Source organism: Phoca vitulina, unplaced genomic scaffold (genome assembly GCF_004348235.1).
Source record: "Phoca vitulina isolate PV1807 unplaced genomic scaffold, GSC_HSeal_1.0 scaffold92, whole genome shotgun sequence".
Lineage (NCBI taxonomy): Eukaryota > Metazoa > Chordata > Mammalia > Carnivora > Phocidae > Phoca > Phoca vitulina.
Genome location: NW_022589795.1, coordinates 1,350,302 through 1,487,905, shown reverse-complemented (window position 1 = coordinate 1,487,905; position 137,604 = coordinate 1,350,302). Strand labels below are relative to the sequence as shown.

Sequence of the window (137,604 nt, the reverse complement as noted above, 5' to 3'; positions counted from 1 at the left end):
GGGTGTGTCCGAGGGGGAATCCTGATGGCAGGAACTGGAATGTGTCCTGAGGGGAGCATCATAGTATAAAAAGACCGGCTGGTATATGTGAGAAGGAGATCCTGAGGAGGGAAAGGGGCTAGGAATGTGTCTGAGAATAGGAGGATGCTGGATTTTGTTGGAGGGAGAGCCCTTAAAAAAGAACTGGCTTCATACGCGTTTCTGAGATGGGACAAGAAGAAAGTAGAGGGGCGTCAGTAGTCACAGATGCTATTGTCATGGACGTGCCTAAAGAGGATCCTGAGATGAATGCAGACCAGTGGGAAACACTGGGGAAGAGCAGGGGTGGGGAGCGTTGGTTTTGTTTTTGTTGAGGTTAGTTTTCAGCAAGAAAAAGAAAAGAGCCAGGATGATTGGAGAAATATGAGGCTACCATCACTCACCCAGTCACCCCACTGTGGCTTTCTTTTTCCTGGAGAGAGGAAAAGACCAAAAGTGGTTGGAGGCTTTATGTGAAAAAAAAATACGGAATTTAAATGGTCTTAATTACAAAAAACCCAGCTTTTCAAATAAAAAAAAATAAAGCTTTTGTCATTAATTCTATGATTGGTATAATTTTAGAGCACTCCAATCTTAAATTTCTTATTTAAAAATGACATTTAATGAAACTAGGCTGTTCTTATAAACCTTTCAAAGTAACATGTGTGTATGCATACAAATATACACATATATATTTAAGCTCATGCCTTAAAATTCATTGGAACAGGAAGAAATGGATTTACCTGCGGATCGTGTTGAAGAAGTACAAAATGTCCTTAATGCTATGCAGAAAATCTTAGAGTGTCCAATCTGGTAAGTTGACAGAAGAGTTTATTAATTTGAGATTCTTCTTTACTTGATTATATCCTATACAAATAAGTAGAATTGACCTTGCATATATTAAGAAGAAAAAGTTATAATAACTATTAAGATTAGACTATTAAAGTTGCTGCTTGGGGCGCCTGGGTGGCTCAGTCGTTAAGCATCTGCCTTCGGCTCAGGTCATGATCCCAGGGTCCTGGGATCGAGCCCTGCATCGGCCTTCTTGCGCCACGGGAAGCCTGCTTCTCCCTCCCACTCCCCCTGCTTGTGTTACCTCTCTTGCTGTGTCTCTCTCTGTCAAATAAATAAATAAAATCTTTAAAAATAATAATAAAGTTGCTGCTTTTCTTAACTCAAGAGCTTTGGGAATATAGGAAATTACTCCTTTTTCTCCACTCTGCCTCTCCCCTTTCTTTTTTACTCCCTTAACATATTCAGCCCCCCTATCTTTCCTAGCTCACAGACTGTCTTGATTGATTCTACTTTGCCGCAGAGATCTGGTTTGGAGTAATTGACCTTTTCATCCAAGCTCTAAAAACAGCTCAATCACTTGGAATGGGCAGAGTTAATAGTGGCAAAATAAAATCACAAATAATTTGTGCGTGTGTGTGGTTAGGTCTTTGGTTGAACTAGCCCTGTATATTTAAATAAGAGTATTGGGGGCGGGGGCGCCTGGGTGGCTCAGTTGGTTTAGCATCTGCCTCCCACTCAGGTCATGATCCTGGGGTCCTGGGATCAAGGCCCAAGCTGGGCTTCTTGCTCACTGGGGAGTCTGCTTTTCCCTCTCCCTCTGCCCCTCCCTCCACTGGTGTTCTCTCTCTCTCTCTCAAATAAATAAAATCTTTAAAAAAATAAATAAGAATACTGGGGCACCTGCCTGGCTCAGTTGGCAGAGCACGTGACTCTTGATCTCAGGGTTGTGAGTTTGAGCTCCGTATTGGGTGTAGAGATCACTTAAAAATAAAATCTTTTAAAAAAGGAATACTGCAAATCACCAAAACCTTTGGCAAGTCTCTGACTTTTTGAGTGAGCCTTTGTTTTTCTTCATCTATAAAGAGGGGGCTAGAATAGTCAAGCTTTTTGTTGTTGTTGTTGTTGTTTTTTAAGATTTTATTTATTTATTTGACAGAGAGAGAGAGTGAGAGCACAAGCCGGGAGACAGAGGGAGAGGGAGAAACAGGCTCTCCACTGAGCGCGGAGCCCGATGCGGGGCTTGATCCCAGGACCTTGGGATCATGACCTGAGCTGAAGGTAGCCGCTAAACTGACTAAGCCACTCAGGGGCCCCTCAAGGATTTTTTTTTTTTTTAAATCCTTGAGGCATAATTTACGTACAGTGAAATGCATAGATCTTAAGTGTGCAAGTCAATGAGTTTTGACAAGTGTATATATATATATATATATATATGTATATATATATATATATATATCTGTGTAAACCAGTCAAGATGTATAACAGTTCTATCATCCCAGGAAGTTCTCATTCAGGAGCTCTTAATTTGCTGACCCTCCTTGACCCTTGAAGGCCTATGGCTAGAACTTTATTTCAATATAATTAGTTTCTTTTTTTTTTTTTTTAAGATTTTATTCATTTATTTGACAGAGAGAGACACAGCGAGAGAGGGAACACAAGTAGGGGGAGTGGGGGAGGGAGAAGCAGGCTTCCCGCTGAGCAGGGAGCCCGATGCGGGGCTCGATCCCAGGACCCTGGGATCATGACCTGAACCGAAGGCAGACGCTTAACGACTGAGCCACCCAGGCGCCCCAATATAGTTAGTTTCTTGTATAATTTTATATTTTTTATTTTATGCACTTCAAAGCATTACTCTGAGAAGGGTGTTTATGGGCTTCACCAGCTGCCAAAGGGAGTCTGTGGCACAACCAAGGTTATGAACCTCAAGCAGTCACTAGGTGATATCTATGGCATTTGCTAAATCTACAAAATAATTAAAAACTATACCTCAGAATGTCTTGGTGAAAAGCCAGAAAGGAACCTTAGAAGAATTATTGCCTGTCCTCTTCCATCTTATTCCTTTTACCCTGGTCAATCTGGCCTCTTGGGTTTTTTTGTTTTTTGTTTGTTTTTAAGTAGGCTCCACACCCAGCATGGAGCCCAGTACCGGACTTTAACTCACAACCCTGAGATCAAGACCTGAGCTGAGGGGCGCCTGGGTGGCTCAGTCATTAAGCATCTGCCTTTGGATCAGGTCATGGTCCCAGGGTCCTGGGATCGAGCCCCACATCGGGCTCCCTGCTCCGCGGGAAGCCTGCTTCTCTCACTCCCCCTGCTTGTGTTCCCTCTCTTGCTGTGTCTCTCTCTGTCAAATAAATAAAATATTTAAAAAAGAAAAAAAAAGAGCTGAGATCAAGGGTTGGGATGCTGGGCGCCTGGGTGGCTCAGTCGGTTAAGTGGCTGCCTTCAGCTCAGGTCATGATGCCAGGGTCCTGGGATCAAGTCCCACATCGGGTTCCTTGCTCAGTGGGGAATCTGCTTCTCTCTCTCCCTCTGCTTCTCCCCCCACCCCCCTTCTCATGCTCTCTCTCTCTCAAACAAATAAATAAAATCTTAAAAAAAAAAAAAAGAGTTGGATGCTTACCTGACTGAGCCACCCAGGCACCCTTGGTCATTCTGGCCTCTTAATTCTTCTTCAGACATACAACATATTCTCCTGCCTCTGAGCTTTTATGCTTGCTGTTCCCTCTGCCTGGAATGTTCTACCCCTGATAATTGCATGGCTTACAGATCTTGATTAAAATACCGTCTTTTCAAAGAGGCATTTCCAGACAACCCTATTTAAAATGATAACACCATTACCCCCAACACACTCTTTATTTCCCTTTCCTGTTTTTTTTCCCTCATAGGTCTTATATTATCTAACATTCTATATAATTTGTTTATTCTTTTTTTTACCCTTACAGGATTTAAACTCCATGAAGGCAGGGGTTTTTATTTGTTTTGTTTACTTCCGTATCCTTAGTAATTAGAGCAGTGCACCTGGGACATAGTAGCCACTCACTAAACATTTGTTGAAGGTATTTAATAAGCTAATTTGGTTCTTCGGTAGTTTAATGGTTTTTAATATGGTGATGGTTAGTGGTGGGTTCAAAAAGTAAATTAGAAAGCTGCGCCTATTGCCCCTTACCTTCACTAAAGGAGAGTAAATTCAAGTAAATTTCTCTTTGTGCTTCAAAGTTGTTTTTCATATTTGGAGTCAAGTAAATAAGATTAAAGAAAATACAAGTTGTGTTTCCAGAGAGATACAAGATTTATAAGTAGCCTTCCTCTCCCTTGCCCCTCAACATTTCAGCTAAATAAAAACAAGAGCTAAATGAGATTTATAGCCTACTTTATGAATCATCAGAGCCAAAGAAGCAGGAAATGACAACTGGAAAAAAAAATTGCTTTTGAAACAGCATAAAACTTACTCGTGATAATTACAAAGAGTGATCAAAAAGTCCTCAATAGTGGGGCGCCTGGGTGGCTCAGTCGTTGAGTGTCTGCCTTCGGCTCAGGTCATGGTCCCAGAGTCCTGGGATCGAACCCCACATCCGGCTCCCTGCTTCTCCCTCTCCCACTACCCCTGCTTGCGTTCCCTCTCTCGCTGTGTCTCTCTCTGTCAAATAAATAAAATCTTAAAAAAAAAAAAAAAGTCCTCAATAGTGTGGCATCGGGGTCCATTTATTTTACATTTCCACAAGACTCAGTCATAAAAATGTAATGTTCTTTCTCATTCTGGCAAATTAAGCCATCAATTAAAAAACACAGATACGTAAAAAGTGCAGATGCAAGAATGAAAGTTAATGCTAAATTTTCATTTTCAGTTAGCTGTTGTATGTTTTCCAGCTCCCTAATTTTTTAAAATCTATTTTCTATTAACAATAGACTTAGGTTTTTATTTATTTTTTTTAAAAGAAAGTCTTTTTTTTTTAAGATTTTATTTATTTATTTGACAGAGAGAGCAAGAGAGCACAAGCTGGGGGAAGAGTAGGAGGGTGAGGGAGAAGCAGGCTCCCCGCCAAGCAGGGAGCCTGATGTGGGGCTCGATCCCAGGACCCTGGGATCATGACCTGAGCCGAAGGCAGATGCTTAACCATCTGAGCCACCCAGGCGCCCCTAGACTTAAGTTTTTAAACTACAACTTTTCATTCTCTTCGTTATTAAACCTTAAACTCATTCAAATGGAAAGTTCTAGGGTGGGATCATACCTACTCTACTTTTTGTTTATTTGTTTAACAGTCCCCTTGGGTCACCTGGGTGGCTCAGTCAGTTGAGCATCTGACATCTGCTCTGATCACGATCCCAGGGTCATGGGAATGACCTTGTCCCTGCTCAGCGGGGAGTCTGTTTCTCCCTCTGCCCCTCCCCCCCACTCGTGCTCCCGAACTCTCTCTCTCACTCTCTCAAATAAATAAATAAATAAATAATTTAAACAAAAAAAACAGTGCCCAGATAATTTGCAATCGTGTCTTAATAAATGATTCCTGATTATGACTGGAAACAGTGTTACGGTAGCTAGAGGGTAGGCTTCCAGCTTCTTTGAGGTCTCTTGAGCTAAAATACCTTCTGTTGCCTCTATTTAAATTACCATTGGTGTTTATTTCTTTTTTTTTTTTTTTTTTTTTTTTTTAAAGATTTTTATTTATTTATTTGAGAGAGAGAATGAGAGACAGCATGAGAGGGGGGAGGGTCAGAGGGAGAAGCAGACTCCCTGCTGAGCAGGGAGCCCGATGCGGGACTCGATCCCGGGACTCCAGGATCATGACCTGAGCCGAAGGCAGTCGCTTAACCAACTGAGCCACCCAGGCGCCCCCATTGGTGTTTATTTCTGATAATCGGTAGTTCTTTCTAACTTTTTGCACATGACTCTATAAAATTTTTGACTTTCAGAAGAGTTTGCTAAAATGTGTATCCTGGTAGGTGGTGGTGGTTTTTCAAACCTAACCCAGCTTCTCTTTCCAATCACTTATACCCATGTTGGAAGCCCAAAATGCAAATACACAGTAAGTCTAAAATATTGCCTGACCCTAAAATATTTGAATCAAGGGGCACCTGGGTGGCTCAGTTGGTTAAGCAACTGCCTTCGGCTCAGGTCATGATCCTGGAGTCCCGGGATCGAGTCTCGCATCGGACTCCCTGCTCAGCGGGGAGTCTGCTTCTCCCTCTGATCCTCCCCCTCTCATGCTCTCTGTCTCCCATTCTCTCTCTCAGATAAATAAATAAAAAATCTTTAAAAAAAAAAAAATTTGAATCACTTTCACAGCGAACATTTACTTTCATCAGGACCTAGAAGAGGACTGTCTAACTTTTTTCATTCCCATTCCCTCTTTTTCTTTTTTTTTTAAGATTTTATTTATTTATTTGAGTGAGAGAACAGGGGCAGGGTGGGGTGGGGAGCAGCAGGCAGAGGGAGAAGCAGGCTTCCCGATGAGCAGGGAGCCCAATGCGATGCGGGACTTAATCCCACTTAACCCCAGGACCCTGGGATCATGACCTGAGCCGAAGGCAGATGCCTAAGCAACTGAGCCACCCAGACGCCCCTTTTCCCATTCCGTCTTCAAGCTTTTTTTCAACAGTCCTTACCTTTTTACATACTGAAGTTTTCATCCGTTTAAAGTTTGTGTTTACAGTATGTTTGTATAGCTCGGCTTATAATTACCATACTGAAACATAATTATTTCAGAGTTGAGTCAGTGGTGAGAATGAAAGCCATCTGGTATCATAGCTAAATCCAATTTTGCCTTTACTGAGAATTTCTTTGATATGTAGCTTATCTGAGGAATTGTGATTTAGTAGCAAATCAGAGTTCTCTTTTTCGGTGATTTTTCTTTTTAAAATCACATTAGGTCTAGTTGGATAATAATTCTCTCATTTGTACAAGTCATCTCAGGTTGTGAACATTTTCTTAAGTAACATTTAATTTTATTCTGACAATAACCTGAAGAGAGTGGTAGAGTGGGTGACGGAGAAGGAACTCGGGGTTCAGGTTGAGGGCTTGGCCTGACGTCACTCTGCTAATAAAAAAGAACTGGTAGTAGAAACCTGGCCTTCTGACTTCGTGTGGTATTTTCCTCTCTGTTACCTGTGCTGCGTCAGAAGCCCTGTGATCATAAGAGTTGTGTTACCAAACCTTTCACAACGAGGCTATTGTCCCCCAGGTTTTCTTGGGATCCTTTTTTTTTTTTAAGATTTTATTTATTTATTTATTTATTTGACAGAGAGAGACATAGCGAGAGAGGGAACACAAGCAGGGGGAGCGGGAGAGGGAGAAGTGCGGGGCCTGATGCGGGGCCCGATGCGGGGCTCGATCCCAGGACCCTGGGACCATGACCCGAGCCGAAGACAGACGCTTAACGACTGAGCCACCCAGGCTCCCCTCTTGGGATCCTTTTTAAAAAGTGAAACACGTAAAGAAAAGACCCACATTCCTGCCATACGCAGGTGGCCTGTTTGATGTCCTGGCTGAACCATACCAAAAATCCGTTGCTGAAGCTCTCTTTCAGAATAAAAGATAAAGACTTAAAATCGCCTATAGGTTCCTACCTGCTCAGGCTCCCAGCTGCCTGTCTGACCTCTTCTACTAGTGCTTCCCCCATGGCCTGCTCGCTGACCCTCAGAAACACCAGCAGGGGCTTGCTCAGTCTGCCTTCTCTGCTCCCTCTGCTGGAATGTTCTTCCCCCAATTGTTGCACAGCCTATTTCCTCACATTATGCCACTGTTTGCCAATGTCCCCTCAGTGAGGCCTTTCTGTATACACCCCCCCCCCCCCACACGGCACTCTCCATCCCTGTTACCGGGCTTTATTTTTATTTTTAGCCCTTATTCCCATATGTTCTTGTTTAATTCTCAGTTAACTGTCTTACTGCAACTAGAGTGAAAGTTCTGTGAGGACAGACTTTGTTTTGTCTACTGCTGTGCCTCCATCTCCAGGAGCAGTACTTGTGTATAGGAGCTGCCCAATAATTCCTTGTTCTATTAGTAAATGAAATAATCTCAGGAAGATAATAAGATTTTGTGAATAGGCCGGTAGGGATGGGAATTTGGGTGACGAATTTTCTTTTCTCAAAATATTAATAGTTTTCTATTTTATTTTTTTATTTTCTATATTTTCTTTGGTATTTATTACGTTGTTTTTTACAAAGTAATCACAAGCCAAGCATCACGTACCTCCTGAAGTGACATAATAAAAGTCCTAGCACACAGTACCACTAGTAAAGTGTTCTTACCAAAAAATGGAATCTGAATTTGATCGAGCCTGTAGGTCTAGTTTATAGGAACTAGAGGCTAGAGGAACATGTTAAACCACATTATAGGGTTACAGTCAGTAAAATCCAGAATATGGGAAATGGTACAGATTGGGGGCACCTGGGTGGCTCAATCGGTTAAGCATCTGCCTTCAGCTCAGGTCATGATCCTGGGGTCTTGGGATCGAACCCTGCATCGGGGTCCCTGCTCAGTGGGGAGTCTGCTTCTCCCTTTCCCTCTGCCCCTCCCCCTGCTTGTGCTCTCTCTCTCTCTCAAATAAATAAATAAAATCTTTTTTAAAAAATGGTACAGATCAAATGACCTACTTTTTAAAATAAATGACAGGGGCGCCTGGGTGGCTCAGGTGTTAAGCGTCTGCCTTCGGCTCAGGTCATGATCCCGGGGTCCTGGGATCGAGCCCCGCATCGGGCATCCTGCTCAGCAGAAGCCTGCTTCTCCCTCTCCCACTCCCCCTGCTTGTGTTCCCTCTCTCGCTATCTCTCTCTGTCAAATAAATAAATAAAATCTTTAAAAATAAATAAATAAATAAAATAAATGACAAAGGGGGAAAGGGAGGCGAAATCTATAGATTAAAAGACACCTGAGACATATCAACCAAATGCAATGCATGGATCTTCTTTGAATCCTGATCTAAATAGATTTTATTATTATTATTTTTTAAAATTTTATTTATTTATTTGACAGAGAGAGACACAGTGAGAGAAGGAACACAGCAGGGGAAGCGGGGGAGGGAGAAGCAGGCTTCCCGCGGAGCAGGGAGCCGGATGCTGGGCTCGATCCCAGGACACCGGGATCATGACCTGAGCCGAAGGCAGACGCTCAACGACTGAGCCACCCAGGTGCCCCTAAATAGATTGAATTATTAAATTTTAAGAGACAGGGAAATTAGAATATTATATATTAGATGACATAAAGGAATTACTGTTCTTTAAAGATTCATTTATTTATTCGAGAGAGAGAGAATGTGGCAGGGAGGGACAGAGGGAGAAAGAGTTTTAAGCAGACTCCACGCTGAGCACAGAGCCTGACGCAGGGCCCGATCTCATGACCCTGAGATCAGGGCCTGAGCTGAAACCAAGAATCAGACATTTAACCTGTGCCACCCAGGCGCCCCTAAAGAAAATTATTTTTTGAGAGTAATAATGGTTTCATGGTCACCCTAAAAAGATCTTTGTCTTCTAAATATATCAGAAATATTTATAGATGAAATGAATGACTCCTGGGATTTATTTTAAAATAATCTGGGCTTTGGGTTGGTGTTCGTATGGATGTAGTAAGACTGGCTTTGAGTTGATAACTGTAACTGAGTGGTGGTACATGGAGTTCATTTTACTATTTTATTTGTGTAAATGCTTGAAAATTTCCATATTAGGAAATTTAAGGGGTGCCTTAAATTTAAGGGCTCAGTCATTAAGTGTCTGCCTTCGGCTCAGGTTGTGATCCCAGGGTCCTGGGATCGAGCCCCATGTTGGGCTCCCTGCTTGGCAGGAAGCCTGCTTCTCCCTCTCCCACTCCCCCTGCTTGTGTTCCCTCTCTCACTGTGTCTCTCTCTGTCAAATAAAAAATAAAAATAAATTAAAAACATTAAAAAAAGAAATTTAAGGGATGCCTGGCTGCTCAGTCCATTGAGCATGTGACTGTTCATCTCAGGGTGGTGAGTTCGATCCCCACATTGGATGTATTGATTACTTAAAAAAAAAAGAAAAAGAAATTTAAAATAAAAAGGCAGGGGCGCCTGGGTGGCTCAGTCGTTAAGCGTCTGCCTTCGGCTCAGGTCATGAGCCCAGGGTCCTCAGATCGAGCCCCGCATCAGGCTCCCTGCTCCACGGGAAGCCTGCTTCTCCCACTCCCCCTGCTTGTGTTCCCTCTCTTGCTGTGTCTCTCTCTGTCAAATAAATAAATACAATCTTAAAAAAATAAAATAAAATAAAAAATAAAAAGGCAGTCACATGCAAAAAAAAAAGTGCTGTGAGGGGATCCAAAAGAAATACAAGAAGTTTGTTGTCTTCATGGAGCTTAAAGTTTAGTTAAGATACAGGATGTTCCTCCCAAATTTAGCTTGAAAAATGTATCAGTGAAAACTAATAAATAATGGAGTAATGTCAGCCAATCTTTTAAATGCTAAAGATAACAGTATTGAAAAGAGTAATATATTCTGTTTTGATAGCTGAAAGCTCAGGAAGGTAAGGATCATAATTCTCTGTTGTATTTTTGGCTCCTAGCACAACAGACATTTAATAAATACTTATTAAATGAACTTAAAGCATTTAATAACTTAAATGACTCAGTTACAGCAGCTTAAAGTTGTACTTCTATACCAAGAATTTATTTATATTGAAATGAATTATTGAGCCTTCTTTCTTTCTTTTCTTTTCTTTTTTTTTTTTTTTTCTATCCTTCTAGTCTGGAGTTGATCAAAGAGCCTGTTTCCACAAAGTGTGATCACATATTTTGCAAGTAAGTTTGAATGTTTCATGTGGCTCCATCGTTTAGCTTTTGTGCTTATTCTTCACAACATTGGAAATAACTTTATAGAAGCTTTAGCTACTTGAGTTAAGTGAAAAAGAAAAATCTAACTCTGTTTCATTCTGCCTCGGAGTACTTACGAAACCTTTGGAAGTTGGTTGTAACCATGGTTCCTGGGAAAATGTTGGCATATTTATCTAGTGGGATATGAAATCATTCCGAATAGCTGTTTGTTTTTGTGTCCCTGGGTGAAAGCAGGTTACAAGCAATTGTGCAGTAAGCAATTTCCCAGTTTCTCCTTTCTGTTATTACTGTTCATCACTCTGCTTTCTCCCTTCTAAGGTTCAATGTTTGCATGCTTCATAATCCTTGTGAAGATAGGAAAGGATCTGATACCAGTTTATGTTTAGGCTGAAATTCATTCATACCAATGATTCAAGTTATATTTACATTTTTAAGGATCTTGTCTTTTGAAAATGTTTCTTGGTGAAAGAATTTGGGAAAACATTTGGTAGGTGATTTGGTGGAACAAGGGGGTTCTCTCCTCCCTGATGTAAAGCTGTGACTGAGACTGGCCCTGAATGCCAACTAATTTGTTTTTAGATATTTTTAATCGGAAATGAAAGCCATGTCTTTGGTAATGAGTTTAACTAGCACAAAAGGTTATATGATGCAGAGCATGTTTCCCTTCTACCCCCAACCCCTGCCTTTCTCTTCCCTCCATCTCTACACCCCAATGTGGGGCTCAAACTTACAACCCTGAGATCAAGAGTCGCATGCTGTACTGACTAAACCAGCCAGGCGCTCCCTCAGGAACTTTTTTTTTTTTTTTTAGGAATTTTTAATTCAGGAGTTCTTAAGTTGGGATCTGTGAATGGTTTTCATGAATGTCCTAGAATTATATTCAGTTTTAAACTTAATTGTATTAAAAGCTATAGGCATGTGCAGTTTCCTGGGAAAGAAAGCCCATAATTTTCATCAGATTCTTAGAATGTTTCCATAACCTAAGAAACATGAAGACTTCTGTGATAAGGATAATGAGCCTGGTTGAAGCTGAAGGAAACCTGTTCCCTCCTGAGGGATATCCGAACGCAGGTCTACCAGCTAGCTGGACCCTTACTTCCTCTGAATTCTACCTTATTCTTCCCATTCATCTGTCCCAACAAGGATCCAGAGCCCATTCCCACTGCCTCTCACCCCTTTCCCATGCCACCTCACGGTCCTAGATCTGCTCCCACAACTTTCCTTCTGATTCCTGAGGCCCTTCTCCCTGTCAGGTGCCAAGGCAGCACAGCTTTATCACTCTGCTTTAAGAATTTTTAGTTTTGTGGCCCCTGGAGGGAAGCTTCTCAAACTATTGTGGTATAGAACTGGTTTCTTTGAGATCGATACTTTTGTAAAAATTTAAAAGTCCAAGTATTGGGACACCTGGGTGGCTCAGTCGGTTAAGTGTCTGCCTTCAGCTCAGATCATGATCCTGGGGTCCTCGGATCAAGCCCTGCGTCCTGCTCCCTGCTCAGTAGGGAGCCTGCTTCTCCCTCTTCCTCTGCCCCTTCCCCCCCACTCATGCTCTCTCTCTCTCTCTCTCTGGCTCTGCTCTCTCTCTTAAAAAATAAATAAAAGTCCCAGTATTTAAAAAGTTATAGATAGATGAAAATTAACCTTTTAAATGCTGGGACTTTCACTGTTTCTTCATGAGAGTCTTTCTGAAATGTACTGTATGCTTTCCTGTCACCTTGAGTAATGAATACATAATATTATAGCGAGTAAAGAAGAGATTGCATTGTGAACATTCGTTGCTTTGAGAGCTTGTGGAAGAAGGAAATTACAGGCAGAGTAAATAATATGAGCAAAGGTATGAAGAGAAGAAAGTAGACTGTCCAGGGAAAAGAAACTAACTGCATACATGTATAGGAGTTGTGTTGGGGGACGCCTGGGTGGCTCAGTCAGTTAAGTGTCTGACTTTGACTGTGGTTGTGATCTCCGCAATCCAGGTAAGTGGTGAGTCAGTGTCAGGGAGGGTTGATGGCTAGATACATTAGATCATGATATCAGGGAATTCTGGAATTTAGCAGATTGGGTTGGTACATCAGAGATGTAGAAATAGGCAAGACAAGGGGCACCTGAGTGGCTCAGTCGGTTAAGTGTCTGCCTTCGGCTCAGGTCATGATCCCAGGGTCCTGGGATCGAGCCCCGCATCGGGCTCCCTGCTCGGTGGGGAGCCTGCTTCTCCCTCTCCCTCTGCCTGCCACTCTGACTATCTGTGCGCTCTCTGTATCTCTCTGTCAAATAAATAAATAAAATCTTTAAAAAAAAAAAAAAAAGAAATAGGCAAGACAAGGATAATCTAGCAAATAGATTGAACATAGTCTCTCAGGAGTCTAGGAGCAAAAATGAACACAAGTGTAGGGTGGTGGTTATAAGGGAAGAGATGTGGCAGGGATCCAACTATAGGAGGCTGAGGGCTAGGGTAAAGATTCCTGTCCCTAAGAGACAAGAATTTTGACCGCAGGACTGGGATACTGGGCAAGGAACCTAGGCACTATCTTCCAGATGAAGAGCTCAAGATAGATTCTTAATCATTGGGACTAAGTACAAATAAGAGGTTTGATCGAGAAGACAGAGCCCTGTTATCAAAACTGACAAGGTGTGGTGGGACCAGCAACACAAATGGACACTGACGTGCTAAGCTATGGAGCTCTCAGGGTCTTTATTTCCTTTAACTAGGGACTGCATTGGTTCATGATCTGTTGGCAGGAATCCAAAGCGCACCCAGTGTAATTGTAGGAGGCCAAAAGTCATCCTGCCTTTATTTTGCCCAGACTTAGAACTATTAATTTATTGCTTCCTGCTGGGATAGATTTGGACCAACAGCTCAAAATTAAATGAGTTTCCATAACATTATTAATTATAGACGTGCCCAGAAATGAGTACTCTGAAAGTCCCCCCAAATTAGTTTGTCACTGTGATTTTACTGTTTCTTATCAGCTTTAAAAATCTGACACCACTCTTAAGAAAACATACTACATTGGCTTAAAAAATACATTGTTTTTCCTTAAACATTGGGCTTTAGAAATTGAAGAGGCTGAAAACTTGGGGTGCCTGGCTGGCACGTGACTCTTGGTCTCGGGGTTGTAAGTTTGAGCCCCACATTGGGTGTGGAGATTACTAAAAAAATACAATCTTAGGGACGCCTGGGTGGCTCAGTTGGTTAAGCGTCTGCCTTCAGCTCAGGTCATGATCCCAGGGTCCTGGGATCAAGTCCCGCATCGGGCTCCCTGCTCAGCGGGGAGCCTGCTTCTCCCTCTCCCTCTGCCTGCTGCTCCCCCTGCTCGTGCTCTCTCTCTCTCTCACAAATAAATAAATAAAATCTTAAAAAAAAAATACAATCTTAAGAAAAAGAAGACTCACATTTTTACTGAGAACCTCGTATAGAACTTATATATATGTGTGTTCTCATTTAATTGGTGCATCACATGGATTCCCCAGAGCTCTAAAACAGAATTTAACAAATTCTTCTCAGCCGTGAAGGATATACCAATGTTCTGTTGGTCTGTTGGTACGTTCCTTAGCTTAGTCTTTTCAAGTGATGTACAAATTCATTTTCTCTTTTGAGTTTAGTTAACAACCTTGAGGCATCTGTTCTTTTTCTAGTATAAGGAAAGATTGGAACCTATGTCTTGGTTGATTTCTACTTACCTAGCTCCCCTGCATTATTTGTGTAATTATTGTATGGGCTACAACACTGTAATGTAGCTTGTCACTCTGTGGCTTAGCTACTATATGCTGCAGTGCTCTGTTCAGGAGATTCCCTCCCTATCCCTCCTATGAAATGTGTAATTATACCATTTGCCAGTGTAATGCACTGGTGCCTCCTAGGGCCATTATGGTATAGTATAGGTAGGATTTGCGTCTTCTCAAGGAGTGGTAGCCTCGTCTGTGGCTCTTTAAAGGGGATTATGTACAATGCAGGTAGCTTTTTGACACCCCTGTCCCCTACACTATAGAACTGTTGTTGAGTACAGCATGGTCATGGAGCATCTGTATAGGTGAAGAAGGACTCTAGTCTCCTTGACCATCCCTGGGGCCCTCTGTATTGTAAAATGAAGACAAATACATCAGGGTTGTTGTGTAGAATAAGAGAGGGCACTGTGTGTTTGAGAACTGGGTCAGTTAAAAGTACTCTCTGCGTCTGCTGGCTCACCATTCCCGCCGCCTTTTCAACTCCCTCTTTTCTTTTGTGGTTCTTTTCACTGCCAATGTCCGCTCCCTGCTCCCTTCCCCAGTCACCTCCCTCGCCAGAATATTCTGTTCTTTATGATGGCAGGGATTTTATTTTGCTTTTCCGCTGAATCCCCTGCATCTAGAACAGTACTGGACATGTAGTAAAGATTGGTGGTATGACTGAATCCCTGTTTATGATGATTGTCTCCACAGCTGTCTCTACTGCTCTCTTCCCTTTTTCCCTTTCTACCTGTCTTTTCTCAGAGTCTTTTGTCTTCTTCCTAAGGGAACATTGATCTTTATAGACACCACCAGTCAGTAGGAATAGTATTTTTTTTTTTTTTTAAGGAAGCAGACTTATTAGAATATGTTGCATGTGTCCTTCATGTCTTCTTAGGCATATTTGCTGTCTGAGATAACCACCAAAATTGTTCTCCACCCAGAGATGCTCTAAAAGCCCACCTGTTCCAGAAGGGTGGAACCTTCTTCATTCCTTAGACTTCTAGTGAGTGACTTGGTTATGCCAGCTATCACAGCACACACTGTGAATATGAAAATGAGTACATTTTCTCCCTGCCTTGAGCTTTTTTTTTTAACATTTTTATTGAAATATAATTTATATGCTATAAAATTCACCCATTTTAAATGTATAGTTCAGGGTTGTAGGGTTTTTTTTGTTTTGTTTTTTCGGGTTGTTTTTTAGTATATTCACAATTGTGCAACCATCACTACAATCTAAGTTTAGAATTTTTTTTTAAGATTTTATTTATTTGAGAGAGAGTGAGAGAGAGAGCACGAAAGGGAGGAGGGTCAGAGGGAGAAGCAGACTCCCCACTGAGCGAGCAGCTGGACTCAGGGCTCGATCCTGGGACTCTGGGATCATGACCTGAGCCAAAGGCAGACATCTAACTGACTGAGCCATCCAGGCACCCCAAGTTTAGAACATTTTCATCACCCCCCAAAAAAACCCTGTACCCATTAGCAGCTACTCCCCATTTCCCCTCCATTTCCTGTTTTGCAACCACAAATCTACTTTTTGTCTCTATAGATTTGTCTATTCTGGATATTTCATATAAGTGGAATCATATAATGTATGACTTTTGTGTCTGATTTCTTTCACTGAACATGATGTTTTCAAAGTTCATATTGTAGCATATCAATACTTTGTTCTTTTTTATGGCTGAATAATATTCCATTGTGTGGATATACCACATTTAGTCTATTCATTCAGTAGTTGATGGACGTTTGATTGTTCTGCTTTTTGGCTGTAATGGATAGTGCTGCCATGAGCATTTGTGTACAAGTTTTGTGTGGACTTAGGTTTTCATTAACTTTAGGAGCAGACTTCCAGAGTCATATGGTAACTCTGTATTTAACATTTTGAGGAGCTGCCAAACTGTTTTCCAAAGTTGCTGCATTGTTTTATATTCCCACCAGCAATGAATGAGGATTTCAGTTTCTCCACATCTTCTGCAATACATATTTTAAATTATGGCCATCCCAGTAGATGTAAAGTAGCATCTCATCATGGCTTTGGTTTGCATTTTCCTGATGGCTAATGATATTGAGCATCTTTTTATGTGCTTATTGACCATTTGTATATCTCCTTTGGAGAAAATTCAAATCCTTTGCCTATTTTTTAGTTGGTTTATTTCTTTGTTTATTATTGAGTTGTAAGAGTTATTTATATATTCTGGATACAAGTCTCTTACCAGGTGTATGATTTGCAAATGTTCTCTCCCATTCTGTGGACTGGCCCTTCCCTTTCTTTCTTTCTTTCTTTAAGATTTTATTTATTTGAGAGAGAGAGCGCAAACAAGCATGAGTCAGGGAGGTGGGGAGGAGCAGAGGGAGAGGGGAGAGCAGACTCCTTGCCGAGCAGGGAGCCTGACACAGGGCTCAATCCCAGGACCGTGAAATTATGATCTGAGCCGAAGGCAGACACTAACCGACTGAGCCACCCAGGTGTCCCTGGCTGTTCACTTTCTTCATGGTATTATTTGTAGCACAAAAGTTCTTAAGTTTGATTTAGACCAATGTATCTATTTTTTCTTTGGTTGTTTGTGTATTTAAGAAATCATTGCTTAACCCAAGGTCAAAAGGTTTATAGTTTTAGTTCTCACATTTAATTCTGTGATCCATTTTGAGTTAACTTTTTTGGATTGTGTGAGGATTCTAGCTTCTTCTTTTTGCATGTGACCATTTGGTTGTCCCAACACTATTTGTTGGTAGACTATTCTTTTTCTATTTAATTATCTTGGTGTCATTGTTTAAAATCAACTGACCTTAGATATATGGGTTTTTCTGTACTGTCAGTTCTGTTTTGTCGATGTATAGGTCTGTCTTTATGCCAACACCACACTGTCTTGATTTATTATAGCTTTGTAGTGACGTGCTGAATTTTTAAACTAATTATAACCGTTTTACTTAAACTATTTACCATTTATATCTGATTATGCAATGTGAAATAATTATGAATATATCATTAAATATGCCATGTTAACTTTTTAATTAGTTTTATTTGATCATAACAGTCAGCCCTATGCATGTAAGTTCAGTTTTCTTAGATCATTGCTTACGTAGTTTGGTTTTCTGCTTATGCAGCATCTAAAAACAGTTAAAGCCATTGGTTGTAATTCACCTGCCATTACGTTTAAAATGGCTCTTAAGGGCAGTCGTGAGATTATCTTTTCATGGCTATTTGCCTTTTGAATACTGTCTACCAAAAAAAAAAGTAACTTGAATTGTTCTTTTCGTTCTTTATAATTTATAGATTTTGTATGCTGAAACTTCTCAACCAGAGGAAAGGACCTTCACAGTGTCCTTTGTGTAAGAACGATATAACCAAAAGGTATCTAATTTGGGTAGTGATCGGAGGTTGGACACATCAACAGCAGGGAAAAGTAGAAATTCCTTAATAACAGAGCCGGTGTTCCTCTCAAACTATTCATCAGTAGAAAAATGTATAAATGAGTGTTAGGCTAACGGAGTAAATTATTTCTGAAGTCATTTTCTTGAAAGTTTTATGGTAGATCTGTCTTATAAAGGTATTAGCAATTCATTACCTCTTTCTAACGCTTCTGAATGGCGCAAAAACGTGCAGTCTTATCTAAAGTGGGACTGTACCATTCTGCCCCCATTGTCTCCAGGTCCTGCTTTTCTTTTTCTTTCTTGCGCTTATTTCTACGTAATTATTTATACACACACAGCGTGTTTATACATTGTGGGTCCCTCCCACCAGGACGTAAGTTCTCTTAGGGCACTGGCTTTTTCTGTCTCAGTCAATGCTGTTTTTTCAATGTTTGGCACATAGTATTCACTCAGATATTTAAAGGAATAAATGAATTACATTGTCCTACAACTTTTCCTAAACCGAAATCTCTCTTTTGACATTATCATCTATGATGTGGGAAACAAAGGCAGAAGAAAAATTATTAAACTTCCTTACTACTTACAGCCCATTGACAAGTCCTTGAAACGGGCAGAGTGACATTCCTCTAGGGACTCAACTGCCTCCATGTTGACACTTTGCGCAGGGCACATGGCAATCTTAGCCTGACCCTCCAGGATCTTGTAAGTCTACTTTAACATATAAAAATTCCTTTATCTCTAACCCCCAAGATAATGTTGGCAATCATCCCCCAAGCGTATGACCCACCGATATACATCTGAAGGGTCTCATGACTAAGGTTTATTTTTTATTTTTTATTTTATTATGTTATGTTAATCACCATTCTATGACTAAGGTTTTATTAGACAGGAGTAAATGACCTTTTCCTAACAATAACTAGCCCCCTCAAGGTCCTGGAAACCTTGCTTACAAAATTCCTTAGAGACTTACGCTATCCCTAACTCCCTCCCGACTTGAAAGTATATAATGGGCCACTCCTCATGACCCCATTGTAGCTCTTCCTGCCCACGGGTCCAGTCCCCGTGCTTTAATAAAACCACCTTTTTGCACCAAAGACGTCTCAAGAATTCTTGGCTTCAAACCCTAACATCTTTCCTACATCAGTCTCTCTGCTTTTGAAGTAACAAAATCATCATTTCACAGAAATCCCTGAGAGCTCAGATTAGGAGGTTGGGTGGATGGGGTTCAGGTGTTAAGAATGGTAAGTTCTCTATGCAGTGGATTTATATCTACTATGGATTCAGAGTACTGTTATTTTAGATAATAGGCTTTTGGTAGGCTTGAATGGCAAAAAAAAAAAAAAAAAAATGAAAACAACCCATCCTGACACACAGTTTGTTCTGATGTTGATGATGTTTTGATTTAATGCCGCTCATAGCTCTGTTCTCTAAATAGAATTTTTTTACTGTTGCTACATCTGTTTTTTGTCTACACATCTTTCCTTATTTTAGTGTCCTTAAAAAGTTGATAATCCTTTGCTGAGTGTTTCTCAAACAATTTAATTTCAGAAGCCTACAAGAAAGTACAAGATTTAGTCAACTTGTTGAAGAGCTGTTGAAAATCATTCATGCTTTTGAGCTTGACACAGGATTGCAGTGTAAGTGTTGCAAAGCCCCGGGGCCAAAAACTCAGGAAGTTCTCACAGTTATTCTGTGAATAGGCAATAGCACCTTTTGGTCTATGCTAATTTTAACTCTTTCTCTGTGATTTATTTTTTAAATCATTCCCGCTGGTCTCACACCTCATTTTGTAGGTCCTGAGATGCACATTTTTCACATTTTAGCATCTCCAAAATTGGGAGCAATTTACCACCTGTGGTGTGCCATTGTTAATTTAGTGTGTTTTCTCTCTAAGTGGCAGAAAATAATGGTGCGTCTTGCATCATTGATATCTTGGATTCAATGAAATATGGTATTAATAGGCAAATTTGTTAGTATTGAGGTGGGGAAAAAAAAGATTAGAAATAACTTTGACAGTCTGTGTGTTTCCTAGGAGTAGAATTTCCAAGGTAGATTAAAAAAATGTTAGGTAAGCTTTAATGCATTGTCTTAACAAACCAGAGAGAGCATACACAGGATTTCGTTTGGTTCTTTGATACTGTTACGATATTGTTTCTAACTACAACAATAACATTTCCCTTTGTAATTCATAGTTGCAAACAGCTATAACTTTTCAAAAAAGGAAAATAACTCTCCTGAGCATCTAAAGGAGGAAGTTTCTATTATCCAAAGTATGGGCTATCGAAACCGTGCCAAAAGACTTCGACAGAGTGAACCTGAAAACCCTACCTTGGTAAAGCCATTTTCATTTATTTTGGTAACATCTCTTTATTGAGCATTGTGAATTAGTGAAGGTGCTAGATGCTCATGGATTTATGTAAAAAGTCAGTAAACATAGGGCACCTGGGTGGCTCAGTCGGTTAAGCATCCTACTTTTGGTTTCAGCTCAGGTCATGATCTGGGGGTCATGGGATCAAGCCCCGCATCGGGCTCTGTGCTCAATGCAGAGTCTGCTTCAGATTATCTTTCCCTCTCCCTCCTGCTCAATCGCTGTCTCTCTAATAAATAAAATCTTTAAAAAAATAAAAACTTCTTTTTTAAAAAAAAGGCAGTAAACAAGGTAAGATAGTAAATTAAGTGGTTGGTCAAGAGTTAGAAGAGCTGAGAGAAGGTCCATGTACCTAGTGTGGGCAAGAGAGACCTGGGTCCATCCCCTGCTTTAGTGCTTTATCCATTCTGATGCTTGTCTAAAATAGCCATGAGGTCACTGATGTCTTTAAGGTTTGCGCTTGCTGGTTTTTAAAATAACCATCTCATGGCAATTCTTCAGGCATGAGGAAGTATCTTCTAATTTATTTTCTTTGAAAAGTTGCCTGGGAAAAAAGTCAGTTTTTACCATTTGAGAATTGCTTCAACTTAAGAGGTGTAATTGTCAAAGAAAATGCAGTGATTTGCTCTGTTGTTACTTGCATATGAATGAATAATGCAGATCTTAAAAATAATAGTTCTCATTGTACCAGCATTCATTTTTCAGTAGATGTTGAAGGACTCAAAAAGAAGGAAAGTTTCATCAAAGTAATGTAGGATTTTTAAATATTCTTTCCTATACTGAATGTTTTTAGGATTGCTGGGTTTTTATTCATAACCCTGTTATCAGATGTGATTGGAAATGTGTACTAAATGAATTTTATTCCCTTTCTATACTATAACACAAAGTATTAGCTTCAAAATACGCTTTTCTTCAAAAAATTACATAGATAATACATATTCAGTTTAGAAAAGCTTAAAACAACAGAGAGAGGAAAAAATATTCAAACCACATATAACTCATACATTTTGATTTGTAGTTTGCCAAGTGTTTTTTCCAGGTGTCAAATTTTAGCTAATTACGATGGTCTGTTTTGTCCATGGCCTGGAGTTTCTCTTCAAGAAAAGAAACACAGAACCGGCCAATAATTAGTTGATCATTCTTTACTGTACTGCTTAGCAGGAAACCAATCTTAGTGTTCAACTCTCTGACCTTGGACTTGTGAGATCTCTGAGGACAAAGCAGCAGATACAGCCTCAGAATAAGTCTGTCTACATTGAATTGGGTAAGAGACACAAATTTTGTTAAGTTTAGAATAATAGTTGCTGTATTATTGTCTTACAGTTATACCAAAAGCCTCATAATTTATACAATGACAGGGAACTTTGGGAAGTGGAAATAAAATAATTTTATTTTTCCAGCCTTATGGTGTGTTACAGATAGTGTAAAAGATGTAGCGCTCACCTTTTTATAAAATAAGACCCTTATTTTATAAAGAGAACAAAGGAAGGCTGTCTTGATTATAGCATGTGTAAACATGCTTTGGGAAGATGGAGAGTAGGGATAAGAAATAACATGATGGGATGGCTAGAGCATTTGGAGGGATCCAGGATACATTGTACTAGACTAGGAAGACTTTTAAGAAGAGCAGAGCTCCGTTCAAACAGGTCTCTCTAATTGTCTTATCTTTTAGAATGTATTTATAATTGGAAAGAGTGACCCTCTTTGGGTTCCCAAGTACCACCGTATGTCTACCATAGCACTTACCAGATTCTTTTGAAATTACCTGTATGTCTTTTCCCCTCTTAAAGATCATAAGTCCCAAGACAACAGGTGTTGTGTCATAAAAATAATCAAAATAACTATAATAGCGAATATTTAGGAGCACTTACCACGGTCCAGGCACTAGTGGGCCTTACTTGCAAAACTCATTTAAGATCCTTGGCAAACCCATGAGGTTGTTAATGTTATTATACTTATTTTACACATGAGCAAAAAAAGGCACACGGAGGTTGAGACATTTTGCCAAGAAAACAAAGCTGGCAAGTGGCAGAGCTGTGATTCAGACTTGGGACTTCTGTGTGACTTGCCATATGTTTCATTATGTCTGAAGATTTTATATATAGTGAGTGTGCAGTAATATTTCTTGAATGAATATCTGTTGTGCAACGAGTACATTTATTGAGTTTAACTCTTTCAATAAAAATCCTTTTATTGATTTGTTATCTGGGGAATTTTTTTAGGATCTGATTCTTCTGAAGATACAGTTAATAAGGCAACTTATTGCAGGTGAGTTAAAGAGAGCCTGTGTCTGTGTAGTTGGCATTTTTGTATTTAGTTAATTAATATTAAGGATTGGTTTTTAGGTTAGAATCATGGCATTGGAACAGACCTTAAAGGTAGTTTACTTTTTATAGGTGAGAAAACCTCTTAGTGGAGTCCAGGAGAGTATAAAATAACAGAATCCTGCTCAGACTTGCTTCCAGCAGACAGTTGTGTCTGACTTAGTTCCTCACGCACAGTAGCATTTTGGCTCATGAAAATATTAAAGGGCTTCATTTTCAATTCTTTTTTTGTTCCTTAATTCCATCTATCTCTCAAGCTTTGTCTATATGAATTATACAATAATCTACAAGCCACCACCCCCCAACTGGGTTACCTGTCAAATTGCTTTCCTTAGGAATTATTGCTTAACCCTAAGATCTGTGATGGCTTGTCTGAACTATGGTGGTACCATTGCCAGTCAGATCTTGTTTGCAAATGACTTTTTCCTAATCTCTCATTGGGAGAAAATGTTTTTTAGCTGGAAGAGAAGCACAGAGGCAGCGTTGTGTTTTATTAGAATGTCTGCTCTATCCCAGCGCGCCCTTTGTTTAAGTATCTTTGCTCTTGCTTTCTCATTAAGATATACTTTTAAATTATGTTGGTTTTTTTTTTTTTTCCTTTACTATCTTTGGGTATTGTTTGGCTACCATTTAAATTTTAGTTCTCTTTTGCCCGTCCATAAAGCAATGTATCTATGCGACTACTCTGATTTTTGTGACTGTTTTTCCTCAGTCTTTGACCATTTCATTTTGACTGGAAGTTTCTAAAGCAGAGTGCAAACTTCAAAAAGTGAATCAAATTGATCAGCTTACTGCAACCATACCTAGAGGAGCTAAAATACTTGATCTTGCTTATTTGACAGCTCTTTGAGCATATAACTAGTGTTTCTCATTAAGGCTTCTGTCTTTTCTCTGTAGTGTGGAAGGTGACGAGTTGTTACAAATCACCCCTCAAGGAGCCAGGGCTGAAGCCAGTTTGAATTCTGCAAAAAAGGGTAATGATAAGTCTTTCCAACTTAACGGGCATTGAAGAGAGAATGGGTAGATCCTGTACTGTAATCAGATTATTCTGAAGACCATTTGGGACATTTATAATTCACAACATCTCTTTGCAGAGTTCGAATGTCCTTCTTTCTCAAATGTCATGGTACAGGCTGATCTGTTTCAATGGCACGAGGCTGATGTGATTATAATAGTACCCTATGTAACTGGTTGTTGCCTTTTAATTGACGGGTTTGTGTTTCATCTTTTTTTTTTTTTTAGCATTCTTTTATTTTTATTTTTTTTAATTATTATGTTATGTTAATCACCATACATTACATCATTAGTTTTTGATGTAGTGTTCCATGATTCATTGTGTGTAACACCCAGTGCTCCATGCAGTACGTACCCTCTTTAATACCCATCACCAGGCTAACCCATCTCCCCACCTCCCTCCCCTCTAGAATCCTCAGTTTGTTTCTCAGAGTCCATAGTCTCTCATGGTTCATGTCCCCCTCCGATTTCCCCCCCTTCATTTTTCCCTTCTTGTACACTGGTATTTAAATATAGGGAGTATGAGTCGGAAGATAGAACAGAGCACTGTATATCTGATACCCAGTCTGCTTTTAGTTCACTGTCAGAGGTTAGGGAAATAGGAGGTGTGGTTTATGAACAGGGAGAATTCTGAAGTTAAAGTTTTAAGTATCATGAGTGGAAATAATGAGAATCTAGATAAATAGGAATTCTGTGAAAGTGCATGAGCTACATCTTCAGTATACTTGGTGGTTTGTGAGGTTAGTTTCTCTAAAAATAGCCAGGTGCTTTATTTCCAAGTTGTATTAAGTGTACATATTAAGTGTACATATTTTTTCATGGTAATGCAGTTTTTAAGCACCTTGTTGTTTTTGTATACTTTCAGCTGCTTGTGAAATTTCTGAGGACATAACAAATATTGAACATCATCAATCCGGTAATAAAGATTTGACCACCACTGAGAAGCATGCAACTGAGAAGCATCCAGAAAAGTATCAGGGTATTTCTGTTTCAAACTTGCATGTGGAGCCATGTGGCACAAATACTCATGCCAGCTCATTATGGCATGGGAACAGCAGTTTATTACTCACTAAAGACAGAATGAATGTAGAGAAGGCTGAATTCTGTAATAAAAACAAACAGCCTGGCTTAGCAAGGAGCCAACAGAGCAGATGGGCTGAAAGTAAGGAAACATGTAATGATAGGCAGACTCCCAGCACAGAGAAAAAGGTACTTCTGAATGCTGATCCCCTGTGTGGGAGAAAAGAACTGAAGAAACAGAAACCTCCATGCTCTGACAGTCCTAGAGATTCCCAAGATGTTCCTTGGATAACACTGAATAGTAGCATACAGAAAGTTAATGAGTGGTTTTCCAGAAGTGATGAAATGTTAACTCCCGATGACTCACATGACGGGGGATCTGAATTGAATACTGAAGTAGCTGGTGCAATAGAAGTTCCAAATGAAGTGGACGGATATTCTGGTTCTTCTGAGAAAATAGACTTAATGGCCAGTGATCCTCAGGATGCTTTGATATGTGAAAGTGAAAGAGTCCACACCAAGTCAGTAGAGAGTAATATCGAAGATAAAATATTTGGGAAAACCTACCGGAGGAAGGCAAGCCTCCCTAACGTGAGCCACACGAATGAAGATCCAATTATAGGAGCATGTGCTATAGAACCTCAGACAACACGAGCCCATCCCCTCACGAATAAAGTAAAGCGTAAAAGGAGAACTACATCAGGCCTTCATCCTGAGGATTTTATCAAGAAAGTAGATTTGGCCATTGTTCCAAAGACTCCTGAAGAGCTAGTTGAGGGAACTGACCAAATCGAGCGAAATGGTCATGTGATGAATATTATAAATAATGGTCCTGAGAATGAAACAAAAGGTGATTATGTTCAAAATGAGAAAAATGCTAACCCAACAGAATCATTGGAAAAAGAATCTGCTTTTAGAAGCAAAGCTGAACCGATAAGCAGCAGTATAAGCACTATGGAACTGGAATTAAATAGCTCCAGTTTGAAAGCCCCTAAGAAGAACAGGCTGAGGAGGAAGTCCTCCACCAGGCACGCTTGTGTGCTTGAATTCGTAGTCAATAGAAATCCAAGCCCACCTGATCATAGCGAACTACAGATCGATAGTTGTTCTAGCAGTGAAGAGATGAAGAAACAACATCTGGACCAAATGCCAGTCCGACACAGCAAAACGCTTCAGCTCATGGAAGATAAAGAACCTGCAACTGGAGCCAAGAAGGGTAGTAAGCCAGGTGAACAGATAAATAAGAGACTTGCCAGTCATGCTTTTCCAGAGCTAAATTTAACAAACGTACCTGGGTTTTTCCCTAACTGTTCAAGTTCTAATAAACCTCAAGAGTTTGTCAATCCTAGCCTTCGAAGAGAAGAAATAGAAGAGAGCCGAGGAACGATTCAAGTGTCTGATAGTACCAGAGATCCCAAAGAGCTGCTATTGAGTGGAGGACGAGGTTTGCAAACTGAAAGATCTGTAGAGAGTACCAATATTTCATTGGTACCTGACACTGATGACAGCACTCAGGACAGTATCTCGTTACTGGGAGCTGACACCCTAATAAGGAAGGCAAAAACAGCACCAAATCAACGTGCGAGTCTGTGCGCAGCAATTGAAAACCCCAAGGAACCTATCCACGGTTGTTCTAAAGATGCTAGAAATGACACAGAGGGTTTTGCAGATCCGTTGACATGCGAAGATAACCACACTCAGGAGACAAGCATAGAAATGGAAGAGAGTGAACTTGATGTGCAGTATGTACTCAATATGTTCAGGGTTTCAAAGCGTCAGTCATTTGCTCTGTTTTCAAATCCAGGAGATCCAGACAAGGACTGTGCAACGGTCTGTGCCCACTCTGGGGCCTTAAGGAAACAAAGTCCAAAAGTCACTCTTGAATGTGGACAGAGAGAAGAAAATCAGGGAAAGAAAGAGTCTGAAATCAAGTATGTGCAGGCAGTTCATGCAACTGCAGGCTTTTCTGCAGTTGGTCAGAAAGCTAAGAAGCCAGGCAATGATGCCAAATGTAGCATAAAAGGAGGTGCTAGGCTTTGTCAGTCATCTCAGTTCAGAGGCAAGGAAACTGAACTCCTTATTGCAAATAACCATGGAATTTCCCAAAACCCTTATCATATACCACCACTTTCTCCCATCAGATCATCTGTTAAAACTCTATGTAAGAAAAACCCGTCAGAGGAAAGGTTTGAGCAACATTCAATGTCACCTGAAAGAGCAATGGGAAATGAGAGCGTCATTCAAAGTACAGTGAGCACAATTAGCCAAAATAACATCAGAGAAAGCACCTTTAAAGAAGTCAGCTCAAGCAGTGTTAATGAAGTAGGTTCCAGTACTAATGAAGTAGGCTCTAGTATTAATGAAGTAGGTTCCAGTGGTGAAAACATTCAGGCAGAGCTAGGTGGAAACCGAGGACCTAAATTAAATGCTATGCTCAGATTAGGTCTTATGCAACCTGAAGTCTATAAGCAAAGCCTTCCTGTAAGTAACTGTAAACATCCGGAAATGAAAAGGCAAGGAGAAAATGAAGGCGTAGTTCTGTCTGTTAATGCAGATTTCTCTCCATGTCTAATTTTAGATAACCCCGAACAACCTATGGGAAGTAGTTGTGCTTCTCAGGTTTGTTCGGAGACACCCGATGATCTATTAAATGGTGACAAAGTAAAGGGAAAAATCAGCTTTGCTGAAAGTGACATTAAGGAAAGATCTGCTGTCTTTAGCAAAAGTGTCCAGAAAGGAGAATTCAGAAGGAGCCCTAGCCCTTTAGATGATACACATTTGGCCCAGGGTCACCAAAGAGGGGCCAGGAAATTAGAGTCCTCAGAAGAGAACACATCTAGTGAGGAGGAAGAGCTTCCCTGCTTCCAACACTTACTATTTGGTAAAGTAACCAACACACCTTCTCAGTCTACCAGTCACAATGCTGTTGCCACAGAGGGTCTGTCTAAGAAAACAGAGGAGAACCTAGACTCACTGAAGAGTAGTTTAAGTGACCTCAGTAACCAAGTGCCATCAGCAAAGGCATCCCAGGAACATCACCTTAGTGAGGAAGCGAGGTGTTCTGGTAGCTTATTTTCTTCACAGTGCAGTGCATTGGAAGACTTGACTGTTAATACAAATACCCAGGATCCTTTCTTGATGTTTGATCCTCCTTCCAAACAAGTGAGGCATCAGTCTGAAAACCTGGACGTTCTGAGTGACAAGGAATTGGTTTCAGATGATGATGAAAGGGAACTTGGCCTCGAAGAAGATAATCACGAAGAAGAGCAGAGTGTGGATTCAGACTTAGGTATTGGAACCAGGTTTTTGTGTTTGCCCCCGTCCGTATTCTAGAAATGAGCTAACTGTTGATGCCTTGTGGGGGAGCACGTTTTACAAGTTTCCAAGTGCAACTAAAGTCACTGCTTCTTAAACTTTACACATGTTCCTCCTAAGGTGCCTTTCCTTAGAAGTCCTTTACCCAACTAGCACATCTTCTTTGCGTGAGATCTAATTGTTGGTGGACTTGTTTCTGGTTTTCGTTGTTATGATTTCCAAGAGGAAATCCGGGTGTCCCAAAACAAGGAGTGTAATAATCATTTTGCATAACCCGAAAGTGAAGTTTGTCCTGCCAATGGGAAGACATGGGTACAGCAAGTTGCAGTATGTGCTGTCTGTTTTTACATCTGAGCCTATTTTTGTCATCATTTAAGGTGAAGTGGCATCTGGGTACAAGAGTGAAACAAGCCTCTCTGAAGACTATTCAGGGTTGTCCTCTCAGAGTGATATTTTAACCACTCAGGTAAAAAGCTTGTGTGGGTGTGTGTGTGTTGTGTCCTCAGCGTTTGGTAGCGTGCATCCCACATTCTGACATTTGCTTGTATCATCTTTTAGAATTCATGGTACCTTGTCTCCTCAAAGTAGATTGTAAGCATCTGAACGGAACTCATGCTGCCTTTTGTTTCATACACACACACACATATACTAGCTGGCTGAGAACACTCAATCCTGAATTTAATGAATAAGCTAAACCTTCAAAACGAATTCTCCCTATAGAAAAAATATCTATGAAAGCACTACTGTATGAAAGAGAGGGGTGTGTTTATTCTCGGGACCAAATTGGAACCTACAGAATTCTCTTTCTGTTAGAGACGATCTAGCCTTTCGTTGTTTCGTGGAGATTTCTTTTTGTTCTTTCTCTTCTAATCTGGTAGTTGTTTGTTCTTTGGTGCCTGTAAGTCCTCTTTTTTCTTTAAAAAAGAAAGTACACAATTTTACTTCCTGTATCTCATGGTCAAGACCAATATTGGGGTTACTTATGAATGGGATAAGAGCCTTGTCATATCTGCGGCATTTGATAACATGAATGTTCCAGTATGACAGAAAGAACAGTCTCGAAAAAGCAGTCTATCACAGCGTTTAAAGATAACACCATCATCTTCACAGAACAGGTAATAGTAGTTGCCTTCGGAGCGGGGAAGTAGAAGACTGGGAGGAGGAGGAGGAAGCCCTACTTTTCCCCGAATATCCTTTTGTGCCTTGAGTTTTATACCATGTGCGTACATTAGTTATTTAAAATACTAAATTCTGTGGGTTACCCAGTAATTATTATTATTAACTTATTGATACATATTCTTCATTCTTCTTTCTGTATGTGCACAAGAGGATGTGTACACCTTACCTTTAAAAAATATTTATATCCTACTCCATGTACTTACATTGTAATGTTGTTTTTTCTGTCATTAAGTTTTCTTCAGTGATTCATTTTTAATTACATAGAGTATTCTGTCTTTTGGGTAAGCCATGATTTATTCGACCTGTTGCTGAATATGAGGGTTGCAGGGTAAGAGGCACAGTTTGCTATTATGTACAGCACTATGGTAATATCTTTTATTTTTTATTTTTTAAGTAAACTCTACACCCAACATGGGGCTTAAACTCACGACCCCAAGATCAAGAGTTGCGTGCTCTACTGACTGAGCCAGTCAGGCGCTCCTGTAATAGTATCTTGATAGCTAAATATTTGCCCATGTTCCCAATGATTTCTTTAGTATAAATTCCTAGGACTGGAATGTTTGGTCTTTGATACATATTGTTACATTGTTCTTCAGAAGGACTGAACAAATGTGTATTCTTCCAGTCCCTGTGGTACTTGATGATTCCCATTTCCCTGTATCTTTGCCAACACAGGTGGTATCCGGTTTTAAAATCTTCTAATTCTTGGCATTGCTGTGAGGACTACAGAAAGAAAGGGCTTGTCTTTGCCTGTTTTCTGTACAGAGCAGATCCCTCTAGGATTTAAACCTGGTCAGGAAGTCAGGAAGAAACCTGTTCCGTACTGAGTTGTCACCAGTGTTCTCCCCGTCTACGGGATTGCCATGGTGACTAATGAACAAAAAGACTAAGCAGACCTTTTCTCTGCAACTCCTATGATCCTTTGTGGGTGTGGATTTGGGGCTCTGTTGACCTTTCACCAGTGCCTTTCATCTTTTTGTCCCTTGTGTTTTAAGGTTGTAGGTCTCAATTTCTGATTCTGTCCAACCTCCTTGTTTTTCATATTCCCGATCTTATTCCCAGAGATATGTCTATTTCTTCAAGATTCATTTTGCAAAGTGTTTTTATCAAGCATTTACCCCAAAACAGACTTAAGGTCAGATTTCCTGGCTAACTTAAATCTACAGTAGCACAGACAGGCAAAATGATTGAAGCAGGATCTTTTCCCTCTATCTGTTTAAAAACTGAATTAAGGAGAAGTATATAGGAGATAGAGAAACCCTAATTTGGTACCATTAGTATCTGTTTTTAATCAAAGACTGATTAACTGTATTCATTCATTCATTCATTCATTTCTGCATTAAACATTGACTGAGTACTTACTACCTGTTAGGCATCGGGAACACAAAAATGATTAAGGAACGATTCCTCCCATCAGGAAGGGTCCAGTATTCCACTTCGATATACTAATGCATTAGCAGTATGACTGAGGTAGTGGGGGATCGTTCCTGATAGTAGATGTAGATGGTGGGGACTTCCAAAGGAGCCATTTGAGCTGGACCTCGCAAGAGGAGAAGAGTTTTTCCAGGTAGAAAGAGAAGGGGGGCAGCAATCGAGGCAAAGAAACCGAGGCATGAAATGTCCAGAAAGCACAGTTTTCCTGTGACTGGAAAACAGGGCACATGGGTAGTTTAGGGAAGAAATAAAAGATCAGGGTGTGAAAGGCCTTTTGAATGCTGTGCTTAGGAATTTGGACTTCATCCTGAGGGCAGTATGAGTAATAATTATATGGTGTTCAGAAAGTATTAACTTACCTGAGCAGTGGTATACCACTAAGGTCCTTATGGAAGAAAGAGACATGATAAACATGGCTTTTAAAGAACTTCCACAGTAATGCAGCTGTATTAAAAGAGATCAGAGTAGCATGTTGGGAATAGAAAAGAAGAATAGGGCCAATTCCAGAAACACTTAAGAATTAGAAAAAAAAAAAGCCTCAGTAAGCAATTTGGTTTTGGTCTCCCAAATGTATCTGGGCAATTACCTGCAAGGGAATTTAGGTTATAAAGTAATTCCTTTGGGAAAACCCAAAGGAAAGTTCTCTAATTACAGTTCTCCTGTTACTATTTTTCCTGATTTTCTAACCTATTTTAATGGCCACAGAGAGGTTCAGATGTGATGGTCATGCCAGAAGTGACTAATAGGGCTTCAGAAGCTTATCAGATAGCTGTGCACTCGGTTTCCTTCCAGATTTACTGAGGCGGCTCCAGGGCCAGGCTGTGATCAGCAACAGAACTACCCACAAGCACCACGTGGTGGCGATGGCGCTGCCGCAGACGCTGGCCACAGGGCGGTCTCAGGGCAGCAGCAGAAGCCTTTGTGACGCTGGGAATACGTTTTCTGGTCATGAAAACCTGAAAACTGTGAACTCAGTGTTGTGGGAGAAAGTAGATGGCTTGTTTTTAGTAGAGGGCAAAGTCGTTTGCAAGGATCAGAAGCAACGGAGGGTGAAACAGTCTGTTTCCCTGGGGTTCGCCGGCAACCGTTGATGTTCCTTTTAACAGTGATGAAGAAATGTATGTTTTGGAAAGCTCTTTACTTACCAAAAACCTAAGGCTTAGCAGATTTCTTCCTTAAATGGAGAAATAAACATTAGAAGCCCCATAAGCAAGAAGAGCCCATTATCTTGAATTGAAAACAATAACTGTCCTTACAGGATTTCCCAGGGCTCTTTCTGCTAGATCCTTCCCTCCAGCAGGTGATCTCTAGGTACCCTCTCCGGATGCAGAACGGCAACACCATGAGGGCTATAATCCCCAGAACTAGAACGTGCCTCGCATATAATAGATGGTCAGCGAATAGTTGTTGAACAAATAGATAAATCAGTGGATTAGCTCTTTGCTCTCTCTCTTTTAGAAACTAAATGGTCAAAGAATCCCAGAAGAAGAGTCCTCAGCAGCCAGAAATCAGACGTTATTATATGGACTAATCCAAATCTCTTATGAGTCCCACTGTCCCAAATCTGTGAAACACAGCCTGTGTAAAATGTTAACAGAATCATGCTAATTTTAAATATCGTGTTTGAGTACCTTCATTGTAGTTTTTTTTTTTTTTGCTCCCTAGCTTGAAAAGAAAATAACCAGCTTTGAAAGGACATCACAATAAAGCCAAGTCTATTTGGGAGAGTTTGAAGAGTTTTTTTTTTTTTTTCCCCCACCCTAACATTATTCTGAAATAATTTCATGGGCATTAATTGCAGGAATATGGTTGGATTAAAAGGTGTTCAGCCAGAACTCATAATTCCATATGAGGTGGTTTTGGTTCCCGTGCTAAAATTAATTGGTGTGACATATTCTTGCTCTCTGGCAAGTTGCTAAAAGAGTGTGACTTTCCTGGTGTCATTTCTTGTGTTTACAGCAGAGGGATACCATGCAAGATAACCTGATAAAGCTCCAGCAGGAAATGGCCGAACTGGAAGCTGTGTTAGAGCAGCATGGGAGCCAGCCTTCTCACAGCTCCCCTCCCCTCCTAGCAGACTCTTGTGCCCCCGAGGAGCTGCTCAATCCGGAACAAAACACATCAGAAAGAGGTTTGTCATATTGGCCAAGCTCTGGTATGTTAAGCAGAATTCTTCTCCTCCCTAAGCCTTTATCTTTCTAAAAGGAGTGGGCCTGGGGGGCTCAGTCAGTTAAGCATCTGACTCTTGATTTGGGCTCAGGGTCCTGGGATCAAGCCCCACAGCTGGCTCCGTGCTCAGCGCAGAGTCCGCTTGTCCCTCTCCTTCTGCTCCTCCCCCTGCTCATGCTCACGCTGTCTCGCTCTCGCTCTCTCAAATAAATAAATAAAATCTTAAAAAAAAAAAAAAAGTGTGGGCCTAACTCCAACATTTTATGTTCTTTGCTCAGCATAGGTTTGCTGAGTCACTCTATGGGTAATTTTATTTAGAGCCTTGCCTCTGGTCCCTGCTCACACCTAATTTACCTTATAGAGTAACCAAGACAGTCACGAAATGTCATCGTCTGACTGAGTACCCACAGTGAGGAGATGCTATGGGGAGCCCATAGGAAAGTGAGTGTGATGGGGGAGACTGGAAATAGACAACCCTTCATTCTAGAAAGCTTAGAAAAAAACAACACTCAGACTTAGTCTTTTAACAGTGGTGTCAAGTCCGAAAGCCCTATTTTTTTTTTTTTTTTTAAGATTTTATTTATTTATTTGACAGAGAGACAGCGAGAGAGGGAACACAAGCAGGGGGAGTGGGAGAGGGAGAAGCAGGCTTCCGGCTGAGCGGGGAGCCCAATGCGGGGCTCGATCCCAGGACCCTGGGACCATGACCTGAGCCGAAGGCAGACACTCAACGACTGAGCCACCCAGGCTCCCCGAAAGCCCTATTTAATGTGTGTTCTGGTTTTGAGAGAGAGCTGTCCTAGGTGTCAGGAATTGCACCATGATCCACAAAAAGTCCAGTTATGCGGGAGAGGCAGGCGCTTTATAACAGCATTGTGGTTATCAACAAGACCAGATGGACCTCTGAGAGAAGGCATTTGGAGTAACCAGGCAGCTTGGAATTGATCAGAAGTGAGCACTGGGGGCACCTGGGTGGCTCTGTCATTAAGCACCTGCCTTTGGCTCAGGTCATGATCCCAGGGTCCTGGGATCGAGCCCCACATTGGGCTCCCTGCTCGGCGGGAAGCCTGCTTCTCCCTCTCCCACTCCCCCTGCTTGTGTTCCCTCTCTCGCTGTGTCTCTCTGTCAAATAAATAAATAAAATTAAAAAAAAAAAAAGTAAGCACTGAGCTGAGGAATAATGTGGCATAAATGAAGGAAAGTGATCTAGAAGTTTGAGTCTTTAATTGGACAGACCCTTGTGGAAGACAGCACATCAGGCAGGTTGTAAACAGGGGCAGATCAGCAGACACATGGGTGAGAGGCTGTGCACAGGCACGGATTCCACAGGGGAGCTGCTGCTTAGGGACAGGCAGGTGTGGTGAGCCCTCCCAAAGTGTTCTTCACTGCTGTCTCCATGATACCTACCCAGCTAACTTAGTGTGAAGGTTCCTTCTTCGTTGCTCCCTTCCACAGCCCTCCTGGGGGCCTTAGGGCCTGCCTTTTCGTCTTTCTAGGAATTCAAGTCTTAATTCTCCAGAATAGTGTGGCCCTGGTCCCAGAATGTGCCTTGCAGTATTTTTGTGTTCAGGGAGAAACAGTAGCTCATGCATGAGAAGCTGGGGACTCTGTTGCTATGGCAGTGGTTCAAAATGTATTTCCTTAAATGCGTTCTTTGTAACCGTACCTTCATTTAGTCATCTCCCAGATAATGAAGCCTAAAGTCTCTTCCCCAGCACAGTTCTCTTCTTTGGGGTGCTTTCAGCATCTTCAGTCTAAAAACAGACTAGACTTTCCATGTTAATGCACAACATAGAAAATGTTATTGTCTGGCTTTGAATATGTGTATAAATCTACTGTCTCCTCTTTGGAGTGTTGTGTGTGCACATTTATTTTTTCCTGAAGATCTGCAGACAACGTGTTTCTTGTGGCTTTCTTTCATTTTAAAATTTCATAAGTGCTATATTTTTATACATTATGCTTTACTACGGATTTGAAAACCTTTTTGGAAATTTCTTCTGAATCTCTGTATAACATTTTTGTCAGGAGCTTTTATTCTATCCTTTATAGTAAACTTATTCACAGTCTTCTTTCTCATGAAATTATAGCATCCTCAGATTTCTGAGGTAGGTGGGTAAATGTTGAAGCAGAGGGAGAAGCAGGCTTTCTCCTGAGTAGGGAGCCTAATGTGGGACTTGATCCCATGGCCCCAGGATCATGACCTGAGCCGAAGGCAGATGCTTAACTGACTGAGCCACCCAGGCGCCCCTTAAGCAAACTTCTTGATCTAGGAAGGGTAGTTTTGTTTACCTTCAGCTGTATGGACATATTTTTTAATGCGCCTTTTATTTTTGGATAATTTTAGATTTACAGAAAAGTAGCAATGTTAGTACAGAGAGTTCCTGCCGGAATTCTACCCCTTATCTAGTTTTGGTTTCCCTAATATTATCCTACATTACCATGGTGCTTTTGTCAGACCCAAAAAACTAACATTGGTACATTACTAGTAACGAATAAAACTGTAGACTTATTTGGATTTCACCAGTTTTTATTTTTAAGATCCTATATATTTATCTATATATAAAATCTATAATTTAAGATCCTATATATAAATATAAATTGTATGTATATATTTTTTAATCTCTGGATGGCAGGATTATGGGTATTTAAGATCCATTATTCTTTTTTTCTTTTTTTTTAAGATTTTATTATTTGAAGGACACTTGGGTAGCTCAGTTGGTTAAGCATCTGCCTTTGGCTCAGGTCATTATCCTGGGGCCATGGGATCAAGTCCCATATTGGGCTCCCTACTCAGGGGAGAGCCTGCTTCGCCCTCTGCCTGATGCTCCCTCTGCTTGTGCTCTCTCCCTCTCTGGCAAATAAATACCATCTTAAAAAAAATAAAATAAAGATTTTATTATTTGAGAGAGAGCACAAGCAGGGAGAGGGGCAGAGGCAGAAGCAGAGTCCCCACTGAGCAGGGAGCCTGCTGGTGCGGGGGCAGGGCTCGGGGGCTGGATCCCAGGACCTCGGGATCATGATCTGAGCCAAAGGCAGATGCTTAACCAACTGAGCCACCCATGTGCCCGATCCAATATTCTTAAAATGATGAAAGCCCTTTTACTAGAGTCTTTACATCAAATGTTCTGCCCTTAGCATAAATCTGTCCTGGGGTTTATCTAGGGGTCATTCCCAAGCCTGCATATTTTTGTGCAAATGTGTGTCCTTACCCATTATAAATTATGTGTACTTCCCTCTACAGGTAAAGCTGTTTCATATCAAGCACTTTGTTGGGTTTTTTCCCTCCTGGATTACCTGTCATTCATGAAGCAAACGTTAGCATTTGTAAGATCACAGTCCGTTACAGTGGAAGTGATTTTCAGACGCATCTGAGCTTTTCTGTCCCGCAGTATGTTCATTCCTGGAAGCACTTGTTAAAAATTCCCAGGCTTCTGCCCTGGAAATTCTGAATCAGTTGGGGTGGGTGGGTTATGTACGTTTTAAAACTGAATTTCATTGTAGGTCCTGTACTTTGTAGTTTATCATTTCTTTTTTTTTTTTTCTTTTTAATTTTATTTATTTATTTGACAGAGAGAGACCGGGAGAGAGGGAACACAAGCAGGGGGAGTGGGAAAGGGAGAAGCAGGCTTCCCGTGGAACAGGGAGCCCGATGCGGGGCTCAATCCCAGGACCCTGGGATCATGACCTGAGCTGAAGGCAGGCGCTTAACGACTGAGCCACCCAGGCGCCCCTAAGTTTATCATTTCTTTTTTTTTTTTTTAAGATTTTATTTATTTATTTGACAGAGAGATAGTGAGAGCAGGAACACAAGCAGGGGGAGTGGGAGAGGGAGAAGCAGGCTTCCTGTGGAGCAGGGAGCCCGATGTGGGACTCAATCCCAGGACCCTGGGATCATGACCTGAGCCAAAGGCAGACACTTAACAACTGAGCCACCCAGGTGCCCTAGTTTATCATTTCTTAGAACTGAATTTCATTTTAGGTCTGTATTTTGTAGTTTATCATTTCTTAGTATCTTTCATTCTTCCCTGATGTTTTTTCCTTTGATCCCCCCCAATACTTTGCATAATTCTTAGTACATAATAGGCAGTAAGTTTATTAAATGTTTGGTCTAGCCCATATTCCCTACCCATGAAGAATATAATAGGTTAAGACCCCCAGAAGAGGGGGTGATTTAAGAGAGACTGTTCCAGGACTTAGGCTCTGGGTTCTGCTTTATGAAATAAGGATTAAGGAAGAAGAGCAGAAAACTTTTGTCCTGGGTTTTTTGTATACTATTGAGTTATCGAATCCAACTCAGGTTAGTTTAATTTCTTTGTAGTTTGAGCCTTATTGTATTGAAAAGAGTGGGGCACCTGAGTGGCTCAGTCAGTTAAGCGTCTGACACTTGGTTTCGGTTCAGGTTGTGGCCTCAGGGTCCTAGGATTGAGCTCCATGGGGCTCTGTGCTCAGCTAGGAGTCTGCTTGGGATTCTCTCCCTCCCTGTCTGCCCCCAACCCTGCTCTTGAGTTCTTGTGCATGCTCTCTCTCTCTCAAATAAATAAATCTTAAAAAGAAAAAAAAGAGCAACTCATATGCCAAATGTTTAGACCATGGAATGACTGTAATATCTGTGTTTGTGTCTGAGGCTCTCCCCTCCACCCCCGTACCCTTTCACTTTTTTTTTTTTTAACCCTTTCCAGTGTTTAATTGTTTGGTGTGATTCCTTAGACACTACACATGACCCTTTTTTTTTTTTTTTAAAGATTTTATTTATTTTTGACAGAGACAGTGTACAAGCAGGGGAAGCAGCAGGGAGAGGGAGAAGCAGACTCCCTGCTCAGCAGGGAGCCCGATGTGGGGCTCCATCCCAGGACCCTGGGATCATGACCTGAGCCGAAGGCAGACGCTTAACGACTGAGCCACCCAGGCATCCCTACACATTACCTTTTATCAATTATCACCCTGTATTTGGGGGGAAATGATACACAGTTGAAAGAAAAACCTGCTGGTTCACTGTAAGACTGCTTGCTTTCAGCAGTTAGGAGTTCCTGTGTTCCTAGAAAGGCACACGTCCAGAAAAGATAGACATAAAGCAAACTAGAAATAATGCATTTGAGGAATAACTTGGGAGATCAATGGTTATTTCCCCCCAAGCTACCCAGTGACTTAAAAAACAATTTAGGGGCACCTGGGTGGCTCAGTCGTTGGGCATCTGCCTTCGGCTCAGGTCATGATCCCAGGGTCCTGTGATCGAGCCCCGCATAGGGCTCCCTGCTCAGTCGGGAGCCTGCTTCTCCCTCTCCCACTCCCCCTGCTTGTGTTCCCTCTCTAGCTGTCTCTCTCTTTGTGTCAAATAAATAAAATCTTTAAAAAACAAACAAAAAAACAATTTAATAAATATAGCCTTTTGTTTAAATTTTTCTACCTTGATTTATGTATTTGAGCTTTTCTAATAAAAGCTCAAAATAAATTACAGTCGTCAGTGATTTTTTAATGGGTAGAAGACATTTGTAATTTTAAGTGTTTGTTTTTGCTTTTTAAAAGATTTCTGCCTTGAAGGCATTTCCTAGAAAGCAGTGGCACAATAATACATTTGGAGGAATTAATAAATAAAAAGGACGCACTAAGATGCCAGAACTTTGCCTTGGGTCTGTTGTGTGTGTTTTCCTTTTCCTGTGCCATTTCATCAGCAGTTCCATAGATTACTTCAAAGTTCCTTATCAGTCAGCACCTTGGATTTTGTGTGTGTTGGTTTTTTGGTTTGCTTTTTTTCTTAGTCATTGAAAAAGGGAAGCAAAATGTCACCTGTTTTTTCCTTCTCATCCGACCTCTCCCCTGTTTCCCCACAAGTGCAAAAAGCTCAAACCCTCATCCTCTACAGTCTTTGATGTGGAGGCAGTAGAGAATGTGCTTTGTGCTTTCCAGTACTTTCTCTTCCCTGTTATCTAAGGGAACTTCAGGATAATTTATTTTGCTGCAGAGATTAAAAATTCATTTCCTATTCTTGTTTCCTTATCATTCAGGGCCAAAAAATGTATGTTTTTTTCCAGCCTCGTCTCAGCCAGGTATCTTCATTTACTCCATCCTAAAGTGTTTCCTTTCATTGTCCCTACTATTTTTGAGTCATTTAGTTTCATCTGGTGCTGCATCACTTAAGTTTACAAATTCTGTCTGATATACTTGTTTAAAAACCAATTTGATTGTCACAGGTTGCTGCTTTTGAAAAAATCGATATCCTCACCTGAATTACCACCATCAGGACAAAGCAGTAAAGTAGATTTCTTTGTTTTCTCATTCCATTTAAAGCAGTATTAACTTCAGAGAAAAGTAGTGACTATCCTATAAGCCAGAATCCCGAAAGCCTTTCTGCTGACAAATTTCAAGTATCTCTGGATAGTTCCACCAGTAAAAATAAAGAACCAGGAACGAGAAGGTAAGAAGTAATAAATGTCAAGTTGTAGTATCTAAGTAACATCTTTACTTATATTGAACTCTTATTATTAAATTTTTTTCACCATCCTTTTTCTGTTTTTTTGTAAAGAACCATTTCTAACCTCTCATTGCCCCAGGACACTTCTTTTGTTTAATTGCACGTAGGTTTTCTGGATCTATACAGGGCATGAGCTACGAGGTCAGAAATGCACAGTAGATCTGTTCCTTTTGAAGGGCAGAATAAAATATAGAACTGAAACCTAAACAAGCCTGGGAGCTGAGGTAGACCAGCAGCCCTTGGCCCTGATTGAAGTTTTGGCCTCTCTAGAAAAAGTTTAGCTATTGATTTACCCCACAAAAATTCAGAATATCTTTCAGGGATGTCTATGCAAATCATTATTGAGATAAGACTGTAGCACTTCATATTTTCAAAAGTACTATATCTGCTTCCTCATTGGATCTTTACAATACTGTGAGGGTAAAAGAACAAGTAGGGACTGTTCTTCCTATTTGATAGTACAGGACAGAACCTCAGAGCCATCAGAGTCCTGCATCTTACCACTCTAGGAAGGAAAAGGAATTCATATTTATTGAGTTCCTACTGTGTGTCAGTATACTTTTATTTTTTATTTGTCTTCCTGAAAATAGTGACAAGTTGTCGATAATCTAATCATACTATCTTTCAAGCCTCTTGAACTAGGATATATTTTTGAGGCTGGGAGACTGACATTGTGGCTGTGACAGAGAATGCAAAGATCTGGCCTCCACAGGCGCTAGCCCATGTTTAGAGGGAATGACTTCATTGCCATGTTTTAATCAATTGAGCTAACCATCCATTTAATATTTACACTAAATATCCCTGTACCTCCTCCTCCTCCTCAGTGTACCCTACAGAGACTTCTATTAAAGAACCTACGCATTGGGGCACCTGGGTGGCTTAGACAGTTAAGGGTCCAATTCTTGATCTCAGCCCAGGTCTTGATCTCAGGGTTGTGAGTTCAAGCCCCACATTGGGCTCCATGCTGGGGCGGAGCCTACATAAAACATATATTGAATATATATTTCATATATATTTCATATATATATATGGAAAAAAAAGAAAAAATACCTACACATTGATTGAATGTCCTCTCTCTACTAGAGTACCTGAGAGCGGCAATTCGGGTTTTGCTCATCTTTAATGCACAAGGCCTACTTTTATTGCCTGACTTGTAGTAAACACCCAATAACTGTTTAATAGACAATTATTTAATGTATTTTAGTTATTAACATTATTATGTTATAATATCTTCTATAACCCATTATAATAGATTATATATTATAATAATTTTATTATTTGATTATTTAATAACCAGAGTTATTTAAAGGAAACTCTTAATAATGCATTTGAGGATGAATTCCTCAAATCTCTTAAGTATCGTTTAAATCTGTTGCTAAGTATCTTATTCCGCAAAGCCCTAAGCAGCTGAAAGAGTGGAGGACAGAATCACTGGGTGCACAGTACTTTATAGCTGGCTTTTGTTTTGAGAATGGCTTTGGACATTGAAAAGACAGGAGGTAGGGATGATTCTGTGAATTCTGCTAAAATTGGGTAGAAAGAATGAGTGTAGAAATGTCAAGATTAATCAGCTTTCTATTTTCATGAGAGATCTGATTCTAATACATCCATTTGGACTCAAGTGGAATAGCGTATAGAATTTGATTGAGTGAGTGGGAGTGGAGAATTTGGTGAAATTTGCTGACACGCTTTTAAACAGCTGAGAGATACCCTGCCTCAGCCCAGGCCGTAAGGGGAGCTGTTATATGTCAGCCCTGACACATTGGCAGGCTTCATGAATCTAGACTTCTGGGCAGTCACTTGGGTTCTTTTTTCGCTAGTCATTCCCCATCTCCCTGACAGTGAGCTGTTCCATTTGTGTGTCCGCTGCCCGGGAAGTATGATGAGTCCTTTCACAAACTGTGGTGGTGTGTTTCTCCCTTCATCCTTCTAGGTCTTCCCCTTCTCAATCCCGGTTGTTAGATACTAAGTGGTATGTGCACAGCAACCCAAGGAGTCTTGAGAACACAAACTGCCCTGCTCAAGAGGAGCTTGTTAAGGTTGTCAGTGTGGAGGAGCAACAACTGACCAAGTCAGAGGCGCGAAATTTCATGGAGCAGTCTGATTTGCCAAGACCAGATCTGGGTACTGTTTCATCTGTTCTAATGGAGAAAACAACGTCTGTTTTACTTTGAATCTGACCTAAAGATATTTTGGTTAACGAACTTTTCAGATGTCTAGCATGTCTAGTCTATCTATAATGAATGCTTTTCTTATACTTAAACCCATTTTAGAAAAATAGCTTGAATATTAATCCAAATTGACATGAAAATTATTGCAGCTCTTGATCTGTCTTTATTGGTTTAACTCTAACAGTTTTGAGGATGGGAGTCTTGTGTGCTCTAAGTATTTTATTTCAACTGTTAAGTAAGAATTCTAGGGCCCTAGGGGTGCCTGGCTGGCTTAGTCAGTAGAGGATGCAACTCTTGATCTTGGGATCGTGAGTTTGAGCCCCTCACTGGGCATAGAGATTACTTAAAAAGAAAAAAAAAGGTAAAAAAATAAAGAATTCTAGGGCCCTAGAAAAAAGTTTTCAGCCTGTCCTTTATTGAAAAATGAGTCAAATCTCCAAAGTAAGCTCTTATTTTATGAATTAATGAATATAAATGATTATGTATTTTATGCCTTATAAATCACTTTAAATGAATGGTGTGTTTTATGGCTTATAAATCAAAGTTTTAATCAGTAAAGAAAGTTTTAAATTAGTCCTCAAAAACACATTATCATAAAAGGTGCTCTTTGGCACCTAAATGTTGTATTTGGCCACGTACATTAAGGTCATTTTAGGAATCTCACGTGTTCTCTTTAGCTATGCTTACTTCCTGATGGAGTGACATTTTCTGAAGCGTTTCAGGAATGGTCTTCTATTTTTAATTTGGTAATGATATCTGATGATTTATTAGGTCAGAAAGACAATGATATAATGGATAAAGAAAAATCAAGTATTTGTCTAATTTTTCAAAATTGTTCTCCTTCCTTACAAAAGTATCATGCTCTTTATGGTCATTGTTAAAAAGTTGGAGAATATAGGTAATAAAAAATTTGAAAAGAATATTTAAAGTTACTTGTATTGCTGTCATTAGCAATAAAATGCTGCCATATTTTTTTAGTCAGTTGACTTAAACTTTTTATTTTTAAAATACAGAATCATGAAGACTATTTGTAATTCAAGATTCATCATCATGTGGGTTAAACTTCTTCCCCTGTGCCTTTCAGAGGGAACCCCTTACCTCGAGTCTGGAATCAGCCTCTTCTCTGCTGACCCTGAGTCTGATCCCTCTACGGACAGAGCCCCAGAGCCAGCTTATATCAGCAGCATGCCAACTTCAACCTCTGCATTGAAATTACCCCAATTTCAAGCTGAAGAATCAGCCAAGAGTACAGCTACTGTCCATACTGCTAATACTGCTGGGTATAATAAGAGGGAAGACAGTGTGGACAGGGAGAAGCCAAAAGTTATATCTTCAACAAAAAGAGTCAACAGAAGAATATCTATGGTGGCATCAGGCTTAACACCAAAAGAATTTGTGAGTGTATTTATGTATCTCCCTAATGACAGAGACTTCTTAACATATTGCAAATAGTTTTAAATAGGTACTAGCAATGAATAACCTATAGGGAGAAATCTAGGAACCAAGAACGATTCTATGTAATCTAATTTCCCTTGCTAATTTCTGAAGATTGGGACCTAGATAAAGCTGTAGCATGGACTATTTTGTATATATTTAAGAAAATAATTATTAAGTATTAGCAGAAAGGTTATAGTTTTGGGTATAATATAGAGCTTTTTAATTTTAATTTTTTTTATCTAAAAAAACAAGTAAGTATAGTTTTATTTATTTATTTTTTAAAGATTTTATTTATTTATTTGAGAGAGAGAATGAGATAGAGAGAGAGAGCATGAGAGGGGGGAGGGTCAGAGAGAGAAGCAGACTCCCTGCTGAGCAGGGAGCCCGATGTGGGACTCGATTCCGGGACTCCAGGATCATGACCTGAGCCGAAGGCAGTCGCTTAACCAACTGAGCCACCCAGGCGCCCACAAGTAAGTATAGTTTTAATCCCCAGAGGAAACACCCTGGTTATATCTGAGTGAACTTACGAGCATAATTAACTAAATCCAACTTCCAAGCAAACGGACAGATAGTGGCATTTCTCAGGTGTTTGTCTTTATCCTGGCTTGTAATACAGTTATTCAATAGCCCACTCTTTCATTTCTTTTTTTTTTTTTTTTTAAGATTTTGTTTATTTATTTGACAGAGAGAGACACAGCGAGAGAGGGAACACAAGCAGGGGGAGTGGGAGAGGGAGAAGCAGGCTTCCCACCGAGCCGGGAGCTTGATGCGGGGCTCGATCCCAGGACCCTGGGATCATGACCTGAGCCGAAGGCAGACGCTTAACGACTGAGCCACCCAGGCGCCCCCTGCTCTTTCATTTCTGCCCTACAGCACCCCTTCCCTGTTAGGATTTGACATGTCCTTGGGCCCCTGGTATCAGAAATAGGAATTGTTTCACATTATAGAGAAAAATATCCATTAAAATATTAAGACCACTAAAAATTTTGTTTCTGCTTGGGCTGAGTGTAGATTTCAGACATCATAGGAAATTGACCTCCCTGGTAATTAATCACCATTGGTATCCTTTCATAATAAAGTAGCTGAATGAATATTTCTTTAAAATCATAAGATAACACACCAGCCTATCGGATGGTTGCAATAGCGGGTGCCATTTATTGCACTCTGAGAGATGACCAGGTCATTCTTAAGTATCCTTCTTAATATATCCTTCCTAGGCTTCCTTTAAGCTTTTCTTAATATAGCCTTCCTAGAATCATTTCTTGTCCTCTCTATAGGTAGTGGCTCAGGGGCCAAATGTATCCCACTACTAAAAGGGCAGAGTAACCTGTGTCTGCCCTAGTAGATACAGTAAATAAATTTTCATCAATAATGCTAGAATTCCCATCTCAAGACCATGCGCCCAGATCAGCTGTTTGTTCTGAAAATTCATACCTTTGTCTGCTTATATTGCTCTTGATCATTTGCCTATACATCTAGAATTCCCATTTATTCATTGAAAATTAGCATTCCCCTTTCCTTTGTTTCGTGAGTTCAGCTTTTCAGAGAGGCTAAAATGATCTAATCTTTTCTTGCCATGGACAGCTCGGAGCTGCAGATTAGACTATAAGTGACTTGGGTACGTGTTGTCTTTAGGCAAGCCAAGGAGAAAACTTTTCAGCTCCATTCAGACTTGCTGAAGTGTGGTAAATTTATTATGAAAGCTGCTGACTGTAGTACACATGATTAATTCCAAAGCCCATATTAAGATGATCTTTTCAGCAGTTGCTCTTCTAACTGAACACTGTTTCAAGGCTGGGATTTCAGCAATTAATCAGTTCAGAATTGCTAATGAACCTGGCAGAGGGCAGTGGCAAAAGGGGGAGGATGTCATTAGCTTCTCTAGCCTCCCTTTTGCAGTGGCCTGTGGCAGTAGGGAACAAGGCAGCTTGAAAGAAAGATGCCTGCTTCCCGTTGCAGTATTGCACAGCGCAGAAATATTGGCATGGGGGGCCATGACTAGTACATGATTGCCTTTGGGAAGCAAAGTTGTTTACCAAACAGTAGCTACTGATTATGTCAACTGTCCATAATGGAACTGGTTAATCCCTTTTACTGCCTATTGATTCTTATTTGGTTGATAGATAATAGCTAGAAGGCTGGAGCTTTCTTTTGGGAAGCATCTGAGTCTCCTCCAATCCTTATCCTTAAGAGGAATTGATAGTGGGGCGCCTGGGTGGCTCAGATGGTTGGGCGTCTGCCTTCGGCTCAGGTCATGATTCCAGGGTCCTGGGATCGAACCCCGCATCGGGCTTTCTGCTCAGCAGGGAGCCTGCTTCTCCCTCTCCCTCTGTCTCCCCCCTGCTCATGCTCTCTCTCTCTCCGTATCTCTGTGTCTCTAATGAACAAATAAAATCTTTAAAAAAAAAAAGAAGAGGAATTGATAGCTTTTGCACTGACCTTTAGAAGCGTCTTGACTTGAATGTTTTGTAACTATCAGAGGGTTGAACCTTGTTTTTCAGCCACATATCTGTGGCATAACTTTCTGAATAGGCTGGTTACCTCTTGACTTATAAAGTGTAGGCTGATAAACCTAAATTATAGTAGAGTATCACTCGGCAGAGAAACGGTCTTAGGGAATCAAATGATATCTGCTATTAAAGGGAAAAATTATTATTTTGAATCCTGGGTTGTAATTCCGTGTCTGTGAGCACAGACTATTTTGGAATTTTTTCCTCTGATTTCTACATAATTTTTATTAAATTACTACTTATTTTGGGATTTCAGGCATGTTCGAATAAAAGGGATGTACCTTTTGTGAGGAAAATGGAGAGTCAAAGCTAGGGTAACAGTCTAAGCTGTGTACTAGAGGTAATTGATTATAATGTAATATTTGATTTGATTTCAGATGCTTGTGCACAAGTTTGCCAGAAAACACCACATCACTTTAACTAATCAAATTTCTGAAGAGACTACTCATGTCATCATGAAAACAGGTATACCAAGAGCCTTACAGAGCATGTTGCATCTGTTGCATAAAACTACATGAAAAAATGGGAGAATTTGTTAAGCAAAAGCATGGATGACAGTCTTCCATCAGTCAATCAGTTATTTATAAAAGAAAAATAATAATTTTGCTCTGTCCTGACCCCCTTTGGTTTGGGTTAAGATTTGGAGAGTAGTGAGCCAGAACGGTGAGCCACTTCTTGTCCACCGTGCCTCAACCACCCTGTGTGAGGGGCTCTCTGATAAGGCAGAGCCCAAGTCCTGGAAGAACACGTGGGGCAAAGAGAGGAATGAAGCGAGTTCGCACTCAAACTCCGGGCATTTGGAAACGCTCACTCCGTGTCCACTCCATGTCCTAGCTCCACTCACACACCCGGATTGAGTGTGCTTGACAGTTTTTCAGGAAGCAAGTCCACTATCAGCTCTGAGGTAGCCTAGCGTATGAACCAGGAAAAAGAGAAGGGGAAAATTCACTTGTCCTACACCTTCCTCTTTTTGAATCTTCATTATGGCTTGTGTGATAACGGAGACTTCAGAGGCTTTTAGCTAAATCTAAGTAAACATTTCAGCGCTGCTGAAAAAGCTCATTTGAAATTGGGCCTTATGAACATAAGCCTCGTGTCCAGAGCAAGTGAAGTGTAGATTCGGACCCCTGCACTGCCTCTTCTGTGGGAGGGACTGCCTGAAAGATAATGTGCTCTGCTTCGAGCACCATGCTTTCTTTTTAAGCTGGTCACTGACCACCTAGAGTGTTTCTCCAGAGGTAGATGATGAGGATGGGGGAAAGGAAAACAAAGCAGTATTATTTGAAGAACAGAGGAAAGAATGGAAAGACTGAAGGCAACAAGCCAGCTGTCTTCCAATATTCATAGAGCTGCTTTCTGGAAGAGGAGATGAACTCACTTGTTGGGTTCCAGAAAGCAAAGAGCAGTGCACACAGCACCCAGAAGATGCAGACTGTAGGTCAAGTCTTGAAACCTTCCGAACAGAAGTGACTCTAGAAATATGGTGGCCCTCTCCAGGATGTTTCTGTCGTATAGCTGTTGGCACTTGAACATAAGGGTCCAGGCTCCTTGGCAGGGACACAGTGCCTTAGAACCTCAAAGATCTTAGGTTTCTAAGGTGCAGAGGCTGTACCACAGGGTCAGAGGATAATGCTTACAGGAATCAGGTGCCAGGACAAGGTACTTTGAACTAAGTACTATTTTAGAGATGAATGTCATTAAAGTTTAATATAACTTAAGCTATAGTTTTGGATCAGAGCTGCTGAAAGGTGAAAAGAAAACTTTAAAATGCAAATTAAATTTAAAGTAGTTCGGTCTTGGGGCGCCTGGGTGGCTCAGTCGTTAAGCGTCTGCCTTCGGCTCAGGTCATGATCCCAGGGTCCTGGGATTGAGCCCCACATTGGGCTCACTGCTCTGCAGGAAGCCTGCTTCTCCCTCTCCCACTGCCCTTGCTTGTGTTCCCTCTCTCTGTGTCTCTCTCTGTCAAATAAATAAAATCTTTAAAAAAATAAAATTAAATAAAGTAGTTCGGTCTTTAAACAAAGGGAATACAACATTTGCTACTTTTAAACTAAAAATGAACCAAAATAGAATTCTGAGTTTAAAGCCTATTACTCAATCAACTTTTACAACAGTTCAAAAAGCTTTAAAAATTGAAGAAAGAAAAACTTTTTTTTTTAAAGATTACTTATTTATTTATTTGACACACAGAGAGAGATAGTAAGAGAGAGAGAGCACAAGAATGGGGAGCGGCAGGCAGAGGGAGAGGGAGAAGCAGGCTTCCCGCAGAGCAAGGAGCCTGATGTGGGGCTTGATCCCAGGACCCTGGGATCATGACCTGAGCCGAAGGCAGCCGCTTAACCGACTGAGCCACCCAGGCGCCCCAGGAAAAACATTTTTTAATTTGTGAAGAATTCTGGGAGAGAAAATGGCTGTTGTTCCACTGGCAGATGGCCTACTGTGTTTAGGATTTAGTTAAATCCATTTCTTCTGTTTATTTAGTTATTTATTTTTTTAAGATTTTATTTATTTGTGAGAGAGAGAATGAGAGACAGCATGAGAGGGAGAAGGGTCAGAGGGAGAAGCAGACTCCCTGCTGAGCAGGGAGCCCGATGTGGGACTCGATCCCGGGACTCCAGGATCATGACCTGAGCCGAAGGCAGTCGCTTAACCAACCGAGCCACCCAGGCGCCCCCATTTCTCCTGTTTAAAACTAAGTGTTCTTTTCTCATTTTGCTTAGTTCTTCAAAGGGGGCCTTTGAAACAGTACGAAAAACCAGAACTGATTCTTCAGCTATTGCTTTCTGAAATACATAGAAAAGAGAAAAGCTGTGAATATAGTCTATTTTCTTGGCCCTCTCAGGGGAATTAGGAATTAAGGGGTTAGGACTGCCCAGGGAGACGTTCTGGGGGTGAAACTTTGTCGCTTACATGGACATTTCAAATTCAGGATTTCGCATATTCATGTCCTTTCACATTTTGCCATCCAGTGAAATAGACCTTCCCCATCCACATGTATCAGTACACATGTATCAGTACACATGGGGAATTTCTTGAACACTGTGACAGACATCTTGAGCACCTAGAAGATAGAGCAGACCTTTCCTGTGGTCTTAACCTCGTATCAGCCTCTTCCAGACTTCCAAAGATGCACACCTGCTGGTTATAATTAGGGATGATTCCAGCCTCTGAGTCTACCACCAGGGCTGTTGGAATCATCAATCCAGATTGATCTCAAGTGGCATAAGGAGCTAGGGGCACTTTAGCTTCTTACAGCAGAACTTCCTGATTTTTGTTTTCCCCTTCTAATCCTTTGGATGTTTTTCATCCTACAGATGCTGAATTTGTGTGCGAACGGACACTAAAATATTTTCTGGGTATTGCAGGAGGAAAATGGGTAGTTAGCTATTTCTGTAAGTACAATATGTCTCCCCTCCTCCCTTTAACACCTCAGAATTGCATTTTAACACCTAACTTTTTTAACGCCTAAGGTTTTTTGCTGATGCTGAATCTGAATTACCAAAAGGTCTTTAATGGTAACACTAAACTAGCTTTATCTTGAATGCGTATCTCTTTGTATGGATAAGCTGGTGATGTTGGGGAAAATGGATTTCTTTTTATAACTAATAGGACTTAATCTGCTTCTAGCAAAGTTAGCATATAACTAAGGATTTATTTAATACCAGGCAGAAATCCATGTGCAGCAGGCACTTTTATAATGTTTAATTTAAGCCACTGCCGTGTCTCCAGAAGAAAATCTATTAGGGAGCCGTGGCTTTATAGAGGGAGGACCTCTACTCAGTGTTCTGCCCTCTGCGCTGTTACACGAATCGCTTCACCATCCACCTCCATGAAAAAAGCACGTTCTTCTGCCTTCGTGTGACCTGTCTTTTCTGTCATCTCTTTAGGGGTGACCCAGTCTATTACAGAAAGAAAGATGCTAGATGAGGTAGGTACTTGATGTTACAAACGAATCAGAAAGACTTGGTGCCATTGAGTCACAAAATCACTGAACACTTGTCTGCTTCCTTGTTTGTACTCCTTTCCAAAGACTTTCCTTGGTGATGTGGATCATCAAGAATTACGCAAAGCAACCCAGGAAATTCTGTGTTCTCAGTTCAAGTTTCAGTAGAAACAATCTTTCCTCAGAGGAAGGAGAAGGAATTTATAAAGCAGAAAGAAAAGATTCATAAGCCTAAGAAACAGGCCCACCTGATCTCACATGCATAGACCTTTGTAGAAAACTGGTTTTCCACTGTCTTTGAAGAAAAACCCTTCGTATTAATATGCAAATGTATCTGCTTAAAACTCAGATGCCTTCAAAGAGATGTTACTTTTATGATCCTGAGAACAGTGAGGTAAATAAGACAGAGTGTAGGAGGAGGAATAATTTTAGAACAGAGCCATCTAAGAGCTGCCAGTGACAACAGATCAGGCAAAATAAAATTAGCAAATGCAGTTTTAAACCACTATGCAGTATTCAGCATATTCATAATTAATCAAATGATGTTTTTGTTGGTTTTAACTTTGATTCCGTGACTGAATATGATTGGGAGCCTACTATGTCCTGGGCAGCAGGAATACTGCTGCAAGTAAGAGTGATGGGTCCCTGCTCTGCTGGGATCCATGTTCTACTGAGGGGAGATATATAATAAATAAAGATGCATTTAAAATACCAATAAATAGAGGCACCCAGGTGGCTCAGTTAGTTAAACATCTGAGTCTTGGGGCGCCTGGGTGGCTCAGTCGTTAAGCATCTGCCTTCGGCTCAGGTCATGATCCCAGAGTCCTGGGATCGAGCCCCGCATCAGGTTCCCTGCTCCACGGGGAAGCCTGCTTCCCCCTCTCCTACTCCCCCTGTTTGTGTTCCCTCTCTCGCTGTGTCTCTCTCTGTCAAATAAATAAAATCTTAAAAAAAAAAAAATCTGAGTCTTGATCTCATCTCAGGTCTTGATCTCAGGGTCATGAGTTCGAGCCCCGTGTTGAGCTCCACACTGAGCATAGAGCCTACTTAAAAAAACCAACCAAACCCAATAAATACTATGGAATAAAAACTTTAAAAAAAAGAATGATAGTAGCCAGATAATTAAAAATAAATAAATACATACATACTTAACTGTGGAGGAGAAATACACAGAACAGACTAGCAACTGACTGGGGACAGAGATTGACTACTTAAGGACACCAGGGAAGGCTTTCTGAAAACCTTGAGCTGAGACCTAAAAGACCAAGAATTGGTCTAGAAAAATGTAGGGAACAAATGTTAATAGGCAGAAGAACAGCAAGCATAAATATCTTGAGGTAGGAATGAATTTGGTTTATTAAAGAAAAATAGGCCAGTGTAGCTGGAGAGTAGTAATTGGTGAATTACATGTAGGGAGCAGAGGTTGGACCAGGGGTTGGAGAAGGTCACAGACAAGGGCTAGATCAGGTAGGATTTGGTGGAAGTCATGGTAAGGAATTTGAATTTTATTTCTAGGGTAATTGGTGGCATGGAGATGGTAAGAAGAAATTGGTTAGTTATGTTTGGAGATAGGACCTGCTAAAGGGTTAAATTTGGAGGATGAGGTAAAGGGAGGCATTGAGGAGAGAAGGCTTGGGTTTTTGGCCTGAACAATAGTGGATGTTAGTAATAGTAAATCAGGTAAGGAAGACACAGAGGAGGAGCATCCTGAGAGGGGGGCAGAACAGGAGGCAGGAGCAGAATCAAGAGCTCTGTTTTAGATGTGTGAATTTGGGGATTTATATTAGACTTTCAGGTAGAGAGCTTAAGTCGGCACGGGGGTATAATCAGAACAAGGAATTTGAGGGTCAGCTTCAAACAGATGACATTTTTAGCACTAGACTTTTCTCACTCAAGTGGCTACGAAATGTTAAGTGTTCTTTCCTCTAATAACAGCCTATGGTCTGACATTCATGACGCTGTCCTCCCTACATTTCGGTCAGAATTGTTTCTAAGCATTCTTCCCCAAAATTCTCCCAAAAGCTCTAATCTCCGCAATCCCATTATTCTTTATTTCCTCATCCTTGACCAGTCAGAACCAGTGATTTTGAAAAAGCTCTAACTTTCTTTAATGTGTTAAATGTATATTTTATCATTTGGTCTCATTAATTGTAAATCTCTCAATGGAAATCTGAGAAGCCCTTATTTCTTTAGATGGTAACACACAATTGATTTAAAAGATCAGGAATTCTCCAGTTTCCTTTATAACAGCACAGTATTAGCAGTTTAATCTCAATGCTAAGTGAATGTTTTGAGAAGAGACAGATGTTGAAAATTAAAATACATTAAGTCCCGATGAGGTGAAAAGCCAATTGTTCATTTCTGCCCACAAAGATTTGCTTCAGTCAATTGATTTCAGCAGCTGAGATGCTGGTCATTTCATTCAGTCCACCAAAAAGAATGATTTTTTTCGGGCAGGGGTGGGGTTGTCAAAATTCTGCTCTGTAGTACTGAATTCTTTAATAGGATGTATCTACTCTACTTCCATTGAAGGAGGCTTCTCTTTCTCTGATCCCTGTGGTTTGCCTTGGGTTTCTTCCAGCATGATTTTGAAGTCAGAGGAGATGTTGTGAATGGAAGAAACCACCAGGGTCCGAAGCGAGCAAGAGAATCCCGCGACAGAAAGGTAAAGCCCCACTCTGCCATGTTGACAAAAACCCCACCCGCCCCACTGCATTCCAATCCCTTTCGTGGAGATGGTCTCATGCACCTGTAAGGGGCATCACATACTGCTAGAGCACTAGCTGGGTGCTTCCATAGAGGTTCTTATTTATTTATTTGTTTGTTTGTTTATTTTAAGGTTTTATTTATTTGAGAGACAAAACACAAGCAGGGGGAGGGGCAGAGGGAGAGGAACAAGCAGACTCCCCGCCAAGTGGGGAGCCCAACTCGGGGCTTAGTCCCAGGACTCTGAGATCATGACCTGAGCCAAACACAGACACTTAACCGACTGAGCCACCCAGGCGCCCCTTTTTAAATTTTTTAAAAAGATTTATTTATTTATTTTAGAAGAGAGAGCATGAGCAGGAGGGGCAGAGGGAGAGGAAGAGAGAATATCAAGCAGACTCTGCTCTGAGTCTGGAGCCCAACATAGGGCTCAGTCCCACAACCCTGAGATCACAACCTGAGCCAAAACCAAGTGTCAGGCGCTTAACTGACTGCACCACCCAGGCACCCCTAGGTTCTTTTCTCGTTCTCCTAGCCCAACAAGGTAAATAAGTGTTCTCTCCGTTTTATGAATGAGGGAACTTAGAGGTGTAGAGAAGCTATGTACTTTGGACTCCAGTCTGGGGTTCAAATCTCAGCTGATAAGTGGCAGAGCTAGGATTTGAAACAGATGTGAATCTAAGGCCTTTGCTGTTTCCACTTCACCGTGGCATCTTTCTGTAAAGTAGTGTGGTCATTGCTGCGAGGGAGATGTACCCAGTGCTGTCTGTGGAAGCACAGAAGAGAAAGTGATCGATAAATCAACAGCGAACATCTTTATAATGTATACTATATGCCAGGGTCTGCTCTAAACATGCGATCATATTAACTCACAATTTTACAGCAGCTTGGGGTGCCTGGGTGGCTCAGTCGGTTAAGTGTCTACCTTTGGCTCAAGTGATGATCTCAGGGTCCTGGAATCAAGCCCCACGTTGGGCTCCCTGCTCAGGGGGTGTCTGTCTCTCCCTCTCCCTCTGCCTCTCCCTGCTCCCTCGTGCTGTATCTCTCTCAAATAAATAAAAAAAATTTTTTAAAGATTATTTATGTATCTATTTATTTGACAGAGAGAGGGAGCAAGCACAAGCAGGGGGAGCGACAGGCAGAGGGAGAGGGAGAAGCAGGCTTCCTGCTGAGTAGAGAGCCCGGCATGGGCTCTATCTCAGAACGCTGGGATCATGACCTGAGCCGAAAGCAAACGCTTAACTGACTAAGCCACCTAGGCACCCTACAAATAAATAAAATCTTTAAAAAAAATTTTTTTACAGCAGCTCTATAAGGTGTGTACTATAATTATACCTATTTAGTTTTAAGATTTTATTTATTTATTTGAGAGAGAGAGAGCATGAGAGGGGGTAGGTGCAGAGGGAGAGGGAGAAGCGGACTCCCTGCTGAGCGGGAAGCCCAACATAGGGCTTGATTCCAGGATTCTGAGATCACGACCTGAGCTGAAGTCAGACACTTAACCGACTGAGCCACCCAGGTGCCCCTAGTTATACCTATTTTATAGATGAGCAAATGAAAGCTCAGAGAGGTTGAGTAAATTGCCCAAGCTCACACAGTTAGTTGGGAACCCATGACTAGTTGAACACATGTAGTCAAGCTCCAGAATCTGAGCTTTTAACAATATCAGAGTTTCTTAGGGCATATGGCTGGCTCAGTCAGTGGAGCATGCAACTCTTGATCGCAGGGTTGTAGGTTTGAGCCCCACATCAGGTGTAGAGATTACTTGAGAAAAAAAAATTTTAACAAAACAATACTAGGGGCATCTGGTTGGCTCACTCAGAAGAGCATGCGACTCTTTATCTTAGGGTTGTGAGTTAGAGCCCCATGTTGGGTGTAGAGATTACTCAAATAAATTAAAACTTTAATTAAAAAATCTTAAAAAAATAATACCATCAGGCACCTGGGTGGCTCAGTCATTGAGCATCTGACTTCGGCTCAACTCATGATCCCAGGGTCCTGGGATCGAGCCCCATATCGGGCTCCCTGCTCAGCGGGAAGCCTGCTTCTCCCTCTCCCATTCCCCCTGCTTGTGTTCCCTCTCTCGCTGTCTCTCTCTCTAATAAATAAAATATTTAAAAATAATATAATAATAATACCATAGTTTCTTGGAAAGGTATAGAAGATTTCACAGAGGAAAAAAGTAGATTATTCTAACAACTTTACAAATGAAGGACTAGAGGCCCAGGAAGACTCTGTGATTTTCCCCAGGTCATACCGTAGCAGATGATGGAGCCAAAGCAATGTCGCCCTCTCAGGGAGAAGTCCAGGCAAGATTTCACACCTTCCTGTCAGGCCTGAACTGGCTGCTTTCTCAGGTCACTGACTGAGCGCTTATGTGCCTAGTCAGCGTTTCTTCTTTTTTTAAATGTGCACCACTGAGCATTTCAGAACAGTCCCATACAGAGCACTGTCTGTCCCTTTATAGAACTTGAGCAAGAACCAGTAGAAGTGATTTTCTAGAGAAAACTGCTTTGGGAGAGCTCTGAACCCTTGGGGTCAGCCCACCCCCACCCTCTGAGCCTGTCAAGTAACTTCCAGATGCCAAGAAAAGCTGCTGGCCCTTTTTCTGCTTCTGCCTTCACCCCAGGGGAGTTCTGTGTGAGCCAGCCATTTGTTTTTATTCCACTGTATGCAAGGCAGAATTAGCACCAGATTCTTCCTCCTTCAAAGGAAATTCCAGTGTTTGGGGATTTTTCCCAGTTTCGGGATGGCAATGATGCAAAGTGCCTGGTCAAAGTAATGACATTCTGAAGATACTAAATGACACCATAGTATTTTCCTGTGGAAGAGAAATGTATTTGTAGAGTTGAAACTTCAGATTTCTTATCTCATAACTAGACATCCTCATCAGTGAGTGTCAGCTTGGGTATAAAAATTCCTAATCTTTTATACTTTTCACAGCAACATTTGGCTCCAGCGAGCTGCCTGGGGAGAGCTTTTAGCATTATGAGTATCTAGATCCTGTCAACAGGTTGGGATGCAGTTTATTCATACAGATACTAAGAATGGCATATATGGATGCTGCCACAACAGAAACAGACTTGTTCTGCTGCTCTTGTTTTTGTTTTTTGTTTTGTTTAAAGACTTTATTTATTTGAGAGCGAGATTGAGAGATGGCAAGAGGGAGCACAAAAGGGGAGGAGAGGGAGAGGCGAGCTCCCTGCCAAGCAGGGAGCCTGAGGTGGGGCTCTCTCCCAGGACCCCGAGACCACAACCTGAGCCAGAGGCAGACACTTAACCAACTGAGCCACCCAGGCCCCCCAACCTGCTGCTCTTTCTTATTCCTATGGTTGTAGTTGAGATGAGAGTGGGGAGGCTCATTTCCTAAAGGCCATTATGAGTTTTTAGCTCCTGATTTTTCTGTACCCCAGTTTCTCTTATTTGAAAGGAGGTGAGTTCCAGGCCTAGGCAATTTTCTTTTTTTGTGGAGTGGGGAGAAAGAGCATCAAGAGAATGATGGTTACCCAAATGATATACATCCAGCCAACTATACAACTTTACATTTCTTTTAAATGATACCCTAGTGGGGCACCTGGGTGGCGCAGTCGTTTAAACGTCCGACTTTTGGTTTTGGCTCAGGTCGTGATCTCATGGATTGTGGGATCAAGCCCCACGTTGGGCTCTGCACTCAGCGGGGAGTCTGCTTGAAAGGTTCTCTCTCCCTCTCCCTCTGCCCCTCTCCCCACTGGTGCTTGTGCATGTGCGTGTGTGTGCTCTCTCTCTCTCTCAAATAAATAAATCTTTAAAAAAATAAAAATGATACCCCAGCGCTTGCCTAAGAACCTGCACCAGTGTAAGAATCTGCCTATAACATGAGCCACACAAGGCTGTTTAAATTCTAGATAACTAAATTAAATGAAATATGAAGTTTCGTTCCTCACTCACCGTAACCACATTTCAAGAGCTTGGTAGCTGCATGTGACTTGTGGCCACCTTATTAACACCAATATAGAACATTTCCGTCATCACAGAAAGTTCTTTTGTTTTTTAAAGTTTATTTACTTATTTAAGTAATCTCTGCACCCAACATGGGGCTCAAACCCACGACCCTGAGATCAAGAGCCGCATACTCCACCGACTGAGCCAGCTAGGCGCCCCCAGAAAGTTCTTGTGGACGGTGCTAGCGAGCAGTGTATGTAAGCGGAAGGGGCACCTTGGAGGTGCAGGATAATCTGTGTCTCCTGGAAACCAGGCAGTCAGGTCAGCTCAATGAGAAGAGGCAGAACCAGGCTTCACTTCTAGATTAGATTAACTTCTAGATTAAAAACAAAAACAGAAAACAGTTTAGGTTGCCTGAAGGAACAAGGGCCAGTCTTAGAGCAGTGTGGAGGAAGGAACAGATGTCCGGAGGCCAGAGGAAAGAGGAGAAAAGGAGCATGTAAAATCAACATAGACTTCTCTGCCAGTTAGGGTGATGGTTAGGATTGACGTACCAAGTCTGGATAAACAAACTGCAGCCTATAGCTTGAATTTCTTGCCATCCAAACCTCTTATTAAATATAAAGAAGGCCCGGGGTTTTTTTGTCTCAACAAGAAGTGAAGTCACTGGGAAGGAGCCTGTGCCTGATTGGTGGCAAAGCGAGATGCTCAGCCTCTGAATAACAAAGAATGACTGTAGAGTGGGTCAACTACATACTCACTTTTTTAAGAAGTCTTCTAAAATCCATCAGTGTTCTGACATTGGACTCATCGTCTCCAGGAAGTAGCAGAAATTATCAGGTGGTAGGGGTGCCTGGGTGGCTCAGTCATTAAGCGTCTGCCTTCAGCTCAGGTCATGATCCCAGGGTCCTGGGATCGAGCCCCACATCGGGCTCCCTGCTCGGAGGGAAGCCTGCTTCTCCCTCTCCCACTCCCCCTGCTTGTGTTCCCTCTCTTGCTGTGTCTCTCTCTATCAAATAAATAAAAAAAGAAAGAAAAGAAATTATCAGGTGGTAAAGAAAAAAGAAAGTCCTTCATTTTGGAGAGTCTGTTTATATTGTTTTTTATAAAATGCATACTCTTTTATAATTAGTGTTTCTTTCTCTCCATCCGTCTGTCCCTCTGTCCCACTCTTCTCCCAGATCTTCAGGGGCCTAGAAGTCTGTTGCTATGGGCCCTTTACCAACATGCCCACAGGTAAGAGACTGGGAGAAGTGCAGAGTCCAGCGCCAGCCTTTCTCTTACATGGTGGAGTGTTTTGACCGTCTTAACAGGGCTCCTCAGATTGGTGAGGTGCTCCAGAGCTCATTCTGTTTCTCTACCATCTGTCAGACAAAACTGCACCTAAACGTTACCCTATGTCAAAAAACCAGCCCTGTGCCCTTTCTCAAGAGCTAGAAGGCCGTGAAAATTTAGCTTGTAGGATGCAGTGTTCTGTGCTCAGATGGGGTAGAGCTGCCCTTACTGCCCTTTGGTTTAAGAAAGGAGGGAAAGAATAAGGTGGGGAGAAGATACCTTTCAGGTTTGTAAATGTTAAGAAAGAATTCTGCTCTTCCTAAATCATTTTCATTTGATACTGAGAAACAAGCACGGCAGCTACATAAGCCCTATGGGCCTGGGGCCCCACACAGGCCCAGAGCAAGCAGGGAAGGACTCTTCATGAACATTTTCTAATTAACTCTGACATTGAATGTGATGTTATGTTTAGGAGTGCTATGGGGCTCAACTCTGGAGTTGTGTGGCACTGAGGCCCTGGCGTGTGTATAGATTTGGTTTGTTCTTTTGGAAACAAAGTCCACCCACCTTTGCTTCTGCGCCCACTTCCTCCCCAGGGATCAGGTTCTCTTACTCCTCAAAAGATGGCCTTGGCATCTGGTCAGGGACAGATGAGTGGCAGCAAGAGAGCCCGGCAAAGTAATTTTACTTCTGTCTTCTTTGTTGGTTATTGATTGGATTTTTATGAAATTTCCAAGTGCCACTTGGGGATTTCTCAGTGTTTTTGTTCTTTGGTGTAATGAAAACCAGGTCTCTAACAGGTATCGTTTTGGAGATGAGTCAGTTGATCTCAGTTCTTTAAGACAAACAGGAGCCACCTCCACAATCCCCAGAAACGGACTGATGAAAAAAGAGCACCCAGAGAGGCCCAGAAGCCATTCATTGGTCCATTCTGCTGATTTTCCAGGTGCAGGTGGAACATCTCTACAGTCCCTTTTGATTTCTGTTCCCCTGAGTGTGTCGATTCCAGCTGAGCACGGAGCCCTTCCCCACTGATGTACTGAGTCTCCGTTCAGGATGATGTGTATTTTTTTTGACTGAATGAATTATCTTCCTGTCTCTTGACACTTACAGTAATTACCACCAAGTATGGTGTCCTCAGTGGCCGTGATTATCAATTACCACACGGAATTCGGCAGGGAGGGAGGGAAAGCAAGCGGGTTTTTTTTCACAGTATCTTAGCCAGCAATTTAGCAAATTAGGGAAATTGGATCTTGGATTCTTTTCTTCCAAAGTGTTTTATTTGAGAGACTGTCAAACCTTATCTACCAAGGGGCCTTCTGGGGACCGATAACCAGGGTAGGTAGCATATCGGTGGCAAACTTAGAATCCATACCTAGTATAGATTCTAGTTCAAGGCCTCTCTGTCCTTTCGGAGCAGGGATAGAGACTCTCCCACTTTGAAGTCTTGCTGTAAGCCTTCATCCAGAGGAGTGTGGGGTAGAGGGCCCAGGTCAAGTGTGTAGAGTACTGTGGTGATCTTAGGTCTCTCTGTGCTATTTAGATCAACTGGAGTGGATGGTGCACCTCTGTGGGGCTTCTGTGGTGAAGGAGCCTTCGTTACTCACTCTCAGCGAGGTAAGTGTTTGATGCCCTGTCAGAGGGGGACAACACGAAATCTGTCCTATGACTGAGCAAGGCCGGTACCCATCAGTCCCTGCGAACCCTGCCAGGGGGCCTCAAAAGCCTCTCTTACCCGAGCCTTCTCTGATCACGTGCCAGTGCCAGAGAACTCCCACGTGCGGAGGGTCAGTAAGGACTTGAGTTCTCTAAGTATTTAATTTATTAAGGGAAGGTTCTCCCTCCAACGCGTCCTTTTTGCCTCGTGCCCTTCGCCCTCCTTTCTGTGGTGGCACCTAAAGTAGTCTGCTTCAGCACGCCATCAGGAAATGGTGAAGTGACTGTTGCAGAAGTCCAGCTCTGATGCCCTCCGTGCTGTTTCCTTCCTGGGGATGCAGGGTACTCACCCCGTGGTGGTCGTGCAGCCGGACGCCTGGGCAGAGGACAGTGGCTTCCATGGTAAGTCTTGCTGTAAGCCTTTGTCCAGAGAAGTATGGGTGGCAGGGCCCAGATGAAGTCTGTAGATGACTGTGGTGATTTTACGCCTAAATGTCCTGTTTCAATCAACTGGAGTAGATGGTGCGCCTGTATGGGGCTTCAGAAGGCCATGGGTATGTGCCTGTGACATATGGGGTCCTATGTGATGAGTTTGGTTCACCACAGATCATCCAGTGTTTGATTAACACAGTTCTCATGACCTTCTAGGTGCTCAGTGAACATTTGAATGAATAAATGAAGGAATGAATGAATGGCTAAAATGTCCTTTTAAAACAGTGGTTTGCTCATTTTGCATTTATAAAAGAAATGCGTGAGTTATTTCCATTGGTGGCGGTTAAATATTAATTAATGTTCATCACATAAAATATAAATGAGCATAGGGACACCTGGGTGGCTTAGTCATTAGGTTTCTGCCTTCGGCTCAGATCATGATCCCAGGGTCCTGGGATAGAGCCCCACATCAGGCTCCCTGCTCAGTGGGAAGCCTGCTTCTCCCTCTCCCACTTGCCCTGCTTGTGTTCCCTCTCTCGCTGTGTCTCTCTCTGTCAAAGAAATAAAGTCTTTAAAAATATATATATATTATAAATGAGCACAAACACAATGAAATAATTTTAGTAATCCCACCACTTAGAGGTGGTGATGGTAAAATTCTTCCAGGCATGTGTGCATATATATGTACACGCATATATTTTACACAAATGTGATCACGCTCATCATACTGTTTTGCTTTCTCACCTAAGAGGTTGCAATATCATTAAATTGCAGTGCTGTTTTGTGCTCTCTGGTGACTTTTTTTTTTTTTAAAGATTTTATTTATTTTTATTTGAGAGAGAGAGCAGGGGAGGGGCAGAGGGAGAGAGAGATAATCTCCAGCAGACTCCACACTGAGCACAGGGCTCAACGCAGGGCTGGAACCCAGGATCCTGAGATCACGATCTGAGCTGAAACCAAGAGTTGGTTGCTCAACCGACTGAGCCACCCAGGCACCCCTGGTGACTTTTCCTTTAACAGATTGGAGCTCCTGTTAGTAAAGTTGCTAGAGGCTGTAGGCTTTCACCAGCAGTCGCTCCTCAGGCTTCTGAATGAGGTCCTGTGTCCTGAAGCATTATTTAAGATCAGCAGTTTTGCACTCACCCAAGTGACCCTCTGAACTCCTACAACCAGGTCCCCGGAGTAGATTGACAGGAGTCTGGTCTGGGAAAACGTGAAGTGACACTAATTTCTGCTTGTGTTCTCTGTCCCCAGCGATTGGGCAGATGTGTGAGGCACCTGTGGTGACCCGAGAGTGGGTATTGGACAGTGTAGCCCTCTACCAGTGCCAGGAGCTGGACACCTACCTGATCCCACAGATTCCCCGCGCTGCTACTCACTCCAGCCAGCCATGCGTGTAGCGTCTGGAGCCTGTCTCCATAGGACCCCAAGAATGATCTTAAGAAGCAGCCTTTTTCCAGGCTCCAGGAGCTCTTCTTCAGTCCTTCCACAGTCCCGGTTACTGAATATTTTATGTACATTAGCCTGAGAAGAAATTCTGGCTATGCAAGGGTCCCTTAAAGATTTTCTGCTTCAAGTCGCCCTTTGAAATCTACCATGAGCACAAAATTGTCCTAATTTTTCACTTGAAAAGAATTTAAAACCATTTAAACCCCACCAATTTAGCAAGATGCTGATTCATTATTTATTAGCCCTATTCCTCATACTGGGGATGTTGGCTTAGAGCTGGAGGCACAGGACGCTGGCCTCCGGAGAGTAGCTGGGCTCCCTGAGTTTGCTCCTCTAAAACCCCAGAGTCAGACCCTTCAGTGGAAAGCGAGTACTTGGGGAATCTGTGACGTGACTTAAAATCAGAATAGTCCTCGGGCGGCTCTCAAATGTTGGAGTGGAGCAGGGGTGGGGGCCGGAGGGATTCAGAGGCAGGTAATAGGTGTAAATATGAACCCTGAGGGTTAGAGGAGAGGGGAGTCACACTGGCCCTGATCTCCAGAAGTCTGTGCTATAGTCACTGGATTTCTAAGGAATTTCTTAGCACTGATGTGCTCTGAAATAGAATCTCTTCAAGAACTGGTGTCCAAAGAGAGTCTTCTAATTCCCCTTAGAAATAAATACAGCGTTTGTTGTTGTAGCTCTGATATGTCACCCATTCCTCTTGAAACATAAGATCTCTGATATGGATATTTCATGTCTGTAAAATGACGGATCCCACCAGGAAAGGAGCTGTTGCTCTCCTTGAGGTAATTGTTTTTCTCTGTGCCTCCTCTTGCTGAACTGTAGAGCTTCATAAATAATTTTGTTTGCCGAAGGAAGAGAAAGTGTTTTTCATCAACTCATTACCCAGGACTGCTTATAGCTGTTGGAAGGACTAGGTCTTCCTTAGTCCCCCAGTGTGTGAGGGCAGTACAGACCTCATTGCACAAAATGTTTTGTAAATGTTGTGCTGTTCACCTGCAAATAAACTTGGTAGCAAACACTTCCACCGAGCATGGCTTCTTGGGGCTTACAGCTGCAGACCTGCTCAGACCCTTTCAGTGCACTTCAGTCTCCTCATCTGTAAAATGGGGGTAACAAGAGTACCGACTCCGAGCATTAACCGAGGAGACTTCAGTACCTCCTGGATTTGCTATTGCTGCCATAGCAAATTGTCACAAACCTAATGGCTTAAAACAACATCCATTTATTATCTCACAGTTCTGTAGGTCAGAAGGCCAAGTTGGCTCAACTGGTGGTTTCTTTGTGTCGGGTTTCACAAGACCAAAATCAAGGCCGCAGGGCTGTGTTCCTTTCCACAGGCTCGGGGGATGAATCCGCTTCCAAGCTCATTTCATGTTGTTGGCCAGATTGTTCCTCACAGTTGTGGGCCTGAGAATCCCCGTTTCCTTACTGGCTGTTGGCCAGAGGTCATCCTTAGCCTCTCCCACATTCCTAGGCTCATGAACCCCTAGCTGCATCTTCAAAGGCAGCAAGCAACCCTGGTCAAAAGCTTTTCTCATGTTCGGAGTCTCTCTGACTTCCCCTTCCTCATCTCTCTGACTGCCGGATCTAGCTCCTGCCAGAGAAATTTCTGTTTTTAAGGGCTCAGGTGATTAAACTGTCCCACCAGGTAATCCAGGGTGATCCTCCTGTCTTAACGTCCATAACCTGAAATACAGCTGCAGAGCCCCTTCGCAGCAGGACCCAGATTAGTGTTTAATTGAATAACCAGGGGACAGAATCTGGGGAGGGTATCTTGAGATTTCTGACAACCACTCCCATTTAACATACTTAATCCACAGATAAGAATCTGTATCATCATTTTTTGGTCTTCACATGTTCAGAGATTAGAGTCCTCTTAGAGGCAAAGAGAAGTAAATGCCCACACAATTCAGCGCTGCCACGTTTGTAAGGAGGGTGGGTGGGTGAGGGAAGAGTGGAGAAAATGGAACTGGCATCACGTTTGTCTCGGGGTCGTCGTCACAGCCCTAGGCAGTGGGTATTTGGCACCTCATTTGAATAAAGGAGAATGGGAAAGAGATTTTGCTCAGAGTTTGCACAGCTAGTAAGTGACAACCTGGAAATCTAAACCCACGCCCTTTCTGCCCCATCACGGAGCTTCCCCCCCACATCGGTCACGGACCCGGGTCAGAGGCCCTGGCCCAAGCCTCAGGGGAACGTGGGGAGAGGAGTGGGTTGTGAGGGGAACTAGCACTCTCGGCTCTTGTGGGCCACAGTGGGAGGCAGTAGGATGTTCCTGCCTCCCAGCAGCAGCTCTCCCCGAGGAAAGCAGCCCTCCTTTGCCCTCAGCAGACTGACAGGATTGGCCCACAGCTGCCGGTTTCCACCTCCATCCACCCTCCGGATTATGGTTGCTTATCTTTCAGAGATCAAAGCCTTCCAGTCCGGGGCGCCTGGCGGGCTCAGTCAGAGCATGCGCCTGTTGATCTCCGGGTTGTGAGTTCAAGCCCCAGGCTTGGTATGGAGATTACTTGAGAGTAAACTCTTAAAAAAAAAAAAAATCCTGGGGCACCTGGGTGGCTCAGTCGTTAAGCATCTGCCTTCGGCTCAGGTCATGATCCTGGGGTCCTGGGATCGAGCCCCGCATCGGGCTCCCTGCTCAGCGGGAGGCCTGCCTCTCCCCTCTCCCACTCCCCCTGCTTGTGTTCCCTCTCTCGCTGTCTCTCGCTGTCAAATAAATAATAAAATCTTCAAAAAAAAAAAAATCCAGTTCAGCCTCGCCTACGGCATCATCTCTTCCAGGCTCATGCCAGGCCACTGTCTACCCAGCAAGGAGTCCATGGTTCTTGGTGGGAACAGTAATGGCAGGTGGGCTTGAAGTAAGTGCTTCGGGCACAGTGACAAGTCATGGCTTGCTGGCCCCTGGGGGTGAGCCAGGCCTCAGCCTTCCCAGGAATCTTGGGTGAAAGCGGGGATGACTGAGACACATAAAGTTTCTGTAATTATCTCTCGAGGTCTTCCAACAAATATCCACCCTATTTTTCGAGCTCTGCATAACCCTTCCCGGAAGTCAGCTTCTGTCCCTGGCCTCATGATGCTTGACTGGGTTTTAGAGGCTTATCTGATGATGAAGTAAATCTATTTGCTCCTTTGACCTCCGGCTTTAAGACGTCCTCACACTTTTCCATCCCGCAGTCTAGCCCTCTGGGCACGGCAGCATTTGGGGAACCAGTTCCTGTGTGTCCTTATCTGGCAAATGAACTTCTGCAAAGGAGCTGGAAAGGCAGAAGAAGAGCGATTATCATGCAGGTGCAGGGCGGGGGGCCTAGAGAAGAGCCCTGTAGATTATCTCCCTCCTAAAAAACGCAACCAGAATCATCAACAAAGTATCGGCTCAGAAACATGCAGAAGAAAAAGAAAGGAATCAGTGTTGGGGTGGTTGGAGCGGAAGAAGCCGAGCTGCCCAGAATGTATCCTGTGAAGGCTGCGAGGAGCAGATAAGAGGGCCCCAGAGGCGGGCAGCACCGGGAGAAGGGCAGCGTGAGGGGGACAGGCAGATCTCCCCACAGAAACCCAAGAGAATAGGGCTTGCTAGCCAGGGACCCGGGGAGCTTGCTTATCAAAGGCTGTAGACTGGCTGAGCCGGAGGCCCCTTTACCGTACTTCAGTGATGCTCAGACAGCCTGTAAATCTGCCCATAACAAGGAGAAAATTAAAGAAATGAATCTGGACAAATAGAAAAGGAGAACTGGAGACAGCCAGCTCCTGTAGAGAGCCAGGCTTGGGGACGTGCGGCGCAGGGGTGGCCGGGTTGGGGGGGGTGGGTCCTGAGATGAGTCCGAATGATCAGGAAAATCGAAGCAATGGTGGGAGGGTCTGGAGCAATGGAGAACTGGAGAGTCTCCCCCCACCTTATGGGGACTGGCACAGATGAACTTTGGAGACCTAGTTTCAGGGACCCAGAATGATAAGGTAGTTTCACAAGTAGCTTAGTGCAGGGATTCTCAAACCACGATCCCCTGATGGGGACTGAGGGGGGAATAACACCACCACTAGGAACTTAGCTAAGCAGATTCCGGGCCTCGCTCCCCACATACTGCATCTGAAACCAGGAGTGGGGGCCAAAGCAAGCTCATGTTTGAGAACCACTGGCTTAGCCTAAGGGGCTGCTGATTGGTATAAACTGTTACCTGAGGTCTATTTTGTCTCCAGGAGAGGTGGCTCTGGGACCTCTTAAGGAAAACTAAAGTTTGTGGGCTGGTTAGTGGTTCTTATCTACAAGATTGCAGCAGCTGGTTTCAGTTGACTAAAATGGCCCTTTAAATAAATACAAAGCAAAGGATAAAGATTAAATTATATTAGCAGCCTAGGAGCAGAAGGGCCAGACTGCCTAAAAAAACAGCTAGAGATTTTATTAATATTTAAATTGCAGGGAAACCACAGCTGCAGCCTTTGACTCCAGCATAGAGATATGCAAATGGAGCTTTCTAAAGAAAGGCAATTTCAGACAGCCCGCGAGGTAACAAGAACAAATAAAACGAATGACTTTGTAATTTATCTTTATTGACTGATGGAGAGCAAGGCGAATAGACAACCCTCACCTAGCGAGAGAGCCGCCACCCGCCATCAGCGGGCTCTCTGAGGGGAGAAGAGACAGCTGGCCTGGAGGGAGAAAGGCAGGCAAGACTCATGAGTGGGGACAGGAAAGACCCAAGGAGGACAAAACAGAAGGAGGCAGATGGGAGGAGAAGATGACTAAATTAGAAGCGAAGAAAAATGGAAGGCCAGCCCTGGGTTCCGTGGACCATCTGATCTTGCCAGCTCTCAGGGGCAACAGCAAGAGTAATTGTTAATGACTATCATTTGCCACATTCCTACTAAGTGCCATGCACTATTCCCAACTACAAATGAGGAACAGGACACTTCAAGAGGTCAAGCAACTTGCCCAAGGTCACACAACAAAAGGAGGTGGCAAAGCCTTGCTCGGGGAAAGATTTGTGCGGGGCTAAACTGTGCTGGGAACCAATCCTAGGAGGCGGTGAGTAACAATCGGGTTAGTGATTGCGGTAGACTACATGCCCGGTCCCTGGTCCCTCTGTATGCGCCGCGGTTGTGAAAGGGTGGGAGAGAAGATCCATTTCTGGCCTTCAGATTGCTTACTATTCAATGCGGGAGGCAAGAAAGCCACGGGAAACCCTTACAGAGTTGTGCCTTCTGGTCCAGAAGCCCTCTGGGGGCTGTGGGGCGGCACCTCTGGGTGAAGCATCTCAAGCTGACCCTTGGAGCTTGGGTAGGATTTGGCTGGTGAAAAGGAAGCCAGCAGATTCCAGAAGGCCCAAGTGAGAACCCCTGCACCTGGGGGAACTGGGGGAAGGAGCACCTGATCCAGAAAGAGTTGGGAAAGTCTTCTGCAGATACATTTCTCTGACCGCTCCCCCCCCACCCCGGTGTTCCCCAACTGGCCATCCCAGGCTGAAACCCTGTCTCTCCAGTGCCTCACCTGCTGCGTCCTCTCAGGCACCCTGGCCACCAAACATGGGCACCCGCAGGTTTTGCTCACACTTGTCCTCAGCGCATCCTGCTCTGCCAGCCCCACAGGCCCTGCCCACGACACCTCCTGCAGCGAACCTCCACCCGTCTTCCAGGCCAGACTCTCTCCCGCCGACAGAACCCCAGAAGTTTGCTTTATTTAATGACACTTTCTTCCATCGATAAGTTATTTGTGTGTATACTCTCTTTTCTCCATTTGACCAGAACGTCTTTAGGGGCAGGATTAGTATCATTTTATCTTTGTTTGGAACCCAGCCTCAGTACCTGACAGATACTTTGTTGGGTACCCAATGAGGATTTGTTGAATGGATGAGTTCAAGGGTGAATGAATGGACGCATTGAGTGAAGGGCTTATCCAACTGCCCCACCCCACCCCAGGAACACTAGTCCCTGGAAAACCAGCCACATTCTGCCCCTGGGAGTGCCAATTCCCTTCAGTCCTTCCCACCCACTTTTCTAGGGCCCTGATTTACTCCAAAAACAGCGTAAGAGATCTAAGTGTCCAAGAATTACTTCCTCTTCTCAGCCCACACCTACAGATTTCCTCCTCGATTCCCTCTTGCCTGCCATGAAGCCTACTCCTTTGTGATTAATCAAGCCAACACCCACACAGATGGAGGACATCCATTTCCCCTATCCCTGTGTCTTCCAGCAAGGCCCCCTCCAGGCTGGATACTCAAGACCGATAAACGGCTGCCGCCATCACTGGAGAGATAATTATGATGTTCATGATAATCTCTTTGCAAGTTCAAAGCACCAACACAACTATTATTTCTCACTTGTTCCCTGGGAGATGGCCAGGGTAAAAATTGTTATCCCCACTTTATAGGTGATAAAACTGAGGTCCTTGTCAAAAGTCACCCAGTGAATTGGTGGCAGAGCCGGAACTAACTAGCCCGGGACCCCCTATTCATTAGAACATAGATGAAAATACCCTCATTATGTTGTCTGGGCTGTGTTTGTTTGGGAGAGGGGGAGTGTGGACCCCGGTTGAGTGGGGACAGGGGCCGGAGAAGATAAAAGAAAGTTTGTGGCCCTGTAAAGTTTCTCTGCAATGCTGCGGCAGTTGGCACTGGTTAATTCCAGAAGAATCTTGTTCTGTTTTGTTTTAAAACATGACTACCTGTCCTAGATTAGGGAAGGGGGGGGAAGGGTGAATCTGAAGGTAACACAGACACACAGGTAAGCAGATGTTTGCTGTCTTCTCCTGAAAACGACATAAAAGCAAATGGTAGCGCATATTAGCAAGAGGAACTCAAACTGCAACTTCTGGGAGTCTTCCCAGCTGTTAAGCTGTAGGTCTGTGGGATAAACTGGGCCACAAAGGTGTAAAATCTTTCCTTGGTGAAGCCTGTCCCTGGGGCCGGTGGAGGGGAGGCCTCTCCTGGGGGCTGAGGGCTCCTGGGGGCTGTCTCAGGGCCCTCCGCAGCTGCCAAAGTAAGAAGCCTGCTGGTGGGATCATCCCCAAGCCCACAGGGGCTCTGAAAGTCATGGGAACGAAGATTTGTGCCAGAGCTTCCTCTGGTTTCTAACCAAATGCCAGAGAAATTAAGAAGAAAAAGAATTTTTTTTTTTTTTTAATGCAAGAGGCCATTTCCTAAAGATAGGGTCCCAGGGCAGCGCTGGGGGAAAGCAGTGACGATCTCTCCTGTCTTCTTCTCTGGCTCCATCCTAAAGCACAGGGCTTGTCCCCCTTCAATCCCAGGCCGGCTCTGGGCTTTGCTCAGCCTTTAGCCCAACACCAGCCTCCATTACTCCTGGACTCCGCTGAGGCCTCAGCGGCTTCCCCGTGCCCCCGGAGGCGGGGGTGCAGAGAGGGGCAGAGGGGTACGACACCGAGCCCAGAGAGGTGGCGGCCGCGCAACTTGGTGACTGCGCTCAATGCCATGGAATTGTACACCTCGAAATGGTTAATTGTATGCTATATGCATTTCACCCCAGTTAAAAACAAAAACTGAGCTGCCCTGGTTGCCCTCTGGGGTGCGGAGAGAAGCTGGGCCGCCGTGAGGGCTGAGGCTCCTTGCAGGGAGCGGCAGTGAGCGACCATGGGAAGGCCGGTCTGCCCACCAGCCCCGTTCTCCAGGACCAGATGGGAACTGGGGGCTAGGGAGAAAGGCCCAACGGGGGCAGCGCCGGGGTCTGGGCAGAAGAGAGGCCCTCAGGGAGAGCCGGGAGGCTGCAGCCGCCGCTCATTTGCATCATAAGTGATTGGTTTTCTCTGCTCGTCCCTCATTAGGACACAATGGACAGTTGTGTGCTGTGCAGCAGATCCATTTACCGAGGGAGAGAGGAGGCGAGCAAGAGTGACTGCTGGGCCCTAGAGAGGGGGTAGGTGTGGGGGCAGCCGCCTCCCCTCCCCTGCTGCCTGGGGCCTCTGGGACTCTCACGCTCTCACACGCAGAGCAGGGACCTTAGAGAGTAAGCAAGTCCCTCATTTTACAGATGGGGAGACTGAGGTGGTAGGAGGGGAGGAGACTTCCGAGGCCGAGCTCACGGCAGAACTGGGGGTTGGAAATCTAGCCTCTCATTAAGGGACTCACCCCACTTGCCTGCAGCACCTGCGCCATCCCCACCTGGTGGTTCAGGGTCGCCCTGGTCTCTTTCCTTCTCTTCCACGCCTGGGCTTCCATCAGTTCCCTCTCCCTTGTCCATCTCGTCTCTCTCTTCCTGCCCCTCTCCGTCTTGTCTCTTTCCCTCCCGATTTCCAGGCAGCTGGGGTAATTACTAAACTTCTAATTAACCCCTGCCCTGACGCGGGTGGGGTTGGCAGGAGAGACAGTGATTTTGTTTTTTTTTTAAGATTTTATTTATTTATTTGAGAGAGCATGGGAGGGGAGACGGTCAGAGGGTGAAGCAGACTCCCCACTGAGCAGGGAGCCCGATGCGGGATTCGATCCTGGGACTCCAGGATCATGACTTGAGCCAAAGGTCGCTTAACCAACTGAGCCACCCGAGAGGCAGTGATTTTGAAACTGTCTTGGTGTGTTTGGGGGATCAGTGGGGGGAGAACTGCTATGTGTTGGGCCTGTTATAAACCAGGCACTAGGACAGACATTTGACATAGTTTATCTCATTTCATCTTTTCAGTCTTGCCAGATAGGTATTCTTGGAGCTGAGAGAGTAGGAGAGGCTCAGAGAGGTTGGGAAACACGCTGGAGAACACCCAGCAGGCAAATGATAGCTAACTCAAGAGTCCCTGCTCTTCCACCCCACACGCTGGCATAGGGGCTAAAGCGGGGTATGGGGCCCACTGATTCTGGGCTCCTGGGTGGCACAACCTCGCTGAAGGAGGCCCCTTGCTTCGTTGCCCCCCCAGGCTGCACCTGCCTTTCCCCACAACCCTCTCTACCTTCTGGCTCCCACCTTCTTATGGGCCCCTTTTGCCTGGTGGTGAAGTCTCACAAATGCAAGCTTAGGCCCCCGGGGGATCCGGGGAGACCATGATCAAGAGGGAGAAACTGACAAGCCTAGCCCCAGGCCCTCGAGGTCTCCCTCCTGCTGCCACCCCAGCTCCCTGTCTGCCCCTCCCCTTTGTGGGTCAAACTCACCAGCATCTGCTTCTGTCTCATTGTGCTCTGGGGGAAGGGGAGAGTTGGGCGGGGGGCGGGGGGTGTGAGTGGGTGTCTGTGTGCATGAACATAAGGCCTCCGGGTTCATTCTGACACTGAATGAAAAACTCACCAATTATTCGTCCAATCTCATTAATATGCAGACAGACATCTGTTATTTAGGAATCAACAGCAAAGGCATTTTCGTGGGGGGAGGGGCGCTCCCGCACAGGCCCCTTGTTCCTTCTGCTGCTGGGGTGGGCAGCTGCTGGGGAGCCTCCCCTCTCTCTGACCCTCACTCCCACCCACGAGGAGAGGGCGTCGGGGATTTACTAGAGAAGGAGACAGACTCGGCTGGAAGGAGGAAGGTGGGAGAGGGGCTGCACTGTGTAGAAGGAACTCTTCTGTTGGCAGAGACCAAAAGGAGGGGGGGACACCACAGAAGAGCCAGACCCCTTTCTTGGGGAAGCCAGTGTGGAGGCAGAGACCGCTCTATCAGGATTGCCTGCTAGGGTCCTGGTGACCACTGGGAACCTCAGCGACATGACCCCTTCCCCCCACCTCCCTCAGCCTGCAGGACCAGTCTGAGCCTATCTGGGGTGAGGTCACCATGGCAACGTGGTGTTCTCACCCAGACAATGCAGAAAAGTTTATGGGGGAGTTCAGAAAATCGGGGACCAAAGGACTTCAGCCTTTGGAGGACTCATTAACGCTCTCTCTAGCCCTCAGGATAGATGAGGGAGCAACACACAGAGACCTCCCCCTTCCTGTCTTTTCCTGAGCACAAGTAGCCCCCTCCAAGAGGCCTCTCCTGATTCCCTCGGGCAGGCTCAGAAGCGGTCAGGCCTGGATGTGAAAGCGGCAGGGAATAAAGGCTGACCCCAGCTCAGCCACCTATGAGGGGTCAAACAGCTCTTCTGTGGCCTTTCTCCTCTCTGACTCTTCCTCAACAACACAGGGAAGTAGATGTGATCAGCTCTTTTCCAGGTGTGAAGCCTGAGGTTCAGACAGGTGCGGAACCCCACCAAAGGCTCCCCAGGGAGGAAGTGGCAGAGCTGAAACCGAGGCCCTCTGCTTCCAAATCTCCAGCTCTTTTTCATGACTGTCCCTTGAGGGAAGGCTGGAGTCCCAAGGGGATGACCCCCGGTCAGCTAAAGCATTTCAGGGGTTAGACCACGTCCCGCCCCTACCCGCACCCCTTCCTTCTCCCTCCTCCCTCCAGGGCAGGCCGATTGCGGGGTTAAGAAACACTGGCAGCATCACAGCGTGATTAGTTGTTTATTTCATTAAATGATTAACGAGGCTACATTGTTTCCCAAACGGGTGTCTAATTTGTGGGGGAAACAGCTGCGGAGGAGGAAGCTGGGTCTGACTGGGTCTGACTCTGGCATCTGGGGTGGGGGTAGGGGTAGAGTCCTCTCCCTCCAGCCTGCAGGGGCCTTTGAGGATCTAGAAACAGCCCCATTCCCTCCTCCCACCCATTGAGCTCCTCGGCCCAGCAGCACAGGCCCCTCCCCAGGAAGTCAAAAGTCTGGCAACCCAGACCTGCACAGGAGACCACAACCTGTTCCCGGTGGTATTGGAAATGTATTAAACTTTGGGAGTTTCCCCCGCTGATTTATTTTCCTAATTTTGTTTGCTTTAGGCGGATATTGAAATGCATCTGCATTCCCTGAGCGAGGCAGGAGAGGGCAGTTGGGAGAAGAGAGGGGCCCAGACGCTCTGCACTTCGGCAGCTATAGGCTTGAGTCGGTTTTGTATCAAAGTCCAAAGTGGGGGAAAAAAAGCCATGGCCCCAAATCCCAGGTTGATGGTGTGGCAGGTCCCTTTGGGGGAGGGGTCAGTCCTCAGAACCCCCTAGCTGGGCCCCAGCCCTCTCCAGCACCTTCTATCCAGGACTCGGGATCCTGGAGGAGGGTCTTCGAGTCAGCTCCTAACCTCAGCTTGGGTGCCCAAGACCCTTGAAGCTGTCCCAGAATCCTTGAGATTAGCTGAGATGGACCGGGACAGAGTCCTGTAGGATAGGGAGGGAAAGGGCTGTCTGATGAGCCAGCAGTAGATGGGATTTCCTTTCCTCTCAAGACTGGGCCCTGGCATAGGGAAGGAGAAGCTGTTTTAAAGGACACATCTCAGAGCCAAATCCCCCTAGTCCCCAACACCTCATCCAGATACCCATCTATCCAAAAAACCAAATCTGGTCACTTCCTCTCTGCTTGAAATCCCTGGTGCCTTCTCACATCCTCAGAATGAAGACCTGGTTCCTTTGTGGGCCCTGCGGTGGCCTTGATGTACCTTCCGGGCCTTGTCTTCTGCCCCCCTTGTCAGGGCAGCCCCAACCGTGCCACACTCTTTCTCATCGCCACGTGTTTGCACATGCTATACCCTCTGCTCAGAGCGCCTTTCCTACCCCTTCCACGCCTGCCAAACAAACTCTCCTGCAGCCCTCAGGACCTGGCTCAGAGGATTGGGTGCCTGAGGCTGTAAGGAGCTCCCACAGGCAAGCACTGTCATACCTGGGCTACCTCTCTTCCCCGTTGGGCTGGCCTCCAGAGCACAGACACTGGTCCTTTCACAATCCCAAGCCGGTGTCTAGCACACAGTTGGTGCTCAGTGCATATCCGCTGAATGAACGAGGGAGGGATGGGCTGCGAATTCGGGGGGAACCCAGCAGATGGGAGGGTGAGGTTTGTGTTCTATCCCAGAGTGTGTGTCTGGAAGAACTGGCTGGGGCTGGGGGAGGGGACCGCCAGGGATGGTTCCTGGGGGAGAATGTCACCGAAAAGAGGCCAGTGGGAACAGAGCCAGGGAGGGAATGCAGGACAATGTGAAACCAGACTCCCAAGAAAACAGACCAGCACTGTCTTTCGTGACAACAGGATCTCCGCCAGCCCCTCCACCAGCTTTCCTCCTCTCTGGGGTTGGGGGTGGGGGTGGGGGAGGGTGGGCAGTGACCTTAACTCACAGCTGATGTTCCCTCCAAAATCATCCAGGAGCTCAAGACGGAAAGGAGGTGAGAGCCTCTGCCCCCACCTCCAAGGAAACCCCAGAATCAAACTACTGCCCCTTGGGTAACTTCACTGCACATAAGAATCAGCTTCTGTGACATGGAGGTTTTTGAAACTTTCCCTACCCCCACAACTCCTAGAGCACCAGCAGATTCCAAGCTGGGGGTGGAGGTGGTGTACAAGGGGCCTAGACCACTTCAGCAGGACCCCTCCCACTCGAGCAGGGGGCCCCAGCTGGGCTGAGGAATGAATTGCACATCAGTCCACTTTAAAACCCCCAAATGGCCTTAGGATTGTCTGGCTCATTAACTGAGATGAATATTCCCATGATCCCTCACTCCCCCACCTCTGGCTCCTAAAAGGACACTGCTAATCCGACCCATGGCTTTTTTTCCTCTGTGGGCACAGACAAGAAAGTTCTTCCTGAAGTCTAACTTCCCCCCTCCTGCTGCTAGAAATTGGTAGATTGGGTTTTTAGAAAGCAACAAAACTAAAGCCACAGCCGTTTTCCATGGACATGGGCTTTATTTGGGGACAGCTGGGGGAAGGGATTGAGGGAGCTAGGACTATGGGTAGATGGGGGAGGGGCTTCTCAACTTGCTTTTTAATTTAGTGCGTGTTGCCTGGAGGTTAGGATGAGTGAGAACAGCTGTGGAAGGGAAAGGAGAGGAAAAGGGAAGGCCACAGAATGGACACTTTCCTTAGGGAAGGAAGCCAGGGCCAGGATATGGATACCGGGGGTGGGGAGGGAAGGCACCCTTCATAGACTAAGACTCAACCAAAGTCACTGCTCCATGCCTGCTTCCCCAACCCCCTCCCCAGCCCAGCTCCCAGCCCAGATGCCTGTCCCGCTGGCTTCCTCCACTTGCTGTGGGGAGGAGGGGGATGAGGACGTGGGGAATGGTGACACCCTTCTGCCTTCAGCTCTCCTGCCCAGGAGAAGCGCTCCCTTGGCCTGCCCTGAGGTCGCTACCAGAGTCAGGCGGTCCGGAAGTCAGGTGCAGCAGGGAACAGCTGTGCCCTCACCGCCCCTCCTTACACTCTGCCCCACGCCGGCCCCTCACATGAGGTTGCAGCTCTTGGCTCGATCCTTGTGTATCTCGCTCTCGGTCCCGGTCCCCCGGTCTGGCCGGCCTGCCAGCTGAGCAGATCTCTGCAGTCCACGGCGTGAGTCAGTACGACGCAGCTGCCTATGGCCACGGCCAAGGGAGGCCACTGTGGCCACATGGAAGACATCCCTGACGCTGCGCTCAGAGGACCGGGAGGAGCACTCCACGTAGGACACAGCCCCTACCTGCTTGGCCAGCACAGTGCCCTGGAAGGATGGAGTGTATGGAGGAAGTTATGGGGCTTAGCCTACAGCTCAGCGAGGGGCAGGGAGTCTGAGGGCGTGGGGGTGTGGCCAAGGGATGGGGTCGGAGGTCAGAGGTCAGAGGTCAGGGCAAGGGAGGAGCCAAGTAGGGTGGTTTTCAAATCAGAGATAGAGAGGGGCAGAGGTGAGAGGTCTAGGCTGGGACCAGGTCAGAGGTCAAGAGTCCCACCTGCTCATGTGTAACAGGGATAAGCCTCTGCTTGGACAGCTCCCTCAGTGTGGCCAAGTCGGTGCGCATGTCCAGTTTACAGCCAACCAGCACAACCTTGGCATTGGGGCAAAACTCCTGAGTCTCCCCTTGCCACTATTTGGGGGAAGAAAACAGTTATGGAGGGGTAGGAGGAGGCACACGGTGAACCCTTGCTCCATGCCAGGAGAACACCCTTCCTCACATCATGCAGAAACCATGCACCCCTCTGGACTCTCCCATGCAAGCAAGAAGGTAGGAATGGTGGGCTTGGCCTGGAAGCAGGATGGGGTGTAGGAGATGGGGAGGGAGGAAAGGGCTGGGGTGGGGCTGTGGGGTCAGGGGCCCTGCTTCTACCTCAGTCGCCATAAAGCGTCTACCGGCCTGAAACCTTCCCATTCCCACCCCCTTTCCCAAATTAGCTCCTGAGAACAGACCAATCTGCCCTCCCTCCCCCATCTGGGAACTAGGGCTGCTTTAGCTGACTTCTGTCCATTCAACGTGGGCTTTTCTCATGGAAATAGAGGCCTGGAGAGGAGACCACAGGGCTCTCCTGAGCTCCTGGAGCAGCATTCCCATCCCCTCCATCTGGGGCTCCCACACCCAAGGAGATGCGGAGGATGGATAAGGAATCCCTTGAGTACTTCTCCCTGCCCTCCTCTATCTCCCCCAGATGCTGAATCCAGCTCTGAGGACAGACTTTCAGGAAGCAGGGGGTGGGGGGGTGAGAGGGATGGGGAAGGACGAGAGCTTCACACACTCTCCAGCTGATGACCATGCCCCAGACATCACTCCCTCCTCCTGACCCATGTTGTGTCAGGACCATGGTTTCTGTCCCCCTCAGTCTAGCCAGGCTGCCTCCCCAGGCTCCCACCTTTTTGAGGACACTGTCCAGTGTTTCTGGTCGGCTAATGTCGAAGCAGATGAGCACAGCATCTGAATCAGGATAGGCCAGAGGCCGGACGTTATCATAATAAGAGGAACCTGAGAGAAGACAGGGAGGGAGGGGACAGATGAGGGTCTTGAGTGGGTGGGAGGCCTGGAAGGGAATGGGAGACCTTACCAATCCTGGCCAAGGGACGCTAGGAACAGAGAATGGAAAAGAGCAATTATTAATATCCCTCAAGGAGTCTGGGTTTCTCCAAGGAGGGGAGCAGGGAGAGGGGAGGTTAGATGGCAGAAAACAGCTCTCCACTTCCCTAGGGGTTTCTCTAAAAGTAATCATTCTTAATCTTTTCTGAGTCTTTGAGAAGCTCATGAAATCTCTGGACATTCTCAAAATTTTGCATATGCTTTCTGGGCTTTGACAGACATCTTCTAAAGCCCTCCAGGGGAGCTGAGTAAAATAAAAACCCTCCTCCCTTTTTTGGAGGAGGAGGAGGGGCAGGGGCAGAGCTCTCCCACCCATTGGGACATCTCAGATTTCTACACTTCAGTCTATAGAAGCAGTTCCCCACCCCTCAAAGAAATTCTAAATGTCTTTTCTAAACCCAGCCCTATCTCCTAAGAAACATGTTCCAAAATAAATCCATTCTTCCCAACTTTCCCAGGTAGGCAGAATCCAGCTGAGAGGACTGGATACTGGGCTTTCTCTCTCAGGACAAGATTTCTGTGTCTCTGCAAGCTCTGCCTCAGTTTCCCCGGCTTTAAGCAGAAAATTGATTTTCCTTCCTCCTAAAATTGGATGGGCTGGGCTTACCTGGAGCCTAAGAGTCTAGCCAAGGGAGGGGCAAGGTGGGGGCCTAGGAAGTCAGGGTGACCCCAGGGACTTGGCTACCTGAAGTGTCCCACATGTTGAGCTCAATGCGGCGCTTGTCGATCTCAAAGCTCGCGGTGTAGTTCTCAAAGACGGTGGGGACATAACTCTGCAGAGAGGGATGGGTCAAGATGAGATCCTCCAGTCTTCATCCCAGACAAATGCCTTCCTCACTCCCACACACGGTCCAGCCCAGCCCCTGGACACAAGTTGGTCTGGTGTTGGGCAAAGGGGAGATCCCAGGAGCGGCTGCCTCAGCGGAATATCTGCTAGGTTCCCAGACCCCCTCCCGGTCCCTTCAGCCCCTAGCTCTTCCCCTCTCCAATGCCCAGGACCCCCGACATTCCCCTAGCGTCCCCTCCTGGATCCTCTGGTTATCCCAAATCCCATTCATCTCACCCTGCTCCCCAATTCCTCCCACCCCAATCCTCTGCAGTCCCCCAGAGCCCCCAACGTCTCCCTCGGTCCCAGGTTTTCCGAGCCCTTCTCTCTCGACCCTGGTTACCCCGGCACCCGTATCGGTCCGTCCCTAGGGCCCTAATCACCCATCCCCGCGGCCTCAGCGCCCTCCTCCCAAGACGCGGGTCCCTCACCCCAGGGTAGGCGTCCTTGGCGAACACCTGCAGCAGCGCCGTCTTGCCGCACTCCGCGTCCCCCACCACCACGATCTTGCAGCGGCCGCTCTGCCCCTCCATAGTCCCGGCTACGCGCCGGCCCCCTGCGCAGCCCCCCTCCGGGGCCCCGCTGCCGCCTCCCCCGCCGCTGCAGCTGCAGCCGCTCCGGCCGCCGACACCGGCATCTCGCGGGCCCGCGCCGAGCCCCCGCCCGGGGCCGCGGCCCCCCCTCAGCCCCGCCCCCAGCCCGACGGCCGCGCCCCCGGCCCCGCCTCCCGCCCGCGCAGCCGGAGGGGCGGGGCTCAGAGGAGCTGGGCGGGGCCCGGGGAAGCCGAGGGCCCGGACCAGGATTCCAGAGCATGGGGGTGACCTGAGAAACCCTTGTAGGTTTGGGGCGGGCCGAGCCGGGCTTATTTGACTGTTTTGACTTCCTTGGAGAGGGGCGCGGGGCAGAGTTTCGGCGAAGTTCTGAGGGGTAGGGTGAAAGCGGCAAACGCGCGAGGCTCGGGCCTTCCGTGTGCCCACGCGTGCACGCCGGTGTGCTAGTGCGGACACGCGCGGGGGCAGCCATCCACTCCCTGAACAGGAGGGGGCGCGAGATGGTAGGAGGAGGGAGTCTTTTTGGTTCGGTCTTACCCCTCCTCCAACGTCCCGGCAGGGAGTCTTGGGGATAATGAGGGTATGGACTCCAACACACCCACCCGGTCAATGGTGACATCATGGCTTTCCGTCCCCATAGCAACGGACGGCCTAGTCTGGGGCTGGGGTGGCTTAACGGCGGGCCTGGACTAGCAGGGAAGTGTGGACTGAGTTTCTCCAGCCAAGCCCAGGGTGGAAAGTTTTGGGGGAGCTGCGTCCTCTGGTGGATACTTCGGGGAGACAGAGATGGGGAGGAAGAGGAAAATTGAATTGCTCACAATGACAGGCCTGATGGAGACATTTAAGGCTTGATCCGGAGTCTAACGATAAATCACACCACTGTTTTGCGTTTGCATGGCATCTTTTACCTTTTAAAAGCGCTTCTTTAAATCGGTTACACTCGATTTAATTTTATCTTTTAGAGCAAGCAATATCATCACCATTTTACAGAAGGGAAAGTTGAGGCACAGAACTTTTAACAGTCAGATGGAAAGTTTTAAAGACTCGGTCTCCCTGCTCCAAGTTGCCACTGCAAGACCACACGAATGAGTCACATATGGGTAGAGTTAGAGCCTGAGGAGCAACTTAGTTGGGTTCCAGTCCACAGGTGGCTGGCTCCACAAATCTGATGTAAGCTCAGGTTTTGGGATCGTCCTTCAGATTGTCCTTTTACATATTAACTTGCATAAGGCTTATTATGAATAAATAAGCAAATTAAGTCGCAGTCTGCATGACCTTAAGAATGCCCTCGCGCGGGTCTCTCTCCAGACGTTCCTGGTCTCCCACCTTTCGCGCTCCTGCCAACACCCGCGCGGTGGCCCTGGCCCTTTAAGTCGGCCCGCGAGGCCCCGCCCCTCCCGCGCGCAGTCCGCAGCCGCGGCTCCTCCCGACGCGCGCCCCGCCCTCCCCAGCTGTGCACCTTCGGTCCAGCTGCGCGCACGTCGGGAGTCCCAGACATGTCCGCGGAGAGAGAGGTAGCCGAGGCGGCCACCGTGGTGGCGGCGGCCGAAGCAGGGGCCGGAGAAGACGCCTCTTCTCAGCCCCCGAAAGCCGAGGCCGCTGGCGACGCCCAGCCATCCGCGACTTCCGAGGGGGCCGCCGCCGCGTCGCCGCCGCCGCCGCTGCGGTGCCTGGTGCTCACCGGCTTCGGCGGCTACGACAAGGTGAAGCTGCAGAGCCGGCCGGCTGTGTCCCCGGCCCCCGGTCCCGGCCAGCTGACGCTGCGCGTCCGGGCTTGCGGGCTCAACTTCGCCGACCTTATGGCCCGGCAGGGGCTGTACGACCGGCTGCCGCCGCTGCCCCTCACTCCGGGCATGGAGGGCGCCGGCGTCGTGATCGCGGTGGGCGAGGGAGTCAACGACCGCAAGGTGAGCGGGACAGGGCAGGACAGGGAGAGGCTGCCCGGGCCACCGGGTAGTAGGGCTCGAGTGGGCGGGGGTCGGGGGTGTGGCCGGGCGGAGGAAACTGGCACTGACCCGGGCAGACGGGCATGGAAGGCGTTGGAAAGGAGCCTGTGTTACGAGGGCCCTGGGGAATTGGGTTAATATTGGAGGGTAGGTAGTGGAGATAGAGTTATCGCCCCCTCCCTAACCATTTCTAATTGTGGCCGCCGCCCAGCAGCGGCGGCGTGGGTGGTGGTTTGGGGCCGGGGGGAACACAATAAGGCACCCAAGCGCATGCGCACAACGACCTTACCAACTACCCCCCCCCCCCCCCCCCCCCCCCCCCCCCCCCCCGATTAAAACCACACCTGTACCTCTGCCACCAAACAATCCCTGGGTAATTGTGGTCTGTGACCCTGGGTACCGATTAGTGCCTTTTTCCCCGAGGGAGCTTGAGGAGCTATGTAGTCCGTGTTGGGCGGGGACGCATGACCCTGCCAGAGCCCCAGTCACATGCAGCCCCGTGGTCTGTGGGGGTGTGAGGAGGCCCCTCCCAGAGCAGGGCCGAAGAGACGAGGCACGCCCATCATGGAGGAGAGGGAGCCTGCCACCCGCTCTCCCATCGGCCTTACACTGCCACTCTGATCTTGGGGTTGGTGGGGGCGAGATTGGGTCTCTGGATCTTTGTCTTAAGCTCTCTGTATCCCGTGACTGCACTGTCTCCTTCTCCAGTGACTCAGCCGGCGGGCCACGACCCCAGGCTGCCCTTGGGACCGTTGGGGGGCGGGGGTGGGGGAAACGCCTCTGCTTTCCTCTGGGAGGACCCTCGCCTCAGAAACCCCATTTGGATTGGGGTGGGGGGGGTGTGGCACTGGGAGCAGGTTGGCCCAGCTCTGCCGGTCTGTTTCTCCTTTCGTTTATCATTAATCTTGGCCACAAACCCGGACAGCGAAGAGTTCCAAATGAGAAACTTTTTGAGAGACCTGGGGTGAAGCCTTTGCACATCATTTGTTTGAGGATTTCTTTTTAGAATCAGCGCCCTGCAAGAGAGGCCCCCTCAGACTTGGCCTTTCTCTTGCAGGACCTGCTAGTCCCAGATCCCAGAGCTGGAATTCTTTAATTTATTGAGCATGCCAACATCTCCTCCTTAAAGGGCTTCTGCCTCCATCCAGCTCTGGCCCCACCCTTTCCACTGACTTCTGAGTAATCCCACTTTTGAGAAGGTGCTAAGAGGAATTTTGTGTGTGTGTGGTAGGGGTGGGGGGAGAATTGTAGTTCATGTTTGAAGGCCACCCACCTAACCTCCCTCCCCACACTTTCCGCTTAGTAAATACAGGATATCCTGTCCAGGGCAAGAACCTGATGTAAGAGGCTGGATTCTGTGGGGAGAGCCCTCCTTCCCTCCTGATGTCTGGACTGGGGAGGGGTTCATGGCCCTGCCCTGTGATGGGCTGAGGGGTCGCCTTTAGCCTGGGTAGGTGAGCCTTGTTCTGGGCCAGATTGGTCACAACCCTGGCTGAACACTGCACTTTCCAGCAGTCCTGGGCTATTTCTGAGTCTCCTAGTCCTGAGTCCTAGAGTGGAATGCTTCCATTCCCCAGACCTCATCTCAGACCAGTGCTTGCAAGGAAAGATCCCAGCCTGCCTTCAGTCCTCTTTGTCAATGGAGTGTGGGGGCTTGAGGACATGAAAAGGGGTGTGTGTGGGAGTCCCATGCCTTCTTTCCATGGATCCCAAGTCTCTATACAGAATTCCCATCATTCCTGGCAGGGACCACAACAGCCCCGGATTGTCCTGGAATAGCACCCACACTTCTCTCTCCATGGCCTTCAGAGAGTGAGGAGAGGCCTTGCTTTTTCCAGAGATTGCCCCCTTTCCTCTGCCCTCCTCTTGACCCCAGATGCTAAGCTGGAGGGAAAGATTCTGTTTCCCTAGCTCCCTTTCCCTCCTGCAATGAGGCTCTTGGGCAGGTGGCTGGGGCGGGTGGGGGGTGGGGGGGGTGGGATGGCTCTTCCTGTTGGATTGCGGCTGTGTGGCTGTCCTTGTCCATCACTCCAACCCCCTGGCTCTGGGTGAAGGTGTTTTCTGGGCCCCCAGTGCTGGCTCAGAAGCTTCTGGTGAGGTGATTGCACAAGCCCTAGCGGTTCAGAGACTTTTACGGGCATTTTATCATTGTTATTACCTAATACTACGAACTGTTTATTCTGTGCCAGACGTTGAGCTAAAAATTACCAAATGATTTTTTTGCCACTTAATCCTCATAATTGCTCTACTTTACAGACAGGGAAACTGGGGCTCAAAAAAGTTAAATGGTTTTTATTTGCCCAAGGTCGCACTGTCAGTGAACAGCAGAGCCCATTTTTTTTAACTAAAACAGTTTGATGTCTTTAACAATACTTCATGCTGCCCTAACTATAAGCTTCTTGCATTCAGCGATCTTACACAATAGTGAAGCATGAGATCCGTAAAGTTGAGATAAGGACAATATCTACCTCAAAGAGCCGGGAAGGATTAATCGAGCGTTTATATGTAATAAACTTATTATAGCACTTCTAATAGGGCCTGGCCTCTGGTAAGCACTCAGTAAGGGTAAGTTGTTATTGTTTTCCATGGTATTATTATTACGATTAGCATGAGGACTGTGCCCGCTTCTCTTGCTACTTCATTGCTAGGAAGAGGGCCTCGTACATAGTAGAAGGTCATAAATCGCCAGTGGGTGGATGAGCGAGGCGCTGAATGATGCTCTTCTTTCATTCTTCAAGGTAGGGGACCGGGTGATGGTGTTGATCCGGTCAGGCATGTGGCAGGAGGAGGTGACTGTGCCCTCAGCCCAGACCTTCCAGATGCCTGAGGCCATGACCTTTGAGGAAGCCGCTGCCTTGCTGGTCAATTACATCACAGCCTACATGGTCCTCTTCGACTTCGGCAATCTACGGCCCGGCCAGAGCGTCTTGGTACACATGGCCGCAGGTGACAGGCCCCCTCCCTTTATCCCCCCTCCTTACCCCGCCCAGATTTCCTTCGGGCCCCTTCCCTGCAGCCTGTCTGGACGGTCGTCATGACAACACCAGGCTGCCTCGGCCTCTGGCTCCCAGAGGCCTCTGCAGTATTGTTGCCGTGGTAACGTTCAGGCACCAGGTCCAGCCTGGTGTGCTATCCAAAGCGACGTCCCCTCACCCGGCACCCCCTCCTTTGCCAGCTACCCTCCCCCCCAGTTCCCAGTCACGGATATTGGACCTGGTTGTGAGGACAGAAAGCCTCAAAATGCGCCCAGGCCCAATGAAGGTGATGAGCAGAGTCCTTGAGGGGCAAGACTGGAGAGCGGTGGCGGGGTGGCTCCGTGTCCCCGCCTCACGGAAGTGTCTTGCTGCAGGGGGCGTGGGTATGGCCGCCCTGCAGCTGTGCCGCACGGTGGAGAACGTGACGGTGTTCGGGACGGCCTCGGCCAGCAAGCACGAGGTGCTGAAGGAGAACGGGGTCACACACCCCATCGACTATCACACGACTGACTACGTGGAGGAGATCAAGAAGATCTCCCCCAAAGGTGGGGTCGGGGTATGGGCGGGGGCAGGATGGCCCAGGACGGGGAGGGGCACTCCAGATCTGTGGCTCCTGATGCTGTTCCTGGCTCCCCCCTGCCTTGCTCTGTGACAGGAGTGGACATCGTCATGGACCCTCTGGGTGGGTCAGATACGGCCAAGGGCTACAACGTGCTCAAACCCATGGGCAAGGTGGTCACCTATGGTGAGTTGGCGGGCTGGGGGTGGAGAGGGCTGGGGGTCTGAAGGGCAGGCTGCAGAGGCCCAGGGACTCCGCTGCCCGAGCGAGCACCAGGGTTATAGGGACAGGCCGGGCCGGGGTGGGGCTGCTGTCATTCTCATTCCCTGCTTTTCCTGCGAGTCACACACAGTGAATTCTGTGTTCTTTCTGTGCTCCTGTTTGGGGCTTATTCCGGATGCGAAGTCCCATCAGTCTGCCTTCCTTTGTCTTATCCTCCTGGGCTTCTTGGGCAAGCTGCATTTTCGTCTGAAAAACTGTTTCACACACACATGCAAATCGACAAATAAAGATGAGGGCAATTCTGAGTCGGCCCGGAGTCCACTTGGGCCTGGCAGCCAGCAGGCGGGGGATCGAGCGCCGCTGTGGGTGATTGATTGTGAGAGGCCCACAGGGGGCAGATGAGCGTGGATTGGGACAGGGACGTGCCCGGCACCTGGATTCACAGGCCGCATCTCCTCGTCCCGCAGGAATGGCCAACCTGCTGACGGGCCCCAAGCGCAACCTGGTGGCCCTGGCGCGCACATGGTGGAACCAGTTCAGCGTGAGCGCTCTGCAGCTGCTGCCAGCCAACCGCGCCGTGTGTGGCTTCCACCTGGGCTACCTGGAGGGTGAGGTGGAGCTCGTCAGGGGTGTGGTGGCCCGCCTCCTGGCCCTGTACAACCAGGGCCGCATCAAACCCCACATCGACTCCGTGTGGCCCTTTGAGAAGGTGAGTGGGACGGCTGCGGGGAGGGCTGGGCCGGGACCCCTGCAGGCCGGGGCTCCCAGGACGGGGGTTCCTGGGAAGAGGAGGGCTGGCTCCTCTCTGCTGGCTCTCTGGAGGGGACCGGACGGCCCTGGGAGCCGAGTCTCATCTTCCTCTCCAGGTGGCGGATGCCATGAGGCAGATGCAGGAGAAGAAGAATGTGGGCAAAGTCCTCCTGGTGCCTGGACCAGAGAAGGAGAACTAGGGCGGGGGCTGGCGGACCCTCAGGGCCCGGGAAGAGAGATGCTGGGGGGCCCCGCATTGTGCTGGTCACCAGACTCTCTCACATTTCACCCTCTATCATCACGCTCTGCCCTCTCTCCCCCGAAGGTCTCCGTCCTGATGACCTCTCCCCTGCCCTGTTCTGTCTCCTTAGGCAGGGCTGCCCCCTCCCCCCCTTCCTGCCCTCGGAAGAGGTTGGGAAGTGACCACTTGGATGTCTGGGCTCTGCCAAGGGGACAGGGAGGGTCAGAGGGAGGCCGGCTGCTTCCTGCCCCCGCCCTTTCCCTGGGCCTGCTGTGCTGCTTTTGTGCCAAGGTTAGCCGTTCCCTTTCCGTCCAGTTCTGTGTGCTTCCCCCTCGGCCTCATCTCCCCCTCCTGCCCCTGCCCCACCCCCACCCCACCCCCAAAGAATTGAAACGTCAGCTCAGGATCTGGGGCCAATCTTCGTGAATCCAGCATGTCCCTGGCTCGCCCTCGTGTCCCTTCAACCCAGGCCGACCAGTGCCCACCTCTGAACTCTGTCGCCTCGTTGCATGGCCTTGTCCTCTTGTTCCCATCTCCTTAAGCACAGTTGGGCTTCTTCCATCTCCGGGTTTTCTGCCCCTCGTAACCAAGGTTGCCTCTTACAACAAGGGTGGGAATCAGACCTGCTCCCCTAGGTCACAACTGTGGGAGGGACACAGAGCACCCCCCCCCCACCGGTGGCTCCCCACCCTTCACTGAGTTCTCTGGAGTTGTTCTCAGTGCCTTAGCAACGGAAAACCTGTGCATGTGTGCGTGTGGGGGGATGTCCCTGTCTCACTCCTTCTCCACCCCTGTACCCCCCAGTGCCTTCCTCGTTCTGCTGGAGCTGGGGTTTTCCTGCCTCCCAGGCCCGCAACACTGCCAAAAATCTGTGTGTGCCCGCGGGTGGGGGGGGCAGCCCCGAGCCTCCTGGGGTCTGTGGCGCGTCCTCTCTGGCGCTGTCGTTCCTCTGTGGGAGGTGGAGGAGAAGAAGGCGGGAAGCTTTCTCGGCCTCGCAGATAAGTGTGGTATTTACCAGCCAGGGCTCTGAGGGGCAATGCCAACTGTTTCTTGTTCTGGGACCAAAGTAAAAATCAAAGCACATTTCCCGCGTCGTCAAGGGAGGCCCACAGCCTTCTCAGAGCAAGGGGGGGCAGCTTTTCCAAATTCAGCCACAAACTTTGTTTACACGGGTGGGGAGATGGAACAGGAGAATAGAGAGGGGGGGTGGTTTAGGACCTGGGCCGCTGGAACCAAAGTGGGGACTTCCTGGCATAGGGGTGTAACTCCCCCTGCTCTCCGATGCGGAGTTAGGTAGGGTTGTTGCCCAGCCACTGCGGGTGGGAGGTGGGGGGAGGCGCTCAGCCTCTTCATTGTCTAAACGAGGACGAAACGTGTGAAGTGCGATTTCTGCTTTCGTGTACCCCACCCTGTTCTACCGAAGCTGCCTTTGTGTTTGTGTCAATAAAAAGCCAAACCCTGGGTCTTGGATGTTGCCTCTTGAGAGTTGGAGGGGAAGGTGGGCTCCCGGAAGGCCAGCGCTGAGAGTGGAAGGTTAGGGTTCCTCCTGTCAGGCTCAAATCAAGTTTCCTTTTACGAAATGAAATGAGAAGATCACGCCACTTTTATTGTTCTTGGGCAGCATTTCACAACCCATAATACCTGCCACTGTCGACCCTCACGATCTCTTGCACCCGTGCACCCCACTCCAGCCTGGTTCGAGAGGCTTGGCAGATGGGTGCGGGCGCCGAGGAGGGCAGGCTCTTAGCCCGATGTGGCGGTGAAGACCGCCAGGCCCCGCTGTCCGGGGGGCACGACTCTCAGGGCCTCCACCTCCCCACCTCCACGGGAGGGCTTCTGGAAGTGGATCTCCAGGACGTCCTGCAGCTCCGGGCCATCCAGGACATCAGGAATGTTGAGCACCAGCACTGATTGGGGCACCGGCTGGAACGTGATCTGGAAAAGGAGCCAGGAGATGGGCAAAGGCTCCTGGGAGTCAGGGACTGGGGGCAGGTGGTACCCCTGGGGGTAGGGAAGGGGCGAGGAGGCCAGAGAGGCTGGCAAGGGGGAGGGCAGTGGGTTTTGGGGACTCTGATCCTTGGGCAAGTTTCTGGCAGGCAGGCAGGCGCCTGGCCCAGCCCCCGAGTAACCTTCCCACTTACCTCGGCCTTCTGGATCTCCCCACTGAGGTAGGGAGAGACTCTCAAAGGGCACTTACACCCGCCCAGTGGCACTGCGAACTGGCCAACCCGGCACAGGTACTGGGCCACTGGGGGGGAGAGAGGGATGGACTGCTGGCGTCAAGCGCCCTGCTCTCCTGGGGCCTGAGTCCTCAATTGGCCCCAGTCTTGTGGGCGGGGCCCTCACCTGCCTCCTTAGTGAAACCCAGCACGACGCCCCCTCGCAGCAGCTCCCGAGTCTCCACGTCACCACCCCCGTTCCTGGTCTTGCCAAAGAAGATCTCCAGCTTGTCCAGCAGCTCCTCCTCACTCAGCTTGAGCCCGGCAGGAAACCCACTGACCAGCACGCTGCACCTGCTTACCTGAGTGGACACCTAGGGGCAGACAAGAAGGAGAGGCCTGGCCTCGCTGCCTGGGGCCCAAGCGCATGGCAGCCCCGGCATGTCCCAGGACCCTGCCGCTCTGGTCACCTGTACGGTGGTCACCACGGGCAGCTCCAGAGCCCGCACTTGCACCCGCAGCCGGCATTCCTCTATGTGGATCTCATGCTCCTTTTGTTGCAACACCCTCTCGGCCACTGGAGGGGGGGGCCCCGGGGCGGGGGGAGCATGGTCAGTGCCGGGAAGCCTCCCAGCCTCCCTCCCGGGGCCTCTCTCAGAGGACTCACCCTTGGGGTCATTGAAGGTGACCACAGCAGATCCTCCAGACAGAGGGTAGCAGATCCGCACTTTGGAAACCAACCACTTGGGCGCTTCCTGGCCCTGCTGAGTGTGTCCTCGGAACACCAGGGGGACTGCAGGTGCCTGGAATGGGACCTGGAGGTGAGGGAAGGGAGGCTGATGCAGCCTTCAAGGGTGGGAGAGGTCCCACCCCGGCCCCAGGAGGAAAGTGTTCGATGCCGGGGACAAATACATTTATTGAAAGGAGCGGATGGAGCGCCTGGGTGGCTCAGTTGGTTAAGCGACTGCCTTCGGCTCAGGTCATGATCCTGGAGTCCCGCATCGGGCTCCCTGCTCAGCGGGGAGTCTGCTTCTCCCTCTCCCGCTCCCCCCTCTTGTGCTCTCTCACTCTCTCTCTCAAATAAATAAATAAAATCTTAAAAAAAAAAAAAAAAAGGAGCGGATGAATGTAGGTCAAGCCTATACCGGCACTTTAGACCCAAGATCTTAGCTTGTCCTCACACAGCGCTGCAAGTTTGGTAGCTCCACTTTACAGATGAGAAAACAGGTCCAGAGAGTTCAAGTCACATACTCGAGGTCACAGAGCGAGGGAGTGGCAGAGCCAGAAGGGAAACTGACTTCTAGTTCTCCCTGCCAGGCCACGCCCCTCTGCCAGCTTACCTGGTCGTAGGGTAGGGCCCGGAGCTCCCTCCGCCGGCACTGCAGCTCCTGCAGCCTGCTCTTCAGTGCGGCCTGCTCCTCCCGGAGGGCGCCGAGGGTCTATTAGAGCAGGGGGGAAATGAGCACCGTCGTCCCATAGGACTTAACATCACTAGGGAGGCCTCCAGAAGGAGTGGGGGCTTAGAGTGGCAAAATGTCATACTATTAGCTAACATTTATTAAGCACTTACTGTGTGTCAGGCACTGTGCCAAGCTTTTGATATGGATTGTATCACTCCATTCTTGAAACAACCCTATGAGATAAATTCCCTCTTAATCTTATTTTACAGATGAGGAAACCAAAGCTCAGAGAGGTTAAGTGACTTGCCCGAAGTCATCCGGCACTATGCAGGCTGGCTCCAGACTGCTAATCTGTGCTTTCCAGTGAAGAAATCAAGCCCCCCCTCCCAAAAAAAAAAGAAGTCAAGCCCAGAGTGGGGGAGCAGTTTACCCCACATCTCCAAGCTTGTCCCTTGACTGCCACTCTTTCCACTGTACTAAGCGGCCTTTCAGGCTGGGTATGATTTGGAGCAAGTCCAGAGACAGAGAGTGACAACATGGGCAAGGGAATGACACCAGGGATACGAATAAATGCACCTTTGTTTGTGGGATGGAGTAGACGTTAGCTGGCAGGGTTCACTCTGTGGTTGGGAAGCCTGATAAATAAGGTCAGCTCAAGGAAGCGTGAGCTCACTTGGGAAGGCGGGACTCTGTCCTAGTCATCTCTGTATCCCCAGTGTTCAGCAGAGTCCCTGGCACAAAACGGGCATTCAGTCAATGTGTGTTGAATGAATGAATGACTGCAGTGAATGAATGACAGAATGGGAGCATATTACAGAGGGCACTGAAGACAGTCAGTGTGAGTTCACTCTGTTTTTAAGCAGAGGAAAGCCAGGGCTTGACCAAATAATGCTGGTTTATGAGTAGTGAGAAAGGTACCCAGTTCTTTATATTTCTACAAATAAGGTGCCTTTAAGGCCTGGTTAGATGACATCAGTGAGTCCAGGAGTCACTGTAGATGATAGGGAATGCTAGGGACTCACAAACTGGAGAGAGCATGTCCCCACTAAAGTGGAAGCCTCTTCTCAGCTCCAACCAAGATTTTCTCACGTGGGAATGTGGTTCCAGTATCCTATACCTTCCCATTTTAAAAAAAAGATTGTATCTTATTTATGTGAGAGAGAGAGTGAGAGCAAGCATGAGAAGGGGGGAGGGGCAGAGTGGGAGGGAGAGGGAGGGGGAAAGAATCTCAAGCAGGCTCTGCACTGAGTGTGGAGCCCAACGTGGGGCTCGATCTCATGACCCTGAGATCATGACCTGAGCCAAAATCAAGACTCGGTCGCTCAACCAACTGAGCCACCCAGGCACCCCAACAAATACAGAGTTTTAAAAAGAACCATTCAAGCAGGGGAGTTCAGACCTGATATCAGTAGGAGATGGGGAACTAGTGAAGATTTCTGATGGGGGGGGCGGTGAGGTGCTGGGCACAGTGTTTAAGAAGCGGCTTTGCAAGCCATGGCAGGATGAACCCAAGCAGCGGGGTTCACCCCACTGATGAAGGAGTGAGACTCTGAGGTTCTAATTCCCACTGACATGGCAGGAGCTGAGCTGGGCCTCTGGCAGTGGGCATGCGCGGGTAAGCACATTTCATGAGGAAAGCGCCAGGACTCTGTGGATGTTTATATTAAGGAGACAGAGGGGACAAACTGGAGAGATGATGCCAAGATTGTAGACCTGGGTGTCAAGAGTTTGGTAGAAAGCCAGGGACCCAACAGGCAAGGAAATGAGCCAGTGGTTACTGGGGACCTGCTAGGTGCTGGGCACAGTTGGACCCCATCTCAAGTATCATAGAACTGCCCCCTGTCTCGAGCTCCCAGCTGAAACTTCTCTCTTATAGGACCCTCTGAAGGACAACACAGGCTGATCGTAGTCACTTACATGAATTTGACTACACATACATGAAAACATGGTCTCCTAAATGCAAGCCAGTGTGCATCTGCCACTCTGCTGAAAAAAAAAAAAAAATTGCAATCCTTTCCCCGTGGAGCTCATTGACAGACTGTAAATACTGGATACTCTAGGGGTGAGTTAATGATTTAAGGTTAATTTTGACTACCTACATGCTTCTGCCTTATTTGCCAACTTTACAACCTAACCACCCCAGAAGATAAAATCTCATGCTATCTATGTTCATCATAGGGGTATCGGAGGCAGTTCAGCCTAACAGTTAAAAGCACAAACTCTGGGACCAAACCTCTGGAGCTTACATCCAGCTCCTCTTAGTCTTGCAAGACAATGAGCAAGTTACTGAACTCTGTGCCTTGGTTTCTTCATCTGTAAAATGGGCATAATAGCAATTTCCACCTATATATAATTTTGTTGGAAACAACGGTGCCTGGCATATAATGCATGCTATGTTGAATGCTTTCTATTGTATCAATCCTCATTTTATTTTTTAAAAAGATTTATTTATTTGAGAGAGAAAGAGAGAGGGCGAGTGTGTGAGCCGGGGGAGGGACAGGGGGAGAGGGAGAGAGAGAATCTCAAGCAGACTCTGTGCTGAGCATGGAGACCCCTGTGGGACTTGATCCCACAATCCTGAGATCATGACCTGGGCCAAAATCAAGAGTCGGATGCTTAACCAGCTAAGCCACTCAGGCACCCCTATTAATCCTCATTTTATAGCTGAGGAACCTGAAGTTTCTCAGGGTTGATTAATGGGCCAAAGTAAGTCAAACCCAAGGCTGTTGAAGACACATGGGGTCAGGGACAGGACTTGGTGGAAAGGACTCTGGGTTGGAACAGCATGTGGTGATGGAAGAAGCCAAAAAGAAGCAAGAACACTTTGATGGACAGAGCCTTAAAAAATGTAATCTTTGGGGCACCTGGGTGGCTCAGTCGGTTAAGCAGCTGCCTTCGGCTCGGGTCATGATCCCAGGGTCCTGGGATCGAGCCCCGCATTGGGCTCCCTGCTCGGCAGAGAGCCTGCTTCTCCCTTTCCCTCTGCCTGCCGCTCTGCCTACTTGTTGCTATCTCTCTGTCAAATAAATAAATTAAAAAAAAAATCTTAAAAAAAAAAAGTAATCTTTGAGGATACCTAGTCAGGGGTCAGGGGAGACAAAAGGAATGGCAGGGGAAAAAAAAAAAAGAAGCCCTGGCCAAAGATAAGGCGGTGCCAGGGCCTGGACTGGGGACTGTCAGAGACACAGAGGAGGAGGAGGGCTGAAGCAGCGCTTCAAGGAAAGGAGGCTATAAGAAGTCCACGCGCTCATCTGCTTTCTCATTCACTCATTCAACAATTAGCTACTGAGCTTCTACCAAGTGCCAGGCACTGCTCTAGGCTCTGGAAACATAGTGGTGAACAAAACAGACAAAACCTCCTTGTGGAGTTTATATTCTAGAGGATGAGCCAGACAATAAACAGAATAAATAAAATCTACAGTATGCTAGTGGGGTTAGTGTTGTGGACAAAAACCAAGCAGGGGGAGGATAGAGAATGTTGGAGTACATTTTAAATGGGGTGATCAGGGGCGCCTGGGTGGCTCAGTTGGTTAAGCGACTGCCTTCGGCTCAGGTCATGATCCTGGAGTCCCTGGATCGAGTCCCGCATCGGGCTCCCTGCTCGGCAGGGAGCCTGCTTCTCCCTCTGACCCTCCCCCATCTCATGTGCTCTCTCTCTCTCTCTCATTCTCTCTGTCTCAAATAAATAAATAAAATCTTTAAAAAAAAAAAAATGGGGTGATCAGAGCGGGCCTTGCTGAGATGATGCTGGATCATTTACTTGAAGGAGATGCAGGAGCAAAGCCATGTGTGCACGTGGGGGAAAGTTCTATGCAGAGGACAGCAAGCGCAAAGGCCCTGAGATGGGAGTTTGTCAGGCGGATCTGAGGAATAGCAAGAAAGCCAGTGAACTGAGCAGAGGAATTGCGGGGACGGGGGCTGGAGAGGAAGTCACAGAGGAGGAAACGGGTTGGGACAATGCAGGGCCTTTTACACAATGAGGGGTGGGAAGCCACAGACAGGATGACTTGGCTGTTGTGTGACTAGACTGATGTGGGGAAAGGACACAAGCAGGGAGACCTCCGAGGAGGCCATTAGCGCGTCCAGGAGAGCCATGTTGGTGGCTTGGACCAGGCGGGAGTAATGGAGGTGGTGAGGGGCAGTGGAGTCTAGATTGGTTGAGGTTGCCGATGGATCAGAAATAGAGTGTGGAAGAAAGAGAGGAGTCTGGGATGACTCTAAGCTTTTTGGCCTGAGCAACCGGAGGGAATGAGAGCCATTTTCTGAGATGGGGAAGACTGTGGGTGGAAGAGATTTAGGGCAGAAAATGAAGGGTTTATTTTGAACACATTAGATACGAAGTGCCTATTTGACCTGTCAGTGGAGACAGAGGGTAGCAGTTGCCTCTAGGGATCTAGTATTCAGGCAAGATGTCCAGGCCGGAAGTATACGTTTGGGGATTATTCATGAGGGGGAGGTAGAGTCACAAAACTAAGTAAGATCACAAGGAAGTCTCACAACTACATGAGAGCAACAGGGAGGGAGGTGCAGACATAGAGAGGTCCAAGGGCTGATTTATGGGGGCACCCACCACTAAGAGGTCAGGGGAACAGAGAAGCACCAGCCAAGGAGGATGCAGAGGAGGGGGTCAGTGAACCTAGAGGGAGAGCAGGAGTGTGAAGAAGGGTTTCAAGGAGGAGGAGCCAGTGGCGGTGCCGAAGGCCGCTAACGGGCCACCGAAGATGAGGAATGAGAATGACCACCGAGACTGAGCGACAAAAACACAGTCCTACTTACAAGGAAATGGCCAGTTCATGTACAAAGATTATTATTGCGGCTTTATTTAAAACAGACAGAGAGAGGAGTGCCTGGGTGGCTTGGACGGTAGAGCATGTGACTCTTGATCTCAGGGTCTGAGTTCGAGCTCCACATTGGGTGTAGAGTTTACATTAAAAACAAAACAAAACAGGGAGGCTTGGGTGGCTCAGTCAGTTAAGCGTCTGCCTTCGGCTCAGGTCATGATCCCAGGGTCCTGGGATCGAGTCCCGCATCGGGCTCCCTGCTTGGCGGGAAGCCTGCTTCTCCCTCTCCCACTCCCCCTGCTTGTGTTCCCTCTCTCTCAATCTCTCTCTCTGACAAAAAAATAAATAAATAAATAAAATCTTTAAAAAAAGCAAACAAAAGCAGAAGAATAAAATAAAAACAAAACAACAAAACAGACAAAAAGAAATCTACATATCCAACAATAGAGGAATAGCTATAGGCGTCTGGGTGGCTCAGTAGTTGAGCGTCTGCCTTCAGCTCAGGTCATGATCCCAGGGTCCTGGGCTTGAGCCCCACATCGGACTCCCTGCTCAGTGGGGAGCCTGCTTCTTCCTCTGCCTGCTGTTCCCCCTGCTTGTGCTCTCTCTCTTTCTCTGTCAAATAAATAAATAAATAAAATATTTAAAAAAATAGAGGAATAGCTAAATAAATATATCATGTAGCAATTAAAAGACATAGAAGAACATTTAACAATATGAAAAAATGCTCACAATAAGCCAAAAAAGCAAGATACAAAACTGTATAGAAAATAGGATCTCTATTCTGTTGATTTAAAAAGTTTTATTTCATAAGGATCTTTATTAACACATAAAAATGCATGGGGGTGCCTGACTGGTTCAGTCTTGGAAGAGCGTGTGAATCTTGATCTGGGGTCATGAGTTGGAGCCCCACATTGGGTGTAGAGATTACTTTAAAAAAAATATAAAATCTTAGGAAAAAAAAGGCATAAGAAACTCTGGGAAGACAGACACCAAAATATTATTTTTTAAAAAAGATTTTGTCAGAGAGAGAGAGCACGAACAAGCAGGGAGAGTGGCAGGCAGAGGGAGAAGCAGGCTCCCCACTGAGCAAGGAGCCCTACGAGGGACTCAATCCCAGGACCCTCAACAGGCTGAGCCACCCAGGCATCCCCAAAATGTTATTAATAGAGGTTATCTCTCAATAATGAATTTAGGGTGATTAAAAGAAAAGAGTTTCCTGAACCCACTTTTCAATATGTAAAGGCTGTTTAAGGGAGTAGTTTTGGCAGAGGTAGAAGATGGGGGTGAATCAAGATAATCTTGGGAAACTGGGGTTCTGAAAGTTTGGCAGTAACATTAATAATAACACATATTGTATGCTTAGTAGGTGCCAAGCAGTGTGCTAAGTTTTTATTGTATGGATTTATGGATTATCTGCTTTAATTTTAATTTTTTTTTTAAAGATTTTATTTATTTATTTGTCAGAGACAGAGAGAGAAAGCAGGGGGAGCAGCAAGCAGATAGAGGGAGAAGCAGGCTTCCTGCGGAGCAGGGAGCCCGACGCGGGACTCAGTCCCAGGACCCTGGGATCATGACCTGAGCCGAAGGCAGATGCTTAACCAAATGAGCCACCCAGGTGTCCCTAATTTTTTTTTTTTGTTGTTATGTTTTGTTTTGTTTTGTTTTGTTTTGACAGAGAGAGAGCACAAGCAGGCAGAGTGGTAGACAGAGGGAGAAAGAGAAGCAGACTCTCCGCTGAGCAGGGAGCCCGATGTGGGGCTCGATCCCAGGACTCCGGGATCATGACCTGAGCCGAAGGCAGACGCTTAACGACTGAGCCACCCAGGCGCCCCTCTAATTTTTTTTTTTAAGTAATCTCTACACCCAGTGTGGGGCTTGAACTCACAGCCCCAAGATCAGGAGTCACTCGGTTCCAACAACTGAGCCAGCCAGGCGCCCTGAGCCTGTATCTTTCTTACATTTGTGGGGCGAATGAAAAATTCCCAAGCAAGACATTTGTGTATTTATGAGATGGGGGAGTAGCAGAGAGGGAAAGACTGAAGAAGCTGGAGAGGGGAGGAGATTCATTCATTCCACAGCTGTTTATTGAGTGCCTACTGCAGGCACAGTGCGGGCATGTCTAGGGATCAAGGGCCAACAGGCTAGACAGGGGACCAGTCTTAGTCTAGCAGGAGTCGGGGCATTCACAGGTCAGGAAGGGGAAGACTACAGCATGTAGGCGTTAGGTAAGCTCTTGGAGGAGGAACAGGTCTTCCTGTGACCCGGAAGAGGGCCCAGCGTTCAGTTCAAATGAACTGTAAGGCGAGGAACTATCCATTTCAACTCTAGGGTGAAATATAAGGAGGGAAAGTTTGTTGGGCAAGATCTCAGGAGATAAAGGTGTGAACGAGTCTTACACTTTTTGGGTCACAGAACCCTTTAAGTATCTAGTGAGAACTGAATTCTCTCAGAAAAACGCATTCACACAAGGAATTCATGAGCTCTTGAGGTGAAGGTTACAAAATTGTCTCTGAGGCAATGGGTTAGGGGAGAGCTAATCCCAGCCGTTTGCTTCTCCCCAGAAGTTTAGCTGGTCTAAGAGACGGGCAGAGAGGCTTGGCCACCAGACCCTGAGATAACTGCAGATGCCCAGCCAAGAGGAATGCTCCTCTGCTTCTCCCCCACCCCCCAACACTCTCCTCACTTACGGCATCACCATACATCACTGACATGGGCCTGGGGTCCAGTTGACAAGAGCTGAGGCTTCAGAGCTGGGCACAAAGTGGCAGTGTCCCCTATAACTAAACTCTTGCTTCTACCTTCCGAGGTGTCTTTGTCCTCTCCAAGCTGGGTCTGAGATACACTTCCACTTTCATTTCAGCAAAACCCTGGCCGTTGTTTACACACCCCAACTGGTTTCCCCGCCCCTGGGAGGAGCCCTTCTGGGCTTGGAAGTTGACTTCACTGACTGGAGGCCTGAGGGGAAGCCACCCACAAGTAACAGCAAACAGAATATGGGCCCCAATCAACCACTGATTCCCAGCCTATTAATCCCAGTACAAGCCCGTTGGTAGAATTTTGTCTGCTGTTAAAGATATTTCCCTGGAGGGGCACTGGGTGGCTCAGTCATTGAGCGTTTGCCTTCCGCTCAGGTCATGATCCCAGGGTCCTGGGATTGAGCCCCGCATCGGGCTCCCTGCTCAGCAGGAAGCCTGCTTCTCCCTCTCCCACTCCCCCTGCTTGTGTTCCCTCTCTCGGTGTCTGTCAAATAAATAAAATCTTTAAAAAAAAAAAAAATTTCCCTGGAGCCTAGAAAGATGACAGGCACAGGCAGACTAAGATTGAATGAGAAATGCAACCAGGATAAGGCCTCTCCAAGTTCACAAAGCCATGCTAATAGCCAGCCATTTGTGGAGAGCTCTTCTGTGCCATACTGGATCTGCTTCACATGAGTTAATTCAGTCTTCCAAACAACCCCACAAAGTTGCTTTTGCCATTTTACAGATGAAATTCTAAACGTCTGAGGCAGGGAAGTATAGAACCTTGCTCAAAGTCATACTGATAGAAGTCAAGCATGTATTCAAACCTGGCTGGGACAGTATTTGAATTTGGGCCTTGAGGTAGAGTGGTGAGAACTTGTCAGTTTCTAGGCAGAGGGTTTAAATTTACTTCCATTTGTGACTGAGTAGGCAAGCTACTTAGGAGTCTGTCTCAAGAGATGCCCAATACTTAAGGGTGAGGAATCAAACAAAAACACATAGGACACGGTGCACAATAGATTTGTTTTCCTAATATCCAGTCCAGGATTCTTCGAGTAATTCACAGACCTAGCCCTTCCCCCACATCCCAGGTGGATGTATGCCAAGTGCAGTGCTTGGGGAATACACCTGTTCGACTCCTACTTCCATCTAGGGACTTAGAACCAGCTCAGCCGGACAGAGTGCCTATTTCACCAGTAGAGCAGGATCACAGGTATCCAGTGAAAAGGTAAAATGCCAGATGGGCCAAAAAAGCTTTCCTGCAACAGTTGGTGACATAACTGTACCCAAGACGCTTGAATCACACCTTTTATTTTTTTTGAAAGATTTGAGGGGGCGCCTGGGTGGCTCAGTCGTTAAGTGTCTGCCTTCGGCTCAGGTCATGGTCCCGGGGTCCTGGGATCGAGCCCCGCATCGGGCTCCCTGCTCCACGGGAAGCCTGCTTCTCCCTCTCCCACTCCCCCTGCTTGTGTTCCCTCTCTCGCTGTGCCTCTGTCAAATAAATAAATAAAAATGTTAAAAAAAAATAAAAAGATTTGAGAGACAGACACAGCGAGAGAGGGAACACAAGCAGGAGTGGGAGAGGGAGAAGCAAGCTTCCCGCCTGAGCAGGGAGCCCGATGTGGGGCTCGATCCCAGGACCCCGGAATCATGACCTGAGCCGAAGGCAGACGCTTAACGACTGAGCCACCCAAGTGCCCCGTGAATCACACCTTTTCTTGCAGGTCTCTGCTAGCCAGGCCACTTGGGGACCTCTTCCGATCTCACTAGGAATGGCTCTTCTGGGGCTCAGGCCTTCCTCAGCCCCCACCCGTCATCGGGAGCAGCTCTCCAGGGCGGGCCTCATCAGGGCAGTACCCATATCAGCGGGTAACTTCCCGGAAATTCTGACCTACTAAATCTCAGTGGGACTATGGCACTTTGAGGTTGGTCTGAGATCCTCAGATTGGTGGCTGTCGATCCAAAGTAGCCAGTGCCCACTGAGCGGGGCCTGTGGGTGTTCCCAATGGGGGGCAGGGGGAGCAGAGTGGCCCAGGTTCTACTCTGCACCTGTCAATGTCAGGAGTACTCCTTTTTTGGGAAACAGTTCAGATCACACCTTGCCCAACCAGGGCGTCCAAATGATCAAAGGATGCTTGGCTGAGGATGGAAGTAGTCTAAGTCTCACAAACGCATTATTTCATATATTCTCCCACAGCCTCTCACCCATCACCCAATGTCTCATCATATGAATGTTCTTCCTTCCCAGTCTAATAATACATGCCACAGGAAGACAGGGATTTTTTTTTTTTTTTTTGGTATTTTTAATGACTGAAACCAAACAAATCTAAAACCGCAGCTTCTGGAAGAACCACTTGTTCTTGCCGGTCTTGTACCTAAAGGCAAAAAAGGACACCATTGAGAAGAACAGTGAAACCAAATTCCCTTCATGGAGAATAGGGCCACCACCAAAGTCTACTTACCTCTCCTCGAACTTGACCTTGGCCTCTCGTCGGGCCTTTCGTTTAAGAGCAGGGTCTCTGAAGACATCCTTGTTCACAACAGTCTTGTCCAAGGGGATATCCACAGAGTACCTGGGAACAACGGTGGGGACGTAAGATCAGCCCACACGCTGCCAGGGCCCTTCACACAGCCCAAGGACTCCTGGGTGTGACACTGGGGTGTGAGGGTCTGTCTCCATAGGAGCAATCCACAGAAGCTGTGCCAAAGTCCCCGTAATATTCTTTGGACATTCCCAATTTAAAAGGACTCCTTTACGTGGACCCAAACCATGGAAATACTTCACATTTCATTCTCGACTTTCCACAGTGACTATTTTTCTAGCTAAGGACTGTTACTTTATTGCATCTCCTTCACTATCATCATGGCGGTTGGCTAGCTTTCTATTTGGAGCCATTTTATTTAGTGTTGTTCAAGTGGTGCCTGGGCGGGGGGCAGCCTCATTGTGGACAGTGCAGAAGCTGGGCGGCTGCTGAGGTCTCACTGCTTCCCGGCACCCGAGAAACAGCTCTGCTCTTTTAAGACACCTTTGGGAGTCAACATGCAGTGCCCGGCGGCAAACTGTAAGGCACGCGCTGCTGGGTTTTGCCAGTCATCCTTCAGGACTCTCAACCATTGTATTTCTGTACAACCTATGCACCAAGATAGTGTGCATGGCGCACAACACTGTGGAAGGCCAGGAACTAAAGGGCATGGCAGCCCAGGGGAATTCGTTGGTGGGGGGAGGCTTGCTGCCTTTATCCACCATTTTGGAAAGCCTTCAACAACTATCCTGGAAAGTGGAAGAGTGGCAGAGAGCAGGCCAGATCCCGTGCCCGTGTTTACTCTGAATGCAAACAAATGAAATGATCTTTACCCAACACTTGGAGAATTTTCAGGTGAGGAGACAGATAAAGAGCAAGCTTGGAAGAGATTTTCCATCCTGCTTGGCCAACTCAGGGAAGTCACCAGAGAAAATGGTAGAACACAGCTCCATGTTGGACCAAAGAGGCAACACAGGAAACCACCACCACTTTGTAAGTGACACACTAGAATAGCTGCAAGGTTGCCTTATTCAGCAGGGCAGAGAGGGGTGAAAAGAAAGTCCCTTTCATTCCCATTCCTTTTTAAAAAAAAAATCGAGAGCGAGAAAGCGCGCACACATGCACGCGAGCACAAAGAGGGAGAGTGAGAGGTAAAAGGAGACTCCCTGCTGAGCAAGGAACCAGATGTGGGACTCGATCCCAGGACCCTGGGATCATGACCTGAGCTGAAGGCAGACACTTAGCCGACTGAGCCACCCAGGAATCCTCACTGCCATTCTTAAAATGCTCACCTGGTGGGCATGAGGTGATTGTAATTATAAACTTTCACAAAAGACTTGATCTTCGACCTCTTGGCGATTTTCTTCTTGCCCATGGCAGCTGTCACTTTGCGGGGATAGCGGTCAATTCCAGCCACCAGAGCATGGCTGTAGGGACGGTCTGAGGTGCCATCATCAATGTTCTGAACGACAAGAATCACATGTCATTGACTGAGGGCCTATTTAGGCCCCGTGCTAGACAGATGTAGGGCATGTATAAAAGGAACACCCCCACTGCCAGGTCTGAGACCCACTATGGGAAAAACCAGGCAAGGCAGACACTCTTGAGTGCTATGCTAGATCGCACAAAGAGTAATAGGGAAGGGCTGTATTCATTCCCACAAGAATCTGGAAAGGTTCCTGGGAGGGACGAGATCTAAAAGGAACGGTATCAACATCGATGGAGTGCTTGCTTTCTATCAAGCACTGGTGCTCAGCACTCTACGCCTCTTAACTTCCCCTACGATTGCACGGCTAGTGAGGAATAGAAGCAGGACTCCAAAACTGGTGGTCTAGCTCCAGAAACCAGTCTCAGATTGAGGGGGTCAGGGCAACAAAGGCTGCCCCGCGGCCCCACCACAGCCAGAAGCAGGTGTGTGGCCAGAGCTTGGGGAGCTCTCACCAGAGGCTACAAAACCTAGGTAGAAGGCCAAAGGTGAAGGGCTAGGACGTGCTAAGTGAGCATCTGGACGGGAAACGATTTCTCCTCTTTTTACAGACTCCGGGCCGCAGCACTTAACCGTTTTACCTCAGTGGAATTACTTAACGTCCATACACGTTAGCACTAGACAGGAATCCCCTACGGTGACTTCAAGCACCGGACGTGACAATACCTGCACGGCGGTGCCAGACACCAAGCGAGCGCGCGATAAACGCTGGCCACTGTTATTTTTTAAAACCTCCTCGGTAGGGGACGCGTTACATGTTAGGCGCCCAATTCCACTCACATCTGTTTTTACTTTGCACCTTCCTCTCTCTGAAGCCCTCCCGCACTGACCCCACCCGCAATGCTCAGCGAATGCCCCCCAAGCCAGCTCTTGAACTCCGAGCCTGCAGGCCCTCCGAAACCGCCCAGTTGCCGAGATGCAAGGGCGCAGCAGAGGCTCGCGAGGCTGGTACCTTCACGATGACCGCTTTGCGTCCGGAGTAGCGTCCGGCCAGGACCAGCACCACCTTCCCGGGTTTCATGAACTTGCCCATCTCTGCAGAGGACGGAAAAGGGGCCGATCAGAAACGCGCAAGCCGAGGCCGTGGGCCCGGAAACCGAGGCTGCGCTCCCTGCCGTCTCGGCCCAGGCCGCCCGCGGGCTCTGCTCGCAGGACAGGAGCGCTACGAAGCCGCCAGAGACCGAGCAGTGGGAAGCGCCCGGCGCCGCCCCGCAACTAGACCCCCGGGCCGCGGATGGCGGCGGATTGGAACACCCTACCCAAGTCTCTACTCACCGACACCGGCCACTGAAGCCTACAGCAGAAAGGAAGAAAGGACACTTCCGCTAACCTTTCACCCCGGGGAGTGTTGATCTCACTTCCGGTACCGCCCCGCAAGCTTGCCCCGCCTCTCGAAATCCGTTGTGGGCGGAAGAAGCTCTGGCGGGGAGAGCAGGCCCTGGGCGCTCATTTATTCAAATCAAACTTTATTAGTAGCTTCAGCTGTGGGCAAGAGCAAAGGAGTCCCCTTCTCCCGCACAGGTTGGAAGCGCGAGGAAGGCTGCAAAGCGCGCAGATTTTTGACTCCGCTGCTCTGCCCCATCCTTGGTTGTAGTTCCTTTCTCGGGCGCTAGGAGGGGACACAGTTCGAAATTGACGTTTATGCCTTGCAAGAGTCAGCAAAATAGGACTTCTATTAGTGTGCACTGTTAGGCGTAAGGAGGGAGAGATGAAGATCAATCGGTCAAGGGTGCTTACCCCCAATATTTAGAGTCTAGTGATGTCACACGCATTACCGGCTAGAATAAGCAGTGACGATGGTGATAATCACTGAGCACCCACTTTGTGCTAGGCTTTTTAGGTAAGTCGACAGCCTATTTAATTCTCACAACTCTGCATCTTGGGTATCTTCTTCCCATTTAGACATGAGGAAATTGAGATTCAAAGAGGATAAGTTACCTATCCGAGGTTGACCCTGATCAGTAGCATAGATGAGATTCAAATCTAGGTTTGAACCTAGGTCTAGTTGGTTCTCAAACTGAGTTATTTCCCATCACTTACTGGAAGAGTGTTTTTATTTTATTATTATTAAGTAGGCTCCATGCCCAAGGTGGGGCTTGAACAGAGGACCTTGAGATCAAGAGTCACATGCTCTACCTACTGAACCAGCCAGGCATACCTGGAAGAGTGTTTTTAGATGGTTCTTTAGCTGTCTTTTTTTTTTTTTTTTTTTAAAGATTTCATTTATTTATTTGACAGAGCGAGACACAGCGAGAGAGAGAACACAAGCAGGGGGAGTGGGAGAGGAGGAAGCAGGCTTCCGGCTGAGCAGAAAGCCTGATGTGGGGCTTGATCCCAGGACCCTGGGATCATGACCTGAGCTGAAGGCAGACGCTTAACGACTGAGCCACCCAGCCGCCTCCTCTTTAGCTGTCTTCTGAATTCAAGAGAAAGGAAACCATCTTACAGTTTTTGCTTATCTGAACATTGAAGAATCTACAGGATTGGTCTTGGGCAAGATGTGGGAACAATCAGGGTTTCATTGATTCTCTTAAGGCTCTCCAGGGACCAATTTTCCCTGCAGCCCTCACGACCCCATTCCAATGGTTTATCACAGTAATTATGTACTTATATTTCTTTTCAATTAAAATCTTTTGTTTTGGGGCACCTGGGTGGCTCAGTCGTTAAGCATCTGCCTTCGGCTCAGGTCATGATCCCAGGGTCCTGGGATCCAGCCCCGCATCGGGCTCCCTGCTCAGTGGGAAGCCTGCTTCTCCCTCTCCCACTCCCCCTGCTTGTGTTCCCTCTCTCGCTGTGTCTCTCTCTGTCAAATAAATAAATAAAATCTTCTTAAAAATCTTTTGTTTTAATTTGGAATATGACATTTTACAGTTGGAAGGGACCTCAGAGATATCTACTCCGGCCTCTGAGAGGACAGTTCCAGAGCAGCGAAGTCACAAAGATGGTGAAGAAGAGTAAGTTCTCATTCCCAACCCAGTGCTCTTCCCACTACACCATGCCAACCTGCCCATTTCCACCTCTGTGCTCTGCTCCCAGCCTCCTTATCTGCTGCTGCCTCTTTTGCTGTATCTCTCTTGGAAAATATAAACCAGATCCTCAAATCTCGTAATTGCCGTAGACTCTTCTCACAAACACTCTCCAAATCAAATTAGTACTAAATCCTGTGAATTTTTCCTTGTGTTTTAAATCTTTTCTGTCCTTTTCCACTTGCCCCCTAATCTATCCAGCCTCAGATCTTTTTCTTCTCCTCCTCAAACTTTTGTGTGGGTCAGAATTGCTTGCTATGTTTATGAAAGATGGATTTCCAACCTAGGAGATAACAGTTCCAGTCTGGAGTGGAGCCATATGATCTACAGAGCTTATTTTGGGAAGCTTCCCTCAACACAACTCTTAAATCCACCATTTATGTGCTTGAAATCCTTCGTTGGCTCTCTATACCAAAGTTTGAACTCACCTCTCCTTTCCTACAGCCTAAATTCCTTCACACCCTCACATACTGCCCTCCCCATCCCCCAACTACTCAAATATCCAACCTCTTCTGAGCCCTGGGGTCTTTACTCAGGTGGTTCCATGTGTCTTTATTCTCCTCCACTGCAGCCAGGCAAAAACCTGTCCAAATCCTATCCAGAGTTCTACTGGGCAGAACCAATCTCTTCCTGCTGTGCTCCCTCAGCAATCCAATCTTTTTTTTTTTTTTTTAAGATTTTATTTATTTATCTGACAGAGAGAGACACAGCGAGAGAGGGAACACAAGCAGGGGGAGTGGGAGAGGGAGAAGCAGGCCTCCCACCGAGCAGGTAGCCCGATGCGGGGCTCGATCCCAGGACCCTGGGACCATGACCTGAGCCAAAGGCAGACGCTCAACAACTGAGCCACCCAGGCGCCCCAATCCAATCCATATTTATCTTTATTATAGAATGTATTTGGTTTGCAGGCGCCTGGGTGGCTCAGTCGGTTGGGTGTCCGACTCTTGATTTCAGCTCAGATCATAATCTTGGGGTTGTGAGATCAAGCCCTGCGTCAGCGTGGAGACTGTTTGGGATTCTTTCTTCCTCTCCCTCTGCTCCCCACCCCCCTAAGCTTATGCACGCACTCTCTCTCAAATAAATAAATAAAATCTTAAAAAAAAAAAAAAGAACATATTTGGTTTGGATCAGTGGTTCTCAAAGTGTGGTCCCCAGACCAGCTGCATCAGCATAACCTGGGAACTTGTTAGGATTGCAAATTTTCAGGCCTTACCCCAGAACTACTGAATAAAAATCTCTGAGATGGGACCCAGCAATTTTTAACAAGCTACGCAAATCTCCAGTTGGTTTGGTATCTCATTAGACTGTATCTTCCTTGAGGACAGGGGGTATGTTTTATTGACCTCTTTCCTTAGTATCTAGCCTGGCCCAGGCAATTGGCAGGCATTCAAGAATGAATGAATGCAGAACACCTTAGGAAACTTTTTTTTTTTTTTAAGATTTTAAATAATCTCTACACCCAATGTGGGGCTTGAATTTATAACCCTGAGACCAAGAATCGCTTGGTCTACCAACTGAGCCAGCCAGGGGCCCCCATCTTAGAAATCTTTAAGAATGCTTTGCAGATCATACTTTTTTTTTTTTTTTTTTTAAAGATTTTATTTATTTATTTGACAGAGAGAGACACAGCGAGAGAAGGAACACAAGCAGGGGGAGTGGGAGAGGGAGAAGCAGGCTTCCCGCGGAGCAGGGAGCCCGATGCGGGGCTCGATCCCAGGACCCTGCGATCATGACCTGAGCCGAAGGCAGACGCTTAACGACTGAGCCACCCAGGCGCCCCTCAGATCATACTTTTATAACAAAGGAGGCTGCACTTTTATGGATACATATCTATGGCTCTTTTTCATTCTGTTCTTGCATATGCTTAGACCTAGGCTGACTGTTTCCTTCTCTCCTCCCTTGTCCTGTGTGCCTCCCCCCAAGCCTTACTGTTTTAAGTAATAATGCAGATCATATCAGTGACTACCAGGTGTCTGACTATGGGATGCTGGCGGGCTTGTCTCTGTCTCTACACATTGCCTTTACGTTTCATGAAGAACTTGGTAGAGCAGCGGCTGTCTGCCCATGTCCTTGTGGCCTAGTCCGTTGGCAGCATGAATTTCTGGTGGGTATGTGGGAAATACCTTCTCTTTCCCAAAGTGATGGTGGAATGAGGTGGTGGATAAAGGAGAGAGAGGAACAAAAGATCTGGAAGCAGCATGATACAATGAGATAACATGACAGAATATAAAGACCATAGGATTTGGATTCAGGCAACTTGAGTTCAAATCTCAGCTCTTCCATTACATAAACCTGGACAAGATATTTAACTTCAGTTTACTCAGCTATAAAATTGGGAGAATATTGTCCTGCCTTACAAATAGTGAGAATTATATTAGAATGACTTATGGGGTGCCTGGATGGCTCAGTCGGTTAAGTGTCCAACTCTTGGTTTCAGCGCGGGTCATGATCTCAGGGTCTTGAGATCGAGCCCCACGTTAGGCTCCCCGCTCATCGGGGAGTCTGTTTCTCTCCTTCTCCCTCTGCCCCTCCCCCCCACTAGCGCTCGCTCTCTCTCAAATAATCTTTAAAAAAATTAGGATGACTTAAAAATGCTTCCCATTGATGCTAGCACAAAACCTTGATACAAATTAGTCTTTGTGAAGATTAGAAAAGGATAATACTGGGGTGATCCAGGGCTGTGCCATATAGTTATGGCAGTTATCATCCACCCTAAATGATATCTAAACAAATGGATTTAAAAGTGCCAGCTCCAGGGGCGCCTGGGTGGCTCAGATGGTTAAGCGTCTGCCTTCGGCTCAGGTCATGATCTCAGGGTCCTGGGATCGAGTCCCGCATCGGGCTCCCTGCTCCTTGGGAGCCTGCTTCTCCCTCTGCCTCTCTCTCTCTCTCTCTCTCTGTCTCTCATGAATAAATAAATAAAATCTTTAAAAAAAAAAAAAAAAAAAAAAAAAAAAAGTGCCAGCTCCAGGGGCACCTGGGTGGTTCAGCTGGTTGGGTGTCCGACTCTTGGTTTCAGCTTGGGTCGTGATCTCAGGGTTGTGAGACTGAGCACCCAGTCAGACTCTGTGCTCAGCGTGGAGTCTGCTGGAGACTCTTTTTCCCTCTCCCACTGCCCCTCACCCCTGCGCGCTCTCTAATAAATAAATGAATCAATCTTTAAAAATAAAAGTGCCAGCTCCCAAAGTGGCATGTATGGGGAGGTGTGCTGTGGGAATGGGGCCGTAGGCCTGGGTGAGATAGCAGGGTAATGTCTGGGGGAAAAAAAACACCACCAAAGCTGAGCTGATCCAGGGTGGGGAGCCAAGAAGAGGCAGAAAGGCCAAGAGCCAGACATTGCTCAAGGAAATACTGATCTGGATCAGATGGGCTAATAATGCACAGACAGACTTATAAACCAAAGCCAAGAGTCTCTAAGGTCTTTGTAGAGAAGCTACATAAAATACTATGATTTTTATTAGCAACCACAGATATATCATTTTCCACATTTTACACTTACCCTGTTTCACACAGAAAGAGGACTAATTCTAATGAATTATCAATAATACATCTTAAATAACATGTCACTGAAAAAAATTAAGTTAACGCGGACTACGCAATAGCGCAGACACGAGTGCAGCTGGTAATTTAATACAGGAAACAATGCCGATCAGCGGTATGCAGATCCCATCTGGTTTTCCAGAAAGTGATAGGATACACTTTGCCCATCTTTGGTCAGTCCTGGAGCAGTATGCAAGCTGAATGATAAATACGAACTAAAAAGGCTAAAATACTGAAGGCCAAACAGGATCACTCTAGAGTCAGTTTTACAAGGAAATGCTCAGTCGCTGTCAGCGGTGATCTACTGCAGTCCCAACCCCCTCTGTAGTCCCTACTGCGTGATCAGACCCTCTCCATCATCCAGCCTCCAGGACAAGCGGAATCCCAACCCTGGGAGGAGTTGCTGCTGATCACTAAGGCGTATTCCCATTCACACTTGACTTGGGTGGCAAGGGTTCTCCCGAGGAGTATACCTCTGGCGTATGTACTTTCAAAAAGACTGGGTCAGCGCCTTGCTGGGAGGTGTGCCCAGGAAAGGTTATTTGCCAGAGGACGTGGTACCGACAGTGGTTGCCATTCCTCATAACTAACCAGCTCTAAATCCAAAAGACCGCCATCTGTGCCATGAGAAGTGGGCCACCTTGTCAGGAACAGATCTCAGTTCTCACCCACAAAAAAGGGCTCACATTGAAATCAACTTGTGGTGAACTCCCTCAGAAATGCTGTTTTCCGATATCCCCATTCCTAGTTTTAGAAGCAACTGTGGAACACACACAGCCTCCCCTGACCTGGGGTCAGGAAGAAAGGGGTGTCAGCGTTTGTAAAGGAATTCAAATTCTGGCCCAACGACTCTCGAACCTGCTCCAAGCGAAGGAATACGCATCCCAGCTTGACTGAATGTCTTCCGGGACCAACGACTCACTCATGTCACCACCATAAGGAGAATGGTTAGAGCAATCTGGGTTTTGGAGAAAGCAGATGTGGCACGATGAGGTGGTCCATTAACTGTGTGCCAGAGCTGATTTCTTTTACATCGGCTCAAATATTTGTGCCCACGTGTTACACGCCAGGGCAGAACCTTGGAACGAGAGGGTCTCCAGCATCTCTGAGATGCTACGTTGGCGGGGAAAACAGACTTTGCAGTCATTTGGCTAGGGAGACTGTCTTTAACCCCTCCTCCTCCTCTTTGTTTCTATCCTAGAAGACTAACCATCTACCCCTACTCTACTGAGGAAGGTGCTGGTGAAGGGCCGGGCACTCTTATCAAAAGGCATCTTTGATGTTCTTGAGCTGGCGCACGGCCAGGTCCACGGGGAGGCTGAACTTCAGGCTGCTGAGGCGACTGAGCAGGTTGAGGGCGCTCTCAAAGCCTGTGTGCGCCATGTAGCTCCAGGGCTGGTAGTGGGGCTCGATGAGTGACCCCGACTTGCAGATTAGGTTCACCCAGGACACAAGACGCTGCTCGTTCAGGGCCATGCACACCAAGGCCTTCAACTCTGAGTCTGCACTGCGTTTAAAGGGGTCGTGCTCCGTCAGCACCACATGGATGGCTGTCAGAAGGCTCTGCTTGGGGGTCACAACAGTGCCTCCCATAACTGGCAGGGCAAAGGACTGGGAGAGCTTCCGGGCCGGGGATTCCACGTAAGCACGGCCATTCTTAGCATGGTAGTACTTTACAAAGAGCTCCCACGGGTGCATGGCCTCAGGGGCCGAGGAGAAGGCTGGCAGCAAACAAGCAATGGGGGCCATGACCAGGCTCATCCCTGGTGAGGAGGCGTAGAGTCCATGGGCTAGCAGGTCCCTGACGGCCACGGTCAGCTCCTTCCGCACAGCCATGGTCAGCTCGTCCTTGCCTCCCAGAGACAGGTCCTGGAGGCTGGCAGAGGTGATGATGTGGTTGTGCGGCTGGTGCCTCAAGGCTAGCTGCTTCACTCTCTCTACTGAGACCTCCAGCCTCTTCAGTAAGGGGGAGTAGTCCCTGTCAGCCTGGCCCCTCTGCCACAGGGTTTGTGGGATCTGGCCCGTGGCGCAACCAAACTGGCTAGCGGCAAAGATCTGGAGCACTGCCAGCGCGCGCCGCATGAGGTGCAGCCCCGTCTCCTGAACCTTCTTCACGTCTTCTGCCTTTGCTGTTTAGAAAATGCAACGGCTCATCAGTGAGGGCCATAATGGCACAGAGGTATATTCAACTAGTCACTAGCTGAGATCTAGTCTTGCTTCTGAGCTACAGCATGGGTCCCACATGAAGCCAAGAGCCACCTAGGAGGTTGCTGGACTTAACTGTTTCGGGTTAATAATAGCTATATTGAAATATAAATCACATGCCATATAAATCACCCATTTAAGTGTATAAATCAGTGACTTTTAGTATATTTACAGAGTTGTGCACCCATCGTCCCAAAAAGAAACCTTGTACTGTTAGCATCTCCCATTCCCATCCTCCCCAACCCCGTAAGCCCTAGGCAACCACTAATCTTCTTATCTGTCTAGACCGGCCTATTCTGGAAGCCGTACTTACTCTTGCTGTTTCCTGGAGGCAGTCGGCTGCTGCCCATTCTCGTGGAGCCACCTCCTGTCTTCCCACTGGCCTTGCACTCACAGTGCGTGCTCTCTGCCTGCAACGGGCTTCCCACTTCATCTGTAGTCAGCAGTTACAAAGTGGAGGAAAAAGAATATTTCCTAGTGCCTCCCACATGATGAGACTTTTACACATATCATCTTATTTGTGTGGAATAGTGACTGGCTCAATACATATTTGCTCAATGACGGAAGCATGAATCATCCTTTCTTGGGTGAGGACAGTGGGGCTAAAGAAGTTAGGAACCTGCCCAAGGACCCAAGGCCAGGAAGTGGCAGAACTGGGATCTGAACTATCTGGCTCTAAAATCCATGTTTTTGGGGTGCCTAGGTGGCTCAGTCAGTGAAGTGTCTGCCTTCGGCTTGGGTCGTGATCCTGGGATCCTGGGATTGAGCCCCTGCTCCACAGGGGGCCTGCTTTTCCCTCTCTCTCTGCCTGCCACTCCCCCTGCTTATGTTCTCTCTCTGTCAAATAAATTAAAATAAAGTCTTAAAAAAAAAAAAATCCATGTTTTTGGGGCACCTGGCTGGCTCAGTCCGTGAAGTGTGTGACTCTTGATCTTGGAGTTGTGAGTTCGAACCCTACATTGGGTATAGAGATTACTTAAAAATAAAATCTTTTTTTTTAAGATTTTATTTATTTATTTGACAGAGAGACAGTGAGAGCAGGAACACAAGCAGGGGGAGTGGGAGAGGGAGAAGCAGGCTTCCCGCTGAACAGGGAGCCCAATGCGGGGCTCGATCCCAGGACCCTGGGATCATGACCTGAGCCCAAGGCAGGCGCTTAACCAACTGAGCCACCCAGGTGCCCCTAAAAATAAAATCTTTAAAAAAATAAAATAAAATCCCTGTTCTTTCCATTCTACCATGCTGGCTCCTTTACTGAGTGGTCAAACTTCCTACACAGTATATCGAGAACTGGTACCTTTAGGTACCAGTACTTGGATTACATATAATTATTATTTTTTAAAGATTTTATTTATTTGAGAGAGAGAGAGCACGCACGTGCACACGCACAGAGGGAGAGGGAGAGGCAGAGGGAGAAGCAGACTCCCTGCTGAGCAGGGAGCCCGATGCGGGGCTCGATCCCAGGACTGAGATCATGACCTGAGCCGAAGGCAGACTCTTAACCGACTGAGCCACCCAGGTGCCCCTACATATAATTATTATGACATCTGTTCATGCTTCTCTTCCCATCCCCTCCTCTGACCTTGGATGAAGTTGATGAACATCTCGAGGTCTCGGATCTGAGTTTTCAACTGTTCAACCAACTGTTCTTTCACTCGGGCTGGGTTGACAATCTGAGCCACAGCCGTATCCACACGCTGCCGGAGCTCCTCGGTGGACAGTGAACTGATGTCCTCATTCAGATTCATGTCCAGTTTCTTTATTAATTCATCTATGATCACCTATCAAGACCACAAGCAATGAGCACAGCCTTTGGAATTTTCAGGGAGAGGGTTAGGAAGAAGGAGAATATTTGCTAGTAGGTACCTTTAAATGAAAATCAAAGACAGATAGAACTCCCAAATTTGTGAGAGAAAACGATGCAACTGCTGATCAAGGTGAGAGTACAGAGCTACTTTCTTCTATGGTAACAAGGGCCCTTGGTTCCTCTCGGACAGAAATGGCTCCTCTCAACGGCAAATTTTCTTTTCTTTTTCTTTTTTTTTTTAACTGCAAACTTTCTACCAGGCCAGGCAACTTTCAGGAGAACAACAGTACGAATAACCCAAAGTGGCTGATGATCCAAAAAGCCTCACAGTTAGCTTCCCCCAAGGCCTCCAAGAGAACAAATACTGACTTCTCTTAGTGTCTAGTCCTCTTCCTCCCTTCTTGCCCCATTCTAGGCAACTAAACAAAAATCTCTACTAAACATCAAAGTGTGTTACAGTCAAAATACCCTAGTGACAATATCTGGAACAATGTGAAATCCAGATAATGTAACTCCAGCTCAGTCAGAGAAACACCCACATCACAGTGGGAGACAAACATGTTAGTAGGGGAGACTGCAGCTGTATTTTGCTGGCAGGTTACCTGTCTACCCAGGTGTTGCTTAAATAAATATGGCGTTAAAACCAGTCTGGATTCCTGGAATATTTATCAACTGGTGGTGGGGAAAAAAAAGCTGATTTACATTGTAGGATGTGTCTAAATAGAACTGTTTTAATGATCAAATGAAAAATTATTATTATTATTATATATTATTATTACTAATAACCACCCAAAAGAAAGAGCTCAATTATCATATTATAAGGCTTTGGAACTTGTGTTTCCATGTGTGAATAAAGACGTGTCCGTTTCTCTTTGATATGGGCCAGCAAAGGGATTCTCAGTAAGGCCAAGGGTGAACATGCGAAGAAAGAACGTCCTGTGATCGCCAGCAGGAACAAGGTAACCTTAGGTAGAGGTGCAGGAACCTCTAGTCTCTGCTCACCCGCTGTCTTTCCAAGACCACGGACTGCGGCAGGGAGTCGTAATTACCCTCTTGATAAGCAAACGTTTCCAGGTCATCTAGCTGGGTTTTGAGCTGTAGTATAAGTTCCTTCTGCTTCTCCCTTTGGGCTTCCAGACGTTCCCGTTTTTCCTGTTCACTCTAAGACAAGAAAATACTTAGGTCTGTTTCACAGGAAAAGGAAAAATCAGGGCACATTAGGAAGCCTCTCAAGCTAATAATGACTAGTGAAACATAAAATGTTTCCAAATAATCCCAATGAAATACAGAATTCATAAGCTAGGTTCAAAAATGAGAATAAAGATTTCATCCAGGGCAATTTATTAAATGTGTTTTCTTTAAGAAGGTATTTGTCCCTTATTGGAAATAGGATATGAATACAATGGAACCTTTTGTTAAGATAGCTTCCCCCCCCACAAAGGTCTAGTTAGGATTGAGACAACTTATCTTAGCCAAAGACAGCCTCCCAGGAACTAAACATGCCATCCTCCACAGCCAATTACCACAGATCAACTCCTGAATACTTTCTGCAGCCATATTTTGCAAGAGAATCTAGAGATAAGGGTGTAGAGAAAGGATTTATAACTCGTAACCAGTTTTCTTAAGGTTCAAAACCCCTCCAATGTATTACAGACTTCTGCAAAATCAAAAGAATTAAAGCAGATGCCTGGGGCAGTGAAAAAAAAAAACACCAAAAAACCCAAAAGCCAAGTAATAGGAGTGGGAAGGTAACCATGTTTAAAAAAAAAAAAAGAGGGCGCCTGGGTGGCTCAGTCGTTAAGCATCTGCCTTCGGCTCAGGTCATGGTCCCAGGGTCCTGGGATTGAGCCCCACATCAGGCTCCCTGCTCGGTGGGAAGCCTGCTTCTCCCTCCCCCACTCCGCCTGCTTGTGTTCCCTCTCTTGCTGTGTCTCTCTCTGTCAAATAAATAAATAAAATCTTAAAAAAAAAAAAAAAAAAACACCTCTGGTAAGTTTCCCCCACCAGTGGCTCCTTTCTCCACTGTTGGCCATCAGGTAGTTTCTGCATTTAAATGATTAAAAACCCTTCAGGGTGGTAAAGTCTTGCCAATGTATTCTCAAATACTAGCTCTTCCTTAACTTTCTTGAGTGCCAGAAACAAAACAAAGCAAAACTGGCACGTCCTGTGCAGGTGTAAGGCTGCATTTTAAACCAGCAATCTATAGAATATTAACTTTAACTTTCAAATGGTACTTACCAAGCCCTCCAGAAGATACGAGAGAGAATAAATGAAAAACAACACATTAACTTTTTGTTCAAGCTATTTAAAAAGCAATCCTCTTGCTTTAGCTTTACTCAACATGAAAGCAAGCCTTTTCTCAGGATACTTCCTCTCCAAACCTGAGTGCTGTGGTCTCTTAGAAACCTACTGTGGGAGGGCCTAACTATCCTTCAGGTTTCCTAGATCTCCCTAGGCAAAGCTGACCGTTTCTCCATCTGTATTGTGTACACACTTCTCTAGCTCATGCCGCATTGCAATTCTTTGTTGAGGATTCTGTCCCTCAGTCAATGAACTCCTTTAGGGCAAAGGCTTTGATTTTGTACCCCCAATGCCTAGCACCATGTCTGGCAGAGGGTAAGCTCTCAATACACATTTGCTGTAGGCTACTGAACTAAAACAAGTACAGAACAACACATTCCGAATAACGAGCTCTGACCAGAAGAAGCTGTCTAGCCAGCGCAAGGAGAAAGAACGGGGAAAAACTGTATGTGGAGAGAAGGGTGGTACAGTAAACACAGGATTGCGCTGGAAACATTCCAGATTAAAATAAGCAAGTCAAATCTGCTACTGAGAAGCCTTCTTGGTTAAAACCAATTTAAGTGGGAAGAAAGGCATAAGTGGGTTGTAACTTGAAGAATGAAAAGGTGGAGAAGACAGCAAGTCTCTTCAACACCTCCAACAAGCTATCTGCAACTGTGCACTTCCAGAGAGTCAGACTGCAAGGAAATGTTCTCTTGGCATGGCATATAGACTCTCATTACTCACTGGAGGCTAACTGAATGCATCTTGTCACAGTAAAGGGGCTTCATTTATAATATCTAGTTATTGGGCAGGATGGGCAAGGAGGTTTAAAATATCAGCTTCAGGAAATGCATATAATCAGGAGTTGTATTTCTTTCAATTACTAAGTGATCCTGCCGTTCACCAAAGCTCCCACCCACACGAAAGTCTAAATATTAAAGACGTTTTCTAGATTCCAGGAAGGCAGGTACAGGCAGTAGATCTAAGTTTCCATGGATTCCAAGTCACTTACACTTCATTAGCCAATGTTCTCAACCCCAGGTCGGGGGACTTATCAGCAAATGTCCTCGGGTCTTAGGTACATTATGAGGCAACGGCAAGGTGAGCGGGAGCAGCATTGCTTTGGTTGGTTGCTGTTCCCCTCTGAATACTCTCTGCTCACCACTCTTCTGTCCCGCACGTCACCACACCTGCATCTCTTTCCACACTTCAGATAGACACCCCTCGCCATCAGGTTCCCAGGCCTCTCTGTCCTCCTGCCCTTCAGCAGGACTGGCACACCTGTCTCACCTCCTCGTCTCGGACGCGCGTAGTACTCACCCAGACCGGCCGGCTTCTTACCACCGCTACCTCCGTCCCGGTCAGCATCGCCACCCACCCAACCCCCTATTCCCATGTCCTTCGGGACCCGGCCCCAGCTGCTCACCTGGTTCTCGCCCCGCAATCGTGGCCGGTCCCCTGGCAGCCCATCGCCATCGTCGCTGGCGGGGTCCTCGGCCCCCCCGTAACCCAGGACGTGCGGGCAGCCCCGGAACGCGAAGTCCTCGAGCTCGCGCAGGAGGCGCTGCTGCTCCGCGGGCGCTCCGCGCACCACCTGGCGCAGGCGGAACTGCACTTGCGCGAAGTGCGAGGACAGCGCGAGCAGCGCCGAGTCCAGCCGCCGCCGCTCGGCCCGCAGCCGCCGCAGTGTCCGGCCGGGCGAGTCCGGAGGGGAGCCCGGGGCCGCGCCGGGCTCCTCGGCCGACGCCTCTTCCGAGAACGCGGCCGTCCCAGGCCCGGCCTCCGCCACTGCCCCCACCGGGGCCCAGCGCACCGCCTCGCACGGTGGCAGCGACTCCTCTTCCTCCTCCTCTTCGTCCTTCGCCTTTGGACCAACAGCTGCCACCACCGTTACCGGCTCCGCAGCCGCTTCGACAGCCGCCATCTTCCCGGAAACGCCGCCGCACGTCAGCCGCGCCCCCTCACTGCCATGGCAACGGCGCGCTGTCCGGGAAACCCGAAGGCGCGGGTGGGCGGGGCTTATACGACAAACAGTTCACAGTCACGCGGGGCGGGCCTTCCCAGGGGATTTAATTCGGGCCAATAATTTTTTATTGAGCGCCTACTGTGAATCAGGCACAGAATGCACTAAGCGTTGGAGAAACGGATGAATGAAGACAGGGACAAGTCATTCGTTGTGCATCTAGTGTGGCCCTTGTCCTGGTTCCCCGCGGGTGGGTCGTCTATTCCTAATCTGTACATTTCTGGAGACACTGAGATGTGAAGGGCTGTCGGGATTACGCTCTTCTAGAGTCTCTCCGGAGTGCGGATCCCTTGGCTGTGGGGGCCACGTTCCCCCTTCCTCTAAAGCCTTCCCCGACCATATAAGGAGAGGCAGCTGCTGGGGGCGTCCCCAGGATCTAAAGATAGCAGTCCCTGGCTCGGAGTCGAAATGCCACCGGGTAGCGGGGAGCCGCCATGGCAAGGTGAGTGTTTCCGGCCGCCCTTTTCCTCGGAGATTCCTTGTCCCACATTTTCTGGGCGCTCCTGCGAGTTCCCATGGAAATTCCAGAGTCCAGGTCTCTGTAACTTTGGGGTGATGAGGAATGTTCTCCATAACCCCCTCCCTCTCAACTCTCGCACTCTGGATTCTCCCCAGGTTCACCCTCACCTCACCACACACCCCCGCTGCCATCACTCCTCTTTCACCCCCTTCTGTCTCATTTAGCTCCACTTTGACAGGGCCGTAGCATAAAACGTCCCTAAATTTTCCCTTCCTTCCACCTTTCCCAAATGCCCTCAGTCTTCCCTCTCCCACCCCTATGAAGCCCCACCGCAACTCCTCTGCAGGCAGCATGCCCGGACGCTGTGGTATGACAGGCCCAGGTACGTGTTCATGGAGTTTTGTGTTGAGGACAGCACCGATGTCCATGTGCTCATCGAGGACCACCGTATTGTGTTCAGGTAACGGCCCTCCTCTCTGAAGGTCCTGGTTTCCTGGAACCTTTCCCTTCTCCTAATGCCCCCATGCTCGGCCTCCCGCATTTCCTCAGCTCCCTTGTCTCCTCAGCTGCAAGAATGCCGACGGAGTGGAGTTGTACAATGAGATAGAATTCTATGCTAAGGTGAACTCCAAGGTAACTGTGGGGTGGGACAGTAAGGTCTGGATGGGAAGACTGCCTGGAAAATTGGAGATTCATTCTAAACCTCACATGCTAAGAATGAGGCTCTCTATCCGGCAGGACTCCCAGGATAAGCGCTCTGGTCGCTCCATTACTTGCTTTGTGAGGAAATGGAAGGAGAAGGTAGCCTGGCCCCGACTCACTAAAGAGGATATCAAGGTAGGTGTGTGGGGGAATGGCCTGCTCTCTCTCCTGTGCTATCTCTGCACTTGGGGACATAAGTCAGGGAATCACCCTTGGCTCCTTTCCCACCAACATTCAATCATTCACAAAGTCCTATTTGACTTCCTAAATATTCTTGAATCTGTTACTTCATCTTTTCCTAATTCAGGTCTCATCCATCACTGGGTGACGTTTATTGCATATTTTTAGACCGTCCCTCAGTCCATCCTTTGCATTGCTCCCAGCATGGTCTGTCTAAAACACCCATTTGACCTGGTTACTCTTCCACCTAAGACCCTCCAGTGGCTTCTTCCTTGCTAAAAGTTGAAAATTGGCTATCTCCTGGCTGATCTGGCTCTTGAATTTGTTTTTGTGGTCTTTACAGTATTTACAAATTATTTTGATTGGTTATTGACATTTAGTTTTCATTAGTTGCTGACCTATAAAAATATGGAGATTTCATATAAAACTACAGATTATCAGCTTTTCTTAGAAAACGGAGACTCTGATCACACTGGTCTAAATTCCCAAATGCCGGGCGCCTGGGTGGCTCAGTTGGTTAAGCGACTGCCTTCGGCTCAGGTCATGATCCTGGAGTCCCTGGATCGAGTCCTGCATCGGGCTCCCTGCTCGGCAGGGAGTCTGCTTCTCCCTCTGACCCTCCCCCCTCTCATGTGCTCTCTCTCATTCTCTCTCTCTCAAATAAATAAATAAATAAATCTTAAAAAATAAAAAAAATAAAAAAAATAAAAAAATAAATTCCCAAATGCCAGGGGTGCCTGGCTGGCTCAGTTGGTAGAACATACGACTCTCGATCTCAGGGCTGTGAATTCAAGCCCCATGTGCAGAGGTTACTTAAAAAAAAAAGAAAGAAATTCCCAAACGCCTAGAGATGGGCTTTAAATGGAGCATGTGTACCAGCACACTTTAATCCTTTTCATTAGTTCCCTAACTCTTTTAGGCATATGAGCTTGTCACTTCCCGCCCTTTGGGTTGAAATCCAAGCACCATAGCATGGCATATAAACTCATGACCTGGCTACTCTTCCCTTCTGTAGCATTATATCCCATTAGTTTCAGCCTTAAACTTCACATTCCAGCCACAGCAAATGGCCTGCAGCTCTTTGGCACAGACCAGGCCATTTCTCATGAATTTACCTTTGCTCAAGCTGTGCCTTCTTCCTGGAAAGCCTCCATCATTGCTACCTGTGCCCACCTAACCTTTGCTCATCCTTTAAGTCTCTGCTACTCTAAAAAGCCTGAGTTCCTATAGCTTCTGTCTGGGTTTCCATAATATCCCCCGTGTAAGCCATCACCATACCTTTCACACTGTATTTTAATGATTTTAAATAAATCGTTAAATAAATAGATTTCCCTTCCCCACTTGCTTTGTGATAGCTGGGACTATATATCAAACATTTTCATAATCCCAATGCCAAGCTCAGAGTCTGTGTTCAATAAATAGCCATTAAATTAATGAGTGAATAACTTCCTATCTAAGTGTAAGAACTTGGAACAGGATTCCAAGGGTTTTCTCCCGACTCCAGGGAATGCAGCTTGTCTATCTTGCTTGGTGACTCCCATGATACTTTATGACACAGTTATCTTTCCAGATGTATTACCTCTCTAGTCAGTCAGCTTCCGGAGGGCGGAATTTCTATGCTTTTCTATCTACCAAAATGCCTGGCATTGTGCTTGGCACTTAGTAGGTTCCTGGCAAATCTTTGTGGATGATGATATTGGCAACCTAGAGAGGAATTAGTCAAAGAGGTGCTTTTGGGAAGACTGCGCCCCCATTGACCTTCTTTTCCCCACGCGTGCCCCTGTGCACGCGGCCATGCTCTTCCATGCACTTCTGCGCTTCCTGCCCTGTGACGCTCTGTGCTTTCCTCTTGCAGCCAGTGTGGTTGTCTGTGGACTTTGATAACTGGAGGGACTGGGAAGGGGATGAAGAGGTGGAGCTGGCTCAGGTGGAACATTACGCAGAGGTAATGCCATTTTCTGCCCCTCCTGCTCATTCTCTGTGTCTCCCTGCACACATTTCTCTGGAGGACTGTCATCAGGGCTAGACAGACACATATGAGCTCCCCTCATTGGTGCTCATATTCTTTAAATGTTCTGTGCAATGTTTATTTAGTAGGATGAGAGAAATGTATACTAGTGGAACTGTATACATGCCTTCACTCACTAGTTACAGAATTTTGAGAAAGTTTGGCAAACCCTTTCACAACTCTTTTGTAACTCTTGTTCTTTCTTCTATTTTGTGTGTGTGTGTGTGTGTGTGTGTGTGTATTTCCTGAGCCACACAACTTCACGGGAAGCTCAAACTAGGCAGTATACTGGGGCGCCTGGGTGGCTCAGATGGTTAAGCGTCTGCCTTCGGCTCAGGTCATGATCCCAGGGTCCTGGGATCGAGCCCCGCATCGGGCTCCCTGCTCAAGCGGGGAGCCTGCTTCTCCCTCTCCCTCTGCCATTCTCTCCACTTGTGCTCTCTGGCTCTATCTCTCTGTCAAATAAATAAATAAAATCTTAAAAAAAAAAAACCAAACTAGGCAGTATAAAAATTCACATCATAAAACAAATTACTAGTTCCAATTAAGTTGCACCCTGCCATACATTATTTGGTTTTAGAATTTCAGCTACTATTTATTCAAGTTGCAAAAACACTGACAGACCCTAACCTGGATTAGTAAGGAGGATGCTCTGTGTATGTCTATTTCCTTTTTTTTTTTTTTTTAATTTTATTTATTTATTTGACAGAGAGAGACACAGCGAGAGAGGGAACACGAGCAGGGGGAGTGGGAGGGAGAAGCAGGCTTCCCGCAGAGCAGGGAGCCCGATGTGGGGCTCGATCCCAGGACCCTGGGATCATGACCTGAGCCGAAGGCAGACGCTTAACGACTGAGCCACCCAGGCGCCCCTCTATTTCCTTTTAAAAAGGGGATCGGGGTGCCTGGCTGGCTCAGTCAGTGGAACGTGCGTCAACTCTTGATCTCAGGGCTGTGAGTTTGAGCCTCACATCAGGTGTTACTTAAAAATAAAATCTTAAAAGAAATAAGAATAAAAATAAATGAAAAGGGGATCGATTTACTTTTCTCCAATTCATTCCAGTGATGTGTTAGGGGCTGTAAAGATGGGGCAATTGTCTGGCTGGGACCATCATCCTATGGCCCATCAATATACAGGTTGCTCTCCCCTTGCCCTTCTTTTCTCTTGTAATTACTTTCCTCTTTCCACTAGCTTTTGAAGAAGGTCAGCACCAAGAGACCTCCCCCTGGCATGGATGACCTGGATGTAAGTAAAGCCTACCCTACAACCCTTCGGTTTCCTTTTAGCCCTAAAATATAAGATACTAGAAAGCTCTTGTCGTGGTCCCTAGCACACAGTAGTTCTCAGTGCCTGTCAGCCAAATTTGAATTTGACACAGGAGGTCGAATGTTCTTCTCCAGGCTGTAGAAAACTCCAGCAAGACCCTCCTCCCTCCCATCTCCCCTTTACTTCTCTATCCTAGAGCTGACCTGGCCCCCTTGACTGTCTTTACAGCTGTCAGGAGCAGTGGCATGAATTGAAATTCTGAAACCAAATGATGCTTGACACAGTGTTGTTTATTGAGCACCAGGGGTTGATTTTATTTCCCAAAGTATTAATCCTTCCGTGTTAGCCTGCTGGGAAGTTGTGTGATTTAGAAAATCACAAAAGAAAACTTGGAGAGCAGGAAGGAGTGAGAAGAATTTGTGAACACAAATGTCCATGCTTTGCAGATTCTACAGGTGCTTTTGTCTTTTTTTTCTTTCCCTAGGATGATTCTGACAGCACTGAAGCAACAAGTAATTAACTTCTGTACGACAGAGCTGGGGAGGAAGCTGGGGTGGAAGCTGGGGCGTCTTCCAGTTGCTCTGAAAAGTTGGGGCCGGGGTCTTTGCCAGCTCTTTAGCCATGGGGTCTCTGGGATCTCTGAACCTAGAAGCTCTCTCTCTCTTTTTTTTTTTTAATTTATTTGAGAGGGGGCATGCACGTGAGCAGTAGGAGGGGCAGGGGGAGAGGGAATCTCAAGCAGACTCCCCACTGAGCATGGAACCCAAGATGGGGCTCGATCCCAGGACGCTGAGATCATGACCTGAGCGGAAATCAAGAGTCGGCCGCTTCACTGACTGAGCCACCCAGGCACCCCTTTTTTTGAAGCTCTTTTTAAGGGTCCTCTTCATGTTTTATTTCTTCTTCCTAGGCACCTGAGTATGGCTGCATCAGATGGCAGGATAGGAGAGGAGTAGACTGGTGGGGCTCCTGACTTGCTACCAATTGCCTGTAATCTTTGTGTTTGGGCCAGTCATCAGGGCTCTCTTGAGTATTTGAGCATGTGTATATATGTGGTGGAGCAAAAGCCAAAGAAGCAGCAGATAGATTATAATAAATCTGTAAGAACTGTTCTTTGTCTCTTTCCTTCTTGCACTTCTTCCACCTGGAGGCAAACCTCTTCTACTCTATTGTTCCTCTCAAGGGGAGGGGTGGGTGTCACGGATCCTGGTCCTCATTGTTGAGATTAGAAGCAGAAAGATGTTGGGAGCAGGCTTGTAACCAAACTGGGGAATTTTCCCGTGCCCAGCTCCTATTTCTCAGACCATACCCAGCCTTTTGCTATATTGCCGCCCCTAGAACCATATATCTACTGCACCCCTAGAACTAGCCAGAAACCCGCCTCAGCTTTCTGCATACTCCCAAAAATTTCTTTATACTTTCAAAGCTAATTGTTATATTAGCTGTTTACTGTTTACTCTTCTGTTTACTCTTCTATTCATCAGCTACCCCATTCATCCGTTAAAATTTTTTTTTTAAGATTTTATTTCTTTGTCAGAGAGAGCACAAGCAGAGGGAGAAGCAAGCAGAGGAAGAGGGAGAAGCAGGCTCCCTGCTGAGCAGGGAGCCCGATGTGGGACTTGATCCCAGGACCCTGGGATCGTGACCTGAGCAGAAGGCAGACGCTTAACCGACTGAGCCACCCAGGCGCCCCCATAAACATTTTTTGAGTGCCTAATATGTACTTAAACAAAATGCTATACCCAGACTTTGCCCTTGAACTCATGGTAAAGTACTGAGATTTATTTAAAAAATTGAACTTGAAGGTTTATATTGGTAATATATAGACATAGTTAATAATTAAAATAGTATAGAAATTTATTTGTTAAAGATTTTTTAAAAAGATTATTTATTTATTTATTTGACAGAGAGAGACAGCGAGAGAGGGAACACCAGCAGGGGGAGTGGGAGAAGGAGAAGCAGGCTTCCTGCGGAGCAGGGAGCCTGACGTGGGGCTCGATGCCAGGACCCTGAGATCATGACCCGAGCCGAAGGCCGGTGCTTAACGACAGAGCCACCCAGGAGCCTCTTGTTAAAGATTTTTTAAAAGATTTTATTTATTTATTTGAGAGAGAGCCAGCAAGCTCGCACGAATGGGGGGGAGGGGGAGAGGAAGAGGCAGACTCCCCACTGAGCAGGGAGCCCAACATGGGGCTCAATCCCAGGACCCCAAGTGGAAGGCCAACCGACTGAGCGATCCAGGTGCCCTGAAGGGTATAAAATTTAAAGTAGAATTTGTACTCCCTCAATAGGGGTAACCACTTTGTTTTTGTTTTTTAAATTTTATTTATTTATTAGAGAGAGAGACAGAGAGAGCATAAGCAGGGCAGAGGGAGAGGGACAAGCAGACTCCCAGCTGAGCAGAGAGCCCGAAGTGGGGCTCGATCCCAGGACTCTGGGATCATGACCGAAGCCAAAGGCAGACACTTAACCAACTGAGACACCCAAGTGTCCTGGGGTAACCACTGTTAACAGTTTTTAATTTTTAAAAAAGATTTTATTTAAGAGAGAAAGAGAGCAAAACAGGGGCAGAGGGAGAGGGAGAAGCAGGTTCCCCCTGAGCAGAGAGCCTGATGTGGGATTTAATCCCAGGACCCTGGGATCATGACCTGAGCTGAAGGCAGATGCCTAACTGAGACACTCAGGCGCCCCTCTCTGATAAATTTCTATATGTATATATGTATATACACTGTATATGTTATAAGTTCCATTAATACTATAATACATATGAAACATACGGTTTTGTATATTACTTATATATAGTATAATATATATTGAAATTTAAAAGACATATAAACCAATGCAGTGTGTGTACACAATTAGAATCACACTATGTACAACTTGAGCCCTGCTTTTTATTTTACTTAATATATATTGGGACTCTTTCCAAATTAGTATATGCAAATCTAACTCTTTTTCATGCCTACATGGTATTCAATTGAATATACTTTCCATAATTTAACTGATTCCTTATTGAGGGACATTTAGGTTGTTGGTGGTCTTTTTCAGTTTTCAAACAATGATGTAATGAACATTTAAAAATGTGTATCTTTACATATCCGGAAAGAATAAGGTAGATTTCTAGAAGTGGAATTGTCAGGTCAAAGAGTAGATACATTTAAACATTTTGATAGCTGTTGCTAGGTTACTCTTAGATGAACTTGAACAGCTTCCTGCTCCCACCAGTAGAGTGCCCCATTCTCCAAAACCTTTTAGATATTTGTGAAGGTAAAAAATTGTACCTGATTTAATTTACTTATATTAATTATAAGATGTTCATTGTTTATTTTTATTAGTGATTGGTATTTCTTTTAAAGTGCTCTGTATATATCTTTTGCCCATTTTGCTGTTGACATTAAAAAAATCTGATAATACACGGGCGCCTGGGTGGCTCAGTTGGTTAAGCGACTGCCTTTGGCTCAGGTCATGATCCTGGAGTCCCGGGATCGAGTCCCGCATCGGGCTCCCTGCTCTGCAGGGAGTCTGCTCCTCCCTCTGCTCCTCCCCCCTCTCATGTGCTCTCTCTCTCATTCTCTCTCTCTCAAATAAATAAAATCTTAAAAAAAAAAAAAAATAAAAAAGTATCTCCACATCCTGCCGACACTTGGTATTCCTGCCCCACCCATTTAAAAAAAAAAAAAAAAAAAAAAAAAAAAATCTGATAATACAAAATTGTATCATGCTTTACAATTTACTAAGTCTATATATTATCTCATTAAAAATTTTTGAACCTCAAATCAACCTTATAATTAGGTCTTTTCTTTATAGGTGATTGAACAGGTCACAATAAGTGGCAGAGTCGGGCCTTGAACTTGTATAGCATATGTTCCTCCTCTTACCCACAATTCTGAAAACCAAAAAGTTCTGAAAACCCAGTTTAAAAAAAAAAAAAACAAACTGACAGCAAAACTCATTTGGCAGCAAAACCTGACCTAAAATGATATGGAGCTAATTACAGTATTTATTTATTCTATGCAGTGCATTTATTTGTCAGCATAAACAATGTGTTTGATGACATGATGTTGCTCCAGAGTTCCAAATGGAACGTGTTACAAAGCGGATGGGGTATGCTCTGCATTACTGCCTAAAATTTGAAAAGTCCTAAAATTTGAAAAGTCCTAAATTTTGAAACACCTGGAGTCTTCAAACTTTATTATTAGCCGATTTAAGAGAGCAGGAAGTTGATTTTAACATTTAATCCGTCTAACGTTTTAAGGTACTGATTACAGTTTGTAACTTGTGTTAGCCTTGCTTATCTACACTGTCCAATTAGGTAGTACTAGTCACCTGGTGTTATTGAGCGCATGTGATTATTGAGTATTAAGATGTGGCCAGTGCAAGCTGAGATGTGCTTTAAGTGCAAAATACACATCAGCTTTCGAAAATTTTGTGCGGAAACAAAATCTCACTCATTTTTACACTCGTTATTACGCATTGACATAATATTCTGGGTCTGTTGCTCTCAATACAACATTAGCAGGTGGGGCTTGCGCTAATTTCTATTGGGCAGCGCTGCCGTGTCTCCAAATGAGTACCACCCAGCCGACACTGCGCGGGGCTAAAATTGAGGGCCTTGACAAGTTCAGGCCGCAAGCAGTTTTGTTTTATTTTGTCTTCTCGTTCTTTCCAAAGTCTTCACACAGTCGCTAGGCTCCCCGGAACGTCTGCAAATCGCGTTTGCAGGAAATTTGCCCAAGCCACACCCCGTCCTTTCCCCTCTTGCTTCTGCGCGGAGACGCGCCCGCGGTGAAGATTGTCCCGCGCGGCTCTCCGTCGGGCCGCTGGCGTCCCAGGGTGCGTGGGTTCCCCGCGTCCCGGGCGACGGCGGCGATGGCGTTCCGGTGTCAGCGGGACAGCTACGCCCGCGAGGTGCGGCCGGCTGGGCGAGGGCGGATGGGGCGGTGCGGGAGGAGGGCGCCGCGTGGAGGGGTGCCGAGGGAGGCTCTGTCCCGGTAGCCTGAGGGCTGGGGTCGGGCTTCTTCTCTGTCCCTCTCCGTGCAGTTCACCACCACGGTGGTCTCCTGCCGCCCGGCCGAGCTGCAGATCGAAGGAAGCAACGGCAAGAAGGATGTGCTGAGTGGCTTCCATGTGGTGCTGGAAGACACGCTGCTTTTCCCGGAGGGCGGGGGACAGGTACCAGGCCCGCGCCTCACCCCGATCCCCTCCCAGGAAGCCCCTCGTTCCTTTCCGCTCAGGTGGGAAATGCCCTCCTGCCCCTCTGCCCCAGCCGTCGTGAACGCAGATGGAAGTTAGTTCAATTCAGGTCATTTGTTCACCCAACAGATATTTATCGGGCCATAACATATGCTGGGTACTTATTCCAGGGGCTAGGGATAAGGGGTGGAGAAGGCAGCATCTATACATACAGAGAATACTTACGGGAGAAAATAGACAAAGTGGTGAATAGATAAAATAGAATGCCCGGTATGGTAAGTGCTCTAAAGAAAATGAAAGCTTGAGGGAAAGACAGTGCTGGGATGTTCTCCTAGGGAGGGGGCGAGTTATTTCAGTAGAGAGCTGGGTGAAGAGAGGTGGTAAGCCATTGCAGTTGCCAAATGGTGCTGGTGGGGAAGGGGGAAGTATTCCAGGCAGCGAGAAGAGCAAGTGCAAAGCAATGAGGCATTAGCTTAGGGTGTTTGCCAGGGCCTGGAAAAGATCCCCCTGAAGGAGCACAGCAGAAGACAGGCTTATCTGTGCTGTGATGGGGTAGGGGCATGGTCCAGCGGGAACACGGGAAAGGAGGGTAATAGCAGCAAAAAGGTGGGCTTTTCCAGCAGGGATAGTAGCACAAACCAAAGGCAGGGAAGCCTGAAGGAATCTGACCTGTCTAGTTAACTGCAAATAGTCCAGTGTAGTCAGAGCCTGTGGTGTGTGTTGATGGCAGGCTGGAAATGACCTTGGAAAGGTAAATTGGGGCCAGTGCAGAGGAACTTGAAGGATGTGTTAAGGTGTGTAGACTTCATTCAAGAAGCTGTGGTGAGGGGCGCCTGGGTGGCACAGTCTGTTAAGCGTTGGACTCTTGGTTTTGGCTCAGGTTGTGATCTCAGGGTCGTGAGATCGAGCCCTGCATTGGGCTCTGCGCTCAGCACGGGGTCTGCTTGAGATTCTCTCTCCCTTTGCTCCACCTACTCCTGCTCTCTCTCTCTCTCAAATAAGAAAAAATAAATCTTAAAAAAAAAAGAAGCTGTGGCAAGCCGTGGAGGTACTTAGGCAAAGAAGTGATACAAGAGAACATGTTTAGTAAACTTGATAGTGAGAAAGTTCCGATTTCATATCCATGTCATCATTATTATAGGGATTTTCTGCTGAAGGAAAACCTGTGATCTCAGGCAACTATGGGAGGACTCATTTTATATGTCATTTTTTTCAGGAAGTCTTCCCTGATTCCTTAAGACTATTAGGTCTCTTTCCTCTGAGCTCCTCTAGAACAATGTACTTTTCACATTGTGGCATGTCGTAGATCATAGTGCAGTGATCTGTGTGTGTGTCTGTATTCTTTTCCAGATTCTTAAGTTCCATGAGGGGCCTTGTCTTGCTTACGTTGTATTCTTGGTTGCAGTGTCTTGTAAGCAGTTGGTACTAGATATATATGTATTTTCTAACAGAGGGAGAGAGAGAGAGCACAAGCAGGGGGAGCAGCAGGCAGAGGGAGAGGGAGAAGCAGACTCTCGCTGAGCAGGGAGCCCGATGCAGGACTCGATCCCAGGACCCTGGGATCATGACCTGAGCTGAAGGCAGACACTTAACCGACTGAGCCACCCAGGTGCCCCTAGATATTTTTTTTAATGAATGATTTTTTTTTTTTTTTTAAGTAATCTCTGCACCCCAGGTGGGGCTCAAACTCATGACCCCAAGATCAAGAGTCACATGCTCCACCGACTGAGCCAGCCAGGCATCCCTAAAATGAGTGAATGTTTTTGAATCTAAGTCTAGTTAGTAGTGCAGAAGATGGAGTGGAGGGAGGGAGGAAACCATTTTAGAAACTATTGAAAGATAAGAATCTAAATTAAGGCAGTGAGAGTGACGATTAAGGTTCTTTGGGTTTTACTAAAATCTTCGTTGCTGTAGTTACAATCTTTGTTTCAGTTCTGTTATTTTGTTCTAAAGAACAATATATATGGGTATTCAGGGTGAAGAGAGCAGAGTCTCTCATGGAACAAAGTGGACCACCTCATTTGTCATTGCCTTTTCTCCCTTAGGGAATCTCAAATTCTGGGTGTGTTGCTCACACCCTTTCCCTAGAGGGTCTTTGTATCCAGGAGTTAAGGTAAGCTCTGCCTCCCGCCACACTGATCAGCTTTACTTCTTTCCTTAGCCTGATGACCATGGGACAATCAATGACATCTCTGTGCTGCGAGTGACCCGCCGGGGGGCCCAGGCTGATCATTTCACACAGACACCCCTGGCCCCTGGGACCAAGGTCCAGGTCCGGGTGGACTGGGAGCGGAGGTTTGACCACATGCAGCAGCATTCAGGTAGATGGGGCGGCGTGGGGACCCTGCAGGAGGGGGGGTTGCCGTGCATGGGGATGCCGTGAGGATTGAGATGTGGTTTGGGTTCTCTAGGAGGTAACCTTTTGTAAAGGACAGACATTCAGAATCAGCTCTGATTCACGAAGGTTACAATAAGTGGTATAAAAACAACATGAACAATTAAAGTAAAAGTATTAGAATAACTGCTGGATTTGAGTATTACCAACTTCCTACTTGTTATCTTTATCTCGATATATCTTGGGCTTCTTAAATTCAGTATGTCCAAAATGGACTTAAAAAGGCATCTCTTTCCCCAGACCTGATCTTCCATTCGCATCCACCTGGTTGCTCGAATCCTGAAAGTCAGTGCAGACACCTCTTTGGGGATAGCCAGCCGTGGAGTCTTGTCAGTTTATCTTCTTCTTCTTCTTTTTTTTTTTGATTTGTTTAAAGATTTTATTTATTTATTTGAGAGAGAGAGAGAGCACGCGAGGGGAGAGGGTCAGAGGGAGAAGCAGACTCCCCGCTGAGCAGGGAGCCCGATGCGGGACTCGATCCCAGGGCTCTGGGATCATGACCCGAGCGGAAGGCAGTCACTCAACCAGCTGAGCCACCCAGGCACATGTCAGTTTATCTTCTAAAAATACCTCTTCACTTCCTTCCATTGTCAGTGCAGTCATCCTGGTCCCAGCTCTCATTGTCTGTCCCCTGGACTTCTGACATAGGTCATTTGTGAAATGGCATCATAAAACTTCTTGTAGAGTTTTCACGAGGATCTTCATATTTATTTACTTATTATCACTATTTTTTTAGAGAGTGTGCGTGTGGGGGGGGAGGGGCAGAGGGAGAGAGAATGAATCTTCTTTTTTTTAAGATTTTCTTTTTTTTTCTTTTCTTTTTTTTTTTTTTTAAAGATTTTATTTATTTATTTGAGAGAGAGAATGAGAGAGAGAGAGAGAGAGAGCATGGGGGGAAGGGTCAGAGGGAGAAGCAGACTCCCTGCCGAGCAGGGAGCCCGATGCGGGACTCGATCCAGGGACTCCAGGATCATGACCTGAGCCGAAGGCAGTCGCTTAACCAACTGAGCCACCCAGGCGCCCCTCTTTTTTTTTTTTTTTTAAAGATTTTATATATTTATTTGACAGAGAGAGACAGTGAGAGAGGGAACACAAGCAGGGGGAGTGGGAGAGGGAGAAGCAGGCTTCCCGCTGAGCAGAGAGCCGGATGCGGGGCTCAATCCCAGGACCCTGGGATCATGACCTGAGCCAAAGGCAGACGCCCAATGACTGAGCCACCCAGGTGCCCCAAGATTTTATTTCTTTATTTGACAGAGAGAGCACGTGCGCACAAATGGGGAGAGGCAGGCAGAGGGAGAGGGAGACAGAGAGAGGGGGAGAAACAGGCTCCCTGCTCAGCAGGGAGCCCGATTCGGGGCTCGATCCCAGGACCCCGAGATCATGACCTGAGCGGAAATCAAGAGTTGGATGCTTAACTGACTGGGCCAGCCAGGTGCCCCCTCATGAGGATTTTCAGTAAAGTATCTGTCAAGAGTACGAGGCAGTGCCTGGGAAGTGTTCAATGGGAAGAGTATCTGGGACAATATTGTGGGAATATGTGGCCGGCTGCGCTGCTCACTCTTCCCTGTCTCTTGCTCTCTCTGCTCAGGGCAGCATCTCATCACAGCAGTTGCTGACCAGCTGTTTGGGTTGAAGACCACATCATGGTGAGGAGGGGACATAAGACTAACCATAGGTCACAGGTCCCCAACTACCAGCTCCCTTCCCAGTAATGGGTCAGTAGGTAGGGGGAGAAAAGAAAGGGTAGTATTCAAAATCTGCTGTGTTCTCCTCTTCCCCTTAGGATAGGGTGGTGGGTGACCTTGTGTGTCTCGGGACACACGAGGATGGGAGAAGGAAAGAACATGGAATTTGGAGCCCAGAGACCCAGGGGGTGAATTCTCCTACATGATCTTGCTCACATTCCTTCTTAGCCCTCACCTGTGAAAAGGAAACGACAGTCTCTACCTTGCGGGCTTCTTGTGAGCATTAAATAAGATAATTTATATGAACCTTCTCTGTAAACCTTCTTATGTTATTGCGGTCATCCTCAGCATCCGGTGACCACTCCACGTCTTCTGGCAGGGAGTTAGGGCGGGTCCGGAGTGTGGTTGAACTGGATAGCCCCTCTGTGACAGCAGAGCAGGTGGCCGCCATCGAGCAGAGCGTCAATGAAAAAATCAGGGCCCGGCTGCCTGTGAACGTGCGAGAGCTGAGCCTGGATGACCCGGAGGTGGAGCAGGTATAGGGGAGAGCCAGTAGGGCAGCATGTGTAGAATGGCCCTCCAAGGGCCCCTCCTCAGAAGTCAGACAGCCCTTCTCCTCCCGCCGCATTCCAGGTGAGGGGCCGGGGTTTGCCGGATGATCATGCGGGGCCCGTTCGAGTCGTTACCATCGAGAGCGTTGATGCCAACATGTGCTGTGGGACCCACGTGAGCAATCTTAGTGACCTTCAGGTAGGTGAGGAAGGGCTCCTGAGTGGTTGGCAGGGAGGGTGTTAGGGAAGTGGGGATCACGACCAGCTGGGAGTGATCGAGGGGGACAGTGGAGGAGGCCTTGGTGAAGTCACTTCTGTCTCGCTTCTGAGCTGGGGGGCAGGTCTAGGGAGCTCCTACTCTCAGGTCTCGCCCCCACTGCGGTTCATGCATGTGCGTGTGTTCCCCCACCCTTGCCTCATGTAGGTCATTAAAATTCTGGGCATCGAGAAGGGGAAAAAGAACAAGACCAACCTGGCATTTCTGGCCGGGAACCGGGTGCTGAAGTGGTTGGAGAGAAGCCATGGAAATGAAAAAGCACTGACCACCTTGCTGAAGTACATCCCCTGCCCCCTGCCCCTGCCCCTGCTCCCTGCCCACGCCCCCCCCCCCCAGCGTCTGAGGTCCTGCACGCCCCAAGCTTAGCTCTTCTACCGGTTGGGGAGACTAATCTCTAAGCTCGGTGGGGTGAGATACAATCGTAAATGATCAAGCACTTTGGACAGTAAGTCAGACCTCCGTAAAATGGCTTGCTCTTTTATATCTTCTTCCTCAGTTGCTTAGGAATGTCCCCAGGTCCCCATCTGGAGGGAGGTGCACTATCAAGAAGGGCTTCATGGATTTACGCCTCGCACCACAAGCCATTTGGGAAGCTGGGCGGGTGACCACGTGCCTTTCCCTTGCAGGTGTGGAGCGGAGGATCACGTGGAAGCAGTGAAGAAGCTACAGAACTCTACCAAGCTCTTGCAGAAGGTGACTTATTCCACAGAGGATGGAGAGGGCAGGGGCTTTGCCTGGAGTAAGCTCCCCAGACTCAACCCCTCCGCCCAGCCGGCTGTGTAGTTCATCAGAGCTGGGAGGGAAGGGAGAGCCAAGTGGCGGGAGGATGGTGAGCTCGCCTGTTATTCCTTCTATCCGCTGAGCGCTGGCGTCCATTTCAGAACAACCTGAATCTGCTCAGAGACCTGGCCGTGCACGTCGCCCACAGCCTTCGGAACAGCCCGGACTGGGGAGGTGTGGTCACATTACATAGGTGAGAGACAAAGTGTGGGAGCGTTGGGCTTGGGGTTCAGCCTCTCCCCTGAGTGCAGTGCATTGTGGGAGGTGGGTTGCTCACCAGTTTCTCCAGGCTGAGCAGACCCTAGGAGATGTGTTACCTTCCAGTATACCTTTATCGTCCAAATTTCCTGGGTTCGATGAGAGCATCTTCCCAGCAACACTGTGACTGTAACTTTCATCGCCAGCTTTCCTCACCCCCTTCACCATCTACCAGATCTCTCCTAACCTGGGTGATCATGTTTGAGAGAGGCGCACACGAACGCAAAGCATGCTGTAAACTGCTGAGAAGGGCTCGTTGCTGGCCGTCAGCCGCCCTCTCTGCCTTTGCTAAGGGGGCCTGGGACTTCGCATGGACAGCAGCAAGGCTAGCTTTGTGAGGGGGAGCGGGGCTCCCCACGGTTTCCCAGCTCCCACTCCAAGCCGGGTTTCACGTCTGTGTCCTTTGTTGTAGGAAGGAGGGTGATTCTGAGTTCATGAATATCATCGCCAATGAGATTGGGTCAGAGGTAAGAGGAGCGTGAGATTCTCTGTCCACCGTGAGTGGAGACCTAAGCGAGGGGCATTAGTTCAGTTGAAATTCCTTCGAATGAATACATGAAGAGCAAAGAATAGAAGTTCATTCAGCATACAGGGTTTTTTTGTTCTTTTTTTTTTTTTTTTTTAGCACTAGCTAAAAAAGGTGCTGAGTTAGATCTAGGATATTGATCTAGGACTCAGCTTCTGAGTTCCTCTTATCAGAGCTGGAACTCCTCCAAGCCATGCAGATTTACGTGTGCCCAAGGCCTGGTTTTAGAAGTGATGGGCTGGCTAGGCCCTTCGAGGACCGTCCCTTCCATTTTCCTTTGCCTCTGGCTTCAAGTGCCCCTGCCCATCCTGACAGTCTGCGACTTCATGATTTCCCGGTCTCTCTTTTGCATTTACTCTAAAAAATACTTTTTGGGGTCCCTGCTCCAGGCCAAGCAGCGTGTATGCCTCTTCATAATTCCGTATAGAGCATCCTGATTCTCAAGGAGCTCACTCTGGAGTCTGGGAAACAAGTGTGTATGTCGACATTTCTGGTTGAGGGTGGTAAATGCTGGGGGTGAGGAACATGTCACCTGAAAGGGTGGGGGGCCCCAGGGCAGGGGGCCTGGAGGATTGCTTAGTGGTCATCAGTCAGCGGGGAGTGGAGGCTGCCGCGCAGAGGGACACTGGGAGCTTTAGGCAGCGGCAGGTGCAGGGTGCGTGGGGCAAGGCGGTGGCCAGGCTGTGAAGGTAGGGGGGGCAGTCAGATCACAAAAGGCATTTAGCACCTGGCTGTGGTCAGCGGCCTTCTGCCTGCTTTTTTTTTTTTTTTTCTTCTTTTTTCTCTCTGCCTCCTTCTTGATGTTTAATCTAAGTTCCCATAGTCATTCTCGAAGAGTTTCTGGGCCCCGGTGGGCTACGGTATAGGGGCTGCTTTATCACTCATCAGGAACATCACTCATGGTTTAGGGGCAAAAAGTCTGATCTTGAGACTGAGGAGAGGGCAGGGTTTAAGGGGATTGACCCCACTTTCTTAAGAATCGGGGCTAATCTCCTTATCTTACCTCCTAGGAGATCCTCCTGTTCTTAACTGTGGGCGATGAGAAGGGTGCTGGGCTCTTCTTACTCGCAGGGCCGGCTGAGGCCGTGGAGACGCTGGGCCCCAGGTAATCTGTGAACCGCCTGCACTAACCGGCGCATACAGCCCTTGCCCAATGAAAAGGGCCCCCTCTGCGATCTCATTTTCATTCACATCACAGGCATGTGGGGTGGGCCGAGCGGGGGGGCCGAGCGGGGATAAGTATCGCCGCCATCATTCCTAAGCTTGCAGGGAAGGGACAGCACATCCTGTGCCCAGGATCTCGCAGGTACCGTGGCAGAACTGAGACTCAAAGCTGGGTCTTTTTTGCTCCAAATCTCCTGTGCTTTCTGTTTTTTTTCTTTTAGAAATTGAGGTACGTAAATGCTACATGAATTCAGGTGCTGGGTTATCACTAGGCAGGTGCAGCATGCGCTTCAGGCACCAGCAGAGCAGACACACAGACCACCTTTTTTGGAGAAAAAAATTAGGATTTTAAGACAAAATAAAAATAGGCATTGATAGAGTTGTTATGGAAAAATTAGAACTTTGTTGGATTTCTTTACCTTCATATTATTGTTATTTTCTTACTTTAAGTTAGATACAGAGGTGTAGTGCGCCATACTCTTTCTGGTGTTGAGGGTTTTCAAAGTCCCAGTTGGCTATGATGAATATATCGTCAAAGGAAAACATAAGGATTTATTTATTTTTATTTTATTTATTTATTTTTTTAAAGATTTTATTTATCTGACAGAGAGAGACACAGCGAGAGAGGGAACACAGCGGGGGGAGTGGGAGAGGGAGAAGCAGGCTTCCCGCAGAGCAGGGAGCCCGATGCGGGGCTCGATCCCAGGACCCTGGGATCATGACCTGAGCCAAAGGCAGACCCAGGACCCTGGGATCATGACCTGAGCCAAAGGCAGACGCTTAACAACTGAGCCACCCAGGCGCCCCAGGAAAACATAAGAATTTAAAGCACAGGTCCCTAAGAGGCAGCCAGATGTGGCCTATAGATTGGTTTGGTCTGTGTACTGTTTTCAATTTTCAAAATCATGGTTATTTATTTATTTTTTTTAAGATTTTATTTATTTGACAGAGAGAGACACAGCGAGAGAGGGAACACAAGCAGGGGGAGTGGGAGAGGGAGAAGCAGGCTTCCCGCGGAGCAGGGACCTTGGGGATCATGACCTGAGCCGAAGGCAGACGCTTAAAGACTGAGCCACCCAGGCGCCCTTCATTGTTACATTTTAAAATTGGATTTGTACATAAAAATATAGAGTTCTGGCTTTTCTCAAAAAAGGAAAAGACCAAAAGGCCCACTGGGGTGACACTGGGCCACCGCATCCCCGCATGGCAGTAGCTGCAAGGAAAGGGGTGGTGGCGCCCTCTTGAGCCAGGACAGGCTCGTCGCGCTGCCGCAGCCCCCGCTTCTCCTCACCCCCCCCCCCCCCTGCTTGCGGCACTGCTGCTCCTGCCTGGCATTTGTGTCCACAGCCCCTTACCTCTCGGGGACGCTCGCCCTGCTCCCTGGAGGTTCCCGTAATTTATCTAGGCCCCCTCCCCCCGTTTCTAGCTACTTCCGTTTTGTCCAGTTATTCACTCTTTTTTTTTTTAAATACCTGGAACAACAGATACTAGTTCATTTTTTGTTCCCTCAGTTACTCACTCTTACAGTAAACATGGTACATCTATATCTGTGCACATGTGTAAGTACTTTTTTAAGAAGGATTTCTAGAAGCCGTCTACTCTTTCTTTCCCTCCCTCGGCCCTGGGGGAAAGACTCAGGGCTGCCTTTGGTTTTTCTGTGGTTGTTCCCTCAAAGACGTCCTCCCTGACTGTGTCTCTGCTCCCCAGGGTGGCTGAGGTTCTGGAGGGCAAAGGAGCTGGGAAGAAAGGCCGCTTCCAGGGCAAGGCCACCAGGATGAGCCGGCGGGCAGAGGTGCAGGCCCTCCTCCAGGACTACATCAGCACTCAGAGAGCCGAGGAGTGAGGACTCAGTCCCTGGGGCTCCTGCCGTTGAGAATAGGCCTCCTGTGACCACAGAAAGAGTCTCTTGGACAATAAAATAGTTTGACTTGAAATGGTCGTGGTACCACATGCATATGACTGATTTACACAGCATTCTCTGGGGTGTGTTTGCGATGAGTATCTGTGAATAAACAGCTTTCTAATTTGGCCCCCGGTGGGCATAACCCGCACCAGGGGGCGTTATGGTGATGCAGTGTGCTGATTTCTCTAAAGCTACTGCAACCTTTCTTCCTGTGGAAACCTACTGCCTAAGGGGAGGGCGAGCCAGTCATTCAGCTCTCCTTGTTTTCTTGTCCTTATTTTCCTAGTCCTGTGTTTTAGACCTAAAAAGCATCGATGACTTCGTAAATAGGTCCAGAGGCCACACAGATACGGGAGAGGGAGGCTCCGTGTCTGTTACTGAGGCAGAGAAGGGCTGGAGAAAGGTGTGGAAGACTAACCCAAAGAGAGCTGGTGTCAGACCAATGAGCCTTTCAGAATCATTGTTAGAGCTAAAGAGGGACCTGTAGTGATCAAAGGAAGACAAAGTAGTTCTAGATTTGTGTGCATCTAATAACAACCTCAACATACATAAAGCAGAAATTGACAGCTGAAAGAAGAAACACAAATTTCCACTCGATGGAAGATTGAAGCCGATCTTTCAGTAACTGATAGGACAAGAGGAAGCATGACCTCGACGTTAAGAACATAGATGTTGGAGTTTCATAGACCTGAGTGGAAATCCTGGCTTTGTGCACCCATGGGTGGTAAAACTAGAAAAGAAAGCGTCTTTCTTTCGGAAAGTGATTGGTTTTTAAAAGGACGGCGTTTACCTCTTGGGGAAGGGAGTGAAGCAGGATGGAGAAGGGACCCAAGACGGGGGTGGGAGGGGGGTTTCTGGGGTGCCAGCAGTGTTCTGTATTCTTGAACTGGGTGGGAGTTACATAGTTGTTGGCTTTATAGTTGTTCATTATAGTCTGTTTTATTCCATGATGTTCTATTTCGCTATTTAAGAATACAACCAAAAAAACAAAAACAAAAAATTGTGGGTTCTGTCACTTGTTTGCCTTGGGAAAGTGTTTTTCTTTTCAACCTCAGTTTGGTCCCCAGCAAAGTGGCCGAAATGGCAGCACTTAAATTCTCTGGGGTGTGGTGAAGTAATGCATTCAACTGTAAGTGGGGAAACCACTTTGTGTGTTCCCTGAGATGACCTAAGAACACTTAATTTTTGATTGCCTAAATGTTCTGTTCCTCTTTACCTGCAAATTGCGTATTGATTGTAAGTGCACTGGGCCCCTGGGTCAATACAGCTCTGGTGGGGAATCATGTTCCCTCGGGTCAAGACGCCCTGAGGAGAGCCGACAGGGTCCACTCTGTCTTCTCCCAAAGAGAATGCAGCTGAGATGGCTCTCTGGTAAGATCGAAAGCCACAAGGCAGCTTACTTGTAAGGGACAGGAGTCCTGTCTGAGGACTTCAGCGGGAGCCAGGAGGCGGATTAGAGCCCGGCAGCATGGGGGCGGAGGTGGGGCAGAAAGACAGGGAATTTGAGTTTCTGAGGCCAAATTTAGGCATTGATGCTGCATCAGTAGGCTGCCTAGGGGTGTGGAAGGTGTCGTCGAGAGGTTTTTTTTTTTTTTTTAAGATATTACTTTTAAGTAATCTCTATACCCATCGTGGGGCTTGAACTCATAACCCCGAGATCAAGAGCTGCATGGGTCCACCAACTGAGCAGGCCAGGTGCCCCAAGAAATTTTTTAAATGTATTTTTAAAGTCCTCCTCCAACCCTGCCCCCGACTCACCCAATTTCCCAGAGACAACCACCGTTATCGATCTGTGGTGTATCCTTTGGTAGGATTTTTTTCACGGATATGCATAAATCTTCCCTCTTTTGAAACAAATGGCAGCACACTTCTCTGCAACTTGCTTTTCTCAGTTAAATGAGTGCCATGTTTTGAGATAAAACCATACTATAAAAGTCACGCAGCAAAAATAAAAATAAAAAGTCACACAGCACAAAATAGATTCATTGGTGGGAGATAGGGATGTAATATTTACCTCACAGAAGATTCCTTATTTACAGAAGGGCTCAGGCAGGATTCCCTTCAACAGAGACCCATTTGAATTCATTTTCGTGTGTGTGTGTGTGTGTGTGTGTGTGAGAGAGAGAGAGAGAGAGATCTTGTCCTCTGTTTCTGCTTCATCGGGGTGTAATGAAAAAGCAGGGCGCCTGGGTGGCTCAGTTGGTTAAGCGACTGCCTTCGGCTCAGGTCATGATCCTGGAGTCCCTGGATCGAGTCCCGCATCGGGCTCCCTGCTCGGCAGGGAGTCTGCTTCTCCCTCTGACCCTCCCCCCTCTCATGTGCTCTCTCTCATTCTCTCTCTCTCAAATAAATAAATAAAATCTTTAAAAAAGAAAAAAAGAAAAAGCAGTGGACTGGAGGCTACCCTTGCTTGCCATCACTCAGGTCGGTTCTGCTCACAAAGACCTAGAGTAACCATTTCATTTATGACCCGAACTCAGACACCTCTAAGGGCGAAAGGGGTGCTCCAGAACCACAGTCACAAACCAGGATGATCTCAGGAAAACCAGGGTGTCCAGGCTCCCTGCTGAGACTCTCCCTGAGTTTTAGTTTCTTGACTTGAAAATAGGGATGTGAACATGGCATCCTCAGAAAGAAGGAAATTTCTGGAATAAATTAGGAAAATACAGGGTCAGTTGTCTCTTGGGAGGTTCAGAACACAAAGCAGAATGGGTTTAATCCTTTATTAGAGTAACGTTAAATGAGCACAAGCAGAATGAAGGTATTAGCACAAAATGTGATAGTTTTACGTACACACACACACACACACACACACAGATCATATATCCAGGAACATTGCTGTAACCCACTTTTACAGCATAGAAATAGTGAGAAGGGGCTCCTTCTCCTTAAGTCTTATGACTTAGGTGCCCGTGAATGGCTGGAGATGCAGATGCCGGGGCTAGTGCCCAGGTGAGGGTCTCCCGTGGGAGTGTATGTGCATATGTAGGTGCTGGATCAGATGTTAGAATGGAAAACAAGAGACGTCAGATGAGAGATGGAGGCAGACTGAATTCAGGAAGGCACCGTGCCCACATGTCCTGAAGCCCCACCCCATACTCTAGTCCTGAGTGGAAGCCAGGGAGTCAGCCAAGCTATGCTGGAATGCCAGGTCTTGTCCTTAATAAGAACTCAAACTCCTGGGCCTCACTGGGAAAACAGATGGCCCAACATACCCTAATGAAAAACCCTCTTGCAGAAAGCTTCTGTGTCTCCCATTCCTTTCCTGAATTAGATCCAAACGGTGACTAAAGTGTCCTCAACGGAGGGCAACCGAGGATATTCCAGAAAGAGTGATGGAGAAATTTCTTTCTTTTTCCAGAAAGGTCTGCACCTTCTGTGCAGACGACAGCCGGCAGGGGGCCAGGCTCTCAACTTGAAGGAAGGAGAGCTGGTGTCCAGAGCAAAGAGGCTCCCACAGGGACAGCCTTCTCTCTCTCTCTCTCTCTTTCTCTCTCTCGTCCTCTCATCAACTCCCTGCAGAAGTACCCTGCTGTCAAGGCGTGCTGGGAAATAGCCCTGTCCATCCTCCAACACCAACCTCAAAGCCAAGTTTTTCAGAAATAAGGGAGGAATCGACATTTTCTTCTGGGCAAAGTCCCTCCCTCTTCCTTTCATCTCATTGAACTGCTTTGGGTTGTTGTTGACTTGTGCATATAAGAAGCAACCACAGAGTTCGTTTGTCCATTTAGTCTGTAGCCAGTTGTCGAGGAGGTAATGTGTGCTGGCCACTGTTCTGAGAAGCGGGCCACTCCGGTAAATGACACGGCTGTGGTCCCCATGCTGACGGCATGGACGGCCACGGAGGAGAAAGACAGGAAAGAGACGAGCAAATAAATGTGAAATTATACACTCCGTCAAGTCACAGAGGAAAAGAACAGGGTGAAGTAAAAGAGGATAATGCAGGGGAGGAGAGCGGGGCGGGGTGGGGGGGGTAGTCGTGGCAGTGATGGGGGAGGCCCTTCACGATCCCCAGCATCCGGGCCATCTCAAATAAAGCAGTGTGCTGACTAGGCAAACAAAACCAGTGTGTTTTGACAACTCTGCTGGTTTCCCTTCCAGGCAGATGGCTGCTTCTGAGCCCTTTATGGAAATTCTAGAGCTGTGAATTGTCCCTGAGCCCCAGACGGGGACCAGGGTCCAAAGGCGCTCCTGGATTCTTCTATGAGCCATATGTATTTTGAGTACCTTTTCTTTGGCTGTTACAAGGAGGCAAAAAATAAGACAGACATGAAGCTCATTTTGCTCTTCACCCAAATGAGCCTCTCCCACCACGGCTGGGCTATTTTTTTCTGACCCTAAGAGGCCATATTTCTCCCCATTAGCAGAAGGGAAAGCCTGAATTACACGTAAGGAGAAAGAGGGTGACAAAGAGGGGGCGCCTGGGTGGCTCAGTCGGGTCAGTGTCTGACTCTTGATGTCAGCTGGGGTCATGATCTCAGGGTTGCAAGATCAAGCCCCGAGACAGCTCCATGCTGAGTGTGGGGCCTGCTTAAGATTCTCTCTCGATTCTCTCTCCCTCTGCTCTTCCCCTCCCACATGCACGCTCTCTCTCTTAAAAAAACAAAAAGAGGGCGACAAAGACACCACAGTTGAAGACCTCATGAAAGCAGGGAAGGCGTACTTGATAAAAACCTCTGCTGATTGCAATTCCAGGTATTGAAAAGCAGATGTCAGGGACACCTGGGTGGCTGAGTCAGTTGGGCGTGCGCCTTCGGCTCAGGTCATGATCCCAGGGTCCTGGTATTGAGCCCCATGTCGGGCTCCTTGATCGGCAGGGAGCCTGCTTCTCCCTCTGCCTGCCGCTCCCCCTGCTTGTGCTCTCTCTCTCTCTCTGACAAATAAATAAATAAAATCTTGAAAAAAAAGAAAAGCAGATTTCAGTGCCACCACGCACTTTTTATTTTATTATTGTTTGGCACTGTTTAATCATCGATTGGTATTAAATCAACACTTAACCTAGTTCTGCCAGCATTG

The 137,604-nt window shown here is 46.7% G+C and overlaps 8 protein-coding genes across 24 annotated transcripts in view; 4 read left to right on the top strand and 4 right to left on the bottom strand.

The window, feature by feature from the left end:
* The window catches only part of BRCA1 (BRCA1 DNA repair associated), a 62,254-nt gene extending 784 nt beyond the window's left edge, over positions 1 to 61,470 (top strand). For 3 of the 10 annotated variants that reach the window (XM_032396441.1, XM_032396447.1, XM_032396446.1), the window contains exons 2-23: positions 746 to 831; positions 10,508 to 10,561; positions 17,568 to 17,645; positions 19,214 to 19,302; positions 19,858 to 19,997; positions 21,192 to 21,297; positions 22,256 to 22,301; positions 23,255 to 23,331; positions 24,237 to 27,680; positions 28,084 to 28,172; positions 32,279 to 32,450; positions 38,774 to 38,900; positions 40,891 to 41,081; positions 42,213 to 42,523; positions 45,456 to 45,543; positions 48,393 to 48,470; positions 48,966 to 49,006; positions 51,603 to 51,686; positions 56,830 to 56,884; positions 58,467 to 58,540; positions 58,921 to 58,981; positions 60,266 to 61,470. In XM_032396441.1, coding sequence (XP_032252332.1) covers positions 746 to 831; positions 10,508 to 10,561; positions 17,568 to 17,645; positions 19,214 to 19,302; positions 19,858 to 19,997; positions 21,192 to 21,297; positions 22,256 to 22,301; positions 23,255 to 23,331; positions 24,237 to 27,680; positions 28,084 to 28,172; positions 32,279 to 32,450; positions 38,774 to 38,900; positions 40,891 to 41,081; positions 42,213 to 42,523; positions 45,456 to 45,543; positions 48,393 to 48,470; positions 48,966 to 49,006; positions 51,603 to 51,686; positions 56,830 to 56,884; positions 58,467 to 58,540; positions 58,921 to 58,981; positions 60,266 to 60,411 — 5,637 coding nt within the window. In that variant the 3' untranslated portion in view covers positions 60,412 to 61,470. Of the gene's footprint in view, positions 1 to 745; positions 832 to 10,507; positions 10,562 to 17,567; positions 17,646 to 19,213; positions 19,303 to 19,857; positions 19,998 to 21,191; positions 21,298 to 22,255; positions 22,302 to 23,254; positions 23,332 to 24,236; positions 28,278 to 32,278; positions 32,451 to 38,773; positions 38,901 to 40,890; positions 41,082 to 42,212; positions 42,524 to 45,455; positions 45,544 to 48,392; positions 48,471 to 48,965; positions 49,007 to 51,602; positions 51,687 to 56,829; positions 56,885 to 58,466; positions 58,541 to 58,920; positions 58,982 to 60,265 lie in introns of those variants that run through there. The other 7 variants (XM_032396444.1, XM_032396443.1, XM_032396451.1 and 4 more) reach the window with 7 other exon arrangements.
* An 11,001-nt stretch (positions 61,471 to 72,471) lies between these two features.
* Positions 72,472 to 76,659, bottom strand: RND2 (Rho family GTPase 2). Of its 2 annotated transcripts, XM_032396630.1 has the most exons (5): positions 76,457 to 76,654; positions 75,885 to 75,972; positions 74,982 to 75,091; positions 74,090 to 74,224; positions 72,472 to 73,863 (listed from the first exon to the last, which is right to left on the bottom strand). In XM_032396630.1, exons 1-5 carry the CDS (start codon positions 76,556 to 76,558, stop codon positions 73,609 to 73,611), a joined length of 690 nt encoding a protein of 229 aa, XP_032252521.1. In that variant the 5' UTR covers positions 76,559 to 76,654; the 3' UTR covers positions 72,472 to 73,608. The 2 variants fall into 2 exon arrangements, with proteins under 2 accessions (XP_032252521.1, XP_032252522.1); XM_032396631.1 differs by lacking the exon at positions 74,090 to 74,224 and having other exon boundaries at positions 76,457 to 76,659.
* Positions 76,660 to 77,969: 1,310 nt separating this feature from the next.
* VAT1 (vesicle amine transport 1) lies at positions 77,970 to 84,728 on the top strand. Its single transcript, XM_032396607.1, has 6 exons — positions 77,970 to 78,483; positions 81,261 to 81,468; positions 81,872 to 82,042; positions 82,153 to 82,242; positions 82,746 to 82,987; positions 83,145 to 84,728. The coding sequence occupies exons 1-6, from the start codon at positions 78,073 to 78,075 to the stop codon at positions 83,226 to 83,228; spliced, it is 1,206 nt and encodes a 401-aa protein (XP_032252498.1). The 5' UTR covers positions 77,970 to 78,072; the 3' UTR covers positions 83,229 to 84,728.
* An 89-nt stretch (positions 84,729 to 84,817) lies between these two features.
* On the bottom strand, positions 84,818 to 94,679 carry IFI35 (interferon induced protein 35). 4 transcript variants are annotated; one of them, XM_032396608.1, is made up of 7 exons: positions 94,411 to 94,679; positions 86,769 to 86,867; positions 86,096 to 86,243; positions 85,899 to 86,005; positions 85,616 to 85,802; positions 85,411 to 85,517; positions 84,818 to 85,204 (listed from the first exon to the last, which is right to left on the bottom strand). In XM_032396608.1, the coding sequence occupies exons 1-7, from the start codon at positions 94,465 to 94,467 to the stop codon at positions 85,013 to 85,015; spliced, it is 897 nt and encodes a 298-aa protein (XP_032252499.1). In that variant the 5' UTR covers positions 94,468 to 94,679; the 3' UTR covers positions 84,818 to 85,012. The 4 variants fall into 4 exon arrangements, with proteins under 4 accessions (XP_032252499.1, XP_032252500.1, XP_032252501.1 ...); XM_032396609.1 differs by having other exon boundaries at positions 86,096 to 86,231; XM_032396610.1 differs by having other exon boundaries at positions 94,300 to 94,677.
* Positions 94,680 to 96,629: 1,950 nt separating this feature from the next.
* On the bottom strand, positions 96,630 to 99,741 carry RPL27 (ribosomal protein L27). Its single transcript, XM_032396647.1, has 5 exons — positions 99,634 to 99,741; positions 99,311 to 99,393; positions 98,165 to 98,334; positions 96,813 to 96,923; positions 96,630 to 96,725 (listed from the first exon to the last, which is right to left on the bottom strand). Exons 2-5 carry the CDS (start codon positions 99,389 to 99,391, stop codon positions 96,677 to 96,679), a joined length of 411 nt encoding a protein of 136 aa, XP_032252538.1. The 5' UTR covers positions 99,392 to 99,393; positions 99,634 to 99,741; the 3' UTR covers positions 96,630 to 96,676.
* Positions 99,742 to 104,798: 5,057 nt separating this feature from the next.
* Positions 104,799 to 113,201, bottom strand: RUNDC1 (RUN domain containing 1). Its single transcript, XM_032396517.1, has 5 exons — positions 112,646 to 113,201; positions 109,939 to 110,097; positions 108,712 to 108,910; positions 107,443 to 107,562; positions 104,799 to 107,053 (listed from the first exon to the last, which is right to left on the bottom strand). Exons 1-5 carry the CDS (start codon positions 113,141 to 113,143, stop codon positions 106,188 to 106,190), a joined length of 1,842 nt encoding a protein of 613 aa, XP_032252408.1. The 5' UTR covers positions 113,144 to 113,201; the 3' UTR covers positions 104,799 to 106,187.
* Positions 113,202 to 113,275: 74 nt separating this feature from the next.
* PTGES3L (prostaglandin E synthase 3 like) lies at positions 113,276 to 119,226 on the top strand. Of its 4 annotated transcripts, none has more exons than XM_032396520.1 (8): positions 113,276 to 113,684; positions 114,027 to 114,162; positions 114,269 to 114,335; positions 114,441 to 114,539; positions 116,440 to 116,529; positions 117,782 to 117,835; positions 118,341 to 118,381; positions 118,767 to 119,226. In XM_032396520.1, the coding sequence occupies exons 1-7, from the start codon at positions 113,651 to 113,653 to the stop codon at positions 118,374 to 118,376; spliced, it is 516 nt and encodes a 171-aa protein (XP_032252411.1). In that variant the 5' UTR covers positions 113,276 to 113,650; the 3' UTR covers positions 118,377 to 118,381; positions 118,767 to 119,226. The 4 variants fall into 4 exon arrangements, with proteins under 4 accessions (XP_032252411.1, XP_032252410.1, XP_032252412.1 ...); XM_032396519.1 differs by having other exon boundaries at positions 118,341 to 118,368; positions 118,767 to 119,218; XM_032396521.1 differs by having other exon boundaries at positions 114,049 to 114,162; positions 118,341 to 118,368; positions 118,767 to 119,216.
* Positions 119,227 to 122,608: 3,382 nt separating this feature from the next.
* On the top strand, positions 122,609 to 133,559 carry LOC116626934 (alanyl-tRNA editing protein Aarsd1). The gene is made up of 12 exons (XM_032396518.1): positions 122,609 to 122,764; positions 122,897 to 123,028; positions 125,211 to 125,370; positions 127,033 to 127,090; positions 127,509 to 127,665; positions 127,763 to 127,879; positions 128,105 to 128,235; positions 128,584 to 128,650; positions 128,839 to 128,930; positions 129,408 to 129,462; positions 130,532 to 130,626; positions 132,393 to 133,559. Exons 1-12 carry the CDS (start codon positions 122,726 to 122,728, stop codon positions 132,526 to 132,528), a joined length of 1,239 nt encoding a protein of 412 aa, XP_032252409.1. The 5' UTR covers positions 122,609 to 122,725; the 3' UTR covers positions 132,529 to 133,559.
* Positions 133,560 to 137,604: the final 4,045 nt, after the last annotated feature.

Coding starts and splice junctions, on each gene's coding strand:
- RND2 (XM_032396630.1), bottom strand. CDS start 76,558: ATGGAGGGGCAGAGCGGCCGCTGCAAGATCGTGGTGGTGGGGGACGCG. Junction 75,973..76,456: donor CCAAGGACGCCTACCCTGGG/GTGAGGGACCCG, acceptor CCCTCTCTGCAG/AGTTATGTCCCCACCGTCTT. Junction 74,225..74,981: donor TGGACAGTGTCCTCAAAAAG/GTGGGAGCCTGG, acceptor TCCCCCAAATAG/TGGCAAGGGGAGACTCAGGA.
- VAT1 (XM_032396607.1), top strand. CDS start 78,073: ATGTCCGCGGAGAGAGAGGTAGCCGAGGCGGCCACCGTGGTGGCGGCG. Junction 81,469..81,871: donor CTTGGTACACATGGCCGCAG/GTGACAGGCCCC, acceptor GTCTTGCTGCAG/GGGGCGTGGGTATGGCCGCC. Junction 82,043..82,152: donor CAAGAAGATCTCCCCCAAAG/GTGGGGTCGGGG, acceptor GCTCTGTGACAG/GAGTGGACATCGTCATGGAC.
- IFI35 (XM_032396608.1), bottom strand. CDS start 94,467: ATGAAAGTGGAAGTGTATCTCAGACCCAGCTTGGAGAGGACAAAGACA. Junction 86,244..86,768: donor GGGCCCTACCCTACGACCAG/GTAAGCTGGCAG, acceptor CCTCACCTCCAG/GTCCCATTCCAGGCACCTGC. Junction 85,803..85,898: donor CCGTGGTGACCACCGTACAG/GTGACCAGAGCG, acceptor GTCTGCCCCTAG/GTGTCCACTCAGGTAAGCAG.
- RPL27 (XM_032396647.1), bottom strand. CDS start 99,391: ATGGGCAAGTTCATGAAACCCGGGAAGGTGGTGCTGGTCCTGGCCGGA. Junction 96,924..98,164: donor AATCACCTCATGCCCACCAG/GTGAGCATTTTA, acceptor CGTTGTTCCCAG/GTACTCTGTGGATATCCCCT. Junction 96,726..96,812: donor AAGGTCAAGTTCGAGGAGAG/GTAAGTAGACTT, acceptor TTTTGCCTTTAG/GTACAAGACCGGCAAGAACA.
- RUNDC1 (XM_032396517.1), bottom strand. CDS start 113,143: ATGGCGGCTGTCGAAGCGGCTGCGGAGCCGGTAACGGTGGTGGCAGCT. Junction 107,563..108,711: donor GTTCATCAACTTCATCCAAG/GTCAGAGGAGGG, acceptor TGCTGACTACAG/ATGAAGTGGGAAGCCCGTTG. Junction 107,054..107,442: donor GCCTCCAGGAAACAGCAAGA/GTAAGTACGGCT, acceptor TTTTCTAAACAG/CAAAGGCAGAAGACGTGAAG.
- PTGES3L (XM_032396520.1), top strand. CDS start 113,651: ATGCCACCGGGTAGCGGGGAGCCGCCATGGCAAG. Junction 114,163..114,268: donor GACCACCGTATTGTGTTCAG/GTAACGGCCCTC, acceptor TTGTCTCCTCAG/CTGCAAGAATGCCGACGGAG. Junction 114,336..114,440: donor ATGCTAAGGTGAACTCCAAG/GTAACTGTGGGG, acceptor TCTATCCGGCAG/GACTCCCAGGATAAGCGCTC.
- LOC116626934 (XM_032396518.1), top strand. CDS start 122,726: ATGGCGTTCCGGTGTCAGCGGGACAGCTACGCCCGCGAG. Junction 125,371..127,032: donor CCACATGCAGCAGCATTCAG/GTAGATGGGGCG, acceptor CTCTCTGCTCAG/GGCAGCATCTCATCACAGCA. Junction 127,091..127,508: donor GGGTTGAAGACCACATCATG/GTGAGGAGGGGA, acceptor GTCTTCTGGCAG/GGAGTTAGGGCGGGTCCGGA.